Here is a 144,179-nt window from a genome sequence, read left to right as displayed (position 1 = left end):
GGAGGCTCTATGAACAGTCCTGGTTGAGGAGGCTCTATGAACAGTCCTGGTTGTAGAGGCTCTATGAACAGTCCTGGTTGTGGAGGCTCTAGGAACAGTCCTGGTTGTGGAGGCTCTAGGAACAGTCCTGGTTGAGGAGGCTCTATGAACAGTCCTGGTTGTGGAGGCTCTAGGAACAGTCTTGGTTGTGGAGGCTTTAGGAACAGTCCTGGTTGTGGAGGCTCTATGAACAGTCCTGGTTGTGGAGGCTCTATGAACAGTCCTGGTTGTGGAGGCTCTAGGAACAGTCCTGGTTGTGGAGGCTCTAGGAACAGTCCTGGTTGTGGAGGCTCTAGGAACAGTCCTGGTTGTGGAGGCTCTATGAACAGTCCTGGTTGTGGAGGCTCTATGAACAGTCCTGGTTGTGGAGGCTCTAGGAACAGTCCTGGTTGAGGAGGCTCTATGAACAGTCCTGGTTGTGGAGGCTCTATGAACAGTCCTGGTTGTGGAGGCTCTATGAACAGTCCTGGTTGTGGAGGCTCTATGAACAGTCCTGGTTGAGGAGGCTACTGTGTTCCTGGGGACTTTCAGTGAAGCAGAAATGTTTTTGTCCCCTTCTCCAGAACTGTGCCTCCACACAATCCTGTCGCTGAGCTCTACAGGCAGTTCTTTCATCCTCATGATGATATGCATTATCAGCTGTGAGACTTTACATAGACAGGGATTTATCTTTCCGTATCATGTCCAATTACCTGATTTTACGACAGGTGGACTGCAATCAAGATGTAGAAACATCTCAGAGATGATCAAGAGAAATGGGAGGCCCCAGAGCTAAGTGTCATAGCGAGGTGTCTGAATACTAATGTCAATGTGAAATTTTAGTTTTTCCTTTTTAACAAATTTGCAAAAAATTCTAAAATTCTGTTTTCACTTTCTCATTTTGGGGTGTTGAGTGCAGATTGATGGGGGGGGGGGGAGACTTGAATTTTTTGACTTGAGCACAAGGCCGCAACATAGCAGTATGACTTGTTTGTTTGAGTTGGTAATCTTTATCTACTTTTAAGACTTGTGTGAAAATCTGATGAAGTTTTAGGTCAACTTTATGCAGAAATATAGAAAGTTCTGAAGGGTTCACAGACTTTCAAGGACCACTATACGTACGGCCCCCGATGAAAGGAGTACAGTAGCGCTTGATACTTGGGAGCCACACAGCCTCTATGTACTACCGTAGAGGCTCCAAGCACTTGGCTCTTCTGTGCTGATGAGTTCCATCTTATTCACTGACATGTCACAGGGACACACATCAGTAGATGTTATTGAACTCTCAGTGATTCCCAGATTGAAGATGCAGTGCAGGCCTTAAGTATTTGAGAAGTCTATGACCAGCCACCTCTCTACACATCCATCGTACTCGATGGACTAAAAGTACAAGATGTCCAGTCGTGGATCACAAAAGCTGGCCATAGACTAGTGGATGTTTTGTGTCCACACCAATATATCTCAACTCCTTTTTGCTGTCGGGCAGCCTTTTTTCATGACATGAAAGACCATGGTAGATAGTGACTGGAGATATATTTCTGAAAAATGTGACCCAGCAGGTTCTTTGGTTGTTGTCAGTTGCAGTCTTTAGCCAGGGGTGCACCCAGAAATTTAACGTGAGGGAATCCGTGGGCTACTTCTTTATGCTGCCCTCCTCTAATGCCCGGTGGATTCCCAGTGCTGGTAGCCACAGTCCATCCTCTCATCTAAGATGTGAAGGGAGACCAGTGGGTGGACAGGTCCAAATCCAGTTGTATTTGTTATTGTCAGGTTCTTTCTTTCTGTCTGTGCTGTGGTGTATGCAGGTGTGCTCTTATACCTCTTCAGACCCCAGTATGTCTGATAGGTATGATCCCACTCTGGGACCCGCTCCTATCTGAAGAACGGGGCACCATATGCATGCGAGGCCACCCCTCCATTCACTGCTAGAGAATGGCTATTTTTGAAAGTTCCATAGTGGTTAATTGAGGTTGGCCACACATGTGCGGCTGGCTCACCACTGAGTACGGGGCCCAGTTCTTCAGGTTGGAGTGGGTCCCAGACAGGCTCGGACTGGCCCGCCAGGGAGGTGTGGGATTCTTCTGTGGGCCCCCAGCCTCCTGCGCCCGGAGATAAGACGGAGGGGTAATTATTTCTCTTGTTTCACAGGAGAGTTAATTATTGTAACCACTAGGTGGCAGTATGGCACAGTGATGCAGCCTCCTACTGGTGTACATTGTACAGGAGGCCCCGCAGTATCTTCTAAGCTTCCCGGCTGCTGGCAGTGAAGGAGGAGAGAACATGTCTGGCCATCCCCCTGCCCTCCCTTCTGTCAGAAAACTGTGGTTGCTAGAGAGAAGGACTCCTCTGTGGTGCTGGGCTGATTTCTCACGTGTGTGACAGTAGTGAGCTGTAGGAGACTGTAAGGGGGAAATAGGGGATTTGTTTATAGCAGACTCAGATCTGTGTATGTGTGCTGCTCTCTGCAGAGTTCAGAGTGGCATTGGGGGGACTCTGCCCTAGGTCCCCCCAATGCCTCTGCTTTAGGTACATGCCCCAGCTGAAGATGCCCCCACTCTAGATGCATCCCTAATATTGCATCTTTTCCAGTTTCCCCCCCTAATACCTGTGCTCCAGGATCCCCACTATTACCCTGCCTCAGGCGACCCTAATGCCTCTGCTTTAGGTGCACCCACATAAATGCCCCAGCTCCAGATGCCCCCACTCTAAATGCACCGCTAATATTGCATATTCTCCAGTTACCCCTGCTCCAGGTTCCCCACTATTACCCTGCCTCAGGTGACCCCAATGCCTCTGCTTCAGTTATGACCCTCCGTTTGTGCCCTTTGCTCACGTTGCTCCTCTAGCACCTTTGCTTGGGCTTTGTTAAAGGTTGTGACCTCCAAAGCGGGTTGGACTTATGTCTGAAAAATTCTGCACAGTGCATCACATTCTCCAGTACTGACACGTATGGTTTACATGGCGGCAGTGATGATATTCTGTATTTACAGGCATCACTGCTGCCATGTAAAGTGATACTGGTGGTGGAGTGGTGGAGGATTTAAAGGGGTTCTCCAGGTTTTCAAGTTATCCTCTACACACCATAGGGCATAACTATATGATTAGTGGGGTCCGATTCTGCGACCCCCACTGATCACAGGAACTGGTCCTGTTCCCCCTTTTTGATGGTGTGGCAGGCCACACATACGCCCTGCTGCTCCATTTATTCTCTTTGGGATCACTGGAAATAGCCAGCGCTGGACTCCGCCATCTCCAGCGACCCCTTAGAGAATGGATGGAGAGGCAGGGCCTATGCTTGACCTGCCACTCAGTCAAGAAGGGGGATCAGTGGGTGGGGGCTCCAGCAGCGGTGGCCATGCTTGCACTCTATAGGGAAAGGCTGGAAATACTCATAGGCCAACACCTTTACCTATAGTGTGCAAGCACGGCCACCGCTGCTGGATTACACGGTGGTAATAACCACGGATACGTGCTGTGTAGAATGTGATGGAAAGGAGGCAATATGGACAATCAAAATACATTAGTAAGTGCTTTGTATTAAATTTCTCTACATGATAAATGCCATTTGCTGAAGTGAGACAACCCCTTTATGTGTGCTACACTTAATAGGGTTAGGCATCAATGTCTTGGCGTGTGCATTGCGTGTTTCCTTTGCAGAACGGCCATACAGACACGGAATGCACACGGAGTAATTTTTAATTCTTTTTTGCAACCCCATTGATGTGAAGGGAACGGTACGGACATGAAAAAAAAAATAAGTTTGTGTTACACTGGTGGGCCCTAGGTACCCCAGTCCGACACTGGTCCCAGAGATGAAACCCACAACTATCCTATCAATATGCCATAAATGTTCCAGATGGAACATCCCCTTTATGGGCCATGCAGGCCTGGTCGTTAGGACAAAAGGGTAACTATCGGTTGAACTGGCCGATCTGGTTCTTCTGCTTTGGACAACTCTAAGGGTACATCTACATGTTTCGGGTTTTTTAATGCAATTTTGGAAGCCAAAAAGGAGTGAAAGATTTGAGTTTTCATTCACTTCTGGTTTTGGCCTCCAAAACCGCATCAAAGAACGTGACCGCTTGGCCTTACCCTATGGAAACATCTTATAAAATTGTCAATTGATATTGTGTCTCTTGGCACCGGAGCCATCACTTTCTCGTTTACATGGACAGAAACATTTTGTGTTCAACTGATCTGGTTAACTTTAGTTTTTGAAGAGATATACTGATGATGAGCATTCTGTCCTCAGACTGAGCCGTTCTTCTCATCTCGGAGAACATAAACAGTTTTCATACTGAAAGCTTCAGACGAACTGAGGGTTTGGAGAGGTGGAAAAACATCTGCCTCGCACATGAGGAATAAAACACCATCGAGACCCAACCTGAGACAGCTCCTGGTGATGAATTTCTTTCCCAGTGAGTTGACTTGAGGTACAGTAAAGGTGCAAATGTCGGGAATGGAGTTTGTGTAGTCTTCTAGATGCTCATCTACTCACTGGATGCTTTATGTCTGATAAACCACAGCTGCCGGCAGAATATTTCTTTGACAGCCCCCAGAGGCGGAATGTGCTGACAACAACCTACGTCTACAGCCAGAGTCTGATGACTGTTTGTTAAATACCCTCTTAGGGTATGTTTGGGGCTGGAGCTGAGAACTTCAGCCTTCCCACCATAAACTGCTACTTCGAGGTTCCTCAGAGCAAAATCTCTCACCAAGTTTCTGGGAGGGGAACCTAACAAATAAGATGGGTTTTTCCAAACTTTTTACGAGTCTCCTACAGCTCCTCTTGGCTTTGATCTCTGCAGTTGGCCATTAGATATTCTTTTCATCTTAGAGCTTAGATGTACCAGGTCTTAAGGTGGCCATATATATTAGTCGAAAGTTAAGCAAAACGGACGATATCAACCAAATTGAATGTTCGTTGGTTGAAATTTAACCTCAAATGATCGTTTTAGCCGCCTGATAGTCGGACGAAAAATTTTCTTTCAAAGAAAGATGGTTCATGAATGAAAGATTCCTAAAAGATCTTTCGTCCATTGCACCATTCCATGGGGCTGTACATACGAAAAAGGGGTGTACATACATAAAATAAAACTAGATAAATTACAAACTGGTACAGAAGGAGAGAGGACCCTGCCCATGAGGGCTTACAATCTACAAGGGATGGAGAAAGGACACAGTAGGTGAGGTTATCTCTCCTGAAAGCAAAGGATTCGGCAAACGAATATCAGCCATATCTAGTACATTAGATGGTCGTCCAGTCCTGGACAAATCGTCAGGTTCAGCTGACCTTAGGCTAATGTGGATCGCCACCTTAAAGGGTATGTCCCAAGATATACTCTCATCTGATCAGTGGGAGTCTGATCACTGGACCCCTACGTTCACGTTCCATTCATTTGTTCTGGAGACTTGAATCTCAAAATCGGTGAGGGTCCGAGCAGTCGGTCCCCCAGAGGTCAGATACTTATCAGCTATCCTGTGGAGAGGGGAGTAAGCCACTGCCAGACACCTATAGCTGCATCTCATCTTCCCTGAGAACAAAGGTTTGGACGTGTGGAAATTCAATGTCCCCAATCCTTCTCTCCCTCAACATCACAACTACACGCACGTCCATCAGTGAGCAGAATCCTCCATGTGCGCAACACATCAACACACATGTGCAATTTGTAATTTTGGATATTTGTCCCCTTTCTACCAGTGGACACCAAAAGTGCCCCAGGAAGCAAATGCTGCTATGAATGGAGGGACTTCTATTGTGCGGCTGATAGTGTGCTCCTCGTGTATCCATGTTCTGTATCTGGGTGTATACACTGGAGTGTTCTCTTCAATTGTATGGCTGATAGTGTGCTCCTCGTGTATCCGTGTGTTGTATCTTGTGTATACACTGGAGTGTGCTCTTCTATTGTATGGCTGATAGTGTGCTGTATCTGGTGTATAGATTGGAGTGTGCGCTTCTACTGTATGGCTGATAGTGTGCTCCTCGTGTATCCGTGTGCTGTATCTGGGTGTATTCACTGAAGTATGCGCTTTGTAGGAAAGCGCAAGGGTCTGTCGTTGATGGATGGTATGTGTCACCGAAGTTCCTGGCCTTGGTGGAGTAAGAGCCAGTTTTCATGTGTCAGCAGCAGTTGCTGTTTGACACCTAGCTATTTAGTATAGCTGATAATAGGGAGAGACTTTCCGGGCTTCCCGGCCCTGTGGCCGGCTGTGAGAGTTGTTGATACCCCCGAGTCAGGAGTAACTCCAGCAGAGTGGCCTGGTAGGGGTGGTCGCCACTTCGGTGGAAGAGGGTAGTCAACCCCGCTGAGTGTGTTCGTAGATGTTGAGGACTTGCCGTCGGGTCCTGAATTGGCAGACCTCAATGTCTCCAGTGAAAATTTCAGAACCGCACAACACCGGGACCCAACCTTATCCTGGGCCTGGAAGAATGTTGTAATAATTGATGATGAACCACAAAAACCTGGGGCCGAGTCGATGTTTCCCCATTTTGTCGTTCACCAGGAAATGCTGTATCGGGTTAACCAACTGCGGAGTGAGCATGTTGAACAGCTGGTGGTGCCCAAGGCGTATCGCAAGCTCGTATTGGAGCTTGCCCACCAACATGTTCTTGGTGGTCACTTGGGATGGCAGAAAACGCAGGACCGGATACTTCAGCGGTTTTACTGGCCCAGTGTGTTCAGAGAGGTAGAAGAGCTTTGAAAATCTTGCCCAACCTGCCAGATAAATACCCCCAGACACATTTCCAGAGTCCCCTCGTACCTCTCGAGGTCCCGTTCGAGCGAATCGCTATAGATCTCATAGGCCCAGTAGCGAAGTCTGCTAGAGGGCACCAACACATCTTGGTTGTCCTCGACTATGGCACTCGGTACTCGGAAGCGGTGCCACTGCGACATACATCAGCCAAATTCATAGCTAAGGACTAGGAGTTAATGGAGATGTTTTCTCGCGTGGGTCTGCCTAAAGAGGTTCTGACTGACCAAGGGACCCCTTTTATGTCCAAGGTCATGAGGGAACTCTCATGTTAAAAAGAGTGGTGTCTAAGGATGGGAGGGACTGGGACCTTCTTCTGCCCTATCTCATGTTCACAGTGCGAGAGGTGCCCCAGGCCTCTACTGGGTTCTCGTCCTTCGAACTGCTATATGGCAGACACCCTCACAGTCTGTTGGACATACCCAAAGTGCAGGCTGTAGTGGACTCCCTTAGGAAGGCTGGACTAACCGCTAACCCAAAGAAATGCGCAATAGGGTTAGAGGAGACTAAGTACCTGGGGTATGTCATTGGACGTGGAGTTATCAAACCAAGTGAATAAAATTGAGGAGATTCGGAATTGGCCCCGACTTGTCACCACTAGGCAAGTAAAGTCGCTCCTGGGAATGGTGGGCTATTATATGAGGTTCATTCCCCATTTTGCCACTTTAGCGGCTCCGCTGACAGGGCTCTTGAAGGGACGGAAGTCCATGATGGTCCCTTGGAATGACCAGGCGGAAGAGGCTTTTTCTGCGTTGAAGTTGGTCCTGTGTGGGTCACCAGTTGTGGTGACGCCCGACTTCAAGAGGGAGTTTGTGGTACAGACCGATGCCTCTGAAGTAGGCCTCGGAGCTGTACTCTCTCAGTAAATCAATGGGGTGGAACATCCCGTTGTTTTCCTCAGCCGCAAAGTCACCCCAGCCGAGACTAGGTACAGTATAGTGGAGAGAGAGTGCCTGGCCATTAAATGGGCACTCAAGTCTCTCCGCTATTATCTGTTGGGAGAAAGTTCTATCTGGTGACCGACCACTCCCTCTCAAGTGAATGAGCCAGACCAAAGAGAGGAATGCTTGGGTCACCAGATGGTTCTTGTCATTACAGAACTTCAAGTTCTCAGTGGAACACAGGGCAGGCTGCTTGCAGGGAAACGCATCTAGCTATTTAGTATAGCTGATCCGGGATGGTTCTTACTGGGAGTAGTCAAAGTGCTGGGTGGGTGACTACTCCCCACGTTCCAGGCCGGGTCTTGACTGGCCTATAAAAAAAAAACAGCAGGCAGTGTCAGCTGGGTGTGATTACCTCTCTGTCTGACAGAGGAGCTTTGGCAATCGCTGGATTGGGATCTGAGCTATGTGCTGAAGACCTGAGTTTGGGAGGTCTGCTCTGTCCTGAGCAATGCCGATCGGGTGTGAACTAACACCCAGGATAACAGGCGACTGTGTTGCTGTATGAACTGTCTAGGTGTGAACGAACACCAAAATCGTACTGATTTGTTGCCATAAGTGTGAATAAAACACTGAAGTTTTTTTTGAGTTACAAACTGGACTTTGCCTCTATACTGCGTCCACTTCTCCTGTCTACCAGAGCGAATCCCCACAGCTTCTATTGTATGGCTGATAGTGTGCTCCTCGTGTATCCATGTGCTGTATCTGGTGTATACACCGAAGTGTGCGCTTCTATTGTATGGCTGATAGTGTGCTCCTCGTGTATCCGTGTGCTGTGTCTGGTGTATACACTGAAGTGTGCGCTTCTATTGTATGGCTGATAGTGTGCTCCTCGTGTATCTGTGTGCTGTGTCTGGTGTATACACTGGAGTGTGCGCTTCTATTGTATGGCTGATAGTGTGCTCCTCGTGTATCCGTGTGCTGTGTCTGGTGTATACACTGAAGTGTGCGCTTCTATTGTATGGCTGATAGTGTGCTCCTCGTGTATCCGTGTGCTGTGTCTGGTGTATACACTGGAGTGTGCGCTTCTATTGTATGGCTGATAGTGTGCTCCTCGTGTATCCGTGTGTTGTATCTGGTGTATACACCGAAGTGTGCGCTTCTATTGTATGGCTGATAGTGTGCTCCTCGTGTATCCGTGTGCTGTGTCTGGTGTATACACTGGAGTGTGCGCTTCTATTGTATGGCTGATAGTGTGCTCCTCGTGTATCTGTGTGCTGTGTCTGGTGTATACACCGAAGTGTGCGCTTCTATTGTATGGCTGATAGTGTGCTCCTCGTGTATCCGTGTGCTGTGTCTGGTGTATACACTGGAGTGTGCGCTTCTATTGTATGGCTGATAGTGTGCTCCTCGTGTATCCGTGTGCTGTGTCTGGTGTATACACTGGAGTGTGCGCTTCTATTGTATGGCTGATAGTGTGCTCCTCGTGTATCTGTGTGCTGTGTCTGGTGTATACACTGGAGTGTGCGCTTCTATTGTATGGCTGATAGTGTGCTCCTCGTGTATCCGTGTGTTGTATCTGGTGTATACACCGAAGTGTGCGCTTCTATTGTATGGCTGATAGTGTGCTCCTCGTGTATCCGTGTGCTGTGTCTGGTGTATACACTGAAGTGTGCGCTTCTATTGTATGGCTGATAGTGTGCTCCTCGTGTATCCGTGTGCTGTGTCTGGTGTATACACTGGAGTGTGCGCTTCTATTGTATGGCTGATAGTGTGCTCCTCGTGTATCTGTGTGCTGTGTCTGGTGTATACACTGGAGTGTGCGCATCTACTGTATGGCTGATAGTGTGCTCCTCGTGTATCTGTGTGCTGTGTCTGGTGTATACACTGGAGTGTGCGCTTCTACTGTATGGCTGATAGTGTGCTCCTCGTGTATCTGTGTGCTGTGTCTGGTGTATACACTGGAGTGTGCGCTTCTATTGTATGGCTGATAGTGTGCTCCTCGTGTATCTGTGTGCTGTGTCTGGTGTATACACTGGAGTGTACGCTTCTATTGTATGGCTGATAGTGTGCTCCTCGTGTATCTGTGTGCTGTGTCTGGTGTATACACTGGAGTGTGCGCTTCTATTGTATGGCTGATAGTGTGCTCCTCGTGTATCTGTGTGCTGTGTCTGGTGTATACACTGGAGTGTGCGCTTCTATTGTATGGCTGATAGTGTGCTCCTCGTGTATCCGTGTGCTGTGTCTGGTGTATACACTGAAGTGTGCGCTTCTACTGTATGGCTGATAGTGTGCTCCTCGTGTATCTGTGTGCTGTGTCTGGTGTATACACTGGAGTGTGCGCTTCTATTGTATGGCTGATAGTGTGCTCCTCGTGTATCTGTGTGCTGTGTCTGGTGTATACACCGGAGTGTGCGCTTCTATTGTATGGCTGATAGTGTGCTCCTCGTGTATCTGTGTGCTGTGTCTGGTGTATACACTGGAGTGTGCGCATCTACTGTATGGCTGATAGTGTGCTCCTCGTGTATCTGTGTGCTGTGTCTGGTGTATACACTGGAGTGTGCGCTTCTACTGTATGGCTGATAGTGTGCTCCTCGTGTATCTGTGTGCTGTGTCTGGTGTATACACTGGAGTGTGCGCTTCTATTGTATGGCTGATAGTGTGCTCCTCGTGTATCTGTGTGCTGTGTCTGGTGTATACACTGGAGTGTACGCTTCTATTGTATGGCTGATAGTGTGCTCCTCGTGTATCTGTGTGCTGTGTCTGGTGTATACACTGGAGTGTGCGCTTCTATTGTATGGCTGATAGTGTGCTCCTCGTGTATCCGTGTGCTGTGTCTGGTGTATACACTGGAGTGTGCGCTTCTATTGTATGGCTGATAGTGTGCTCCTCGTGTATCCGTGTGCTGTGTCTGGTGTATACACTGAAGTGTGCGCTTCTACTGTATGGCTGATAGTGTGCTCCTCGTGTATCTGTGTGCTGTGTCTGGTGTATACACTGGAGTGTGCGCTTCTATTGTATGGCTGATAGTGTGCTCCTCGTGTATCCGTGTGCTGTGTCTGGTGTATACACTGGAGTGTGCGCTTCTATTGTATGGCTGATAGTGTGCTCCTCGTGTATCTGTGTGCTGTGTCTGGTGTATACACTGGAGTGTGCGCTTCTATTGTATGGCTGATAGTGTGCTCCTCGTGTATCTGTGTGCTGTGTCTGGTGTATACACTGGAGTGTGCGCTTCTATTGTATGGCTGATAGTGTGCTCCTCGTGTATCTGTGTGCTGTGTCTGGTGTATACACTGGAGTGTGCGCTTCTATTGTATGGCTGATAGTGTGCTCCTCGTGTATCCGTGTGCTGTGTCTGGTGTATACACTGGAGTGTGCGCTTCTATTGTATGGCTGATAGTGTGCTCCTCGTGTATCTGTGTGCTGTGTCTGGTGTATACACTGGAGTGTGCGCTTCTATTGTATGGCTGATAGTGTGCTCCTCGTGTATCCGTGTGCTGTGTCTGGTGTATACACTGGAGTGTGCGCTTCTATTGTATGGCTGATAGTGTGCTCCTCGTGTATCCGTGTGCTGTGTCTGGTGTATACACTGGAGTGTGCGCTTCTATTGTATGGCTGATAGTGTGCTCCTCGTGTATCTGTGTGCTGTGTCTGGTGTATACACTGGAGTGTGCGCTTCTATTGTATGGCTGATAGTGTGCTCCTCGTGTATCCGTGTGCTGTGTCTGGTGTATACACTGGAGTGTGCGCTTCTATTGTATGGCTGATAGTGTGCTCCTCGTGTATCCGTGTGCTGTGTCTGGTGTATACACTGGAGTGTGTGCTTCTATTGTATGGCTGATAGTGTGCTCCTCGTGTATCTGTGTGCTGTGTCTGGTGTATACACTGAAGTGTGCGCTTCTATTGTATGGCTGATAGTGTGCTCCTCGTGTATCTGTGTGCTGTGTCTGGTGTATACACTGAAGTGTGCGCATCTATTGTATGGCTGATAGTGTGCTCCTCGTGTATCTGTGTGCTGTGTCTGGTGTATACACTGAAGTGTGCGCTTCTACTGTATGGCTGATAGTGTGCTCCTCGTGTATCTGTGTGCTGTGTCTGGTGTATACACTGGAGTGTGCGCTTCTATTGTATGGCTGATAGTGTGCTCCTCGTGTATCCGTGTGTTGTATCTGGTGTATACACCGAAGTGTGCGCTTCTATTGTGCGGCTGATAGTGTGCTCGTCGTGTATCTGTGTGCTGTGTCTGGTGTATACACTGGAGTGTGCGCTTCTATTGTATGGCTGATAGTGTGCTCCTCGTGTATCCGTGTGCTGTGTCTGGTGTATACACTGGAGTGTGCGCTTCTATTGTACGGCTGATAGTGTGCTCCTCGTGTATCTGTGTGCTGTGTCTGGTGTATACACTGGAGTGTGCGCTTCTATTGTACGGCTGATAGTGTGCTCCTCGTGTATCTGTGTGCTGTGTCTGGTGTATACACTGGAGTGTGCGCTTCTATTGTATGGCTGATAGTGTGCTCCTCGTGTATCCGTGTGCTGTGTCTGGTGTATACACTGGAGTGTGCGCTTCTATTGTATGGCTGATAGTGTGCTCCTCGTGTATCTGTGTGCTGTGTCTGGTGTATACACTGGAGTGTGCGCTTCTATTGTATGGCTGATAGTGTGCTCCTCGTGTATCTGTGTGCTGTGTCTGGTGTATACACTGGAGTGTGCGCTTCTATTGTATGGCTGATAGTGTGCTCCTCGTGTATCCGTGTGCTGTGTCTGGTGTATACACTGAAGTGTGCGCTTCTATTGTATGGCTGATAGTGTGCTCCTCGTGTATCCGTGTGCTGTGTCTGGTGTATACACTGGAGTGTGCGCTTCTATTGTATGGCTGATAGTGTGCTCCTCGTGTATCTGTGTGCTGTGTCTGGTGTATACACTGGAGTGTGCGCTTCTATTGTATGGCTGATAGTGTGCTCCTCGTGTATCCGTGTGCTGTGTCTGGTGTATACACTGGAGTGTGCGCTTCTATTGTATGGCTGATAGTGTGCTCCTCGTGTATCCGTGTGCTGTGTCTGGTGTATACACTGAAGTGTGCGCTTCTATTGTATGGCTGATAGTGTGCTCCTCGTGTATCCGTGTGCTGTGTCTGGTGTATACACTGGAGTGTGCGCTTCTATTGTATGGCTGATAGTGTGCTCCTCGTGTATCTGTGTGCTGTGTCTGGTGTATACACTGGAGTGTGCGCTTCTATTGTATGGCTGATAGTGTGCTCCTCGTGTATCCGTGTGCTGTGTCTGGTGTATACACTGGAGTGTGCGCTTCTATTGTATGGCTGATAGTGTGCTCCTCGTGTATCCGTGTGCTGTGTCTGGTGTATACACTGAAGTGTGCGCTTCTATTGTATGGCTGATAGTGTGCTCCTCGTGTATCCGTGTGCTGTGTCTGGTGTATACACTGGAGTGTGCGCTTCTATTGTATGGCTGATAGTGTGCTCCTCGTGTATCCGTGTGTTGTATCTGGTGTATACACCGAAGTGTGCGCTTCTATTGTATGGCTGATAGTGTGCTCCTCGTGTATCCGTGTGCTGTGTCTGGTGTATACACTGAAGTGTGCGCTTCTATTGTATGGCTGATAGTGTGCTCCTCGTGTATCCGTGTGCTGTGTCTGGTGTATACACTGGAGTGTGCGCTTCTATTGTATGGCTGATAGTGTGCTCCTCGTGTATCCGTGTGCTGTGTCTGGTGTATACACCGAAGTGTGCGCTTCTATTGTATGGCTGATAGTGTGCTCCTCGTGTATCCGTGTGCTGTGTCTGGTGTATACACTGGAGTGTACGCTTCTATTGTATGGCTGATAGTGTGCTCCTCGTGTATCTGTGTGCTGTGTCTGGTGTATACACTGGAGTGTGCGCTTCTATTGTATGGCTGATAGTGTGCTCCTCGTGTATCCGTGTGTTGTATCTGGTGTATACACCGAAGTGTGCGCTTCTATTGTATGGCTGATAGTGTGCTCCTCGTGTATCCGTGTGCTGTGTCTGGTGTATACACTGAAGTGTGCGCTTCTATTGTATGGCTGATAGTGTGCTCCTCGTGTATCCGTGTGCTGTGTCTGGTGTATACACTGGAGTGTGCGCTTCTATTGTATGGCTGATAGTGTGCTCCTCGTGTATCTGTGTGCTGTGTCTGGTGTATACACTGGAGTGTGCGCATCTACTGTATGGCTGATAGTGTGCTCCTCGTGTATCTGTGTGCTGTGTCTGGTGTATACACTGGAGTGTGCGCTTCTACTGTATGGCTGATAGTGTGCTCCTCGTGTATCTGTGTGCTGTGTCTGGTGTATACACTGGAGTGTGCGCTTCTATTGTATGGCTGATAGTGTGCTCCTCGTGTATCTGTGTGCTGTGTCTGGTGTATACACTGGAGTGTACGCTTCTATTGTATGGCTGATAGTGTGCTCCTCGTGTATCTGTGTGCTGTATCTGGTGTATACACTGGAGTGTGCGCTTCTATTGTATGGCTGATAGTGTGCTCCTCGTGTATCCGTGTGTTGTATCTGGTGTATACACCGAAGTGTGCGCTTCTATTGTATGGCTGATAGTGTGCTCCTCGTGTATCCGTGTGCTGTGTCTGGTGTATACACTGGAGTGTGCGCTTCTATTGTATGGCTGATAGTGTGCTCCTCGTGTATCCGTGTGCTGTGTCTGGTGTATACACTGAAGTGTGCGCTTCTACTGTATGGCTGATAGTGTGCTCCTCGTGTATCTGTGTGCTGTGTCTGGTGTATACACTGGAGTGTGCGCTTCTATTGTATGGCTGATAGTGTGCTCCTCGTGTATCTGTGTGCTGTGTCTGGTGTATACACCGGAGTGTGCGCTTCTATTGTATGGCTGATAGTGTGCTCCTCGTGTATCCGTGTGCTGTGTCTGGTGTATACACTGGAGTGTGCGCTTCTATTGTATGGCTGATAGTGTGCTCCTCGTGTATCTGTGTGCTGTGTCTGGTGTATACACTGAAGTGTGCGCTTCTATTGTATGGCTGATAGTGTGCTCCTCGTGTATCTGTGTGCTGTGTCTGGTGTATACACTGGAGTGTGCGCTTCTATTGTATGGCTGATAGTGTGCTCCTCGTGTATCCGTGTGCTGTGTCTGGTGTATACACTGGAGTGTGCGCTTCTATTGTATGGCTGATAGTGTGCTCCTCGTGTATCTGTGTGCTGTGTCTGGTGTATACACTGGAGTGTGCGCTTCTATTGTATGGCTGATAGTGTGCTCCTCGTGTATCCGTGTGCTGTGTCTGGTGTATACACTGGAGTGTGCGCTTCTATTGTATGGCTGATAGTGTGCTCCTCGTGTATCCGTGTGCTGTGTCTGGTGTATACACTGAAGTGTGCGCTTCTATTGTATGGCTGATAGTGTGCTCCTCGTGTATCCGTGTGCTGTGTCTGGTGTATACACTGGAGTGTGCGCTTCTATTGTATGGCTGATAGTGTGCTCCTCGTGTATCCGTGTGCTGTGTCTGGTGTATACACTGGAGTGTGCGCTTCTATTGTATGGCTGATAGTGTGCTCCTCGTGTATCTGTGTGCTGTGTCTGGTGTATACACTGGAGTGTGCGCTTCTATTGTATGGCTGATAGTGTGCTCCTCGTGTATCCGTGTGCTGTGTCTGGTGTATACACTGGAGTGTGCGCTTCTATTGTATGGCTGATAGTGTGCTCCTCGTGTATCCGTGTGCTGTGTCTGGTGTATACACTGGAGTGTGCGCTTCTATTGTATGGCTGATAGTGTGCTCCTCGTGTATCTGTGTGCTGTGTCTGGTGTATACACTGGAGTGTGCGCTTCTATTGTATGGCTGATAGTGTGCTCCTCGTGTATCTGTGTGCTGTATCTGGTGTATACACTGGAGTGTGCGCTTCTATTGTATGGCTGATAGTGTGCTCCTCGTGTATCCGTGTGCTGTGTCTGGTGTATACACTGGAGTGTGCGCTTCTATTGTATGGCTGATAGTGTGCTCCTCGTGTATCCGTGTGCTGTGTCTGGTGTATACACTGGAGTGTGTGCTTCTATTGTATGGCTGATAGTGTGCTCCTCGTGTATCTGTGTGCTGTGTCTGGTGTATACACTGAAGTGTGCGCTTCTATTGTATGGCTGATAGTGTGCTCCTCGTGTATCTGTGTGCTGTGTCTGGTGTATACACTGAAGTGTGCGCATCTATTGTATGGCTGATAGTGTGCTCCTCGTGTATCTGTGTGCTGTGTCTGGTGTATACACTGAAGTGTGCGCTTCTACTGTATGGCTGATAGTGTGCTCCTCGTGTATCTGTGTGCTGTGTCTGGTGTATACACTGGAGTGTGCGCTTCTATTGTATGGCTGATAGTGTGCTCCTCGTGTATCCGTGTGTTGTATCTGGTGTATACACCGAAGTGTGCGCTTCTATTGTGCGGCTGATAGTGTGCTCGTCGTGTATCTGTGTGCTGTGTCTGGTGTATACACTGGAGTGTGCGCTTCTATTGTATGGCTGATAGTGTGCTCCTCGTGTATCCGTGTGCTGTGTCTGGTGTATACACTGGAGTGTGCGCTTCTATTGTACGGCTGATAGTGTGCTCCTCGTGTATCTGTGTGCTGTGTCTGGTGTATACACTGGAGTGTGCGCTTCTATTGTATGGCTGATAGTGTGCTCCTCGTGTATCCGTGTGCTGTGTCTGGTGTATACACTGGAGTGTGCGCTGCAGCGACAGCTGTCCCAGTAATTCCAGCAAATCTCTGCTTATTCCTTGTAGAAAAACATTTACTATACACGCAAAGCGCCCGCCCCCCCCCCCCCCCCCCCCCCATCCTCACATCTGCACGACCCCCTTCTCTTTGCACACCTCAGACTCCCCCTTCCATCACACCTCTGGCTGCTCAGGAGGGGAGGGATCCGAGGGGTGAGGTGAGGACACATTCCAGATGTTATATAATAAGCAGGAAAGAGGGGATCGGGCCCACTGCCAGAAGCGGTACACAGCTGTGCACTGCCGAGTGTATGTACAGTGTAAATATACAGAGGGCGAGCACGCCCGTGTGTACACCCCGTACCTGCTGCTGCTGCTGCTCTATTGTCACTGTGAACTCTGTAATCTACTCTGAAGGCGTCAACACCTCCCACCCTCAACAGGTTACACCCTTCAAACAGGGGCGTGTTACACATAGCACTACACATGGCTACAAAACTAACTACTGGGTCACTGTGTCACCCTGCAGGAGGAGGGGCAGACTCATAGCTCCTTCTATATGTGTCACCCTGCAGGAGGAGGGGCAGACTCATAGCTCCTTCTATATGTGTCACCCTGCAGGAGGAGGAGCAGACTCATAGCTCCTTCTATATGTATCACCCTGCAGGAGGAGGGGCAGACTCATAGCTCCTTCTATATGTATCACCCTGCAGGAGGAGGGGCAGACTCATAGCTCCTTCTATATGTATCACCCTGCAGGAGGAGGAGCAGACTCATAGCTCCTTCTATATGTATCACCCTGCAGGAGGAGGGGCAGACTCATAGCTCCTTCTATATGTATCACCCTGCAGGAGGAGGGGCAGACTTATAGCTCCTTCTATATGTATCACCCTGCAGGAGGAGGAGCAGACTCATAGCTCCTTCTATATGTATCACCCTGCAGGAGGAGGAGCAGACTCATAGCTCCTTCTATATGTATCACCCTGCAGGAGGAGGAGCAGACTCCTAGCTCCTTCTATATGTATCACCCTGCAGGAGGAGGGGCAGACTCATAGCTCCTTCTATATGTATCACCCTGCAGGAGGAGGAGCAGACTCCTAGCTCCTTCTATATGTATCACCCTGCAGGAGGAGGGGCAGACTCATAGCTCCTTCTATATGTATCACCCTGCAGGAGGAGGAGCAGACTCATAGCTCCTTCTATATGTATCACCCTGCAGGAGGAGGAGCAGACTCATAGCTCCTTCTATATGTATCACCCTGCAGGAGGAGGAGCAGACTCATAGCTCCTTCTATATGTATCACCCTGCAGGAGGAGGGGCAGACTCATAGCTCCTTCTATATGTATCACCCTGCAGGAGGAGGAGCAGACTCATAGCTCCTTCTATATGTATCACCCTTCAGGAGGAGGAGCAGACTCATAGCTCCTTCTATATGTATCACCCTGCAGGAGGAGGGGCAGACTCATAGCTCCTTCTATATGTATCACCCTGCAGGAGGAGGGGCAGACTCATAGCTTCTTCTATATGTATCACCCTGCAGGGGGAGGGGCAGACTCATAGCTCCTTCTATATGTATCACCCTGCAGGAGGAGGGGCAGACTCATAGCTCCTTCTATATGTATCACCCTGCAGGAGGAGGGGCAGACTCATAGCTCCTTCTATATGTATCACCCTGCAGGAGGAGGAGCAGACTCATAGCTTCTTCTATATGTATCACCCTGCAGGAGGAGGAGCAGACTCATAGCTCCTTCTATATGTATCACCCTGCAGGAGGAGGAGCAGACTCATAGCTCCTTCTATATATATCACCCTGCAGGAGGAGGAGCAGACTCATAGCTCCTTCTATATGTATCACCCTGCAGGAGGAGGGGCAGACTCATAGCTCCTTCTATATGTATCACCCTGCAGGAGGAGGGGCAGACTCATAGCTCCTTCTATATGTATCACCCTGTAGGAGGAGGAGCAGACTCATAGCTCCTTCTATATGTATCACCCTGCAGGAGGAGGGGCAGACTCATAGCTCCTTCTATATGTATCACCCTGCAGGAGGAGGGGCAGACTCATAGCTCCTTCTATATGTATCACCCTGCAGGAGGAGGAGCCGACTCATAGCTCCTTCTATATGTATCACCCTGCAGAAAGAGGAGCAGACTCATAGCTCCTTCTATATGTATCACCCTGCAGGAGGAGGAGCAGACTCATAGCTCCTTCTATATGTATCGCCCTGCAGGAGGAGGAGCAGACTCATAGCTCCTTCTATATGTATCACCCTGCAGAAAGAGGAGCAGACTCATAGCTCCTTCTATATGTATCACCCTGCAGGAGGAGGAGCAGACTCATAGCTCCTATATGTATCACCCTGCAGGAGGAGGGGCAGATTCATAGCTCCTTCTATATGTATCACCCTGCAGGAGGAGGGGCAGACTCATAGCTCCTTCTATATGTATCACCCTGCAGGAGGAGGGGCAGACTCATAGCTCCTTCTATATGTATCACCCTGCAGAAAGAGGAGCAGACTCATAGCTCCTTCTATATGTATCACCCTGCAGGAGGAGGAGCAGACTCATAGCTCCTATATGTATCACCCTGCAGGAGGAGGGGCAGATTCATAGCTCCTTCTATATGTATCACCCTGCAGGAGGAGGAGCAGACTCATAGCTCCTTCTATATGTATCACCCTGCAGGAGGAGGGGCAGACTCATAGCTCCTTCTGTATGTATCACCCTGCAGGAGGAGGGGCAGACTCATAGCTCCTTCTATATGTATCACCCTACAGGAGGAGGAGCAGACTCATAGCTCCTTCTATATGTATCACCCTGCAGGAGGAGGGGCAGACTCATAGCTCCTTCTATATGTATCACCCTGCAGGAGGAGGGGCAGACTCATAGCTCCTTCTATATGTATCACCCTGCAGGAGGAGGGGCAGACTCATAGGTCCTTCTATATGTATCACCCTGCAGGAGGAGGAGCAGACTCATAGCTCCTTCTATATGTATCACCCTGCAGGAGGAGGGGCAGACTCATAGCTCCTTCTATATGTATCACCCTGCAGGAGAAGGAGCAGACTCATAGCTCCTTCTATATGTATCACCCTGCAGGAGGAGGGGCAGACTCATAGCTCCTTCTATATGTATCACCCTGCAGGAGGAGGGGCAGACTCATAGCTCCTTCTATATGTATCACCCTGCAGGAGGAGGGGCAGACTCATAGCTCCTTCTATATGTATCACCCTGCAGGAGGAGGAGCAGACTCATAGCTCCTTCTATATGTATCACCCTGCAGGAGGAGGAGCAGACTCATAGCTCCTTCTATATGTATCACCCTGCAGGAGGAGGAGCAGACTCATAGCTCCTTCTATATGTATCACCCTGCAGGAGGAGGGGCAGACTCATAGCTCCTTCTGTATGTATCACCCTGCAGGAGGAGGGGCAGACTCATAGCTCCTTCTATATGTATCACCCTGCAGGAGGAGGGGCAGACTCATAGCTCCTTCTATATGTATCACCCTGCAGGAGGAGGGGCAGACTCATAGCTCCTTCTATATGTATCACCCTGCAGGAGGAGGAGCAGACTCATAGCTCCTTCTATATGTATCACCCTGCAGGAGGAGGGGCAGACTCATAGCTCCTTCTATATGTATCACCCTGCAGGAGGAGGGGCAGACTCATAGCTCCTTCTATATGTATCACCCTGCAGGAGGAGGGGCAGACTCATAGCTCCTTCTATATGTATCACCCTGCAGGAGGAGGAGCAGACTCATAGCTCCTTCTATATGTATCACCCTGCAGGAGGAGGGGCAGACTCATAGCTCCTTCTATATGTATCACCCTGTAGGAGGAGGGGCAGACTCATAGCTCCTTCTATATGTATCACCCTGCAGGAGGAGGAGCAGACTCATAGCTCCTTCTATATGTATCACCCTGCAGGAGGAGGGGCAGACTCATAGCTCCTTCTATATGTATCACCCTGCAGGAGGAGGGGCAGACTCACAGCTCCTTCTATATGTATCACCCTGCAGGAGGAGGAGCAGACTCATAGCTCCTTCTATATGGATCACCCTGCAGGAGGAGGAGCAGACTCATAGCTCCCTCTATATGTATCACCCTACAGGAGGAGGAGCAGACTCATAGCTCCTTCTATATGTATCACCCTGCAGGAGGAGGAGCCAACTCATAGCTCCTTCTATATTTATCACCCTGCAGGAGGAGGAGCAGACTCATAGCTCCTTCTATATGTATCACCCTGCAGGAGGAGGAGCAGACTCATAGCTCCTTCTATATGTATCACCCTGCAGGAGGAGGGGCAGACTCATAGCTCCTTCTATATGTATCACCCTGCAGGAGGAGGGGCAGACTCATAGCTCCTTCTATATGTATCACCCTGCAGGAGGAGGAGCAGACTCATAGCTCCTTCTATATGTATCACCCTGCAGGAGGAGGAGCAGACTCATAGCTCCTTCTATATGTATCACCCTGCAGGAGGAGGAGCAGACTCATAGCTCCTTCTATATGTATCACCCTGCAGGAGGAGGGGCAGACTCATAGCTCCTTCTATATGTATCACCCTGCAGGAGGAGGGGCAGACTCATAGCTCCTTCTATATGTATCACCCTGCAGGAGGAGGAGCAGACTCATAGCTCCTTCTATATGTATCACCCTGCAGGAGGAGGGGCAGACTCATAGCTCCTTCTATATGTATCACCCTGCAGGAGGAGGAGCAGACTCATAGCTCCTTCTATATGTATCACCCTGCAGGAGGAGGGGCAGACTCATAGCTCCTTCTATATGTATCACCCTGCAGGAGGAGGAGCAGACTCATAGCTCCTTCTATATGTATCACCCTGCAGGAGGAGGAGCAGACTCATAGCTCCTTCTATATGTATCACCCTGCAGGAGGAGGGGCAGACTCATAGCTCCTTCTATATGTATCACCCTGCAGGAGGAGGAGCAGACTCATAGCTCCTTCTATATGTATCACCCTGCAGGAGGAGGAGCAGACTCATAGCTCCCTTCTATATGTATCACCCTGCAGGAGGAGGGGCAGACTCACAGCTCCTTCTATATGTATCACCCTGCAGGAGGAGGGGCAGACTCATAGCTCCTCCTATATGTATCACCCTACAGGAGGAGGAGCAGACTCATAGCTCCTTCTATATGTATCACCCTGCAGGAGGAGGAGCAGACTCATAGCTCCTTCTATATGTATCACCCTGCAGGAGGAGGAGCAGATTCATAGCTCCTTCTATATGTATCACCCTGCAGGAGGAGGGGCAGACTCATAGCTCCTTCTATATGTATCACCCTGCAGGAGGAGGGGCAGACTCATAGCTCCTTCTATATGTATCACCCTGCAGGAGGAGGGGCAGACTCATAGCTCCTTCTATATGTATCACCCTGCAGGAGGAGGGGCAGACTCATAGCTCCTTCTATATGTATCACCCTGCAGGAGGAGGGGCAGACTCACAGCTCCCTTCTGCATTAGCAGTGTTATTAGGGTTTGTGGTTATTATTAAAAGGGTTTTATGACATTTTACTACTGATATCCTATCCTTCATCAGTATCTGATCAGTGGGGGTCCGACAAGCCCGCCACTGAAGACACTGGTGCTCCTGTGAGCCTCGCAGCCTTCTCACCAAGCACGGCACTGTACATTGTGTAGCGGCTTTCCTGGGTAGCTGCTCCTAGCCCAAATGACCGTCACTGGTCTAGGAAACGCTGTGAGAAGGACGCGGCACTACTGCGAGCGTTGGTGACTTTTCAACAAATGATCGGACCACCTTCAATTAGTAGTAAAATTTCGGAAAAACCCTCAGGGGTTAAGATGACCATAAACTTTATTCTACAGTGGATTGAAACGTAACAGTGAACAATCCTTTCAGCCGCCGACCGATGACCATTATCGCCTGAAAAGATCTTTCTAGATCTTAAGATCTGACACGCTGTCTGCTTTTTCCACGGACTGCCCGTGTACCCATTGATTTTCACGTCTTTTTTCACACTGATCGTGGGTCAGTAAAAAACTCCCGGAGATATACCCTACTATACGCCCATTGAAGTGAATGGGTCCATGAAAATCACGGACATAACATGGACGGCATCCGTGTTGGATCCGTTCGCTCGCTGACCACTGATAGGAGACGGCTTGAGCAGCGTCCATGGAATACAAATGACTCATGGAGGGCAAAAAATGAATGGACGCACCAAACACGGATGAAACACAGATTTTTTTTTGTATTTTCATTCCGTGTCAGTTCCGTTTTTTTAATTTTTTTAGCGGAACCATTCATTTTAATGGGTCCGCAAAAAAACTGAAGTTACTCCTTGTGCATTTCGTTTCCGTATTTTTGTTACGCAAAAAAAATAGAATATGTCCTATTATTGTCTGCATTATGGACAAGGATAGGACTGTTCTATTAGGGGCCGGCTGTTCCGTTCAATACAGAATGCACACGAACGTCAGCTGTAATTTTTGCGGATCAGTTTTTTGCGGATTGCAAAATACATAGGGTCGTGTGCACGAGGCCTTAGGGTCAGAGGTTAGTATTACTGTTAGGGCAAATGGGAGGACCTTTTTCTTCTCACACCATATCCTGACTGCACAGGGAGGACCCCCTTTTCCTGACTCCAGAGGGAGGACCCCATTATTACCCACACCATATCCTGACTCCACAGGCAGGACCCCCTTTTCCTGACTCCACAGGGAGGACCCCCTTCTCCCCAGGCAGGACCCCCTTTTCCTGACTCCACAGGCAGGACCCCCTTCTCCCCTCTCCACAGGCAGGACCCCCTTCCTCCCCACTCCAGAGGCAGGACCCCCTTGCTCCCGGCTCCACCACAGACAGGACCCCCTTGCTCCCGGCTCCACAGGCAGGACCCCCTTGCTCCCGGCTCCACCACAGGCAGGACCCCCTTGCTCCCGAGGCAGGACCCCCTTGCTCCCGGCTCCACCACAGGCAGGACCCCCTTGCTCCCGAGGCAGGACCCCCTTGCTCCCGGCTCCACCACAGGCAGGACCCCCTTGCTCCCGAGGCAGGACCCCCTTGCTCCCGGCTCCACAGACAGGACCCCCTGCTCCCCTCTCCACAGGCAGGACCCCCTTGCTCCCGGCTCCACAGGCAGGACCCCCTTGCTCCCGGCTCCACCACAGGCAGGACCCCCTTGCTCCCCTCTCCACAGGCAGGAACCCCCTGCTCCCCTCTCCACAGGCAGGACCCCCTTGCTCCCCTCTCCACAGACAGGACCCCCTTGCTCCCCTCTCCACAGGCAGGACCCCCTTCTCCCCACTCCACAGGCAGGACCCCCTTCTCCCCTCTCCACAGACAGGACCCCCTTGCTCCCCTCTCCACAGGCAGGACCCCCTTGCTCCCCTCTCCACAGGCAGGACCCCCTTCCTCCTCTCTCCACAGACAGGACCCCCTTGCTCCCCTCTCCACAGACAGGACCCCCTTCTCCCCACTCCACAGGCAGGACCCCCTTCTCCCCTCTCCACAGACAGGACCCCCTTGCTCCCCTCTCCACAGGCAGGACCCCCTTGCTCCCGGCTCCACAGGCAGGACCCCCTTGCTCCCGGCTCCACAGACAGGACCCCCTTGCTCCCCGCTCCACAGGCAGGACCCCCTTCTCCCCTCTCCACAGGCAGGACCCCCTTCCTCCTCTCTCCAGAGGCAGGACCCCCTTGCTCCCCTCTCCACAGACAGGACCCCCTTGCTCCCCTCTCCACAGGCAGGACCCCCTTGCTCCCCTCTCCACAGGCAGGACCCCCTTGCTCCCCTCTCCACAGGCAGGACCCCCTTGCTCCCGGCTCCACAGACAGGACCCCCTTGCTCCCCTCTCCACAGGCAGGACCCCCTTGCTCTCCACTCCACAGGCAGGACCCCCTTGCTCCCCTCTCCACAGACAGGACCCCTTCTCCCCTCTCCATAGGCAGGACCCCCTTGCTCCCCTCTCCACAGGCAGGACCCCCTTCTCCCCTCTCCACAGGCAGGACCCCCTTCTCCCCTCTCCACAGGCAGGACCCCCTTCTCCCCTCCCCCCAGGCAGGACCCCCTTCTCCCCTCTCCACAGGCAGGACCCCCTTCTCCCCTCTCCACAGGCAGGACCCCCTTCTCCCCTCTCCACAGGCAGGACCCCCTTCCTCCTCTCTCCAGAGGCAGGACCCCCTTCTCCCCTCTCCACAGGCAGGACCCCCTTCTCCCCTCTCCACAGGCAGGACCCCCTTCTCCCCTCTCCACAGGCAGGACCCCCTTCCTCCTCTCTCCACAGGCAGGACCCCCTCGCTCCCCTCTCCACAGGCAGGACCCCCTTCTCCCCTCTCCACAGGCAGGACCCCTTCTCCCCTCTCCACAGGCAGGACCCCCTTGCTCCCCTCTCCACAGGCAGGACCCCCTTCCTCCTCTCTCCACAGGCAGGACCCCCTCGCTCCCGGCTCCTCACCCCTGCCCTGGAGAGGAAGTGCCGGCGCAGGATCCCAGGGAGGACCGGCTGGAGGGGAGGGGCTGTGCTGGAGGAGGGGGAGGGCCGGGGCGGTGAGAGCGAGGCTGGTGTTCCGGAGGGGAGGAGGAGGAGGGGAGACTCAGGCTGGGGGGGAAGGGGAGCTTTCTTTGTTTGAATACAGACTGGAAAAAAAGAGAGAGAACGAGACAGAGAGTGTGAAAGAGAGAGAGCCCGGGCAGGAGAGACGGCGGCGCTGGCATCCCCTGTGTGTGCTCTACCGGCCCGGCGCCCCCGGCACAAGTGACCGGCAGCCGCTCCGCCAGACGGGAGATTATTGTGCGGCGTCTGCTGCAGGAGACATGAGGGGTGGTCGCTAGCGGAGGACACATGCAGGTAATGCGGGGAGGACGGGCGGATCGCCGGCAACTTTAAAGGGACTGAGGGGGTTTAAATGCCCGGGTTTAAAGGGACCGGGAGCCGCTGATCTCCGCACTGCTCCCCCCTCCCCCACATAGGGTTAATGTGATGTTTGTTGGGGGAGGGGAGAGCCGGATTCCAGTGTGAGCCTGCAGGACTGAAGGGGTTAATGTCTGCTCCTGAGCAGTGAGCACACCGCCGGCGATCGGGTGACAGGCAGTGCTGCAGCAGCCTGCGGGGTCAGGGGCACAGGCGGTGGGCAGTGATTACAGTGTCGGGGGGTGCAGTATATGCAGTGCATAGTGTCATGGGGGGTGCAGTGCATAGTGTCATGGGGGGTGCAGTATATGCAGTGCATAGTGTCATGGGGGGTGCAGTGAATACAGTGTCATTGGATGGGTGCAGTATATGCAGTGAAAAAATATGGGGGGTGCAGTGTATAGTGTCATCAGGGGGTGCAGTAAATACAGTGTCATTGGAGGGGTGCAGTATATGCAGTGAATAAATTGGGGGTGCATTGTTTGCAGTGTCATTGGGTATGGGTTCAATGGATGCAGTGCATACAGTGTCATTGGAGAGGGAGCAGTGAATACAGTGTTATTGGGAATGGGTGCAGTGAATACAGTGTCCTTGAGGCAGAGTGCAGTGTTTGCAGTGAATGCAGTGTTATCACTGGGGGAGGCTGGCAGTGAATAGTAGATGAGGTGCAGCAGTGAGAAGGGTACGTGCAGACGCGCATGTAGATGGGTGGGGGGCACAGAGGAGGGGTCTGCTGTGCTTCATCTCTACATGAATTCTCTCTCCTGCACAGTGTCACTCACCTGTAAGGACGCTGGTGGCAGTGAAGGGGTTAAAGTGCAGTCTGACAGGTCCAGTGACTTTTGTACTGTGCAGCTCTCTCCTTGTTCCTAGCACGACCGGTGTCCGCTGTGTAACCAGTGTGGATGAGGATGGCAGCTGTATATGCGGTGGACACACAGTGTATGTGCAGTGTGCGCAGTGCCGCTAATGAGGGGGGGGGGGGGTCTGCGCTGAGACGTTCGGGAAAGTTATGGCATATATCATCCCAGTATTGGGACTGCATCTGAACTTTGTCAGCGGAGGGTTAATGGGCATTGTACTAAGGGTTAATACGCAGTGTGACAGGTGCAATGAACATGATGTTGCACTATGATGGGTTACTGTGCAGTGAACAAGGCATTCTACTATGAAGGGTTAATATACGGTGTGACAGGCGCAGTGAACATTGTGTTGTCCTGTGAAGGGTTAATGTGCAGTGAACATTGCATTGTACTATGAAGGGTTAATAAGCTGTGTGACAGGCGCAGTGAATATTGGCTTGTTCTATGAAGGGTTAAAATGCACAGCAACAGGTGCAGTGAATATAAGATTGCTCTATGAAGGGTTAATATGCAACTTTTACAGATGCGGTGGACATTGTGTTGTCCTGTGAAGGGTTAATACGCAGTGTGACAGGCACAGCGAGTATTGTGTTGGCCTGTGAAGGGTTAATACGCAGTGTGACAGGCGCGGCGAGTATTCTGTTGGCCTGCGAAGGGTTAATACGCAGTGTGACAGGCGCGGCGAGTATTCTGTTGGCCTGTGAAGGGTTAATACTCAGTGTGACAGGCGCGGCGAGTATTCTGCTGGCCTGTGAAGGGTTAATACGCAGTGTGACAGGCGCGGCGAGTATTCTGTTGGCCTGTGAAGGGTTAATACGCAGTGTGACAGGCGCGGCGAGTATTGTGTGCCACTAGAAGAGTTTAATATGCAGTGTTACGGTTTGACGGTTTATCCTCGCACCTGTTACTCATGTTGGTATACACCACGTGACAAGCAGGCTGACAGGGAATATGAGGTGGTAGTGTAAAGGGTTAACCTGTGGCCCGCATCAGGCTCCATTCTAAAGGGTTAATTGCAGTGGTTATGCAGTTTTATTGTGTCAGGCAGTGTTGCAGTACTGGCGGGTACTGTGAAGAGTTAATGTAGAGGGCAACGGGCATGCAGAATATTCTGCGGTGTTGTAAAGGGTTAATTTTCCGGGTGACGGGAGGCTATTTTTAGGGATAGGTCGCAGTTTGTCTTTAAAGGGGAAGGTGCGCTGTAGTATTAAGGGATTAAAGCGTTAATCAGATTTAGGCATTTTTCGCGGTAATGTCCAATGGTCTCTCAGAAGAACCGGTCTGTGTGAGGCTGGGACTTTTTTTTCTGTGTGTATTATCTGCAATTTTATAACATTGTTCAATTATAGGGTTAATAGCGGCATGGGATGCCCTGAGTGGCATGTACAATCAGCCATTTATATCGGGGTTGACGTTTTAAATTTTTGTTATTTTTATCGCCTCCTGTCGAGTATTTGCAGAGGTGTAGTACTAGTTATCGCGTCTGTACTTGATGATTGAAAGGGTTAAAATGTAGCATGCCGCACACAGCGGGTGAAATACTATTGGATAATTGTTTAAATGCCGGCATGCGCTTGTTTGGGATGACTATTTCCGGGTCATGGGTCACCTGATCAGCAGGTATTATTACTGGTCCGTGTTAGAGTACTTTCACACTAGCGGCACGGAACTCGGCGGGTGAACAGCCTGTTGGATCCGTGCCCCCGGACTACCGCTCCGGCCCCATTGACTATAATGGGGGCGGAGTTCCGGCGGCAGCCCGGCAAACTTGCCGAGAGGCGTCCGGAATAAAAGTACAACATGTCGTACTTTTATTCCGGCCACCCCTCGGCATGTTTGCCGTGCTGCCGCCGGAACTCCGCCCCCATTATAGTCAATGGGGCCGGAGCGGTAGTCCGGGGGCACGGATCCAACAGGCTGTTCACCCGCCGAGTTCCTTGCCGCTAGTGTGAAAGTAGCCTAAAAAGTAAGTCTTGAATGGGGAAACTCTGTGCCAGGCTCTTAAAGCTCTCCGCTGTGCCACGCTACGCGGCTCCACCATGGTGGTGAGGAGTGAGGCACTGGAATCTTCCCGCCTGGCTCGCAACCATTGGTGAATTCCAGTCTTTGCTTGGCTTGCTGCTGGTAGAAGGACTAGACTTCTACCAACACAACCTTCTGGGAATATCCTCTCTTCTCCGCCCTGTATGTTACCTTGACCGTTGTTAAATTTTTCTGTACTTTGAAGATTAAAGGGGCGGTACCAGTATTGAGACTTAAAGGGGTTGTCTCACTTCAGTAAATGGCGTTTCCCATGTAGACAGAGATGATACAAGACACTTAATGTGTTGTGATTGTCCAGGTTGCCTCCTTCACCGCTCCATTCCACCCCAATGGGGCTGCCAGAGATAGCCAGGTACCCCGCTCCTCAGTCCCATAGACATTAAACGGATACCCTGGCACAGCGACCTTCAGACAAGAGAGACGGGACACGTTCTCGTAATGGGGGCCCTCACTGATCAGACCTTACTCCTGTGTCGACCCCTTTAATTCTCATTCTTCTTTTAAATGGCTGGACAGTTTTTCGGCCTCCCCTCTCCAGGTTTACCCACTTGGTCTGCAGTTTTACTCTCCTATATTCATTATATCCTAGTGACCTTCATCTTCCTCTGCTGTCCTCCTCCACTAGGCTGGTCAGAGACCCTAGAGCAGTGGTGGCGAACCTATGGCACGGGTGGGCACCCGCACCCTGGAAATAGTCTATGGTGTACCAATATGCCTTAGACTCTTCCCGCCATTCATCAGCGCAGGCGCACTATGAGCGGCGCAGGCAGCGCACTGACTGTAGGCAGGCTATTATAGCTAAATTATAAAGTACACAAAAGATATTCTATAAAAATTGCTGTGTTGGCACTTAGCGATAAATAAGTGGTTTTTGGGTTGCAGTTTGGGAACTCGGTCTCTAAAAGGTTTGCCACCACTGGCCTAGAGGAAAGTCTCCACTTTCACAGTCCTCCATTCTGGCAGTACACACCCTAAGAACATATCAGTCTATGGCGCTCTACCATACGCTCTTTAGGTTCCTTCTGTTGCTGTGCAGGCTTTCTGTGCTCCCTTTAGGTTTCCCATGACATGCATTTTCAGCTTCCTGTGCTCCTCATTTCCTGGCCTCCTTCATTCCCTTGCTATTTTGGCCTCTTGTGTGCTTTAGTCTGTTGGTCTCCATTTTCTTGGAGTACTGGTCTCCCTTATGCTTTTAATTCTCTCACTCTTCTGGTCTCCTCTCTGGACTTTACTATGCTCTTTGTTCTGGCGCTCTTCTCTGTGGCCCCATCAGCGCTCTTCGTTCCGCTGCTCTTCTGTCTGGACTTCTTGGTCTTCTTCATTTCGCCGCACTTTTCTCTGACCTTCTTGGCGCTGTTTTCTCTAGCCTCCTTGGCGCTCTTTATTCCTGTGCCCTTTGTTCTGCCGCTCTTCTCTCTTGTCTCCTCGCCATTCTTAGTTCAGTCTCTCTTCTGTCTGGCCTCCTCGGCACTCTTCGGTACGCTGCTCTTCTCTCCGGCCTCCTTCGTGGTCTTCGTTTTGCCGCATTTCATTCCGCCACTTTTTTCTCTACGGCCTCCTTGGCGGTCTTCGTTATGTCGCGCTCTAATCTGGCCTCCTTGGCACTGTTTGTTCTGCAGCTCTTCTCTCTGGCCTCCTTGGCGGTCTTCGTTATGTTGCGCTCTAATCTGTCCTCCTTGGCACGGTTTGTTCTGCAGCTCTTCTCTCTGGCCTCCTTGGCGGTCTTGGTTCCACTGCTCTTATCTCTGACCTTCTCTGCGCTCTTCATTCTGCTTCTCATGTCTGGCCTCCTTGGCGCTCATGTTTCCGCTGCTCTTCTTTCTGGCCTCCTTGGTGCTCTTCGTTGCATCGCTTTTTGTTCTGCCACTCTTTTCTCTGGCCTCCTCGGCGCTCTCCGTTCCGCCACTCTTTTCTCTGGCCTCCTCGGCGCTCTCCGTTCCGCCACTCTTTTCTCTGGCCTCCTCGGCGCTCTCCGTTCTGCCACTCTTTTCTCTGGCCTCCTCGGCGCTCTCCGTTCTGCCACTCTTTTCTCTGGCCTCCTCGGCGCTCTCCGTTCTGCCACTCTTTTCTCTGGCCTCCTCGGCGCTCTCCGTTCTGCCACTCTTTTCTCTGGCCTCCTCGGCGCTCTCCGTTCCAGCAGTTATCACTCTGCTGTTCGCTCTGGGCTTCTTTTTCTCTTTTCTGGTCCTGTTTCTTGCTCTCTTCCACCTGCTTTTGTTTCTCAGTTTCTGCACTCTTCTTGGCTTTTACCTTCCTGTGTTAAAGTCTTTACTTTTTTCTGCCCGTCTAGCTTCACACACTTTCTCCATATAGTTTTCTATCTTTTCCACATCCCACACTCTTCCTCTGTTGGCTTCCTATGGTCTTCCTTCCTGTGAGGGCTCACATCCTCCACTTTTCTTCCTGTCTGGCTTCCTGCTCGGTTTCTTTTACCAATCATTTATACTTACACTTATTTCTCACCAGTATGCGCTCTGTATACAGCAGTACTTGTTCCTGGAGGTAGACGTCTTACCTTCTATATAATGTTCCATGATATGTATGACTACAGCCCTGCTCCATCCTACCTGACCGGTGGAAGGTGGCCATGAGCAAGTTTTGGTATAATGTTGTCCAAAGGCCTAAAGCTCTTACTTGGCACCATGGACAAAATGAAAGCTTCCAGCAGTTACCATGGGAGCATAAAATGTCTGCCTGTAGATTTAGTAGGATATGTTTCGGACATTAATTGTGTAGGAGGTCATATAGTATATCTGCTGTCTCTGCGGAGGTCATGTGGCATATCTGCCGTCTCTGCGGAGGTCATGTGGCATATCTGCCGTCTCTGCGGAGGTCATTGTATATCTCCACGCAGGGATATTTTTTCCTGTACGATATGTTTTTCCAGGCCGAGTGTGTTACCATTGTACTCCGATGACCCTCCAGCCTCCGTAACACATTATATAATAGCGGTGATGTCACCGCTCATTAGTTATTGGCACCGATCGGTTTAAAGAGGGCAGATTCTTGGGTAATTGAATGCGAGAGGGCGATGCTACCGCTGGGTTTTTGGCTTGGTCCACAAATGGGAATATTAGCGGTTCGGGAGTGATATTTGCAGCTAAGAATAATTCATGGTGGGGGCAAAGACGAAATCATGTGGGGCGAGGTAGGGCAAGTCGCCAACAGATGGGGGATTGTCTGCATGGATCGGTCAGAGGGAGAGTGCGGGTAATCTCCGAACATCTGCATCCTCTGTCTAGAGATTGTAGCTGCTCTTTCCCAACGCTCCCTAAGAGGTTTTCTTTGTCTCCTCGCCCTTACCCCAGCTGACACCGAGTCCTCGCCTCCCCCCCTCGCTCCTCCTCTCCGTCCCCTTTCCCAGCCTCCTCCCCTCTCTTCTATCAGCTGTTCATAAATCATTCATACACGTTGGCTGCCCTCCAGGCTCACTGGCCCTTTAAACGGCATGCGGCTGTCACTATTGTGTCCTGCGAATATGTAACTGGATTAATGGCGGGCGCAGAAATATAGGAAATACATTTTTATTCCAGACCTGTGATTTTCTTCCCCGTCTGAAGTGACATAGAAATACAACCATGGATCTGTGTTATCCCCCTCCGAAGTGATAAAGGAGCCCAAATCTGCCCCCTTGCAGGGTGATACATATAGAAGGAGCTATGAGTCTGCCCCTCCTCCTGCAGGGTGATACATATAGAAGGAGCTATGAGTCTGCCCCTCCTCCTGCAGGGTGATACATATAGAAGGAGCTATGAGTCTGCTCCTCCTCCTGCAGGGTGATATATATAGAAGGAGCTATGTGTCTGCCCCTCCTCCTGCAGGGTGATACATATAGAAGGAGCTATGAGTCTGCCCCTCCTCCTGTAGGGTGATACATATAGAAGGAGCTATGAGTCTGCTCCTCCTCCTGTAGGGTGATACATATAGAAGGAGCTATGAGTCTGCTCCTCCTCCTGCAGGGTGATACATATAGAAGGAGCTATGAGTCTGCCCCTCCTCCTGCAGGGTGATACATATAGAAGGAGCTATGAGTCTGCCCCTCCTCCTGCAGGGTGATACATATAGAAGGAGCTATGAGTCTGCTCCTCCTCCTGCAGGGTGATATATATAGAAGGAGCTATGTGTCTGCCCCTCCTCCTGCAGGGTGATACATATAGAAGGAGCTATGAGTCTGCCCCTCCTCCTGTAGGGTGATACATATAGAAGGAGCTATGAGTCTGCTCCTCCTCCTGTAGGGTGATACATATAGAAGGAGCTATGAGTCTGCTCCTCCTCCTGCAGGGTGATACATATAGAAGGAGCTATGAGTCTGCCCCTCCTCCTGCAGGGTGATACATATAGAAGGAGCTATGAGTCTGCTCCTCCTCCTGCAGGGTGATACATATAGAAGGGAGCTATGAGTCTGCTCCTCCTCCTGCAGGGTGATACATATAGAAGGAGCTATGAGTCTGCCCCTCCTCCTGCAGGGTGATACATATAGAAGGAGCTATGAGTCTGTTCCTCCTCCTGCAGGGTGATACATATAGAAGGAGCTATGAGTCTGCCCCTCCTCCTGCAGGGTGATACATATAGAAGGAGCTATGACTCTGCCCCTCCTCCTGCAGGGTGATACATATAGAAGGAGCTATGAGTCTGCTCCTCCTCCTGCAGGGTGATACATATAGAAGGGAGCTATGAGTCTGCTCCTCCTCCTGCAGGGTGATACATATAGAAGGGAGCTATGAGTCTGCTCCTCCTCCTGCAGGGTGATACATATAGAAGGAGCTATGAGTCTGCTCCTCCTCCTGCAGGGTGATACATATAGAAGGAGCTATGAGTCTGCTCCTCCTCCTGCAGGGTGATACATATAGAAGGAGCTATGAGTCTGCCCCTCCTCCTGCAGGGTGATACATATAGAAGGAGCTATGAGTCTGCCCCTCCTCCTGCAGGGTGATACATATAGAAGGAGCTATGAGTCTGCTCCTCCTCCTGCAGGGTGATACATATAGAAGGAGCTATGAGTCTGCTCCTCCTCCTGCAGGGTGATACATATAGAAGGAGCTATGAGTCTGCTCCTCCTCCTGCAGGGTGATAAATATAGAAGGAGCTATGAGTCTGCCCCTCCTCCTGCAGGGTGATACATATAGAAGGAGCTATGAGTCTGCCCCTCCTCCTGCAGGGTGATACATATAGAAGGAGCTATGAGTCTGCCCCTCCTCCTGCAGGGTGATACATATAGAAGGAGCTATGAGTCTGCCCCTCCTCCTGCAGGGTGATACATATAGAAGGAGCTATGAGTCTGCCCCTCCCCCTGCAGGGTCACCTACGAGCATACACCCCCCTCTTTTCCCTGCCACCTCTGTTATGATGCCAGTTTCTTCTCCCAGGAGACGCAGTAGTTATAAACAACCCCTCAGCTGTCTTGTGCCCGCTGGGATGCGGTTACATCATGGCGGTGGGCAGGTTGCGGGGTGTTGCATCACGATCAGTTTGTGTAGCGGCAGGTTTAGGCGGTGTCGAGTCGTGTCTGTTACAGGTGTGTCTCCCTCGCAGGTAATTGTAGTAAATGTTGTTACGTGGGACTCTCTGAGACAGAAGTGACCGTTGACATCGGCCTGTGGGTTACTCCCCTGGTGACTGTCAATGCCCTGGGGTGTTACACCAATGTGGAGATAAGACGGCGCAGAGCGGCTGAACAGCGAGCAGGATATGATAAGAGTATGAACTCGTACATATCGCTATACAGCTACAATATATCAAACCGCAGGTCCCGAGACACAGAAATGAGACCCTGAGAAATGAGACATTTCAGGATTGTTTCAGGCATCCATAGGACTGGAGACTATACAGTGCACGGAGCTGGAGGCAGACGGCTCAATACACCACATAGTGACCGTGTTGGGGACTGCAGCAGAACACTCATTTAGGTGAATGGGAGCTGAGGTTCAGTGCTCTGGAAAATACACGATGTATGGAGCCTTCTGTCCGCTCTTGGCGCTGCGGCAGCTCAGAACGGCTGATGGACGTGGCGGGTGTCGGACCCCACAGTCTGATATTGATAACCTCCTAGGTCATCAAAGTTGGAGCAGATCTCATATATACCGCGGAGTTATCTGTGTTGAAAATCAACTGGGTGAACCCGTCTTTAAAGGGGTTTTCTGAGATAGGTCATCAGTATCTGACCCCCGTGGACCCCCGTGGTGCCGCAGCTTTCTCGCTGCTTTGCCAAGGCCATGTGACGTCACGTTCATCGGTTACACGGCCTAGGAGCTGCTGCAATCCCAAACATAGCCGAACGCTGGTGCCTTCTCAAAACGCCGATCGGTGGGGGTCCCGGTTGTCGGACTGGAAACGCCCACTTGTGGATGGTGTGATCGTTGGTCCCTCCCATTTTCAGTACCAGGACGGTGTCTGAAAATTGAGGACAGTCCCTGCAAGTTCAGGACAGTTGGCAACTATGATCCAGAGGATAGCTTGTCAGTTAAAAAAAAAATCTTTTCTCATAGGAATGTGGCATTCAAAATACCGGAATGCCGGATCCGTCCTTCCGGCCTGTTCGGACCGGTAAAAATTTGAAAAAAGATACAAGACGGATCCGTCTGTCCGCATGACAAGCGGAGAGAGACGGATCCGTCTGTCCTTGCAATGCATTTGTGAGGGTGGATCTGGATCCGTCTCACAAATGCTTTGTCAGCGGCGGATGCGGCGGGCAGTTCCGACGACGGAACCGCCCGCCGTATCACACTGCCGCAAGTGAGAAAGTAGCCTAATTCACTGAAAAATCGGGGACTGACCCTCCGTTAATGACTGCGAGTGGAGGCTTGTCGGGAATGATGGCGCTCATTCAGTTTTTTTCCTGTGGCATCCATTTCAAATCTCTGTGCGGTGTTTGCCGCATAAAATGTGATAAAATCTGTGGTAACAAAAAACCCATCGTGTGAATGATGTGCCCTTAGAGTACATTCACACATGGCAGGAATTTCATCAATATCCAGTCCATACCTATGGCTGGGGTGATTTTTGCCGCAAATTCATGGATTTCCATGAGCCTTGTTCAGATGCCTCCTGTCTAAGTCCTTTTACAAGATGGAGGCTGAATTATTCTGTGAGGTAGATTATGAAAAGCACAACACCAAGGTGAAGAGGAGGAGTCGCACATAGCAACCAATCAGGCTGCACGTTATTTCTTCCCGCCAGCCAAAGCAACATGAAAGCTGTAATCTGATTGGTCAGTATGGCCAAAACCATGGTTATGAAATTCCTCCCATTGGAACATTCCATTTATATAATTGCTATTGCTTTAGATTAGAAAATGGCTGCCTCACTGATATATCTGCAACCAATGAGAAATGTTGGAGAAGCCCATGGCAACCAATCACGATGCAGGTTTCATTTTCCAGACATCCTCAGCAGTATAAGATCTGCAATCTGATTGGTTGATATGGGTAAAACCACTACTTTGTGTGAACTGTCTTTGTCAATCCCCCCCGTGTACCATGTTGGTGCATTCAAGTTATATGCTAGTTATTGGTTTAGCTTACAAAATGGCTGACAGAACTGTATTTAGTGAATGTAAACCATAAGATTTCTTATAAGACCTGAAAAGAGTCCTGTGTGTAATATGAGTCAGGTAAAAGGGCACCATAGGTGTGCGGGAAAACTGTTGTGTTTATGCCCGCCAAAGAGCATTTTAACTTTATAATTTGCGTTTCTGAGGTAAAATTTACTTGTTCTGTGGTAAAAAAGTCTTCCCATCATAACGTGGATGGAATATTTTAATTCTGCAGCTACAATTTTACCTCAAAAGAGGAAAAAATTGGCAAAAAAAAACAGAAGATAATTTTTTACCTCACGCCATTCTTAATGGCTGTGAGGATTTTAATCTTGGATTCATGGCGTGGGTGTCCTTAGCCAACCTGTCATCTGAACACTGGGCCCGCTTCCCATGGTAGACAGATGACACCCACAGGTGTCTTGTGTTCTTGTAGTCGAAGTTAGGCACGCTCACTTCACCGTCAATGCCCCCCGCCCCCCCCTCGGTTTACCAGCTGCCGCGGTTTTGGCCGGCTAACAAAAAAAATAAAATAGTCGTATTGCGGACACAGGTGTCCAGGAACGGACCCTTGCGAACAGGATAAAAAGTGGCTTTGATGAATGCATCTAGCAGAACAACAACAAAATTCTTGTAAGATGGCCGACCATGTCGACTGGCCTCGGGGATATTGTATTTTTGTTCGAAACTTTTTTTGCAAGTAAATGTTAATGCTTTAAACTGCATTGCATGTAATTCCAAGGGCTAGCAATCTAGCGTCAAAATCCGTACCGTAAATGACCGCACATATGTTGTAAAAATTCACAACTTCGGCTGGATAAGAAGGTGAAATGTAAAAATTTTGTATGATTTTCATACTCCTTTTGGTATATTGATTAAAAGAAAACAACAAATACGTGTATATGTGCGAATAATATGGGTCCAAGTCCCAACCCCATGTGGGTGTCACGGCCCGGACTAACGCATCATAGACTCATGTATTGCTGTTGGTTTGGGTCATTAGAAATGCAGTCCGGCCAGGACTTGCAGCTATGCTATGGGCGAAAAAATGCACTCAAATTACACCTATGTAGACCACCCAGCCTAACCTCCTGTAGCACCATTTTTACCAAAAAATTCCCAAAAATATGTAGCGCTATGTAAAATGCAACCATGCCCCACGAGTGTGCGTAAGTTGATAAATACCCACGTGTTCACACATCAATCGACCCTCATCATCTGAGTTGAGGGCCCGAAATGTTTGGTGCACCGTGGTGGTGTTTAATCCAATATTATCAGATATACGGTATGTAAGAGTGTAGCCCTCGGCAAATGACCTATCTTCCCACTAGAGGATGGTTGGACTTATATCCTTTCAGTGCCAACAAAGTCCTCCAAAAAGGAGCTAACAAAGTTAAATTGAAAATCCATCTTCTTGACGGTCGGAGGCTTGTGAATTTTCCTTTGCGGTGTTCCCGTTTAATGTAATATCGCTCCACAGGTTCCTTTTGCTGAAACAGGGGAACGAACCTCTCAACCCAGCCCTGAGGAAAAGACCCGATCATCACGCTGGTCTCTTCCAAGGCCTTGGCAGCACCCATCACCCTCAACTGAGCTGAGAACTTTATATTACTACTCCCTGCGCTTGCCCCTGCTTTACCCATACCGGCCATCTTCCGCAGTAAAACACGGTTGCGTGCATTCATCGGGCGAAAGTTAACGCTAATTTGTTTTTTAAGCTAGTAATTGCTCCGCTGATTCAAACATTAGGTAATGTTTTCAGAATTTAAAAAGGGATGCTCATGTTTTAGTAGGGGTGTAGACACTGGGGGGGGAGGGGGGGGGGGCGGAGGGAATAAGTGAGTAACCGATTTTTTTTCTTTTTTAGGGTAAAACATTAAGCTGAAAATTTAGCGGTCCGCGGGCAGCTTTTTGTTTATCTTCGGTGGGAGGGGGGGTGGGGTTTGATAGGTTGTGGGCATTACATTACATTCATAAACTCTTGGGACAAATCTTCTTTTCTAAGGCTTTGTTCACATTTGGACTGTAATGGCACCCAACACACTCCGTTGACTATAATGGGGTCTGTTGGGTTTCCATCATGGTGCCCAGAACATTTTACGGGGCAAAATAGTGCATACTTACTAACGTTTCAATAGTCGGGACATTTAAGCCCTGCCCCCAAGGAACATATTTAGGCTGGTATGTCTCTAAGTCTCGCCCATTGTGGGCCATTTCTCAGGGTTGTCCTGGCAAAATAGCGACGGTTAGTAAGTATGCTGGCCCCACATAGGTTGACGTTTTTAATGGAAACTTTGACGGAGATGAGATCAGAGCCTACATGGGCAAAATGTAAAGGAACTCCTCAAGTCCACGTCAATAAAGTTTATTGAAAATAACAAAGTGGTCTTCACATACCCAAAGTGTCTGTGGGCCGTGTTTCTTGTGGTAACCAGGGTCTGATTGAGCTCTAGTTGCTGTGGGCATCAATGACTATTTGCCTGATGTCCACTGTGGCCTTTCTCCAAACTTTATTGAAATCGTCCGACAGAACTTCTTCTATAAATTAGCAAAATGGTGGAAGAACTGTGTGATTATTATATTTTCGCTCTGGGGCCAAGTAGTAATTTTTTTTAATTTTATTATTTTTTTTATAGTAAAGTGGGCAAATTCTCTGTCGTCTTCATTTAACTTTTCTAGAGAGCAGCCATTCATTTTGTGTTGACATTATAGTGGCCAAAATTGTTGAAATGTTAAAATGTTTTACTTTTGTCTCGTTTCTGGCAGGAAACAGTCTTTGAAGCTACAACTTGGGTATCTTACTGACACTGGTCCTTGTGGCTTTCTGTTGTAGTCACTGACAGCTGGAAGCCGCAAGTCTGCCCGTGTCGTACAATATATTTTGTGTGGTTTTTATCTTTGACCTTACTTGTACCACCGACCTCCACGCACATAGGAGGCGATCTGTCAAAACTGGTGTAAAGAAAAGAAATTGGCTTCGCAACCAATCAGGTTCCATCTTTCTTTTTTTTTTTTTATATATATATTTTTTTAAGAACTCTTTTTTTTGGAAAATGAAAGTTGGAATCTGGTTGCTATGGGAAACTAAGCTAGTTTTTCCTTTACACCGGGTTTAATAAATCTCCCCTGTAAACTATTGCTTACAACTTTTCTTCTCACCTGCACTCACTGCGCTGACTTCCTTTCCTCCGCTAACCACCTTCGTATTGTTTGCAGGACCCGTCGTGCACTCCGCTTTGATGTCAAAACTGGTCCTACGATGACGCGGTGAGTTTGATGCTTTCATGTTGGAACTTGGTTTATGTGATGATATCTATTACAGAAAAGTATGTTTAAGACTAGTTCATCGTATCCGGCATAGCCAGAATGGGCTGAAGCACCGCCAGACCCCATTGACTAGAATGGAACCTGGTGGGGATCAGACCCGTTTCCGGCATTAATGCCTGCAAGGCCCCATTATAGTCAGTGGGCTCCGGCAGGGAAAGGCAGTATCCAGCTATGCACGATGTGATATTCCTCTTCCGGAAGACTTTAACATAGTGTACAACTAGTCAAGGCGTTAAAGAAGTACTACCTCTCCTCTGGCCCATCGCATTTGGCTATCCCTGGGAACCAGGACTGTAAAGGCTCGTTTACGGTAATAATTACCTGGATGATTGTTCATTCCCAGTCTTTGCCCCGTCTAATGCTCCTTTGCCGTTGATGGCATCCATTATGTGGACATAAGGCACCGCTTGTCGGCAGCGAGTGTAAGCAGGAGCTGCTGACAGTAATTCAATCACACTCGTTACGGGCATATTGCCTTCCCATATAAATGGGCCTGCCCTTCTCTTCTATGTTTAGTACACTTGCCAGGTTTCTCTGCAGATGAGAAAAAAGCGTACCACACAGAGCACTTCACGAATTTTCTGCCGAATGCCCCTCCCAGTTACGACACACACTTGATCTACGGCAGTTGAATCTCAAATAGTAAATTTGACCCCCCCCCCCCCCCCTAAATATATACACCACCAGATTTGCTCCACCAACCTTAAAGGGACACTGACAGGGCCAAAAAGCATATTAAGGTATATATATATAACCGTACAGGTCTTATAAAGTGTATAAGAATCATGTAAGTATACCCCCTGTCCACCTTATAACTACAGTAATGTGAAGTTTTATAACCTGCTGGAATCGGGTTCAATCTGCCCAAGGGGCGGTGTTTCACCTCAGCTTGCGCCCAGCCAGCCTCGCCACAACTGCCGTTTGAAGCGCCGCCCAGCTCATCAATATTCACTTCGCTGGGCGGCTAACTAGTGTCCCCGGCTATCTTCAGCGCATGCGCCCGGCACCCTCACTGGCCGGGATCGCATCGCGCCTGCGCACAGTCTCATTCTCAGAGGCTGCCTCTGAGAATGAGACTGTGCACAGGCGCGATGCGATCCCGGCCAGTGAGGGTGCCGGGCGCATGCGCTGAAGATAGCCGGGGACACTAGTTAGCCGCCCAGCGAAGTGAATATTGATGAGCTGGGCGGCGCTTCAAACGGCAGTTGTGGCGAGGCTGGCTGGGCGCAAGCTGAGGTGAAACACCGCCCCTTGGGCAGATTGAACCCGATTCCAGCAGGTTATAAAACTTCACATTACTGTAGTTATAAGGTGGACAGGGGGGATACTTGCATGATTCTTATACACTTTATAAGACCTGTACGGTCATATATATACCTTAATATGCTTTTTGGCCCTGTCAGTGTCCCTTTAAGGTTCAGATCAGTCCTCCTGTATATAAAGACCAGACTCGAACCTTCAGATCATACCCACCATGGGTATACAGGCCCCAGACCATCCCATAATACAAACCTCAGACCAGACCATTCTGTATGCAGACCATCCCATAATATAAACCTTAGACCAGACCATTCTGTATGCAGACCATCCCATAATATAAACCTTAGACCAGACCATTCTGTATGCATACCATCCCATAATAAAAAAAACTCAGACCAGACTCATTTGTATAAAAAACCTCAGACCAGACCCATCTATGCAGAACCCAGAGCATCCCATAATATAAACCTCAGACTAGTCCCTCCTGTATGCAGACCACAGACATCCCATAATACAACCCTCAGACCAGACCATTCTGTATGCAGACCATCCCATAACACAAACCTCAGACTGAACCCCCCCATCTATACAGACCCCAGACCAGATCCCTTCTTTCTCCAGCCAACCTACATAGATAATGTCAACAGCCCAATAATATAAAGAAACATCAAACAAAAAATAATAAACATATAAATTTAATTACCGCATCACATAAATACTAAAATAGCACAGCGAGAGAAATAGCGCAAGCATGGAAAGTGCCCCAACTTACTGCTAATAACATGGAAACTCAACCGAATGTTGAAAATGACCAAGACCATATATTTAATATGTAATGTTTTTGGCCTAAGCTGTTGCATAAATGTCTAGTAACTAATCAAATAAATAAAAAAAAAAATATATATATATATATATATATATATATATAAATATTAATAATGTACCTCAGGGCATGAGAGCAGCAGCAATATTATTTGGGCATGAGCATAAATATAGTAATAGTATTAATATAAATTGAGATGGCACATCAAAAATATCACGGTCCAGACAAGGCCGTATACAGGCCGAACCACCGGCAAAAATACAACGATGTTAGACATCTGTCCCCATAATAGAACATGTTCAATTCCACTCAGTGAAAAGCACCTTGACGCTTGTTTCGCCACTGAGCTGGCTTCGTCCCCTGACCAGATGTACAGTTCTCTCCTTTAGGGTTGTATCGGGTACGCCCTCCCCCCCCAGTATTAAAATCATTGGTGGTGCAGTGCGCCCCCTCCCCCCCCGCCAGTATTAAAATCATTGGTGGTGCAGTGCGCCTCTCCATCCCCCCCACCCGCCAGTATTAAAATCATTGGTGGCAGTGGCCACAGGGTCCCCTCCTCATTGGTGGTGCAGTGGCAGCTTCTGATTGGAGCCCCAGTGTAATCCTGGGGTTACCATGGCAGCCAGGACGCTACTGAAGCCCTGGCTGCCATGGTAAGCTCCCTGATGCTGTGTGTACTATGCACAGGGCAGCAGGGAGAGCGTGAAGTTCCATAAAATGCGGAATGCACGCAGCTTTTTTTGGTGTTTTTTATTTTTTTCGCGTGGTAACGAATGGTATCGAATAGCGCAATACTTTTTTTATGGTATCGAAACCGAATCAAAATTTTGGTATCGAAACAACCCTACTCTCCCTGTTCCTGCACGCCTATTCACCCCTGGGCACTGTTGTACACAATGTCCTGACGATGTCTACAGCAGATCCTGGGTGTGCGAAGAAATTCAGCAACTAGGAGAGGTAAGTATGGCGTGAGATCTACGTTCTCTTCCAGGACTACAGGAGATCTCCTCTTTTGTGATGCTCCACGCCGGACATGTTGAGTGACCCTGTCGGTTGATCCAGTGCTGTCACCATGTGGTTGACTCCTGTGTACAGTATAACAATATCTCTGTATATCCGGACGCTCAGCTGGTGGGATATATCTAACATGCAAATGTCAAAAATCAGGTGTGGTTGCATCATCTCCAGACTACTGGATACCACGTTGTTGATCATACACCCCATGAATGTGGTACGTTTCCACTCAGTTAGTGCTTACACAATCGAGCATTGCTTCACTGTCCTGGCTGGTTCCCATTTACCTGTGATTCCAGGCTTTCTTCCAGCGTGTCGGTCATTTTCTTATCAGAGCATGTATCTCTGGGATAAAACCCTTAAGATGGTGTCATCTGCAAGATGCTCAGTTAGTGATGAGCTACTGGATGCGGTGGCTTCTGCTGAAGAGCCTGACCAGATGGCAGCCTGGTGCCCAAATCCATTTAGCACTATATACCCCTTAATGAAACTTCTCGACCAATTAGAAGGTTCAAGAGGGTTCTCAACCCCAAAGGCCAAATGGATACCAACATTGTTGATGAGACCACCAGCCCAATTTAACAGAACACTAGACTGTAGAAGTCTCTTTGCATGGAGACCCACCTGTTGACATGCTGTTGGGCCCCATTGGTCATCGGTAGTGTGAACGAAAGCTTATCGATGAGGCTGATGGAAACCTTCCATCCTATTGCTCTACATTTAAGTCTATTAGACCCCTTCCTTTCACCATGGACTGAACCTTTAAATAGTGCCGCCATATTGTTGCTTTCATTTGCTATAAATGTGGTTTGGTGTGTTCAGATGGAGTGAGGGGGCTTCTTGAAAAAGGAAACTCTTTTATGCCACAGGGCTAAGGCTCTGACTCCTGCATTTTATCACCCTCAGACTCCTTCATAAATGGTCAGTAATTTAGTAATGAGACATTTCCTGAAGTAAAATGGTGACATCGGGCTTTTCTCACCATCATGTAAGTAAATCAGGCTACTTAGATAGAACATAAACTATATTTATTGGATACAATTTCCTAAATTCCCGAAATGTTCTGAATTCCTGTAACTAAATATGTAATAACTGTAAAACACTTCTATAGACTTAATAATTATAAGAAATCTATTAATTTGTCCTCAGAAAAAGCTAATAAAGCTATAAATGCATGTCCTGGAAATGGGGAGAATCGTGTGCAAGTCTAAATAGGAATAAGAGAAACATAGAAGAAGTGGCACTGCCGTATCCAGTGCTGCCATAGAGGGTTTGTCTGGGGATAAATGGCTTTTCACCGGAGCCGCAGCCTCCGCCATGGAAAGATTCATACTTACCTGCTATCAGCTGCTCCGGTCCTGAGTCAGTCCGCAGCTTGTTTACCACATCTGCTCCACTGCAGCCAATGACTGGATTTAGCAGTGACACGTCCACAAGAAACCTCACCACTGAAGCCAGTTGGCTGCAATGGAGGAAATGATCATATCCGTGTCGGGGAGGAAGTAAACAAACTGTGGACTGAAAGATGGACACACAGGACCAGAGCGGCATGGAGAAAGTAAATATGATTATTTTCATAGTGGAGATGGGCTGCGGGCACCTGTGAAAAAACACCTTTAATGCAGTCTTCCGGTCCGGTCTAGCAGTTCTGAGAAGACTGCAGGGGTGCCCAGTAGTGAACGTTATCCTCTGGTCTTCACTACTGAGCATGTGCAGCACAGTTTCTGGCATTGTAACTAAAGGCCACGGGGCAGCGTGAAGATACCTAATATAAGGGACAGGAAAGGTGAGAAGTGATTATCACCAAAACAAACTGCTTATCACTAGTATAAGGGAAAGGAGAGAACTGATTATCTATCACCACTAGAACACCCTGCTTTCCACTGTTTATAGTATGAGACAGAAGAGAACACAAGAGAGGTGAGAACTGATTATCTATCACCACTAGAACCCCATGCTTTTTTCTGTTTTTAGTATAAGGACAGAGGAGAAGACAGGAGAGATGAGAACTGATTATCACCACTAGAGCACTGTGCTTATCACTGTTTATAGTATAAGGACAGGAGAGAACACTGGAGAGATGGGAACTGATTACCTATCGCCACTAGAACACCCTGATTATCACTAGTATAAGGGACTGCAGAGAACACAGGAAAGTTGAGAACTGATTATCTATCACCACTAGAACAATCTGCTTACCATTGTTTATAGTATAAAAGAGGAGAGAACACAGGAGAGATGAGAACTGATTATCTATCACCACTAGAACACCCTGCTTTCCACTGTTTATAGTATGAGACAGAAGAGAACACAAGAGAGGTGAGAACTGATTATCTATCGCCACTAGAACCCCATGCTTTTTTCTGTTTGTAGTATAAGGACAGAGGGGAAGACAGGAGAGATGAGAACTGATTATCTATCACCACTAGAACAACCAGCTGATCCACTAGTATAAAAGAGGAGAGAACACAGGAGAGGTGAGAACTTATTACCTATCGCCACTACAACACCCTGATTATCACTAGTATAAGGGACTGCAGAGAACACAGGAAAGTTGAGAACTGATTATCACCACTAGAACAACCCGCTTATCATTGTTTATAGTATAAAAGAGGAGAGAACATAGGAGAGATGAGAACTGATTATCTATCACCACTAGAACAACCAGCTTATCACAAGTATAAAAGAGGAGAAAACACAGGAGAGTTGAGAACTGATTATCACCACTAGAGCACTGTGCTCATCACTGTTTATAGTATAAGGACAGGAGACAACACAGGAGAGGTGAGAACTGATTATCGATCACCTCAAGAACACCCTGCTTATCACAGTTTATAGTATGATCAGTATATTGGTGACCTACCCATCATTATCTGATGTGTGGCCACACTCTCAGCTGTTTGAGGGGGTTGTGGTGCATGTGCAAGCACTGCGGTCTCTTCTTTATCAGTTCCTCTACCTGCACACCATCTGTTTGGTTGCAGGAAATTGCAGCCTCATTCCATTCACTTGAATGGGACGAAGCTGCAATATCCTGCATCATTGCTGCTAAGTAGACGGCTAGCAGGTGGACCAGTCCAGTCTTGCACATGCCAAGAGTCAGCCCCCCAACAATCTGCTATTGATGATCTATCCTGATCCAGAAAAATCCCTTTACACTTTCAGCACCATGATCCCGCACCTGACCTAATTATCAGGAAACTTCTCTTTTAGGTAAGCGTTGTTGGGCTAATGTTCCTCTGGGCCCTGCATGGATAAGTCAGTGCCAATTAGGATGGACATGAACCAGAAGCAGTTCATACCCCGGATTAAAATAATGAGGAATTTGAGACTTGAAATGGTTGGACAAATGATATTCTAAGCATATGTTGTGTCCTTTATAGCCCCCCTGCCCTATGGACATCAGGCGGCGGTGACATATGGTGGTGGGTTCAATTGTACTATGGCTCCCCAAGTGCCATACATTGGGCTTAAGGATCTGATCTTTACTCACCCTGACAGCTTAGAAACAGAATGTTTTCCAGGGATATGTGTCATGTGACCGGTTTTGGCTCTGCTGAATGGCCAAGAACTCACAAGGGGATGGACACTTCTGGCCAGCTATCTCATTTGGGGAGGGTACTTGGCACTGCCCATGCCCGGGATCCCAAACTCAACAGATTTCAGTATGGCTTTTAATGACTTAGGACACCATGTAGTATGTAGATCGAGCCACAATGGGCGTGATTACACGCTGGATTGGCCCCGCTCAGATGACTATTCATAGGTTATTAGCATATTATAGCACCCAGTATTATAACATGATTATAGGTAAAATGTTATATTGGGATAGTTCACGCAGGAGTATGGTTTGAAAGATGTTAAATGGCACAAATTTAGGGAAAGAAAACAAGGTGGCCCGTTCCCTTTAAAGGGGTTGTTCCATGATTGATGTAAAAAGTGAAAATCGGGCATCATATAGTACGTGACAATCTGTAACAAAGATGGAACCAAACCTGTACCTCACATGGATCCAGAGATGTCCACATTGCTCCTCCTAGATGATCTTCAGGCTGACAGCACAAGAGTGTGTCCTTCCTCAAGGGGGTTGCTCTTTCTGCTGCAGCCCTCTCCCTATCACAGCTCAGGGGGCGTGTCTTTTCTCCTGCTCCTTTCTCCCTATCAGATCTAGGGGGGCGTGTCTTTGCCCTGCTGCTGTCTCCCTATCACAGCTCAGGGGGGTGTATTTTCTTTTGCAGTTCTCTCCCTATCACAGCTCAGGAGCCACGTGCTTTCTGCTGCAGCCCTCTCCCTATCACAGCTCAGGGGGCGTGTCTTTTCTCCTGCACCTTTCTCCCTATCAGATCTATGGGGGCGTGGCTTATCTCCTGCAGCAGTCTCCCTATCACAGTTCAGGGGGCGTGTCTTTTCTCCTGCACCTTTCTCCCTATCAGATCTATGGGGGCGTGTCTTTTCTCCTGCAGCAGTCTCCCTATCACAGTTCAGGGGGCGTGTCTTTTCTCCTGCACCTTTCTCCCTATCAGATCTAGGGGGGTGTGTCTTTGCTCCTGTCTCCCTATCACAGCTCAGGGGGCGTGTCTTTTCTTCTGCAGTTCTCTCCCTATCACAGCTCAGGAGCCACGTGCTTTCTGCTGCAGCTGTCTCCCTATCACAGCTCGGGCGGGGGGGTGTCTTTTCTTCTGCAGTTCTCTCCCTATCACAGCTCAGGCGCCATGTGCTTTCTGCTGCAGTTCTGTCCCTATCACAGCTCAGGAGCCACGTGCTTTCTGCTGCAGCTCTCTCCCTGTAACTGTCACAACTTCTAAACCTGGTGACAGTTGAAAGATAAAACTAGGCATGTGCTATCACCTCAGTAGGTGGACGTGCCCATTACTATACAGATTAAACACCAGGTGGCACCATTATGATGAAATAAAGAGAATATCTCACTACTGGAGCCTTTTTGTAAAAGAGATAAGTAACTAGTGTTTGTTTGTTTGTTTTTTTTTTTTTGTTTTTTTATGTTGAATTATAATAAAATAACATTTTAAGGATCCTCGGTAGTGAGGAGCGAGACCTGCCACAAATTACAGAAGCGTGTGGTCATTTCTGCTCTTAAAATGATAAAAGTTCGGTTCTGTATCTGAAGGGATTCTCCGCGAGCGCTTCCACCTTAACAAGCATTTTCGAAGAGGTTGTCACCTCCGCGTCCGAGTTATGTCACACGTGTGCACAACAGTTCTCGGAGACTTGTGAAAGTTTTAATGTAAAGGAGAAGTTTTTCGTAATGTTTGTTTCTGAGAAGATAGAAGTGCACCGCTGTTATGGGAATAAGGCTAGATGCTTTGCGGAGGAGCCACGAATGCTCTGCAGGCTTCTTGGAAATCACAAAAAGTTAAAGGTGTTCTGCTAACCGCCCGGATTACAGAGCATCACCGCGTGGGTTTTTATTAGTGATGCCCCGTAGCCCTTTTTTTTATTTTTATAATCGGTGACTCTTTAGATTCACTGATATATTTATACAGTCACGCGAGGGCGGAAAAAAACAAACTCCGCACTTGGTCACGGTTTTCGCTTCGGATATTTTTAAGTCTGATGAGAATGTTGGACTATTTATAGTCGCAGCTATTCCTATTCCAGCCAAGTTTTTTTATTTTTAGGAATAGTGATCCACTCCGGGACGGGTTAACGTTGTGACGTTGTGTAACGACTGCATGACGGCCGTCTCCCTTGAATGCCCTCATGGATGGGAGAACAGAATGTCTCGCCCCTTGCGGCACGCGCGTTGTACAGTGACCTCATCCGTCTGCCTCAGCCATGTGTTATGTAAATAGATATGTCCATCTTGGGGTTATCGGTGGGTGTGAAAGACAACCCTGAGCCCCCACTTCCCAAACTTGAGCCTATCTCTTTGTCTTAGTTACCCCACAGCTCTTCTGGCCCCTGAACCCTCTTCCCCGTCTCTTTCGCTCGTTTCTCTTCTCCTGCGTATGTTGCCGCATTTTCCCTTCTCCAGTCCTTCTGTCTTTGTCTAGTCCCATCTCCCCAAATTCAACCCATCTCCTGCCTGTCTGTGTCCCTAACACCCTCCTCTCACCCCTTTATCTTCTGCTCGCTTCTCTCTTTCTGTGGCTTTCTCCTCCCACATCTGTCTCTTTCGACGTTCTCCCCCTCCATTCTTTTCTTCTCTTTTCCTCGTACTCCTTTGTGTCTCTCTCTCCCCCCTCGTCCCTTCCTCTGTGTGTCTCTGATGTCACTTCCTTCCCCCTCTCTTAACTCCCAAGTCCTCTGTTGACACGCTGTATTTATGGAGGCGACATCCTTCCCGTGTCACAAGCCCCATTGTCTTCGTCATTCGCTCAGACACCTGCCCACTCTGGTTACCAGGGTTGCTGTACGCCCCCTATGTCTTAGTACATCCCAGGAACCTCCTCTCACCGTCTTGTCCATGTAAGCCACAAGACTTCGAGTCCTCTTGAGTAGTGCCCTGTAACCCCTCCAAACGTGACCTTAGATGTCCAGACGACCACAGGCCAACATACACTTAAATATTTCTTGGTTCAAATTCATAGATCTTGGTGCCAGTCGTGGTATAACACACTCCAAGTCAAAATTGTAAGACTCTTCTCAGTAATTCCTTACGATTTCCAGCCTGACCGAAAGATCTATGCCATGACTTCTGGCGAGCCAGGAGGGTGGTCGAGTCACTCAAGAAGTTCATTTCAGAAAAGCCAAAACAAATAGTTCCTACACGTCAGAACGATCCAAGCATTTTATCACGCTTGCCTGTCTGCTCGATTCTTGGCATGCCATTGTGACGAGCACGGTCGGATTAAGTCTACACGGTTTTTTGTGTAAGACGTTGACTCGGTGTGCCTTAAGTTTTTAAAGCACAGTCCGTTCCACCTTAAATAAGAAGTGGGTTGGGTGTGGGAGTGGTGTGTAGTCAGGGAATCCCATGGTGGGTGTGTTCTGGGGGTGTATGACATCAGCAGTGTCCCTTTAAACTGCTCTGTATGACTGATGGCGGAGGTGAGGGAGGGTGGAGCTTGGTTGGGGAAGAAGAGGAGCGTGAGAGAACATCCGACAAACTCAAAAGAGCGAGCTCACGGGAACAGACGGGGCTGGGACACGAGCTGCTCTGAAGTTGGTTGTCTCGTCTTGCCGGGAGCTGTCTGTCACACACAACTTGTCTAGGTGGAGTTTGAGGAGGGGTAACCAGAGTGCTTTCATGACCCTCCCATGGCAGCTGTCTCTTTGTCCCTGAGGTGAGTGACAGCTGGGATCTTGACTATCTTCACACAGTTGGGTGGTGTGGTGACGGGTGCCCAGGGTCAGTGTTTTCATTACTCTACGATTGTGTGTCACTGTTCCTCGCGGTCTTTCATCAGTGACCTGTCCTTCTCCATCCTGTCTCTTACTTAACCTGCTGTCTCGCACTTGAACTGTCTCTTGTACTTGCTTGCTATCTATCTCTTTGTAGAGTTTGTACCGTCCTTTTTGTTTTAGACTGACTCGCATTGTCGGTCTCCCCCTTTGTCTAGTGTTTTCTGATCCTGTCTCTTTGTCTATCAGCCTCCCGTCTATGTCTCACAAGTTTAGGGCCATCTTTGTAGTCTACCTGTTAGTGACTGTCTCTCTGTGTCTTCTGTCTCATAGCCGTGTCTCACTCTTTCCCCCTACGGTTGTATTAGGCACGCGCTCTCACACAGTGTCGCTCTTCTTTGGCGTTAAATGGTCATGTGATCTCTGTTTTTCCTAACCCCTTGTCTGCCAGGCCCATTCATTCCATGCTCCAGCCCTCTGGCTGACTTAACTATTTCCCCTTCAAACTTACTGAACGCTTGTGTGAGACAGACACCGCGGTGACGCACGGGGGAAGCCCCGGGCAAACGTGGTCTGTGGGCGGAGGGAAAAATACGGGGAAATTAAGAGCAAGGTGGAGTTTTCTTGTTAACACTTTACAGAGACTGTATATACATGTCATGGTGTAGTAGTGTATATACTGGATCTGGGCTGTGTGTATATACATGTCATGGTGTAGTAGTGTATATACTGGGTCTGGGCTGTGTGTATATACAGGTCATGGTGTAGTAGTGTATATACTGGGTCTGGGCTGAGTGTATATACATGTCATGGTGTAGTAGTGTATATACTGGATCTGGGCTGTGTGTATATACATGTCATGGTGTAGTAGTGTATATACTGGATCTGGGCTGTGTGTATATACATGTCATGGTGTAGTAGTGTATATACCGGATCTGGGCTGTGTGTATATACATGTCATGGTGTAGTAGTGTATATACCGGATCTGGGCTGTGTGTATATACATGTCATGGTGTAGTAGTGTATATACTGGATCTGGGCTGTGTGTATATACATGTCATGGTGTAGTAGTGTATATACTGGATCTGGGCTGTGTGTATATACATGTCATGGTGTAGTAGTGTATATACCGGATCTGGGCTGTGTGTATATACATGTCATGGTGTAGTAGTGTATATACCGGATCTGGGCTGTGTGTATATACAGGTCATGGTGTAGTAGTGTATATACTGGATCTGGGCTGTGTGTATATACAGGTCATGGTGTAGTAGTGTATATACTGGATCTGGGCTGTGTGTATATACATGTCATGGTGTAGTAGGGTATATACTGGATCTGGGCTGTGTGTATATACATGTCATGGTGTAGTAGTGTATATACCGGATCTGGGCTGTGTGTATATACAGGTCATGGTGTAGTAGTGTATATACTGGATCTGTGCTGTGTGTATATACATGTCATGGTGTAGTAGTGTATATACCGGATCTGGACTGTGTGTATATACATGTCATGGTGTAGTAGTGTATATACTGGATCTGGGCTGTGTGTATATACATGTCATGGTGTAGTAGTGTATATACCGGATCTGGGCTGTGTGTATATACATGTCATGGTGTAGTAGTGTATATACCGGATCTGGGCTGTGTGTATATACATGTCATGGTGTAGTAGTGTATATACTGGATCTGGGCTGTGTATATATACATGTCATGGTGTAGTAGTGTATATACCGGATCTGGGCTGTGTGTATATACATGTCATGGTGTAGTAGTGTATATACTGGATCTGGGCTGTGTGTATATACATGTCATGGTGTAGTAGTGTATATACTGGATCTGGGCTGTGTGTATATACATGTCATGGTGTAGTAGTGTATATACCGGATCTGGGCTGTGTGTATATACATGTCATGGTGTAGTAGTGTATATACTGGATCTGGGCTGTGTGTATATACATGTCATGGTGTAGTAGTGTATATACTGGATCTGGGCTGTGTGTATATACATGTCATGGTGTAGTAGTGTATATACTGGATCTGGGCTGTGTGTATATACATGTCATGGTGTAGTAGTGTATATACCGGATCTGGGCTGTGTGTATATACATGTCATGGTGTAGTAGTGTATATACTGGATCTGGGCTGTGTGTATATACATGTCATGGTGTAGTAGTGTATATACTGGATCTGGGCTGTGTGTATATACATGTCATGGTGTAGTAGTGTATATACTGGATCTGGGCTGTGTGTATATACATGTCATGGTGTAGTAGTGTATATACCGGATCTGGGCGGTGTGTATATACATGTCATGGTGTAGTAGTGTATATACCGGATCTGGGCTGTGTGTATATACATGTCATGGTGTAGTAGTGTATATACTGGATCTGGGCTGTGTGTATATACATGTCATGGTGTAGTAGTGTATATACTGGATCTGGGCTGTGTGTATATACAGGTCATGGTGTAGTAGTGTATATACTGGATCTGGGCTGTGTGTATATACATGTCATGGTGTAGTAGTGTATATACTGGATCTGGGCTGTGTGTATATACATGTCATGGTGTAGTAGTGTATATACTGGATCTGGGCTGTGTGTATATACAGGTCATGGTGTAGTAGTGTATATACTGGATCTGGGCTGTGTGTATATACAGGTCATGGTGTAGTAGTGTATATACTGGATCTGGGCTGTGTGTATATACAGGTCATGGTGTAGTAGTGTATATACCGGATCTGGACTGTGTGTATATACATGTCATGGTGTAGTAGTGTATATACCGGATCTGGGCTGTGTGTATATACATGTCATGGTGTAGTAGTGTATATACTGGATCTGGGCTGTGTGTATATACATGTCATGGTGTAGTAGTGTATATACTGGATCTGGGCTGTGTGTATATACATGTCATGGTGTAGTAGTGTATATACTGGATCTGGGCTGTGTGTATATACATGTCATGGTGTAGTAGTGTATATACCGGATCTGGGCTGTGTGTATATACAGGTCATGGTGTAGTAGTGTATATACTGGATCTGGGCTGTGTGTGTATACATGTCATGGTGTAGTAGTGTATATACTGGATCTGGGCTGTATATACAGGTCATGGTGTAGTAGTGTCTCCATGGTTACAGACACAGTCTATGTTCCTGTAGAAGGTCTTACAGAGAAGCTCCAGGATGAGACTTCTGTCTCTCATGTATATGTCAGGTTTAAAAGGAATGTCCAGCCCTTTGTCTGTCTATGAGATGCAGTTGCGCTCTTCACAGTTATCTGATTGGACTTGTGTAATGCTTCACTTTCCCTGTGGTGGCGCTGTAGGGAAATTATGTAGCATCTGAGTACCAGTTGGAGTTGATCCATGATCAGTTTACTGTCAAGGGACCCTTCAAATAGTTAGGGATTGTTTAAAGTGGAGCTCCCCTTTAAGGTGAGTCATGTAGCAGGTCGGGTGAGGGGGGGGAGGGTGTTCTTCGTCAGGGAGTCACATCTTTTATCCTAAGGTCCCATTCTGCTGCTGATATTTACTCATCACGGTGTCTGATTTTTGAGTACATGTCTGGAAGTAGTCATCGTCTTCCCCCTCACTTCAGATGTCCAGTCACTGAAACACATCACAATGTGCCCCCCTGTATGATGTCATACGTGTGTGTGGTGGGTGACACATGGGAGGCGTCTGTACGCTGAGTAACCTCTCTGTGTGTGACCCGGGGGCTGAGTCAGCCATGTGTAGGCCGAGAGATGTCATCATCACACCCCGTACATCCCCCCTGCACAGCTGTGTCACCCTGCAGGGGGAGGGGCCGACTCATAGCTCCTTCTATATGTATCACCCTGCAGGAGGAGGAGCAGACTCATAGCTCCTTCTATATGTATCACCCTGCAGGAGGAGGAGCAGACTCATAGCTCCTTCTATATGTATCACCCTGCAGGAGGAGGAGCAGACTCATAGCTCCTTCTATATGTATCACCCTGCAGGAGGAGGGGCAGACTCATAGCTCCCTTCTATATGTATCACCCTGCAGGAGGAGGGGCAGACTCATAGCTCCTTCTATATGTATCACCCTGCAGGAGGAGGAGCAGACTCATAGCTCCTTCTATATGTATCACCCTGCAGGAGGAGGGGCAGACTCATAGCTCCGTCTATATGTATCACCCTGCAGGAGGAGGGGCAGACTCATAGCTCCTTCTATATGTATCACCCTGCAGGAGGAGGGGCAGACTCATAGCTCCTTCTATATGTATCACCCTGCAGGAGGAGGGGCAGACTCATAGCTCCTTCTATATGTATCACCCTGCAGGAGGAGGGGCAGACTCATAGCTCCTTCTATATGTATCACCCTGCAGGAGGAGGGGCAGACTCATAGCTCCTTCTATATGTATCACCCTGCAGGAGGAGGGGCAGACTCATAGCTCCTTCTATATGTATCACCCTGCAGGAGGAGGAGCAGACTCATAGCTCCTTCTATATGTATCACCCTGCAGGGGGAGTGGCAGACTCATAGCTCCTTCTATATGTATCACCCTGCAGGGGGAGGGGCAGACTCATAGCTCCTTCTATATGTATCACCCTGCAGGAGGAGGAGCAGACTCATAGCTCCTTCTATATGTATCACCCTGCAGGAGGAGGAGCAGACTCATAGCTCCTTCTATATGTATCACCCTGCAGGAGGAGGGGCAGACTCATAGCTCCTTCTATATGTATCACCCTGCAGGAGGAGGAGCAGACTCATAGCTCCTTCTATATGTATCATCCTGCAGGAGGAGGGGCAGACTCATAGCTCCTTCTTTATGTATCACCCTGCAGGAGGAGGGGCAGACTCATAGCTCCTTCTATATGTATCACCCTGCAGGAAGAGGAGGAGACTCATAGCTCCTTCTATATGTATCACCCTGCAGGAGGAGGGGCAGACTCATAGCTCCTTCTATATGTATCACCCTGCAGGAGGAGGAGCAGACTCATAGCTCCTTCTATATGTATCACCCTGCAGGAGGAGGAGCAGACTCATAGCTCCCTTCTATATGTATCACCCTGCAGGAGGAGGGGCAGACTCATAGCTCCTTCTATATGTATCACCCTGCAGGAGGAGGAGCAGACTCATAGCTCCTTCTATATGTATCACCCTGCAGGAGGAGGGGCAGACTCATAGCTCCTTCTATATGCATCACCCTGCAGGAGGAGGGGCAGACTCATAGCTCCTTCTATATGTATCACCCTGCAGGAGGAGGAGCAGACTCATAGCTCCTTCTATATGTATCACCCTGCAGGAGGAGGGGCAGACTCATAGCTCCTTCTATATGTATCACCCTGCAGGAGGAGGGGCAGACTCATAGCTCCTTCTATATGTATCACCCTGCAGGAGGAGGGGCAGACTCATAGCTCCTTCTATATGTATCACCCTGCAGGAGGAGGGGCAGACTCATAGCTCCTTCTATATGTATCACCCTGCAGGAGGAGGAGCAGACTCATAGCTCCTTCTATATGTATCACCCTGCAGGGGGAGGGGCCGACTCATAGCTCCCTTCTATATGTATCACCCTGCAGGAGGAGGGGCAGACTCATAGCTCCTTCTATATGTATCACCCTGCAGGAGGAGGGGCAGACTCATAGCTCCTTCTATATGTATCACCCTGCAGGAGGAGGGGCAGACTCAAATTGAATACTTATTAGGATGTATTTTTTTGTTTAGTAAATGTCACCAGGTCTATGTGAAATATTACATTGTCTTTGCATTTTAGATGACATAATTTCTAATGCTGTCTGGAGGACAATATGTATGCTGCCCCCTAGTGTCTATCCTGGAATCTCAATAGGATTATGAATAGTTCACACTGCCATCTAGTGTCTGATTGTGAGAAGATACACTATTTACTTTTTTTATTTTTTTTCATTTTCTCCATAGACTTTCTTGTTGATCGAGGAAATCATGCTATCTCCGCTGCCCTTGCACCTCGACCTGTGAAACCCCACGGATTGAATCGGTATGTATTTTATCCTTTTATTTTTTGCACTGAGCTGACTTGTGACATGTCATTCGGATATAACACGGCTCTGCTCTTCCAGCAGTCTGGATGTATCGCTCACAGGACCAGTTTGGATCCCGCTTTCCCCGTGACCCCTTCATCAGTGGAATAAACTCCACATGGAACCCTGCGCACCCCCGGGCATGGCTCCCTTCGGGCAGGTGAGGAAGTTTTTCTTGAAATTGGTTCATATTACATTAGATATAAAGGTCACAGCAGCGGTGTAATAAAATGTACCGCCGCGTATACCTGGCGTGTAGTAAGAGCCGTGTACCTCACACTCTGCTTCATCCTCTGTCTCCTTCTATCTCGCTCTCAGATGCTCTACCAACCTTAACCAACCTCAGCTGCCCCCACACTTATCGTCTAGTCATGTGACAAACATTGGCCACCCCAGCAAACCCTATTACCCTCTCGGGTAAGTGTCTGGGTGTGGGCGTACGCTGGTGGGGTGGGTTGTATTGTCATACTGTATTATCAAGCCTGCCTTTTAATGCTTATAAGGAGGTCCAGCTGTTGGTATCTCCCCCTACAATTGCCTGGGAGCCGTGCCCCTTTATGTTCATCCTCTGACCCTTAGCATATGTTAATTTAGATGTTGTCCCGTCTCTCATTGTCTTTGTGCTCTTGCCCTTCAGCTCTCCTCCTGGCCATCGCTTCGGGAAGCTGGAACGGGTACATTCTTGCGTCCAGCTCCTCCTGCGCGACGAGAAGCAGCCACAGATCTGGGAGCAGCTGGGTCAGATCTATGAGTCCGAGCAGGAACTGGAGGATGCTGTGCGCTGCTACCAGGCCGCCGCGCGCTTCCATGGTGGCTACGAGCTGAACGCTCACATCTCTCGGCTGCAGCAGGTATGGGACTCTGCTTACTCTACTTGCTGTTAGGTCCAGTTTTAGAGTAATCGTATGGCCTATTGGAGTATTCCGAGTTAATTGGTGATCGGGACCCTTCTCTCCTAATTTATTAGAGGACCCCGTGTGATCCCTCTCTGCTAAAGAGGGTGAGCTGCTGAATCCTGGGCAATCCCTGATCTCTAGGAGAACCAGGTTCTTCCCACGCATTGGAGATATATTAGTACTACATAACACGTAATGCAATCTAAGGGTGTCCTTGTCGTTGCACCAAGTCTTACGTAGCCCTTTCCATAGGCTTGACCCCATTGCACTTCCCTTACACATCCATGCTACTGCCACGCTTCACCATGACACTTTGCGGTAATGAAAACAAAACTGAAATTTTTGAGTTCAATTCCTGGTGAGGGAAAAAAAGGATTAACCAGTTTGGGGAACATTTCAGTATATTTGCACTCTCCTCCCGACCCCCTCTTCTCTTCCTGTTCTTCTTTCTTGTATTTACATCCCTTTTATTTATTTTTTACGTTTGTTAGACTCACCTCTGGAACCACCATCGGCCCAAATCCCTGCCTCGCTTGCAACAAGTGTGGGACCTGATGCACCATGAGGTGAGCAGCCCAGAGTCACAAATGATTTTAAATAAGTTGGGGGTTTATTAGGTTTTGGTACCATTTCTCCGATTTTGTTATTGTCAGCAAAAAAGGCATTTTGGAGGCAAAAGAGGACCCCCACCATTGAAGCGCCCCGTTTCCAGTGCTGATCCACCGTCACTCCAGTCACCCCCTCACAATCAGCTTGGAGGAGATGAGCAGCCCATGAAACGGCGACGGAGTGGAAGCCCTGACCAGGTGAGAGCAGGTTATATGGGTCTTTAGGCCTCATTCCAACATTGCAGATGTGATAAGTAGCTTCAGTATTTTGATGGCAAAACCAAGAGTGGATCCAGAAAAGAGAAAAAAGCGTAAATCTTTCCAATGCATCCCCCCCCCCCCCCCCCCCCCCCCGTATACTTGGGATCCACTCCTTGTCTTAGCTTACAAATCCACTGCAAATTCATCTCAAAGTCTGCATGCGCAGCGTATTCACCATGGTTTTCCCCCAGTCATCTGCTGTATTGCGGTAGTACAGCAGGAGGTAATGCCATGTTGAAGCTCAGCTAATGTGTTAGGACAGTGCTGAGAGAGAGCCAGCAGTAGAACACATGGTAAAATTGTTCTCAGCGAGGTTGACGGTCATTCTCTTCTCTCACATTCCAGCAAAGAAGGGGTAACCTCAGTCTGCACTCTCCGCCAGGGGGTCCCGGCAATGTTTACCACCAAGCACCCACAAAACCGAATGTCTGGAACCCACTTAACCACGAGCCCTGGGGGGAGCGTCGTGAGAGGCAGGATCCCCGCATTCCACCCCACGTTCCCACTTATTCTTCATACTGCCCCGCACGTCCACCACCACCACTACACCAGCAGCCCCGTCCTGCAAGTGACCTTAGTGAGGCTCGGTGTCAGAGGTCACCTGCGGAGGTCATTCCAGCACCACCTCCTCTCCACGTGCCTTACGACCAGAGAAGATCCCGCATCCCAACACAGAAGACCTCTAGGACTGAATTGCCCTCTGTAAGTGTTTCTCTAATTAGTCAGTAGCCTTGCATACATTAAAAAGCTTGAAAAGTTATTTTTTGTTTAATCGTTCTTTTTTTTTTCCAGCCATCCCCAGTGGATACCACGTCCAGTATCTGCCCACCATCAGAAGAGCCAGACCCACCGAAAACTATATGCCTGCCACTCCAACCGCAGCCATCTTCCACCCCTTCTCTCCAGCAAAACTGGGTGCCAGCCCCAGTCAAGGAGGAGTCGAAGAGTGAAGATGAACTGGAAGAGATTCTTTATGGGGATAGTCATGTTACCGTCAAAGAAGAGGGTTACTATTCACCTTGTGATAACGCAGCAGGGGGCAGCGTCTTTGATCATCAAACTCAGGTCATCACCACCAGCAAAGTCAGGCCGAGGTCTGAGGCCTTCCAGGATGCCAACCTGGATCATGTTCTCAAGAGCCTGCAAAAAATTGATAAATCTGGGTTATTTGCCCCAAAGAATGAGGAGGTAATAGAACAAGAGATTAAGAAAAGCCCTCAGTCTCCAGAGCTGGACATCAAAGGCAAACACTTAAGCCATGGACTTTCGATGTCCGAGGGTAGCTATTCAGGTGGAATGAGGTCACCAGCTCAAGAGGACAAAGCCTCGTTCTGTTCCTCTTCTACAACCTACCACAAAGATACCTCAGGAAACCTTCAGGTGCTGGGTTTAGCTGCTCCGCCTACAACACCCACTTCAGTCTTGACTCAGAAGTCTTTAAGTCCAAATCCAGCTGTGCCAGAGAGCAAAGAACAGGAACAAGTGAAAGAACAGCCCTCCGGATGCAATCAGCTCTTTGACTTTCCTGCTGGACAGCTGGCCGAACCCTTTGAGGAAGCCACAGAGTTCTCAAAGATTTTACCAGAGGGGCTGGAGGACATTATGAAGATGCTTGATGAGTCAATAGAAAAGGAGGAAAGGCGCGGCAGCTCTAGTGATGAGGACTTTAATTCCTCTGCCTCTCCCGTCTGCCCACCAGCAGAGACCAGAGCAACACCCCACCTCAGTGGTCCAACTCACCCTGTTTCTGGTACCAAGCCACCAGAACCCAAATCTGGGGAGATACATTACTATGGACCTAAAAAAGCAATACTGGGGCAAGAAGCTGTTAGTGAAGCTAAACCTGCTCTACATGGGGGCAATAGCGTCCTCAAATCCCTGGCAAGTGTTCTAGAGGGGCAGAAGTATTCCTACCGTGGAGGACACAGCCTCAAAACTGGAGGGGGTTCGTCCTATTTTACTGGTGCTACTATAGTGAGCAAGCGTAATGTTGATCCATACACTGCCCAATTTACCTCACATCGGGCCTGGGACTCTAAGATTGGAGCCGCGTCTACCTCACATGTAACAGGACGCGAAGGGGTGGCAGCAACAAGGCCTGGTGTCCGCACTGAGACAGACATTTTGGAGGATATAGCACGTGCTTGTGAAACTTTGGTGGAAGGCACAATGGGGTCTGGGAGCAGTCGATCCAGGGAGAAGGATGAGAAGGAGAAAGGAGCACAAAGACCCGATATAGCAATTGAAATTAAACTTGACCACATTTGGGGTGCTCACAACCAGGACTCCACTACTAAAGCTAAACCTGAAATTGTCTTTGATGCCATGAAGGCAGACTGTGTGACTGGGAGAAAGCTTGAAACCTCTGGTGTAAAGGAGGAATCTAAAAACATGGCCGAGAAGAATCCAGAACCTCAATGGACTGTCGAGATGACTGAAGTAAAAGAGGAACGTAAGCAAGAAACAATAGAACCAGCACCAAGACCTAGCAAGGCGCTTGACGGAGAACTAAAAAAGATTTTTAAGATAAAGTCTCCTGCTGAGAAAACTGATGTTACTCCGACTGCATCAGCCGGAGAATGTATCTCGAAAGTGCAGACACCCGTCAAGGAGTTTGAAAAGACTGAACGGGAATTGCCCAAACAATGTACAGAGACCCAGAACACCTATGAAAGTACCTCTTCTGAAATGGCAATGGTGGAAAGTGATGGCCGACTTTTACTTGGCGATTCACCCACGACTGTAGCAGAATCACAAGGAGAGAGCGTAAAAGCTGTGGAAGCCGAGAGACCTCAGGAGAGGATAACCCTGTCTCTTCCTGCCCCAACCCGAAGCAAGGACGAGAGAAGAAAGAAAGACAGGAGGCATCGAAAGCCTAAGAGGGACAGAAGCAGGCGATCGAAAGAAAGGCGCTCGCAGAAGGACACAGAGAGGCAAATCTTGGGAAACTTGGACCTTCAGAGCCAGAGTAGAGATGCTCCTAAATCTTCGAAACAAGGATCAGGAGGAGATCGAAGAAAGGCAGAAGGCGGGAGAAGATGTGCGGAGGATGGCCATCACAACCAGTCCTCCTCACACTCTGCTCCTGCCTCTGCTCCAACTCCTACTTCCCATGGTACACCAAGTTCTGATCTGCTGAAGATGAGACCCTTCACCGAGGGACCACCAAAGGAGCTGAAAATAAGATTGATCAAGGTGGAGAGTGGCGACCGTGAGACTTTCATTGCATCAGAGGTGGAGGAGAAGAGGTTGATGGCCAGTGAACTGACCATTAACCATACAGCTGCTGAAATCATCAAGGCTACCAAGTGAGTGCTTTGTAGAGAAGGGGTGTCTTTATGGAAATGTCCTGTTCCCCCTCAAAGAATTAAGGATAGGCCATGAGTGCGTGATTGGTGGGGTCCTAGCCCTGGACCCCTCACCAGTCAGGATCGCTCACTGCCGGCAGGGGTGAAGCGTGACATGGCTACATCCATTGATTTCTGCCTGGTCCGGCAGTGAAGTGGCTGCCGTGCTCCAGGCTTCACCCCGGCCATTGAATTATAGGGACTTAGCTAGGCTTTTAGGGGGCACTTCAGCATTTCAAGTGGCAGTCAACCAAATTCTAATTGTGATATCTATGAGTCATAAGTTAAAAAACATGATGCTTATGAGTAGAGCTACCCTTTAAGTGGTGTTCAGAAGCCACTCCATTGGATCTTGATGTCTGCAATGGTTGCCAGGCAGGCAGCTATTATCTGTTTTGGCGAATTCAGACGGCCCCTTCCCCATGAATTTAGGGGGAGGGAACTCCATAACCAGGGGTTTGATGTTAAGAGGAGAGACAGAGCAGCAGAGAGAACATACTGTTCTCCAGCCTAGAAGACTACAGTATCCATCGCAGCAACAGGTACGACGCACAGAACGGGTGGGGTGGTATATATGTAGTTGCTTGACTGGTTTAGCTGCAGATGAAGAAATCAGTGAATGGAAATTCCTTAATGTAATGTCCTGATCAGCAGTCCCAGCCATTCACAGCATACAGGGTGTAAGGACTACTTCTCAGAGATTTCCTAAGCTGTTCTACATTGGAGCATAAGATGTAAGACTGTAGGATGACGATGAGGAAATGTATATCAATATACAGTATGTATGATGTCTTTATCCACATTTGTCTTGTCCCTTTCTCATCAATCGTTTCTTGTTTTTTATCGTACAGGAATATGGTGCTGAAGGGGAAATATAAAGAGTCTTACGTCCTTCCTTCTATGTCTGTGAAGCCTCCCGTGGGAACGGAGAGGAACCTTCCCCGAGAGAAGCTGAACCCTCCAACACCCAGCATTTATGTAAGTTATTGAATGAGTCTGCTCCTCCTCCTGCAGGGTGATACATATAGAAGGAGCTATGAGTCTGCCCCTCCTCCTGCAGGGTGATACATATAGAAGGAGCTATGAGTCTGCCCCTCCTCCTGCAGGGTGATACATATAGAAGGAGCTATGAGTCTGCCCCTCCTCCTGCAGGGTGATACATATAGAAGGAGCTATGAGTCTGCTCCTCCTCCTGCAGGGTGATACATATAGAAGGAGCTATGAGTCTGCTCCTCCTCCTGCAGGGTGATACATATAGAAGGAGCTATGAGTCTGCTCCTCCTCCTGCAGGGTGATACATATAGAAGGAGCTATGAGTCTGCCCCTCCTCCTGCAGGGTGATACATATAGAAGGAGCTATGAGTCTGCTCCTCCTCCTGCAGGGTGATACATATAGAAGGAGCTATGAGTCTGCCCCTCCTCCTGCAGGGTGATACATATAGAAGGGAGCTATGAGTCTGCCCCTCCTCCTGCAGGGTGATACATATAGAAGGAGCTATGAGTCTGCCCCTCCTCCTGCAGGGTGATACATATAGAAGGAGCTATGAGTCTGCTCCTCCTCCTGCAGGGTGATACATATAGAAGGAGCTATGAGTCTGCTCCTCCTCCTACAGGGTGATACATATAGAAGGAGCTATGAGTCTGCTCCTCCTCTTGCAGGGTGATACATATAGAAGGAGCTATGAGTCTGCCCCTCCTCCTGCAGGGTGATACATATAGAAGGAGCTATGAGTCTGCCCCTCCTCCTGCAGGGTGATACATATAGAAGGGAGCTATGAGTCTGCTCCTCCTCCTGCAGGGTCATACATATAGAAGGAGCTATGAGTCTGCTCCTCCTCCTGCAGGGTGATACATATAGAAGGAGCTATGAGTCTGCTCCTCCTCCTGCAGGGTGATACATATAGAAGGAGCTATGAGTCTGCTCCTCCTCCTGCAGGGTGATACATATAGAAGGAGCTATGAGTCTGCCCCTCCTCCTGCAGGGTGATACATATAGAAGGAGCTATGAGTCTGCTCCTCCTCCTGCAGGGTGATACATATAGAAGGAGCTATGAGTCTGCCCCTCCTCCTGCAGGGTGATACATATAGAAGGAGCTATGAGTCTGCTCCTCCTCCTGCAGGGTGATACATATAGAGAGAGCTATGAGTCTGCTCCTCCTCCTGCAGGGTGATACATATAGAAGGAGCTATGAGTGTGCCCCTCCTCCTGCAGGGTGATACATATAGAAGGAGCTATGAGTCTGCTCCTCCTCCTGCAGGGTGATACATATAGAAGGAGCTATGAGTCTGCTCCTCCTCCTGCAGGGTGATACATATAGAAGGAGCTATGAGTCTGCTCCTCCTCCTGCAGGGTGATACATATAGAAGGAGCTATGAGTCTGCCCCTCCTCCTGCAGGGTGATACATATAGAAGGAGCTATGAGTCTGCTCCTCCTCCTGCAGGGTGATACATATAGATGGAGCTATGAGTCTGCTCCTCCTCCTGCAGGGTGATACATATAGAAGGATCTATGAGTCTGCCCCTCCTCCTGCAGGGTGATACATATAGAAGGAGCTATGAGTCTGCCCCTCCTCCTGCGGGGTGATACATATAGAAGGAGCTATGAGTCTGCCCCTCCTCCTGCGGGGTGATACATATAGAAGGAGCTATGAGTCTGCCCCTCCTCCTGCGGGGTGATACATATAGAAGGAGCTATGAGTCTGCCCCTCCTCCTGCAGGGTGATACATATAGAAGGAGCTATGAGTCTGCTCCTCCTCCTGCAGGGTGATACATATAGAAGGAGCTATGAGTCTGCTCCTCCTCCTGCAGGGTGATACATATAGAAGGAGCTATGAGTCTGCCCCTCCTCCTGCAGGGTGATACATATAGAAGGAGCTATGAGTCTGTCCCTCCTCCTGCGGGGTGATACATATAGAAGGAGCTATGAGTCTGTCCCTCCTCCTGCGGGGTGATACATATAGAAGGAGCTATGAGTCTGCCCCTCCTCCTGCGGGGTGATACATATAGAAGGAGCTATGAGTCTGCTCCTCCTCCTGCAGGGTGATACATATAGAAGGAGCTATGAGTCTGCTCCTCCTCCTGCAGGGTGATACATATAGAAGGGTCTATGAGTCTGCCCCTCCTCCTGCAGGGTGATACATATAGAAGGAGCTATGAGTCTGCCCCTCCTCCTGCAGGGTGATACATATAGAAGGAGCTATGAGTCTGCCCCTCCTCCTGCAGGGTGATACATATAGAAGGAGCTATGAGTCTGCCCCTCCTCCTGCAGGGTGATACATATAGAAGGAGCTATGAGTCTGCCCCTCCTCCTGCAGGGTGATACATATAGAAGGAGCTATGAGTCTGCTCCTCCTCCTGCAGGGTGATACATATAGAAGGAGCTATGAGTCTGCTCCTCCTCCTGCAGGGTGATACATATAGAAGGAGCTATGAGTCTGCCCCTCCTCCTGCAGGGTGATACACATAGAAGGAGCTATGAGTCTGCTCCTCCTCCTGTAGGGTGATACATATAGAAGGAGCTATGAGTCTGCCCCTCCTCCTGCAGGGTGATACATATAGAAGGAGCTATGAGTCTGCTCCTCCTCCTGCAGGGTGATACATATAGAAGGAGCTATGAGTCTGCTCCTCCTCCTGTAGGGTGATACATATAGAAGGAGCTATGAGTCTGCCCCTCCTCCTGCAGGGTGATACATATAGAAGGAGCTATGAGTCTGCTCCTCCTCCTGCAGGGTGATACATATAGAAGGAGCTATGAGTCTGCCCCTCCTCCTGCAGGGTGATATATATAGAAGGAGCTATGAGTCTGCCCCTCCTCCTGCAGGGTGATACATATAGAAGGGTCTATGAGTCTGCCCCTCCTCCTGCAGGGTGATACATATAGAAGGGTCTATGAGTCTGCCCCTCCTCCTGCAGGGTGATACATATAGAAGGAGCTATGAGTCTGCCCCTCCTCCTGCAGGGTGATACATATAGAAGGAGCTATGAGTCTGCCCCTCCCACTTCAGGGTGATACAGAATCGTGCCCTAGGTCTATCTGCTGCTCTGAGCTTCTTCTTTTACTTTCACAGCTGGAGAGTAAGAGAGACGCCTTCTCCCCGGTTCTGTTCCAGTTCTGCACTGACCCCAAGAACCCGATCACAGTGATTCGCGGGCTGGCTGGATCCCTGAGGCTGAGTACGTTCCCTACACTTTGGCTGTAGTCCGTTTACATCTAGGGCATATAGAGAAGGGAGGCTGGCGGAGTGCTGCTGCTGCTGCTGCAGGATGATCTCACACTATTTTCTCCTCATCAGATCTCGGCCTCTTCTCCACGAAGACCCTGGTGGAGGCAAACTCAGAACACACAGTAGAGGTCCGTACTCAGGTGCAGCAGCCGTCCGACGAAAACTGGGACCCTTCTGGGACTCGCCAAGTCTGGCACTGTGAGAGTAGCCGCTCCCATACAACCATCGCCAAATATGCCCAGTACCAGGCCTCCTCCTTCCAAGAGTCTTTGCAGGTAATGTATTTCAGCCGAGGCAGTCGTTACTCGTTACTATAGCAGCAGTAACACCTAAAAGGAATCTGTCGCCCCGATTTTGGACCATTATCTGCAGTGATACCTGAGTAGTCCAGCAGATTTGGAGTCCAGATCACTATTTTACCCCCATTACCTTGCTGTCAGCGCTCAGAGCTGCATTGAAATACATTGTCAGGACTGCTGCGCATGCGCATGAGTCCTCTCCATCATGTTAGAACAGCGCAGCAGTCCTGACAATGTATTTCAGTGCAACAGGGGACAGTAGGAAAATAAATAGTGATCTGGCCTCCTCATCTGCAGGACTTCTCATGTAACGCTGCAGATAATGGACAGAATCAGAGTGACCGATTCCCTTTAAAGGGGTTGACATTTATGGTGTATCTCTAGGATATGCCACCAATGTCAGATAGGTGCAGGTCCGTCCTCTAGGACCCGCTCCTGTCTTCATAATGGGGCCACCAAGGGTGCTGAACTATTTTCAGAACTCCCATAGAAGCAAGTAGAGGGCGGCCGCACCTGCACGGTGTGCGCTTCTTTACTTCAGGGGCCCCATTCTGGAGATAGGAGCGGGTCCCAGAGGTGGGCTCCATTGGTGCCATATCCTGATCTCATCTGTTACCGCTTTACAGGAAGACAAAGACAGTGACGACGAGACCAACGAGACCATCGAACCCGACAGCACCACAGAAAACCCACCCCCCAGGTAAGTGTCTTTACAGTGTAGGTAGTTTTTCCTGCATGAATCGGAGTAGAGGGAGGAGCTTAATCATCCCTGTATTTGTAAATGACTTTCCAGCCGCAGGGCTCAACCCCACAACTCGCTGCTGCCACCTGCTGGTTGGTCTTACGTGCAGCACCATATCAAGTATCCTGCAGACATGTTTTTTAAGGAGTTTTCTACTTACCGTTGCCATAGACAATGCTCCAATCTCCAAATACATGGCATAAAGTATTCCACTTTAAACCTCCGTCATTGATGATGTTCTCTCTTTCCCTTCAGCACAAACACTGAGCACAAGACTCCTCATATTATTAAATTTGGAACCAACATCGACCTCTCTGACCCTAAAAGGTGAGACGAGAAGGTGGACGCTTAATCCTCCGCTATCTGTATTGTCTCCGACTCCACCGACGCTCTGGGCTATGTTCCTCCACCCCTAACATCTCTCTGTCTTGTGATGCAGGTGGAAGCCTCAGTTGCAGGAGCTGCTAAAGCTTCCATCCTTCATGCGTGTGACATCTAATGCCAACATGTTAAGCCACGTGGGTCATACAATCCTTGGGATGAACACGGTGCAGCTCTACATGAAGGTCCCGGGAAGTCGTACACCAGGTACAAGCACCATACGTACCACACGTTATGTCTGAGGATGCAACTCCTCCTCCTCTGTGACTCCATTTTATTTTTACTGTCCACATATCTCTCTGCGCTTTTATGTTTACAGTGTTTTAGGAAAGTCTTCAGACCCTTTCTCTTTTTCTCACATTTTGGTATGATGGGCCTCGTGCTAAAATTAAAAAAAAGTTTGAGAAAATGAGAACCGATTGTTGGAAATCTAAAGCTAATTTATTGAAAAGGAAAAACTAAAATCTTGCATTGCCATTCAAACCCTTTACTCCAATCTTCTTGGGGATGATGCCACCAGGTTTGCACACCTGGATTTGGAGATTTTCTGCCGTTCCTCTCAAGCTCTGTCAGGTTGGTTGGGGACCTTCAGTGGACAGCCATTTTCAGGTCTCTCCAGAGAAGTTCCATTGGGTTCAGGGCTGAGGCTGGGCCACTCAAGGACATTCACAGAGTTGTCCCTGGGCCGCTCCTGTGTTGTCTTGGCTGTGTGCTTAGGGTCATTGTCTTGTTGGAAAGTCAACCTTTAGCCCAGTCCGAGGTCCACAGCTCTGGATCAGGTTTTTATTAAGAATATCTCTGTAGTTTGCTCCACTCAGCTTTCCCTCCACCCTGACCAGTCTCCCTGCCCCCAACAGCATGGTGCTGCCCCCACCAGTGGGCAGGTGATGAGCCGTGCCTGGCTTCCTCCAGACATGACGCTTATAATTAAGGCCAAAAAGTTCCATCTTGGTTTCATCAGACCGTAGAATCTTGTTTCTCGCAGTCTGAAAGTCCTTTAGGTGCTTTTTGGAAACTTTCATGTGTCTTTTTATTGAGGAGAGACTTCTTTCTGGCCACTAAAGCCCAGATTGGTGGAGGCTGCAGTAATGGTTGACCTTCTGGAAGTTTCTCCCATCTGTACACAGGATCTTTGGATCTCAGCCAGAGTGACAATTCGGTTCTTGGTCACCTCTCTTACCAAGACCCTTCTCCCCGGATTAATTAGTTTGGTGTGGTGGCCAGGTCTAGGAAGATTCTTGGTTGATCCAAATGTCTTCCATTTTTAAGAATTATGGAGGCCACTGAGCTCTTGGGAACTTTCAGTGCAACAAAAATGTTTTGTCCCCTTCTGCAGATCTGTGCCTCCACACAATCCTGTGTCTGAGCTCTACAGGCAGCTCTTTCCTCCTCATGGCTTGGTTTTTGCTCTGAAGCATTGTCAGTAGTGAGACGTTATGTAGACAGGGCTGTGTCTTTCCAAATCCCGTCCAGTCAACTGAATTTACCACAGAAGACTCCAATCAAGGTGTAGGAACATCTCAAAGATAAACCAGAGAAATGGGAGGCCTCAGAGCTAAATGCCAGGTGTCATAGCAAAGGGGCTGAATACTTATGTCTATGGAACATTTTAGTTTTTCTTTTTTCAATAAAATTGCGTAAAATTCTGTTTTCACGTTCTCGTTATGTGGTACGGAGCGCAGATTCACAGGGGAAATGTGCTTATTTTATTTTATTTTTTGATGTTCGCACAAGGGACGACATAAAATGTGAAAAAAGTGGCAGGGTCCGAAGAGTTTCCGAATACATTGTATGTCTCTTGCTTGCTCTGCTCTTTCCTGCTCTCTCTTTGGCTCTCAATCTCTTCCTTGTGCTCTCGCTCCCTTTTCCGCACTCTCCTCTGCTCTAGCTCTGTCTCTTTTGATCTTGATCAGTCTCTCTCTTGTGTTCACTGTATCTTTTTTGCAGTTGCTCTGTCTCTCTTACCTCGGGTTTGTCATTTGCTATCACACTTTTTGTTTTGTTTCGGGTCTCTCCCTCACTTTGCTCTCACTCTTTTGGAGCCATTCAGTCTGTGTGTCTCTCTTTTACACCTCTTCTGTCTTTTGCGCTTGCTCTGTCCATCTCCTTTTTTGCTCTCCCTTTCTTTTGCTCAGTGTCTCACTTTTTATTTTTGCTCTCTGTTGTTCTTGCTTTTACTCTTGCTTCATCTCTCTCTTTTTGCACTTGCTCAGTCTTTCTTCTGCACTCACTCTCTCTCAGATCTCTCTTTTTGCACTTGCTCAGTCTGTCTCTCTTTTGCACTCTGTCTCTCTGTTTGATATCTCTTTATGCTCTTGCTCAGTCTCTCTTTTTGCACTTGATCAGTCTTTTTCTTTTGCACTCGCTCAGTCTCTTTGATCTCTCTTTTTGCACTCGCTCAGTCTCTTTGATCTCTCTTTTTGCACTTGCTCAGTCTGTCTCTCTTTTGCACTCACTCTGTCTCTGTTTGATCTCTCTTTATGCTCTTGCTCAGTCTCTTTTGCACTCGCTCAGTCTCTCTTTGATCTCTCTTTATGCTCTTGCTCAGTCTCTCTCTTTTGCACTCGCTTAGTCTTTTTCTTTTGCACTCGCTCATTCTCTCTCTCTGTTTGATCCCTCTTTATGCTTTCGTTCAGTCTCTTTTGAACTCGCTCTGTCCCTCTGTTTGATCTATCTTTATGCTCTCGCTCAATCTCTTTTGCACTCGTTCAGTCTCTTTTTGCGCTTGCCTAGTCTTTCTTTTTGCTCTTCTTCCGCACTCGCTCATTCTCTCTGTTTGATCTCTCTCTGTGCTCTCGCTCAGTCTGTCACTTTCTTCTGCACTCGCCTTCTCTTGTTCTTGTACAGTCTGTTTTCCTCCGTCTCTCTCTCTATCTCTCGTTCTATGAACAGTAAGAGAAGTTTAGTTTTGCCTTTTGTAGGTCTGGTTTCAGGTTTGTGTATGTTGTGGATTTGCCTCCAGCTTCTCATTCTTTTTGTCTCCTCTTATCCAGGACATCAGGAAAATAATAACTTCTGCTCGGTGAATATAAATATTGGGCCCGGAGACTGTGAGTGGTTTGCAGTACATGAAAACTACTGGGAGAAGATCAGTGCCTTCTGTGACAGGTGAGACTCCTGCACTCCTGGACGTTTCCACTAGAGGGCACCCCGATACGAAACATAATTTTATTCCTTCTAAACGTGGACTCCTTTTTCCAGGCATAACCTGGATTACCTGACGGGCTCCTGGTGGCCAGTTCTGGAGGATCTTTACCGAGCTGATATCCCAGTGTATCGCTTTGTGCAGCGGCCTGGCGATTTGGTCTGGATTAACGCAGGGACCGTTCACTGGGTGCAGGCCACAGGATGGTGTAACAACATTGCCTGGAACGTCGGGCCTCTGACACGTAAGCAAGCTTTTTTCGCAATGTATTGTGGATTATGAGGGTTCATATGAATAATCCGTGGTGACATCTTCTCGTGATTCTCCTTACAGCTTACCAGTATCAGCTGGCTCTGGAACGTTTCGAGTGGAATGAGGTCAAGAACGTGAAATCCATTGTGCCCATGATCCACGTGTCCTGGAATGTGGCCAGAACGGTGAAAATCACAGATCCGGACCTGTACGGCATGATAAAGTGAGGGTCACCTCCACCACTCCGTGCTGTGTCTTTTCCCTGTTCCCTCTCCTCATTACTAATCTCGTCTTTTGTAGGATCTTCTTTCCATGCTGGTCTTCATCTCCTTGTTTGTTGTGTTCCTCCTTAATTTCACCCTCTCAAGTCTCTGGTTCCTCCTTGTCTTTTGTGTTTTCCCACCCCTTTCTTTTCTTCCAGCTCCTTTTCCTCTGCGGTTCCATATAGGTTTATCTGCTTTGTCTCTCGGCTTCTTCTACTCCTCTTCTCTGCCTCTCTACCACTGTACCCATTCCTCTGCTCTTCTACTCTGCTCCTTGCTCTTCCCCACTTATTTCTCCTCTCACACAATTTTCTCTTCCTTGCGTTCTTTTTCTTTTCTCCATCGTTACTTTGCTCCTGACTTTGCACTTTCCCTGCACCCTCCGATCTCCTCTGCTCTGTTTCTTACTCCAGTCTCTTCCTATTGTAGATACTGTCTCTTACAATCCGTTAAGCGATGTCAGATCCAGCGAGACAGACTCCTCCGCAGCGGGAAGAAGATCGCCTATCAAGCTAGAGTTAAAGATGAACCAGCCTACTACTGCAATGAGTGTGACGTAAGTGCCTGTTTATAAGGTATGGGACGCACCAAGGTGACCTCCAGGTCCTCACTCTTTTATGTTTCTCTCTCCATCAGGTGGAAGTTTTTAACATCCTGTTTGTCACCAGTGAGAGCGGGGGTAAGAACTCTTACCTGGTGCATTGCGAGTCTTGTGCTCGATCATCTAGTATCTCCTCAAGCAACGTGGTCATCCTGGAGCAGTACAGAGTGGAGGAACTTATGCAGATGTACGACACCTTTCACCTGGTGAGGACCTGCGGTCAGGGACTCCTTCTGCAAAGCAAACAACATGGCTCACAGGTCCAACTGTACAGTGACAGCCTGGGTCCCTAATAAAGGCTGTAGCAAGGACTGTTACATGCATAATAAAGATTGTTGACCCCTTCCTACCATGCGCCATACTACTACATTACTTCAACACCATAGTATGGTGCCCACTTCATCACTTGCCGGTGCCAACTGTAATGTACAGCTGCCATCCCGCTCTCTTTGCAGGGATCATAGTTAACTGTGCTCCTGGCGGTAAAACCTGAATGTGGTAAAGAGAGGGCAAAGGTTTCATTGCACCTTTGGCATGTGATTGTGGGGTGCTGAGGGGTTGCTACGGCAACTAAGATGCCTTTTCTAGGCATGTCCTGTAGTGACGCCTGCCATGCCCTGCCTTTGGCAGGACCTTATAGCCATCCTGTCATTTTTACTGTAACTGACATAATACATTACAGTACAGAAGTATTGCAGTGTATAGGATGAGCGATGCATGCTCAAGTCATCCACTGGGGCATAGAAAACTTATGAAAAAAATCAAGAAAAAACTCAAATCTTTTCCGCTTAAAAACACTTTATTTACATAAAAGAAAAATAAGAAAAAAAGGGAAACATTTTAAATTGGTACTGCCATGTCTGTCATGATGTACAGCGTGCCATGTATACAATGAAATGATCAACATTTTTTATCTTGCATGCCAATGTGAAAATTGGTGTATTTCGTCAATTCCACCACCCAAAAGAATGGAGAAAAAGTCACATGTACTCCAAAATGGCACTAATGAAAACTACAACTCATCCCACCAGTAAAAAAAAAAAAAAATACTTTTTTTTTTAATTGTGCAGAAGAAAAACATTAAAAATATATAAATTTGGTATTGGTTTTATTCTGAGGGTCAGTACAATTATGCCATCATCGAGCACCATAAAAATAAAACCCCAAAAAACAATGGCAGAGGCAGTTTTTTTTGCTTTTTATGCCATCACTTGTTATATGGTACATTAAAAAAGTATATAAAACAATGCACGTCATCCTGCAAAAAACAAGCCTTCATATACAGAGACTGAAAAATAAAAGTTATGGTTTTTGAAATGCAGAGATGGGGGGGAAAAAGCATTTTTGGCTTTAAGTATCAAACTGGATCACACTTAGAAACATAAAAAACAGTTAAATAAAAGTCACAAAACAACAAAAATACCTGCCTTCACTCAACAAAAAAAGACTGCCTTCAATCAAGGGGAATCTTTGCATTTAGGTGGTAATTAATTTTTTGGATTTTTATATACATTTTATTTTTCTTTTCTTTAGGCCCCACCTCCAAGCACACGGTGAGCCTTTGCTCCTCCTTCTTCTGCTCCTGCAACAGTCTCCTCCCCCCTCCTCTGCCGAGCCAGCCAATCAAAACTCTTCCCTCTTCCCAGGACCAGGGAAAAGAGGGGCGGTGCTACTTAACCAGCCAATTGCAACTGAGAGAAAAAGAGAGAGAGAGAGAGCCACAAAACGAGAGAGGGAGGGTAGGAGGGAGACGAGCCAGTTATGCATCGGCAGCTCATATTTCACTCTCTCCAGCCAATCACAGGCCTTGTTTACACAGATCCCGTTCTCCTTTTCGTGGGAACAGCCAATCAGGATGCAGGATTCTACATGTCTTTGTTGATAATTTTAATTTTTATTTCCTCGTTCTGTTTGTTTTTTGTAATTTTATCAGGAATATTTATTCTGAAATCTTGAATTTGTGACTCTGAGGGCGGGGGGGATTGGTATTAATTTGGGGGATTTTTTTTTTCTTTGCAGGTGGGGCACTGAGTGTATTTTATTTCTTAAATTAAGTTCAGAGTGGTTCTCTGCTATTGAAAATAGTGTGCGTGGGTGCCCTCTGTGTGACAGAGGGGCGCTGACCAGGCTAATGCTGTATTATTGAATGGGTATGTTGGAAAGTATCTTTGGGGGGTGGGGGAGGGAGGGTAAGCCTCATGCAAGTGATCGTGATTCTTGAACGTAAAAGTCGTCATTAAAAGCTGTGGTAAATGCTCGGACCGGGTGCCCAAAGAAGGAGGCACCTTCTGTAAGGACGGGGAGCATCACTTACGAGTCCATGGTGGGGGGAGGGAAGGGGAGAGTATTGGAGGTGGGTTCGATGGGAACAAAACGTAACACTGTTGGGTGGAGACATGGTACAGTTGACTTATTAAAGCCCCACTGGGATGGATGGGAAAAGAATCCGAGTGGTGGAACACCAACTGTGCTGAGGTCTAAGAGGAGCCCTCCTTAAATGGGTTAAGAAAAAATAAATAAAAGATGGCACCCTTACCACTTCAAATGAATTAACCTCTCTCCGGGTTGTATTTGACGAGAAAGAGATACGGGTTTTTATAAATATATATATAGATGAAATATCTATTCAGCGCGGACTCCTCCCTTTTAACCATTTCCTTGGATTTTTCACCCGTTTCCTGTTCTCTGTAATATAGAAATTTATAAATAAATATATATAGAGAGAGATTTGGTTTAACTTACCTATGGAATGTTTCCCGTCTGCTCGTTACTTCCCTTTTTTTGCTTGTAGCGTCTGTTTTTATTTTGTTAAATTCCTGTCTTTCTTGAATATTTTATTATATTTTTTGTTATTGGTTGTATTTGGTGCTTTGGTTGTATTCTTTTTTTCCTTCCATGTAAATCTTTATACCTCTCGTTTCACAAAACCACAGGCCAGTCCTCTTTCCGAGTCTTTAAGGTCCACACCCCCACATTAGGTCCTGCCTAACCACAGGCTCCACCCCTTCACCAGACCCCACCCTGAATGTGTGTCCTATACTTCAGAGATTCAGAGTGTTCCTTCATGCACCTTCACAACCTAAAATCAATGTGGTTATGGACCACCGACAGCACAAGGTGGCCATTTTAACCAAATAGCGTTTTGTGAGGCTCGCTCAAAAAAACTTGTGTTCCCTCACAGGACTTGAGGTTTCTGTCGATATTCGGTGCCACACTGGTGTCTGTTCGGTTGCTTTTGGCGCTAGTAGGTGCTATGAATAAATGAATTGAAGGGTCCAGTGTTTTTTCTGTCTAGTTAAAAAAATAAGGATTGGTAGGTTAGAAGAAAACCCTACAGGTGACTGTGTAGCCACCAAGCGTGAGGCCATTTCTAATAAGCCTTGATGGTTGAAACAAACAAAAATATGCTTTTTTCGCAATTTTCTTTCATAATAAAAAGATCTGATTTTCTGTGAGTAGTCCAAATAATTCTAACCAACAAAACTTCAACAGCTGTCCATGAATACGAACCGGGGTAAATTTATCCCTATTTTTGGCCACAGATATTCAAAGGGAATAAGGCCTACAAATCTTGGGAGGGGGATTTCCATGGTTGGTGGTCTGTGTTTCGTGACCATGCTAAGGCAGAGGTTTCTTGAATCATCTGCCGATTCTTAAGTTCCCTCAGTACCTGCAGAAAACCTTTTCTAGGATTTTAATGTGAATGACTGACTGTTTTCAGTCTATACTTATCCTTCATTTATGGTCCAGCTTTTACCCAATGAGGCAAAAAAACAAAACTGTTCTATAAATGGTCATTTCGACCAGATTTGACTCCTCAGTCTGGAGGCCGGGGTTGTTTACTGATAGGACTATTATTATCTCTTATCATGGTTGATATTGGGTCACCTATATAGAAGTACCATGAATGGAAACTTTTTGAGAAAGTGAGAGCTGTGTTGAAGTGCAGAAGACTTCTTGTGTCATACTTTGAACCCAACTATATAGTCAAACATCTAGGTAACTTAAACGGTAAAGATAACTGTTACTTGGCTGAATTCTGTGTATAGACATACTATCTTGATCATCCAACAAGTTGATTATTGGACATGCAGAACATTATTACTTGATGGAGATGGTCTTCCCATGGAAGATTACCACCATAGTTGTTAGAATTCATGGTAAATTTTGGGCAACCGTTTCCTAATACCCCCCCCTATAGTTGGTCAGAATAGAACTAAAGTATGTCTCACATCCCTGTCGAAACTTCCGCTGTCGAGGACAATTTCTATTCAGTTGAACACAGAAGACATTGGATCCTTCTTATAACAATGTATTGACTGCCAAAAGTGACTCTTCAGACATTAGTCGCCAACCGAATCACAGATATGTAACCCGATATGGTGTCACTTTCAAGATATGGCCACCAAGGGAGATTTCAGTATGGGAAACCCAGTACGTTCAACTCCCATTTGGCCAACCAAATGTGTCAGACAATGAGCAAATATCCATTGTGAGAAACCCATAGTGTTACAAACGCACTTAAGGTTGGAGAGGACACACTTGAGGCACAAGTGGTGCATGCAACGAACATCCACGGTAACACCACCTGTCCTACCACCACCTTTCTAAATGGTGTAGAGGACACCCTTGATAGGAAATTTATGTGTGTGATCATATAAGTCCTCTACTGCACCACCACCTACCGAAAGAGGGTTGAACACCCCTGATAGGCATGTCCTGTGTGTGGAACATATAAGCTACATATGGGGTGCGAGTCATGTATTTGGACCATATAAGTCCACCATTACATCTTCTGCCCTAATACAAACTTTCTACGGAGTGTAGGTGACACCCCTCATGGACCACTCATCCATGGGGTACATATCTCCACCTCTGAAACCTGTCCTACCAACACCTTTTAATAGTGCAGACGACACCACTGATGGGGTGGGTGAGTCATGTATTTGGACCATATAAGTCCATCATTACATCTCTTGCCCTACTGTAAACTAGACCACATGAAAGCGTCACTGCACCTCTCCTTCTACAACAGTCTTTCTAAAGGTGTGATGCCTGTCGAGGGGGAGGTTTGTTCAGCGACCATGTTTCTTTTCCTTTCTCCTTCCGCTTTATTTATTAACCCTCGCAGCTCATTCCTCACCTCCTTTATGTTGGATAAGCTTTTGCCGATTTCTTTGGTGCTTTTTATTATCTGTTCTACAAATGGTGCTATGGATTACTGTACATTTTATTTTACTCTGTGGCGGGATAACTGATTACTAAGGGTTTGGCTCTGGATTTGCTTTTTTATATTTTGAATCCCCTATCTGATGGGGGGAGGTGCTGGCGGGAGAGGGTCTGAAACTGAGGTTCTGCATTTCAGTGGTGGGATTGGGGCGATCACAGAGGTCGCGTCCGGGTAAATAAAAAATAAAAAAATGTGTTCTTCAAAAACTACACCTGTTAGATTCGGAGAGGGGTTAAATATAACAAACCACAGCACTGTGGCAGTGGAGGGGGTCTATGAATTGCAGCTGTCTTGCAGGAGGGGGGGTTATGCTTTGCAGGTCTTTGGTGCTAATTAACCCCCACCACATTTTACCCCAAGTCTGCAGAGCATTGCACACCCTCTCTCCTTTGTGTTTCACCTGGTGCTAAATACTTATCCTGTGTGTTTTTTGTTCTTAAAAGTTAATTTACTATTTGTGTGTGTGTGTTACCGAGGGGAGGGGGCCTCTCATTTTGGATGCCCGGTGGGGCAGTTGGTGCATTGCACCCCTCCCCCCTTTTTTATATGACACATCCCACATTGCGTGACACCACCTATAAAGCACAGCATCACGAGATTGGAATTCCGATCAGCCGATTCTGATTGGAGACGCCGTTAACCTCCTCCTCACATCGCTTTAATGTCCGTTCAGCCGGCAATGCACTTACACCCCACCAGAGAGCAGCACAACCATGAGAGCCTCCAGTAAAACCCGAAAATTTTCCCTTCCTGTCTGTAACCCCTTTCCCTCTACTCCAGAACATCACTCAAACTCAAGACTTATTATTTTTAACTGAGCCAGCGATTTTTTAATTTTTTTTTTTTTGCCTTTTTTGTGAATTTGTGATTATTAATAAATCTGAAAAAAAATAAAAATAAAGATTTTGATTAAAAAAACAAAAAACTCTCCTTGTTCATTAAAGTTGCAATGGAATAGAGTGGAGCAGATCTGTGCTGTATCCAAAGACAATGAGAACAATAAGGACGTTTTCTATTACACGGGCAGATTAACTGCATTGGTTCCAGTTGGCAATATAGGAATGAAACCGATTTACACAAGGCAACTATCGGTAGGGTTGGAACAAACGATCATTGTAAGGCCTTGTTCACACTTCCGTTATTTCCATCAGTTATTGGGAGTAAGGTTGAGCGAATCCGGTTTAGATTGCTATCTGAAGTTTCAGCAAATATCTCGAATTACGTACTTTGGCTCGTCGCGCGTTCGCATTAATTACTGTATCAAACTCTGTTTCGTTGATGAGGCACGAAGCCGAGTTCGGCTTAGTATTTTGATGCACTAATTTAGGTGAATAAACGAAGTGACGCGTGATAGAGTTGAGACGAAGCAAGTCTCGCAATATTTGCTAAAAACTTTAGAAAGACCTCAGCGGAGGACATACATTTTACAGTAGGACGGAGGCCATATTCTTAAAGGTTTTTAAAAGAATCTGTTTCGGATACAGCAATCTGAACCCGAGCCAAAACCAGTAGAGAACCCCACACAGAGATCCGGTGCCTGACCCGCACCTGGTTTTCGGCTCTCAATAAGTGATGGAAATATATGACCAAATAACTGAAGTGTGAACTTGGCCTTATACCGTCCACTATGTGCAAAAATGTAACTACTTTAATACTGCGCAAATGTAGAAAAATCCAGCCTCTTGAAGCATGTGAAAAAGATACAAACCGGCGCGGTGTCATTAGTTGACGCGTTTCAGATGCATCTTATCAACACCCTTAAAAATGAGAAACGGAATTCTAGAAATGTTGGTAAATTGATTAAAAAGGAAAAACTAAAATTTCACATGGACATAAGTATTCACGCCCTTTACTATGACACTTGATATTTAGCTCTGTGGCCTCCTATTTCTCTCGATCATCTCCTTGATTGGAGTCTTCTGTAGTAAATTCAGTTGACTAGACATGATTTGGAAAGACACAGCCCTGTCTACATAAGGTCTCACAGCCGACGATACATATCAGAGCAGAAACCAAGCCATGAGGAGGAAAGAACTGCCTGTAGAGCTCAGAGACAGGATTGTGGGGAGGCACAGATCTGCCTCCACAATGTGTGCCTGCCCTTATGTAACTACTGCTTCCAGCTATATCTGATCAGCCTAGATGGCGAGCAGTTAGTTGACACCAATCTGCTTCTCTCGGTCCGGTGATGCACCCCCTGGCATAGTCTGTCAACTGGGCAAAATGCCTTTGAGTGCATTGTGGAGGCATGTCTAACAGAGAACTATCGCTTAGGGTGGGTTCACACTAGCGTTGGGGATTCCGTTATAACAGAATCCATAAGTTAGAAGGACGGATCCGTTCTTCTGCCCATAGACTTGCATTATGACGGAATGCAAAACGGAAGCCTTTTAAAAGCATTCTGTTTGCTCTCCGTCCTAATAGAAGTCTATGGGAATCAAAATGGATCCGTCTGTCGACAGGACTTTGTTTTCCGTCTTGCATAACGGGACCCAGACGGATCCGTTATGCTTTCCCATAGACTTTTATTAGGACGGAAAGGAAACGAAATGCCTTTTAAAGGCTACCGTTTTGCATTCTGTCTGGGCATTCCGTTTTTTTCCGTTATAAAAGATAGCCATAACGGAATCCCTAACGCTAGTGTGAACCCACCCTTAGCAAGAAGGTCACTACCCAAAAGTAGCCTCTGAGAGCCTTTATATAGGGCAGCAAGGAAAGCACTTTTGCGCCCTCTTGTGGCAAGACCCAGTATCTAATCAGACCACATCTGTAATCCTTTACATATCTGCCTGAGATATAACTACATACCAAAATTTGCAGCAATCTGCCAATTCTTTCTGAGCGTGGTATGTTTTTTTTGTCAATGAGTGTAGTTATATGTTTGAATTCTCTTAGTCTCTTCCTACCTCTATATAAATGTACAGTAAAATGTTTCTATGAAGAAGTGAAGCCTCCCCGTCGGGGAATCGAACCGCAGTCTCCCACGTGACAGGTGGGGATACTTACCACTATACTAATGAGGAGCTGCTTTTGTGTATGCCCACATGGGCGTCTCCTCAAAAGGAAACGGCACATATTTTATTGCCTTAGTTTTTTCCCCCCTTAATGGGTATATCAATTGTACCTCACATCTTGAAGAATATAACTACAATAGCACTGTCCCAGTGTGACTATTCTGTGCGCCTACGGTAGTGGGACAGCACCAAGGTCGCAGACTTCTATGATGAGTAGCTGCTGTGGGAAAATCAGCAATTTCCCTTTAAGAAGATTACCATCTGATCAGGTTACCATAGCAGTTCCTCGTTAGTATAGTAGTAAGTATCCCCGCCTGTCACGCGGGAGACCGGGGTTCGATTCCCCGACGGGGAGGCTTCAACTTTTGTAAATAAAACAATGTTCAGAAAAAAAGAAATAAAATAATAGAAGAATCAAGAAAACTGTAGAAAGGAAAAATAGTATTTGGTCATTTTACTTGGTAATAAAGATCTATTGGTTGGGAAGTTCCTAGGGAAGAAGCTATGCCTCCTATGTTCAATAATATAACTACTATAATACTGCCTCCTATGTTCAATAATATAACTACTATAATACTGCCTCCTATGTACAGGAATATAACTACTATAATACTACTCCTATGTACAAGAATATAACTACTATAATACTGCCTCCTATGTACAAGAATATAACTACTATAATACTGCCTCCTATGTACAAGAATATAACTACTATAATACTGCTCCTATGTACAAGAATATAACTACTATAATACTGCCTCCTATGTACAAGAATATAACTACTATAATACTGCTCCTATGTACAAGAATATAACTACTATAATACTGCCTCCTATGTACAAGAATATAACTACTATAATACTGCTCCTATGTACAAGAATATAACTACTATAATACTGCTCCTAAGTACAAGAATATAACTACTATAATACTGCTCCTATGTACAAGAATATAACTACTATAATACTGCCTCTTATGTACAAGAATATAACTACTATAATACTGCTCCTATGTACAAGAATATAACTAATATAATACTGCTCCTATGTACAAGAATATAACTACTATAATACTGCCTCCTATGTACAAGAATATAACTACTATAATACTGCTCCTATGTACAAGAATATAACTACTATAATACTGCCTCCTATGTACAAGGATATAACTACTATAATACTGCTCCTATGTACAAGAATATAACTACTATAATACTGCTCCTATGTACAAGAATATAACTGCTATAATACTGCTACTATGTACATGAATATAACTACTATAATACTGCTCCTATGTACAGGAATATAACTACTATAATACTGCTCCTATGTACAAGAATATAACTACTATAATACTGCCTCCTATGTACAAGAATATAACTACTATAATACTGCCTCCTATGTACAAGAATATATCTACTATAATACTGCTCCTATGTACAAGAATATAACTACTATAATACTGCTCCTATGTACAAGAATATAACTATTATAATACTGCCTCCTATGTACAAGAATATAACTACTATAATACTGCCTCCTATGTACAAGAATATAACTACTATAATACTGCTCCTATGTACAGGAATATATCTACTATAAATAAAAGATATGGTGGCTCACTCCGTTTATGGCTATGGATTGGTGCTACCAAGCCTTATGACTCACCCAGTCAAAAAAGGAATATAGAGATTGTAGAGAGGCTGAGCACTCACACTTGGACCACACAGAGATACAGACAAGATAAATAATGGTGACAATATTTATTACACCTAATGCAGATTCAACAATAAAATACTAAAACAATAATATATAACAAATAATAAGAACAGTGGGTAGTAATATAACTAAGAACAATTCAGAATAAAAACAGCATCATAAATATCTAAACGTGCAATGCGATTACATAAGATGTATAAAATGCATAATGAAGGGTGCTATGAGAGACTCAAAGTGGCGAGTGGAGCCCTTAAGGGTGAATATAATCGATTGGGATTCGATGTTATAAAAATCGATATTTTGAAAAGTCGATAAATATTTGTCGATAAAGTGCTCAGTATTTATTCGAATGGATGTCCAGACAGAGTTCAATAAATTCCATTAGATTATTTAAGCATATTTCGACATATGTCCCCTGTATGGCATACAATGATTACACTTACGATTGCCTTCCATCTAGCAACCCATGTCCTCAGCTCTATACACAAAATCCAGGTGACAGGTTCCCTTTAAGAAGATTACCATGTGATAAGCTGCTATAGCAGTTCCTCGTTAGTATAGTGGTAAGTATCCCCGCCTGTCACGCGGGAGACCGGGGTTCGATTCCCCGACGGGGAGGCTTCAACTTTTGCATATAGAACAATACTAAGAAATAGAAGAATTAAGAAAACTGTAGAAAGGAGAAATAGTGTTTAGTAAATATAACTACTATAATACTGCTACTATGTACAAGAATATAACTACTATAATACTGCTCCTATGTACAAGACTATAACTACTATAATACTGCCTCCTATTTACAAGGATATATATACTATAATACTGCTCCTATGTACAAGAATATAACTACTATAATACTACCCCTATGTACAAGAATATAACTACTATAATACTACCCCTATGTACAAGAATATAACTACTATAATACTACCCCTATGTACAAGAATATAACTACTATAATACTGCTCCTATGTACAAGAATATAACTACTATAATACTGCTCCTATGTACAAGAATATAACTACTATAATACTGCCTCCTATGTACAAGAATATAACTACTATAATACTGCTCCTATGTACAAGACTATAACTACTATAATACTGCCTCCTATGTACAAGAATATAACTGCTATAATACTGCCCCTATGTACAAGAATATAACTACTATAATACTGCCTCCTATGTACAAGAATATAACTACTATAATACTGCTCCTATGTACAAGAATATAACTACTATAATACTGCCTCCTATGTACAAGACTATAACTACTATAATACTGCCTCCTATTTACAAGGATATATATACTATAATACTGCTCCTATGTACAAGAATATAACTACTATAATACTGCTCCTATGTACAAGAATATAACTACTATAATACTGCTCCTATGTACAAGAATATAACTGCTATAATACTGCTTCTATGTACAAGAATATAACTACTATAATACTGCTCCTATGTACAAGAATATAACTACTATAATACTGCCTCCTATGTACAAGAATATAACTACTATAATACTGCTCCTATGTACAAGAATATAACTACTATATCACTGCCCCCTATGTACAAGAATATAACTACTATAATACTGCCTCCTATGTACAAGAATATAACTACTATAATACTGCTCCTATGTACAAGAATATAACTACTATAATACTGCCTCTTATGTACAAGAATATAACTACTATAATACTGCTCCTATGTACAGGAATATAACTACTATAATACTGCTCCTATGTACAAGAATATAACTACTATAATACTGCTCCTATGTACAAGAATATAACTACTATAATACTGCCTCCTATGTACAAGAATATAACTACTATAATACTGCCTCCTATGTACAAGAATATAACTACTATAATACTGCTCCTATGTACAAGAATATAACTACTATAATACTGCCTCCTATGTACAAGAATGTAACTACTATAATACTGCCTCATATGTACAAGAATATAACTACTATAATACTGCCCCTATGTACAAGAATATAACTACTATAATACTGCTCCTATGTACAAGAATATAACTACTATAATACTGCTCCTATGTACAAGAATATAACTACTATAATACTGCTCCTATGTACAAGAATATAACTACTATAATACTGCTCCTATGTACAAGAATATAACTACTATAATACTGCTCCTATGTACAAGAATATAACTACTATAATACTGCTCCTATGTACAAGAATATAACTACTATAATACTGCCTCCTATGTACAAGAATATAACTACTATAATACTGCCTCCTATGTACAAGAATATAACTACTATAATACTGCCTCCTATGTACAAGAATATAACTACTATAATACTGCTCCTATGTACAAGAATATAACTACTATATTACTGCTCCTATATACAAGAATAGAACTACTATAATACTGCTCCTATGTACAAGAATAGAACTACTATAATACTGCTCCTATGTACAAGAATATAACTACTATAATACTGCCTCCTATGTACAAGAATATAACTACTATAATACTGCCTCCTATGTACAAGAATATAACTACTATAATACTGCTCCTATGTACAAGAATATAACTACTATAATACTGCTCCTATGTACAAGAATATAACTACTATAATACTGCCTCCTATGTACAAGAATATAACTACTATAATACTGCTTCCTATGTACAAGAATATAACTACTATAATACTGCTCCTATGTACAAGAATATAACTACTATAATACTGCCTCCTATGTACAAGAATATAACTACTATAATACTGCCTCCTATGTACAAGAATATAACTACTATAATACTGCTCCTATGTACAAGAATATAACTACTATAATACTGCCTCCTATGTACAAGAATATAACTACTATAATACTGCTTCCTATGTACAAGAATATAACTACTATAATACTGCTCCTATGTACAAGAATATAACTACTATAATACTGCCTCCTATGTACAAGAATATAACTACTATAATACTGCTCCTATGTACAAGAATATAACTACTATAATACTGCTCCTATGTACAAGAATATAACTACTATAATACTGCCTCCTATGTACAAGAATATAACTACTATAATACTGCTTCCTATGTACAAGAATATAACTACTATAATACTGCTCCTATGTACAAGAATATAACTACTATAATACTGCCTCCTATGTACAAGAATATAACTACTATAATACTGCCTCCTATGTACAAGAATATAACTACTATAATACTGCCTCCTATGTACAAGAATATAACTACTATAATACTGCTCCTATGTACAAGAATATAACTACTATAATACTGCCTCCTATGTACAAGAATATAACTACTATAATACTGCTTCCTATGTACAAGAATATAACTACTATAATACTGCTCCTATGTACAAGAATATAACTACTATAATACTGCCTCCTATGTACAAGAATATAACTACTATAATACTGCCTCCTATGTACAAGAATATAACTACTATAATACTGCTCATATGTACAAGAATATAACTACTATAATACTGCTCCTATGTACAAGAATATAACTACTATAATACTGCCTCCTATGTACAAGAATATAACTACTATAATACTGCCTCCTATGTACAAGAATATAACTACTATAATACTGCCTCCTCTGTACAAGAATATAACTACTATAATACTGCCTCCTATGTACAAGAATATAACTACTATAATACTGCTCCTATGTACAAGAATATAACTACTATAATACTGCTCCTATGTACAAGACTATAACTACTATAATACTGCTCCTATGTACAAGAATATAACTACTATAATACTGCTCCTATGTACAAGAATATAACTACTATAATACTGCCTCCTATGTACAAGAATATAACTACTATAATACTGCTCCTATGTACAAGAATATAACTACTATAATACTGCTCCTATGTACAAGAATATAACTACTATAATACTGCTCCTATGTACAAGAATATAACTACTATAATACTGCTCCTATGTACAAGAATATAACTACTATAATACTGCCTCCTATGTACAAGAATATAAATACTATAATACTGCTCCTATGTACAAGAATATAACTACTATAATACTGCTCCTATGTACAAGAATATAACTACTATAATACTGCTCCTGTATACAAGAATATAACTACTATAATACTGCTCCTATGTACAAGAATATAACTACTATAATACTGCTCCTATGTACAAGAATATAACTACTATAATACTGCCTCCTATGTACAATAATATAACTACTATAATACTGCTCCTATGTACAAGAATATAACTACTATAATACTGCTCCTATGTACAGGAATATATCTACTATAAATAAAAGATATGGTGGCTCACTCCGTTTATGGCTATGGATTGGTGCTACCAAGCCTTATGACTCACCCAGTCAAAAAAGGAATATAGAGATTGTAGAGAGGCTGAGCACTCACACTTGGACCACACAGAGATACAGACAAGATAAATAATGGTGACAATATTTATTACACCTAATGCAGATTCAACAATAAAATACTAAAACAATAATATATAACAAATAATAAGAACAGTGGGTAGTAATATAACTAAGAACAATTCAGAATAAAAACAGCATCATAAATATCTAAACGTGCAATGCGATTACATAAGATGTATAAAATGCATAATGAAGGGTGCTATGAGAGACTCAAAGTGGCGAGTGGAGCCCTTAAGGGTGAATATAATCGATTGGGATTCGATGTTATAAAAATCGATATTTTGAAAAGTCGATAAATATTTGTCGATAAAGTGCTCAGTATTTATTCGAATGGATGTCCAGACAGAGTTCAATAAATTCCATTAGATTATTTAAGCATATTTCGACATATGTCCCCTGTATGGCATACAATGATTACACTTACGATTGCCTTCCATCTAGCAACCCATGTCCTCAGCTCTATACACAAAATCCAGGTGACAGGTTCCTTTTAAGAAGATTACCAAGTGATAAGCTGCTATAGCAGTTCCTCGTTAGTATAGTGGTAAGTATCCCCGCCTGTCACGCGGGAGACCGGGGTTCGATTCCCCGACGGGGAGGCTTCAACTTTTGCATATAGAACAATACTAAGAAATAGAAGAATTAAGAAAACTGTAGAAAGGAGAAATAGTGTTTAGTGAATATAACTTATTGATTTTCCTAGTCTACGACGTAAAAGTCATAGTTTTATTAAAGACACGGAGGCGAGTATTGCTATCTCTTCCTTTACTGTTCCACCAATAGCAGCAAAGAAAATTTACATAATGAACATGGTAACCATAGTAACACAATGTCCCTCCCCAGACAGCCCCTATAATAGGCAGCTCTTCCTCTGGGTCTTCCTCTTTCTTTGAACCTGGCACCGTAACTGGACATCAACTGGAACCGTCAACTAGAACCGGAAACTGGAAGCGAAACGACACAGCTCCCACCGAACCATTCAATCGAAGCCAACGTGGCTAACACTTTAGCAGGAAATTAGAAGGACGCAGATCCTGGAAGTCAGTGAACTCTCACCCTGAAATAAAATAAAGAATATGGCCAGAGTGAATATCATTCTGGAACAAATCAAGTCAGACAGTCGATAACCGGAAATGAACCGTAATGCCATCTAATAAACTTCAATAGAGAAGACAAATGCCATAAATACAATAAATATATAAACAACATATAAATAAATAAACATCATAAACATAACCTCCTCCGAACAATACATCAATAAATATACAAATAATCATAAATAAATAATTTACAGTTGGGCGGGCCATCGATCAGGGTGGGCAATACTCGCCTCCGTGTCTTTAATAAAACTATGACTTTTACGTCGTAGACTAGGAAAATCAATAAGTTTTACAGCAAGCCACGGAGGCTCCTATTGCTAGTTCAAAGCTGAGAAATCACAGAAGCAAACAAATGAGGAGGAGGACGAAAATAATACTCCCTGAATGTCGTGACACTAGACCAGTCTGCCAGACGTAAGATGTCTTCCATACGCGCACCAGAAATCGCCAAAGCGGTGGCAGATGCACCTCTCGTCGAATGCGCCGTAAATATAGCAGTATCTATACCCGCAAGGGACATAACCCACTTCATCCAACGAGCCAAAGTCGGACTGGAGACCGGTCCGAAAGGATGGCGAATAGAAAGGAAAAGCTGCGGGACCAAGGGAGAGCGGTAAGCTCTTGTTCGGGATTCGTATTCTCGCAAGCAAGCCACCGGACAAAGAGCCGGAGAGGACGGGAAACTGGGATATGACACCTCTCTAATGTGTGTTTTGGTACGTCTAGAAATATTGAAGGATACACCCTCCGGAGTGAAGGATCTAGCGTCATGATCCAGAGCTCGAACATCCGACACCCGTTTACAGGAAATAAGGCAGAAAAGTACAAGTAACTTGGCAGATAGTTGTCTCAAGGAGAGGTCCGGATTGCTGGGCCAAGCCGACAAAAATGACAAAACCAACGAAACATCCCAAGTGGTCACAAATCGAGGACGAGGAGGGCGAGCAAGACGCGAGCCGCGAAGTAAGCGGGAAACCAAAGGGTGCTGGCCCGCAGGTCTACCGTCGAAGCCCTGATGAGTAGAGGAGATCGCAGACCGAAAAAGGTTGATCGTTCTATAAGCTTTACCAGCCTCAAACAAGGAGGTAAGAAATTGTAACAAATGACTCACAGGTGCCGAAATGGGATCAAGGTTCCGTTCAAGGCACCAACTAGACCAAGATCCCCAAGCTGCCCGGTAAGATTTTCTAGTGCCGGGAGCCCATGCATTGTCCAGGAGGCGTCTAGTTGCCTCCGAAACGCCCTCGACCTCTCCAGGTATCCTGAGACTCGGCACGCCAGCAACGGTAGGGATCCTTCCAGCCGAAGCGGGTGGCTCAATCCTCTGGGATCGCGAAGAAGATCTACGTGGTCTGGGAGAAGAAAAGGTATGTCTACAAGAAGCTCCAGTAGAGCTGGAAACCAACTCTGAGTCCCCCAGAAGGGAATCACCACCATCAGTTCGGCCCTCTGGCGACGCACCTGAAGCAGCATCCTCGGAATCATCGCAAAAGGAGGAAAAGCATATAGAAGGGAGCTCGACCAATCCTGCAGGAATGCGTCCACTGCCTCTGCTCCCGGATCCGGGCGCCAGCTGAAGAATCGAGGAAGCTGTGCGTTGAGTCGTGAAGCAAACAGGTCCACCGAGAAGGGACCCCAGACGTCCGATATCGCGGAAAATATGTTCGGGGCCAGCTGCCAATCGCTGCCGTCCGTAAAGCAACGGGAGCTCCGGTCCGCCCGAGTATTGTGGAGGCCGGGTAGGTATTCCGCTTGGACCACAATGTCCCTGGAAAGGCAATATGACCAAAACTCCTTCGCAAGCCGAGCCAGAGTTGCCGACTGGGTACCACCCAGACGGTTGACGTAACGAACCGCAGACACGTTGTCCATACGTAGGAGGACGCAGGCATGAGCCATCCCATTGGTGAAACTCCGAATGGCGAATGATCCGGCCAGCAGTTCCAGCGCGTTGATGTGAAGGCGTGTTTCGTCCGTCGTCCAGCGGCCGCCCGTGGAGACCCCGTTGCAGTGGGCACCCCAGCCTTGCAGACTCGCATCCGATTCTATCGTAAACTCTGGTTGAAGGCCGAAGATCGCCTTGCCATTCCATGCCTCTAAGTTGTCGATCCACCACTGAAGCTCCTCCCTGGCTTCTGAGTCCAAGGTAACTAAATCTGCAAACGCCGCACCTGTGCGGAGGTGTGCAATCTTCAGCCGTTGCAGGGCTCGATAATGCAGTGGAGCAGGAAACACCGCCTGGATGGAAGAGGCGAGCAGGCCAATGATGCGGGCCAGATGCCGTAGGGTCAACTGAGGGGTAGACAGGGCGTGTCGCAGTTCTTTCCGAATTGACCGCAGTTTGGATGTCGGGAGACTGAGGGATTCGGACACTGAATCCACCGTGAAGCCCAGAAATTCCATCCTCTGCAGAGGGGTCAGGCAAGATTTCTCCAAATTGAGGAGAAAACCGAGGCGTGACAACAGATCTGACGTCCAGCCTAGATGTGTCAGCAAGGTTGATTTGGAATGGTGCATGATAAGAATGTCGTCCAGATAGACGATCAGACGTACACCCCGACTGCGAAGCCACGACATGGCCGGACGCATCAGCTTGGTGAAGCACCAAGGAGCCGACGACAGGCCGAAAGGGAGGCAGGTGAACCGCCAAATCTCTTCTCCCCACTGAAAACATAGAAGGTCCCTGGATTGGGGGGCAATCGGTACCGTCAGGTAAGCATCCTTCAGGTCCAGTTTCACCATCCAATCCCCCGGCATAAGCAAGTCTCTGAGGAGGTGAATCCCCTCCATCTTGAAGTGGCGATAACGCACTATGGAATTCAGAGAGCGTAGGTTGATAACCGGGCGCATCTGACCCCCTTTCTTCTGGACCAGAAAGATATTGCTGAGGACCCTCCTGTGAGAAGGAGGCGCCCTTTCTATCGCACACTTGTGGGAGAGTGATACTAGCTCTAGGTCTACCTGGGAGCAATCTGGTCTTGAATGAACAAACAGGGGGGGAGGAGGTAGGAGGTAAGGCGAGTCTATGAGCTCGATGTGAAAGCCCATGACTGTGGATAGAATCCATGGGTCGGAAGTGATGACTGACCAGGCACGGGAAAAATGACGGAGTCTGCCTCCGATACAATGATCCGAAAAATCCCCCACAGGGGGAAGACTTACCAAAAGGTCTCCTGGAGTTGGGGTTTCCACGGAAGGACCTGGAGCGCCAGTTGCCGCCTCTGGCCGGGAAGAAGGATGAGGAGCCTCTATGATCCTGGAAAGGAGGTCTCTGGTGATAGGAGCCTCTGCCCATGCCTCGGGCTTGGAAATTGGAACGGCCGGACAGACGGCCCCTGGTACTGCCGGCCCTGCTGGAGACCCGTCCCTGAAATACTCTGCGCATTGAGGACTGGGCCTTATCTAATGCCGTAAATGCGCCTACAAATCGGCCAAGATCCTTAATAAAGGAGTCGCCGAACAGCAGTCCTTGCGCCTCCTTACCCGCCTCCGTAAGGGCAAGGTTAGCTAGTTTGGGGTCTAATTTAAAAAGAATGGCCTTACGCCGTTCAATACATAAGGATGTGTTGGCGTTGCCCGCGACACAAATCGCTCTTTGAGCCCAGCCGCGAAGCTCTTCGGGATCTATACGCGAGCCATCCGCTCTGGCAGTTTCAGCCAATTCTAGTAATTTAGTAAGGGGCCCGAATACATCTAGGAGTTTGTCCTGGCAGCTCCTCAAGGCGGAGTCTAACCCTCTACGGGGGTTCCAGCCTGATTTCGCCAAAAATTGGGTCATCTTAGGGTCGACCACAGGGGTATCACAGACCTTATTAGGGACCACGGGTCTAGGGCACTCGGCACGTAGTTTGTTACGCGCTTCTTTACTTAGCGGGTGGCGAACCCGAGATTCCAAATATTTAGCCACATGATCGGACGGGAGCCATTCCGCTGATCGGGGGTGGTGCAGAGTGTCCGGATCGAACATAAGTTCGCCCACAGGGTCTACAAGAGCAGACGTCAGATCAACCGCTGAAGGGACTGAGTTTACTAAGGAAGTAGAGGGGACGGGGCCCCTGGTGGTGGGAATCGGATCAGGGGTCTCCTCATCAGAGGGATAATCATGATCTTCAAACGCCTCTAAATCTGAGCCCAGATCAGAATCTGAATCGGTACCTGGTTGTGCTCTGGCACATTTCCACGTACGCGCCTTTTCTGCCTGGCGCGGTAAGGCTCTCTTGCGTGAATGTTGCACGCTCTCATGGGTGGCAGTACGCACACCAGTTCTATTATCCTGTGAAACAGGAGCGATAATGGCATCAGATGGCGTATTTATAACATGGGTAGTCTGCAAGGCCTCTCTAGGAGGGTGTGCAGCAAGGGCCTGAGAAATAGTGGCAGCCAGTATAGTGGACATGGAGTCCATGGCAGTCATTATGGCACTGGAGACCGACTGCTGAAGGGTTAATGTATGAGGGTCATCCCTCTCTACCTCCATCTCATCTGCAGGCATTGGGCAGGCCTGGGAGGAGGGTAAATCGGCTGCTGACATAGCGGTATGAAAATCTATTTAGTCAATGATAAGAAAATAACAGTGAGTGAACTAACTAGACCTAAAGCGACGACGCAAGGGTTAATCACCCAGGCGCGATCGGTATGAGCGGGAGCAGGGACGGGGGAGCCGGGTAAAGCGACCGTACCTGAGCGCAGCAATGCGGAAATGGAATGCCCGCCGGGATCTCGCGAGGCTACGCGCAAGCCCGGGAAAGCGGCGAAAGAAGATCCGGCCGTCAGGGAAAGGAGACCTGAGCTAAAGACGCCAGGAAAGAAGCGCCAAACGCCGGTAAAAAGGGGGAATATGTAGCGGATCGCAGTAGGAGGGAATGAATGTGGGAAAACAATATGAGCTGACGGGGGGGGGAGGCCCCCCCGAAAAGGGGTACAAACAGCCAAATAAAACCCCTAGGAAATAACAAGGGAAAGAAAACCAGCAAAAAACAGGAGATATACAGTAGTAGAATGCAGGTGTTTTAGTAAAAAGCAAATATGGGATAAAAACCGATAGATAGATAAATATATATATATTCTAAATCAAAGGCAATAAATGATCTGAAATAAAAGAGATCCTAAGGTAAAAATTGCAGCACTTATCTGGTGGCAGCAGCAAAGAAAGAGGAAGACCCAGAGGAAGAGCTGCCTATTATAGGGGCTGTCTGGGGAGGGACATTGTGTTACTATGGTTACCATGTTCATTATGTAAATTTTCTTTGCTGCTATTGGTGGAACAGTAAAGGAAGAGATAGCAATAGGAGCCTCCGTGGCTTGCTGTAAAACTACTATAATACTACCCCTATGTACAAGAATATAACTACTATAATACTGCTCCTATGTACAAGAATATAACTACTATAATACTGCTCCTATGTACAAGAATATATCTACTATAATACTGCTCCAATGTACAAGAATATAACTACTATAATACTCCTCCTATGTACAAGAATATAACTACTATAATACTGCCTCCTATGTACAAGAATATAACTACTATAATACTGCTCCTATGGTCAAGAATTTAACTACTATAATACTGCTCCTATGTACAAGAATATAACTACTATAATACTGCTACTATGTACAAGAATATAACTACTATAATACTGCCTCCTATGTACAAGAACATAACTACTATAATACTGCTCCTATGTACAAGAATATAACTACTATGATACTGCCTCCTATGTACAAGAATATAGCTTCTATAATACTGCCTCCTATGTACAAGAATATAACTACTATAATACTGCTCCTATGTACAAGAATATAACTACTATAATACTGCTCCTATGTACAAGAATATATCTACTATAATACTGCTCCTATGTACAAGAATATAACTACTATAATACTGCTCCTGTGTACAAGAATATAACTATTATAATACTGCTCCTATGTACAAGAATATAACTACTATAATACTGCTCCTATGTACAAGAATATAACTACTATAATACTGCCCCCTATGTACAAGAATATAACTACTATAATACTGCTCCTATGTACAAGAATATAACTACTATAATACTGCCTCCAATGTACAGGAATATAACTACTATAATACTGCCTCCTATGTACAAGAATATAACTACTATAATACTGCTCCTATGTACAAGAATATAACTACTATAATACTGCTCCTATGTACAAGAATATAACTACTATAATACTGCTCCTATGTACAGGAATATAACTACTATAATACTGCTCCTATGTACAAGAATATAACTACTATCATACTGCTCCTATGTACAAGAATATAACTACTATAATACTGCTCCTATGTACAAGAATATAACTACTATAATACTGCCTCCTATGTACAAGAATATAACTACTATAATACTGCTCCTATGTACAAGAATATAACTACTATAATACTGCTCCTATGTACAAGAATATAACTACTATAATACTGCCTCCTATGTACAGGAATATAACTACTATAATACTGCTCCTATGTACAAGAATATAACTACTATAATACTGCTCCTATGTACAAGAATATAACTACTATAATACTGCTCCTATGTACAAGAATATAACTACTATAATACTGCTCCTATGTACAAGAATATAACTACTATAATACTGCCTCCTATGTACAAGAATATAACTACTATAATACTGCTCCTATGTACAGGAATATATCTACTATAATACTGCCTCCTATGTACAGGAATATAACTACTATAATACTGCCTCCTATGTACAAGAATATAACTACTATAATACTGCCTCCTATGTACAAGAATATAACTACTATAATACTGCCTCCTATGTACAAGAATATAACTACTATAATACTGCCTCCTATGTACAAGAATATAACTACTATAATACTGCTCCTATGTACAAGAATATAACTACTATAATACTGCTCCTATGTACAAGAATATAACTACTATAATACTGCCTCCTATGTACAAGAATATAACTACTATAATACTGCTTCCTATGTACAAGAATATAACTACTATAATACTGCTCCTATGTACAAGAATATAACTACTATAATACTGCCTCCTATGTACAAGAATATAACTACTATAATACTGCCTCCTATGTACAAGAATATAACTACTATAATACTGCTCCTATGTACAAGAATATAACTACTATAATACTGCCTCCTATGTACAAGAATATAACTACTATAATACTGCTTCCTATGTACAAGAATATAACTACTATAATACTGCTCCTATGTACAAGAATATAACTACTATAATACTGCCTCCTATGTACAAGAATATAACTACTATAATACTGCTCCTATGTACAAGAATATAACTACTATAATACTGCTCCTATGTACAAGAATATAACTACTATAATACTGCCTCCTATGTACAAGAATATAACTACTATAATACTGCTTCCTATGTACAAGAATATAACTACTATAATACTGCTCCTATGTACAAGAATATAACTACTATAATACTGCCTCCTATGTACAAGAATATAACTACTATAATACTGCCTCCTATGTACAAGAATATAACTACTATAATACTGCCTCCTATGTACAAGAATATAACTACTATAATACTGCTCCTATGTACAAGAATATAACTACTATAATACTGCCTCCTATGTACAAGAATATAACTACTATAATACTGCTTCCTATGTACAAGAATATAACTACTATAATACTGCTCCTATGTACAAGAATATAACTACTATAATACTGCCTCCTATGTACAAGAATATAACTACTATAATACTGCCTCCTATGTACAAGAATATAACTACTATAATACTGCTCATATGTACAAGAATATAACTACTATAATACTGCTCCTATGTACAAGAATATAACTACTATAATACTGCCTCCTATGTACAAGAATATAACTACTATAATACTGCCTCCTATGTACAAGAATATAACTACTATAATACTGCCTCCTCTGTACAAGAATATAACTACTATAATACTGCCTCCTATGTACAAGAATATAACTACTATAATACTGCTCCTATGTACAAGAATATAACTACTATAATACTGCTCCTATGTACAAGACTATAACTACTATAATACTGCTCCTATGTACAAGAATATAACTACTATAATACTGCTCCTATGTACAAGAATATAACTACTATAATACTGCCTCCTATGTACAAGAATATAACTACTATAATACTGCTCCTATGTACAGGAATATATCTACTATAAATAAAAGATATGGTGGCTCACTCCGTTTATGGCTATGGATTGGTGCTACCAAGCCTTATGACTCACCCAGTCAAAAAAGGAATATAGAGATTGTAGAGAGGCTGAGCACTCACACTTGGACCACACAGAGATACAGACAAGATAAATAATGGTGACAATATTTATTACACCTAATGCAGATTCAACAATAAAATACTAAAACAATAATATATAACAAATAATAAGAACAGTGGGTAGTAATATAACTAAGAACAATTCAGAATAAAAACAGCATCATAAATATCTAAACGTGCAATGCGATTACATAAGATGTATAAAATGCATAATGAAGGGTGCTATGAGAGACTCAAAGTGGCGAGTGGAGCCCTTAAGGGTGAATATAATCGATTGGGATTCGATGTTATAAAAATCGATATTTTGAAAAGTCGATAAATATTTGTCGATAAAGTGCTCAGTATTTATTCGAATGGATGTCCAGACAGAGTTCAATAAATTCCATTAGATTATTTAAGCATATTTCGACATATGTCCCCTGTATGGCATACAATGATTACACTTACGATTGCCTTCCATCTAGCAACCCATGTCCTCAGCTCTATACACAAAATCCAGGTGACAGGTTCCTTTTAAGAAGATTACCATGTGATAAGCTGCTATAGCAGTTCCTCGTTAGTATAGTGGTAAGTATCCCCGCCTGTCACGCGGGAGACCGGGGTTCGATTCCCCGACGGGGAGGCTTCAACTTTTGCATATAGAACAATACTAAGAAATAGAAGAATTAAGAAAACTGTAGAAAGGAGAAATAGTGTTTAGTGAATATAACTACTATAATACTACCCCTATGTACAAGAATATAACTACTATAATACTGCTCCTATGTACAAGAATATAACTACTATAATACTGCTCCTATGTACAAGAATATATCTACTATAATACTGCTCCAATGTACAAGAATATAACTACTATAATACTCCTCCTATGTACAAGAATATAACTACTATAATACTGCCTCCTATGTACAAGAATATAACTACTATAATACTGCTCCTATGGTCAAGAATTTAACTACTATAATACTGCTCCTATGTACAAGAATATAACTACTATAATACTGCTACTATGTACAAGAATATAACTACTATAATACTGCCTCCTATGTACAAGAACATAACTACTATAATACTGCTCCTATGTACAAGAATATAACTACTATGATACTGCCTCCTATGTACAAGAATATAGCTTCTATAATACTGCCTCCTATGTACAAGAATATAACTACTATAATACTGCCTCCTATGTACAAGAATATAACTACTATAATACTGCTTCCTATGTACAAGAATATAACTACTATAATACTGCTCCTATGTACAAGAATATAACTACTATAATACTGCCTCCTATGTACAAGAATATAACTACTATAATACTGCCTCCTATGTACAAGAATATAACTACTATAATACTGCTCCTATGTACAAGAATATAACTACTATAATACTGCCTCCTATGTACAAGAATATAACTACTATAATACTGCTTCCTATGTACAAGAATATAACTACTATAATACTGCTCCTATGTACAAGAATATAACTACTATAATACTGCCTCCTATGTACAAGAATATAACTACTATAATACTGCTCCTATGTACAAGAATATAACTACTATAATACTGCTCCTATGTACAAGAATATAACTACTATAATACTGCCTCCTATGTACAAGAATATAACTACTATAATACTGCTTCCTATGTACAAGAATATAACTACTATAATACTGCTCCTATGTACAAGAATATAACTACTATAATACTGCCTCCTATGTACAAGAATATAACTACTATAATACTGCCTCCTATGTACAAGAATATAACTACTATAATACTGCCTCCTATGTACAAGAATATAACTACTATAATACTGCTCCTATGTACAAGAATATAACTACTATAATACTGCCTCCTATGTACAAGAATATAACTACTATAATACTGCTTCCTATGTACAAGAATATAACTACTATAATACTGCTCCTATGTACAAGAATATAACTACTATAATACTGCCTCCTATGTACAAGAATATAACTACTATAATACTGCCTCCTATGTACAAGAATATAACTACTATAATACTGCTCATATGTACAAGAATATAACTACTATAATACTGCTCCTATGTACAAGAATATAACTACTATAATACTGCCTCCTATGTACAAGAATATAACTACTATAATACTGCCTCCTATGTACAAGAATATAACTACTATAATACTGCCTCCTCTGTACAAGAATATAACTACTATAATACTGCCTCCTATGTACAAGAATATAACTACTATAATACTGCTCCTATGTACAAGAATATAACTACTATAATACTGCTCCTATGTACAAGACTATAACTACTATAATACTGCTCCTATGTACAAGAATATAACTACTATAATACTGCTCCTATGTACAAGAATATCACTACTATAATACTGCCTCCTATGTACAAGAATATAACTACTATAATACTGCCTCCTATGTACAAGAATATACCTACTATAATACTGCCTCCTATGTACAAGAATATAACTACTATAATACTGCTCCTATGTACAGGAATATATCTACTATAAATAAAAGATATGGTGGCTCACTCCGTTTATGGCTATGGATTGGTGCTACCAAGCCTTATGACTCACCCAGTCAAAAAAGGAATATAGAGATTGTAGAGAGGCTGAGCACTCACACTTGGACCACACAGAGATACAGACAAGATAAATAATGGTGACAATATTTATTACACCTAATGCAGATTCAACAATAAAATACTAAAACAATAATATATAACAAATAATAAGAACAGTGGGTAGTAATATAACTAAGAACAATTCAGAATAAAAACAGCATCATAAATATCTAAACGTGCAATGCGATTACATAAGATGTATAAAATGCATAATGAAGGGTGCTATGAGAGACTCAAAGTGGCGAGTGGAGCCCTTAAGGGTGAATATAATCGATTGGGATTCGATGTTATAAAAATCGATATTTTGAAAAGTCGATAAATATTTGTCGATAAAGTGCTCAGTATTTATTCGAATGGATGTCCAGACAGAGTTCAATAAATTCCATTAGATTATTTAAGCATATTTCGACATATGTCCCCTGTATGGCATACAATGATTACACTTACGATTGCCTTCCATCTAGCAACCCATGTCCTCAGCTCTATACACAAAATCCAGGTGACAGGTTCCTTTTAAGAAGATTACCATGTGATAAACTGCTATAGCAGTTCCTCGTTAGTATAGTGGTAAGTATCCCCGCCTGTCACGCGGGAGACCGGGGTTCGATTCCCCGACGGGGAGGCTTCAACTTTTGCATATAGAACAATACTAAGAAATAGAAGAATTAAGAAAACTGTAGAAAGGAGAAATAGTGTTTAGTGAATATAACTACTATAATACTACCCCTATGTACAAGAATATAACTACTATAATACTGCTCCTATGTACAAGAATATAACTACTATAATACTGCTCCTATGTACAAGAATATATCTACTATAATACTGCTCCAATGTACAAGAATATAACTACTATAATACTCCTCCTATGTACAAGAATATAACTACTATAATACTGCCTCCTATGTACAAGAATATAACTACTATAATACTGCTCCTATGGTCAAGAATTTAACTACTATAATACTGCTCCTATGTACAAGAATATAACTACTATAATACTGCTACTATGTACAAGAATATAACTACTATAATACTGCCTCCTATGTACAAGAACATAACTACTATAATACTGCTCCTATGTACAAGAATATAACTACTATGATACTGCCTCCTATGTACAAGAATATAGCTTCTATAATACTGCCTCCTATGTACAAGAATATAACTACTATAATACTGCTCCTATGTACAAGAATATAACTACTATAATACTGCTCCTATGTACAAGAATATATCTACTATAATACTGCTCCTATGTACAAGAATATAACTACTATAATACTGCTCCTGTGTACAAGAATATAACTATTATAATACTGCTCCTATGTACAAGAATATAACTACTATAATACTGCTCCTATGTACAAGAATATAACTACTATAATACTGCCCCCTATGTACAAGAATATAACTACTATAATACTTCTCCTATGTACAAGAATATAACTACTATAATACTGCCTCCAATGTACAGGAATATAACTACTATAATACTGCCTCCTATGTACAAGAATATAACTACTATAATACTGCTCCTATGTACAAGAATATAACTACTATAATACTGCTCCTATGTACAAGAATATAACTACTATAATACTGCTCCTATGTACAGGAATATAACTACTATAATACTGCTCCTATGTACAAGAATATAACTACTATAATACTGCTCCTATGTACAAGAATATAACTACTATCATACTGCTCCTATGTACAAGAATATAACTACTATAATACTGCTCCTATGTACAAGAATATAACTACTATAATACTGCCTCCTATGTACAAGAATATAACTACTATAATACTGCTCCTATGTACAAGAATATAACTACTATAATACTGCTCCTATGTACAAGAATATAACTACTATAATACTGCCTCCTATGTACAGGAATATAACTACTATAATACTGCTCCTATGTACAAGAATATAACTACTATAATACTGCTCCTATGTACAAGAATATAACTACTATCATACTGCTCCTATGTACAAGAATATAACTACTATAATACTGCTCCTATGTACAAGAATATAACTACTATAATACTGCCTCCTATGTACAAGAATATAACTACTATAATACTGCTCCTATGTACAGGAATATATCTACTATAATACTGCCTCCTATGTACAGGAATATAACTACTATAATACTGCCTCCTATGTACAAGAATATAACTACTATAATACTGCCTCCTATGTACAAGAATATAACTACTATAATACTGCCTCCTATGTACAAGAATATAACTACTATAATACTGCCTCCTATGTACAAGAATATAACTACTATAATACTGCTCCTATGTACAAGAATATAACTACTATAATACTGCTCCTATGTACAAGAATATAACTACTATAATACTGCCTCCTATGTACAAGAATATAACTACTATAATACTGCTTCCTATGTACAAGAATATAACTACTATAATACTGCTCCTATGTACAAGAATATAACTACTATAATACTGCCTCCTATGTACAAGAATATAACTACTATAATACTGCCTCCTATGTACAAGAATATAACTACTATAATACTGCTCCTATGTACAAGAATATAACTACTATAATACTGCCTCCTATGTACAAGAATATAACTACTATAATACTGCTTCCTATGTACAAGAATATAACTACTATAATACTGCTCCTATGTACAAGAATATAACTACTATAATACTGCCTCCTATGTACAAGAATATAACTACTATAATACTGCTCCTATGTACAAGAATATAACTACTATAATACTGCTCCTATGTACAAGAATATAACTACTATAATACTGCCTCCTATGTACAAGAATATAACTACTATAATACTGCTTCCTATGTACAAGAATATAACTACTATAATACTGCTCCTATGTACAAGAATATAACTACTATAATACTGCCTCCTATGTACAAGAATATAACTACTATAATACTGCCTCCTATGTACAAGAATATAACTACTATAATACTGCCTCCTATGTACAAGAATATAACTACTATAATACTGCTCCTATGTACAAGAATATAACTACTATAATACTGCCTCCTATGTACAAGAATATAACTACTATAATACTGCTTCCTATGTACAAGAATATAACTACTATAATACTGCTCCTATGTACAAGAATATAACTACTATAATACTGCCTCCTATGTACAAGAATATAACTACTATAATACTGCCTCCTATGTACAAGAATATAACTACTATAATACTGCTCATATGTACAAGAATATAACTACTATAATACTGCTCCTATGTACAAGAATATAACTACTATAATACTGCCTCCTATGTACAAGAATATAACTACTATAATACTGCCTCCTATGTACAAGAATATAACTACTATAATACTGCCTCCTATGTACAAGAATATAACTACTATAATACTGCTCCTATGTACAAGAATATAACTACTATAATACTGCTCCTATGTACAAGACTATAACTACTATAATACTGCTCCTATGTACAAGAATATAACTACTATAATACTGCTCCTATGTACAAGAATATAACTACTATAATACTGCCTCCTATGTACAAGAATATAACTACTATAATACTGCTCCTATGTACAGGAATATATCTACTATAAATAAAAGATATGGTGGCTCACTCCGTTTATGGCTATGGATTGGTGCTACCAAGCCTTATGACTCACCCAGTCAAAAAAGGAATATAGAGATTGTAGAGAGGCTGAGCACTCACACTTGGACCACACAGAGATACAGACAAGATAAATAATGGTGACAATATTTATTACACCTAATGCAGATTCAACAATAAAATACTAAAACAATAATATATAACAAATAATAAGAACAGTGGGTAGTAATATAACTAAGAACAATTCAGAATAAAAACAGCATCATAAATATCTAAACGTGCAATGCGATTACATAAGATGTATAAAATGCATAATGAAGGGTGCTATGAGAGACTGAAAGTGGCGAGTGGAGCCCTTAAGGGTGAATATAATCGATTGGGATTCGATGTTATAAAAATCGATATTTTGAAAAGTCGATAAATATTTGTCGATAAAGTGCTCAGTATTTATTCGAATGGATGTCCAGACAGAGTTCAATAAATTCCATTAGATTATTTAAGCATATTTCGACATATGTCCCCTGTATGGCATACAATGATTACACTTACGATTGCCTTCCATCTAGCAACCCATGTCCTCAGCTCTATACACAAAATCCAGGTGACAGGTTCCCTTTAAGAAGATTACCATGTGATAAGCTGCTATAGCAGTTCCTCGTTAGTATAGTGGTAAGTATCCCCGCCTGTCACGCGGGAGACCGGGGTTCGATTCCCCGACGGGGAGGCTTCAACTTTTGCATATAGAACAATACTAAGAAATAGAAGAATTAAGAAAACTGTAGAAAGGAGAAATAGTGTTTAGTGAATATAACTACTATAATACTACCCCTATGTACAAGAATATAACTACTATAATACTGCTCCTATGTACAAGAATATATCTACTATAATACTGCTCCAATGTACAAGAATATAACTACTATAATACTCCTCCTATGTACAAGAATATAACTACTATAATACTGCCTCCTATGTACAAGAATATAACTACTATAATACTGCTCCTATGGTCAAGAATTTAACTACTATAATACTGCTCCTATGTACAAGAATATAACTACTATAATACTGCTACTATGTACAAGAATATAACTACTATAATACTGCCTCCTATGTACAAGAACATAACTACTATAATACTGCTCCTATGTACAAGAATATAACTACTATGATACTGCCTCCTATGTACAAGAATATAACTACTATAATACTGCTCCTATGTACAAGAATATAACTACTATAATACTGCTCCTATGTACAAGAATATAGCTTCTATAATACTGCCTCCTATGTACAAGAATATAACTACTATAATACTGCTCCTATGTACAAGAATATAACTACTATAATACTGCTCCTATGTACAAGAATATATCTACTATAATACTGCTCCTATGTACAAGAATATAACTACTATAATACTGCTCCTGTGTACAAGAATATAACTATTATAATACTGCTCCTATGTACAAGAATATAACTACTATAATACTGCTCCTATGTACAAGAATATAACTACTATAATACTGCCCCCTATGTACAAGAATATAACTACTATAATACTGCTCCTATGTACAAGAATATAACTACTATAATACTGCCTCCAATGTACAGGAATATAACTACTATAATACTGCCTCCTATGTACAAGAATATAACTACTATAATACTGCTCCTATGTACAAGAATATAACTACTATAATACTGCTCCTATGTACAAGAATATAACTACTATAATACTGCTCCTATGTACAGGAATATAACTACTATAATACTGCTCCTATGTACAAGAATATAACTACTATAATACTGCTCCTATGTACAAGAATATAACTACTATCATACTGCTCCTATGTACAAGAATATAACTACTATAATACTGCTCCTATGTACAAGAATATAACTACTATAATACTGCCTCCTATGTACAAGAATATAACTACTATAATACTGCTCCTATGTACAAGAATATAACTACTATAATACTGCTCCTATGTACAAGAATATAACTACTATAATACTGCCTCCTATGTACAGGAATATAACTACTATAATACTGCTCCTATGTACAAGAATATAACTACTATAATACTGCTCCTATGTACAAGAATATAACTACTATCATACTGCTCCTATGTACAAGAATATAACTACTATAATACTGCTCCTATGTACAAGAATATAACTACTATAATACTGCCTCCTATGTACAAGAATATAACTACTATAATACTGCTCCTATGTACAGGAATATATCTACTATAATACTGCCTCCTATGTACAGGAATATAACTACTATAATACTGCCTCCTATGTACAAGAATATAACTACTATAATACTGCCTCCTATGTACAAGAATATAACTACTATAATACTGCTCCTATGTACAAGAATATAACTACTATAATACTGCCTCCTATGTACAAGAATATAACTAGTATAATACTGCTCCTATGTACAGGAATATATCTACTATAATACTGCTCCTATGTACAAGAATATAACTACTATAATACTGCCTCCTATGTATAGGAATATATCTACTATAAATAAAAGATATGGTGGCTCACTCCGTTTATGGCTATGGATTGGTGCTACCAAGCCTTATGACTCACCCAGTCAAAAAAGGAATATAGAGATTGTAGAGAGGCTGAGCACTCACACTTGGACCACACAGAGATACAGACAAGATAAATAATGGTGACAATATTTATTACACCTAATGCAGATTCAACAATAAAATACTAAAACAATAATATATAACAAATAATAAGAACAGTGGGTAGTAATATAACTAAGAACAATTCAGAATAAAAACAGCATCATAAATATCTAAACGTGCAATGCGATTACATAAGATGTATAAAATGCATAATGAAGGGTGCTATGAGAGACTGAAAGTGGCGAGTGGAGCCCTTAAGGGTGAATATAATCGATTGGGATTCGATGTTATAAAAATCGATATTTTGAAAAGTCGATAAATATTTGTCGATAAAGTGCTCAGTATTTATTCGAATGGATGTCCAGACAGAGTTCAATAAATTCCATTAGATTATTTAAGCATATTTCGACATATGTCCCCTGTATGGCATACAATGATTACACTTACGATTGCCTTCCATCTAGCAACCCATGTCCTCAGCTCTATACACAAAATCCAGGTGACAGGTTCCCTTTAAGAAGATTACCAAGTGATAAGCTGCTATAGCAGTTCCTCGTTAGTATAGTGGTAAGTATCCCCGCCTGTCACGCGGGAGACCGGGGTTCGATTCCCCGACGGGGAGGCTTCAAATTTTGCATATAGAACAATACTAAGAAATAGAAGAATTAAGAAAACTGTAGAAAGGAGAAATAGTGTTTAGTAAATATAACTACTATAATACTGCTCCTATGTACAAGAATATAACTACTATAATACTGCTACTATGTACAAGAATATAACTACTATAATACTGCTCCTATGTACAAGAATATAACTACTATAATACTGCCTCCTATTTACAAGGATATATATACTATAATACTGCTCCTATGTACAAGAATATAACTACTATAATACTACCCCTATGTACAAGAATATAACTACTATAATACTACCCCTATGTACAAGAATATAACTACTATAATACTACCCCTATGTACAAGAATATAACTACTATAATACTGCTCCTATGTACAAGAATATAACTACTATAATACTGCTCCTATGTACAAGAATATAACTACTATAATACTGCCCCTATGTACAAGAATATAACTACTATAATACTGCTCCTATGTACAAGAATATAACTACTATAATACTGCTACTATGTACAAGAATATAACTACTATAATACTGCTCCTATGTACAAGAATATAACTACTATAATACTGCCTCCTATTTACAAGGATATATATACTATAATACTGCTCCTATGTACAAGAATATAACTACTATAATACTACCCCTATGTACAAGAATATAACTACTATAATACTACCCCTATGTACAAGAATATAACTACTATAATACTACCCCTATGTACAAGAATATAACTACTATAATACTGCTCCTATGTACAAGAATATAACTACTATAATACTGCTCCTATGTACAAGAATATAACTACTATAATGCTGCCTCCTATGTACAAGAATATAACTACTATAATACTGCCTCCTATGTACAAGAATATAACTACTATAATACTGCCTCCTATGTACAAGAATATAACTGCTATAATACTGCCCCTATGTACAAGAATATAACTACTATAATACTGCCTCCTATGTACAAGAATATAACTACTATAATACTGCTCCTATGTACAAGAATATAACTACTATAATACTGCCTCCTATGTACAAGACTATAACTACTATAATACTGCCTCCTATTTACAAGGATATATATACTATAATACTGCTCCTATGTACAAGAATATAACTACTATAATACTGCTCCTATGTACAAGAATATAACTACTATAATACTGCTCCTATGTACAAGAATATAACTGCTATAATACTGCTCCTATGTACAAGAATATAACTACTATAATACTGCCTCCTATGTACAAGAATATAACTACTATAATACTGCTCCTATGTACAAGAATATAACTACTATATCACTGCCCCCTATGTACAAGAATATAACTACTATAATACTGCCTCCTATGTACAAGAATATAACTACTATAATACTGCCTCCTATGTACAAGAATATAACTACTATAATACTGGTCCTTTCACCTATCGTCCTCCGGTAGCACAGCATGGGTTAATAGTGTGACATCTTCTTTCTAGGACCGCCCACCTAGTAAAACAAGTAATCAATTAATTAAATTAATAGCCTCCCCTATAAGGGTCACCTCCCAGAATGCCTCGGCGTGTTTTTTATTTGTCCTCTTCTACATAGGATGTAGCCCACCTATAGGAAGAATTCTGTGGCTGCAATACCTTGACACGGTTATGGCCGGGGGAGTGGGAATAGCCATGGTGTCCCCTGGCTCCACTCCCGACCGCTCTAGCGCCATCCCCGAAGCCCCTGGTTCTTCGGCAGCAGGTCCCGGTTCTCCGGATTGCAGCGCGACCGGAAGTCAAGAGCCGAACTTCAGGTTTTCGCGGTGGAACGCATCGTGACACGCAGGCGCTTCCGGATGATGTCACAGGCGCGCCCGGCCCTGTTTGAGCGCCAAATTCAAATCCTGAAAGTTATTTAGAGCGGTTTTTAGCTGGAGCTCGGTGCCCTTGTACCAGGCAGCAGAGCTCCAGCATTTCAGAGGTATTTGTGGATCTTTTCACTCTTCAGGAGAAAGATTTATTTCTCTTTTGCCTCCATAACTTATTTTTCCTCCCTTGAATTGCAGATGTCCACCGCATCAAGCAGGGGGGAAAAAAGAGCCAGAAAGAGCAGACACAGGATGTGTCAGGCCTGTGAGCAGCCGCTCCCTGATGATTTCTCGCATGATCTATGTGTCAGGTGTCACCGCGATACGCAAGATTCCTCGCCATCCAAAAAGAAACAGAGGTCTCAGTCGTCTCTCTGTATTTCGTGTCTTCACCAGTTACCTGCGGATCATTCCTCCAATATTTATAAGGATTGTACTCAGCCAGATAATCCGTCAGATGCCGAAACAGAAAAAATTATGTCTCTGTTCAAGGAGTTCCTCAAACAATCTAAAAAGAAGAGATCAAAGAAGCCATGTATATCCCCATCATCTTCTGAGGAGTCTCTTCGTTCGGAAGGCGAGATTTCTACCGATTCAGATTCGCACTTCATTGAAGATAATTTTTTGTTTAATAAAAAGGACGCGAACCGTTTAATAAAAGAAGTTAAAAATATCATGGAAGCCGGTAAGGAGAAATCCGGTACTCGTGAGGAGGATGATCTCTTCTATTTCCCTAAAAAGAAGGCTCCCATGTTTCCCAGCCACCCGGTCCTAGATGCAATAATGCATAAAGAATGGGAGCAACCGGTAGGCAGAATTAATCTAGGATCTAGATTCAAGAATATCTATAAGACTGATCCTGCGGAATCCACAAGCTGGGAGTCTCCTGCCAGAGTAGATTCAGCAGTAACCAGATTAACAAGAAAATCTTTCTTCCCTTCAGATGATTCAGCATTGTTAAAAGACCCTATGGAGAAAAAGGCGGATGCTCTGTTTAAGAGATTACATACGTATCTCGCTTCTATGAATAAAGCAGCTATGGCCACGGTACCTGTAGCCAGTGCTCTGAGGGTTTGGCTCAGCCAATTAGGCAGAGACATTGAAGATGGCGTCTCCAGGGAAGATCTACTCCGGCAACTACCGTCTTTGAAGCTGGCGGCAGAATTTCTTTGCGACTTTCCAGTTGACTCCTTAAGGCTTATTGCTAAGAACATGGCACTTGCTAATTCTATTAGAAGAGCCATATGGCTAAAACTCTGGTCTGGAGACCCCTCTTCAAAGAGTAACCTGTGTTCCCTTCCCTTCGAACCTGGCAAATTATTCGGCTCTCATCTCGATAAACTTCTTGAGGCCAATATGGAAGATAAAGCATTAAGTTTTCCACAGCCTAAACGCAGAGATAAAAGATTTTTTCGTCCCTACAGGGGTCAAGATTCCAGGAGATCTACCTTTAGAGGCCGGTCCAGTCGTGGAAGATCTGACCGTAGAACCTGGGTTCCTACGGAGAAGTCTAGAAAGAAGACCGACGATAACAGATCTACCAAACCTGAATTCTGACGCCAGAGGTCAGAAAGTGGGAGGACGCCTTGCATTCTTCTACCCCAAATGGCAGCAGATTACCTCAGATTGTTGGGCACTGAATGTGGTTCACAATGGCTATGCTCTAGAGTTCAACCATCTACCAAGAGACAGGTTTCTTCTCAACAATGGAAGAGACCTAAAGATCATACAGCTTTTAAAAGAATTCATGGAAAAAGGAGCCTTAGAACCAGTTCCAGTTCATCAAGAATATACAGGCGTCTACTCCAGAGTCTTTCGTGTTCCCAAACCCGACGGAAAAAGCCGCTTAATTATAGATCTCCGCTATGTGAACCGTTGCATGAAAAAGATCCATTTCAAAATGGAAACAATAAGGTCCATTACTGCGGTCCTCAGGAAGAATCAGTTTATGTCCTCTCTGGACTTAAAGGACGCATACCTCCACATTCCGATCCAGTTGCAGTCAAGAAAATACTTGAGAGTCGCCATCAGGATGGGGAAGAGAACGCTGCATTTCCAATTCAAGGCCCTCCCGTTCAGCTTGTGTTCTGCCCCAAGGATCTTCACAAAGATTGCTGTCATTGTTGTTGTGGAGCTTCGTCTTCAGGGGATTCAGATCTTCCCTTATTTGGACGACTGGCTTGTCGTTGCAGAGTCAGAGAGTCTTCTGCAGCATCATCTAGAAGAGACCATAAAACTTCTCCAGTCTGTAGGTTTCCTGTTAAACTGGGGAAAATCCGATCTGATTCCTTCTACTTCCAAGATTTTTCTCGGCTTCCTGATAGACACAGTCTCCATGAAATTATACCTTCCTCTACCAAAGATGGAATTATTAAAAAAGGAAGTAAAGACACTAATATCTCTGCCGTCACCGTCCGTCCACAGAGTTATGAAAACACTGGGACATCTGACAGCTGTTGCGGATGCAGTGCCTTGGGCGAATATCAAACACCCGAGATCTTCAGCAGAATTTACTCCAGGCTTGGCGGCGCAGTCGTTACCAGTTGGGGGCGAAGGTGAAGTTATCTTCCTCCACAGTACAGAGCCTCAAATGGTGGCTTCACTCAAGCAATCTGATCAAAGGGAAGAAATTCCAGTTTCTCTCTGTTAGCGGTTTTCTTCAGGCAGGTTTATGATGGTTATATGATGAGGCATCAGACCTCCAACCCATGAATATTTCCCTGTGCAACGAATATCCCATTTGCTTCTGATCAGAGAGATAAGACAGCCCAGACTCAACTTAGGTTGTCAAATATCTGTCATCTTTATTTTTCAGCACATACTTATAGGGCTTTTTGGGGGTGGGCGCATATTGTCTCTCAAGATCCAATTGGAACAATCCTGGTAGTTCTCAGCAGGCCTTGGGAGACATGTTTGTGAAGATACAGTTGAAACTTTGTTAAACAATGCTAGTATCTGCTGTATACAATACATGACAAAAGCTTATTTTACATTGAACAGGTTTTTCTCTACATGCTAATAAGTTGAGTAGGTTATCTCAGTTTGTTTCATTGTATGTGAGGTGAGATGTTAAATAGCTCCTATGTTCAGGGATGCTGCTATTGTGTCCAGCACTGGCAGGGTGTGATATGTGCTAATTCGATGTGCTGCATGCCACAAGAGATGAGGCTTGTATAATATATGTCTAATCTGTGATGTATCAAAAGTAAGATTATGAAAATCCCTTTCAATCCAACCATTGATCCCAACTTTTATATACATATATATATATATATATATATATATATATATATAAAAACGGGATCACTGTATGTTTTCCTCCATCTAAGGCTGTGTGTGTGTGTATATGTATATATATATATATATATGTGTGTGTGTGACGCATGAAGACACTAAAGACTATGAAGGAGATAAAAAAAAACTTCTGTGTAATTTGGCGCACAGTAGGAAAAAATCTCCTGCATAGTGAAGAGAGAGAAGAAAGAAAAGTAAGAAAGAAGATAAGGCATGCAAGCTCTACACATAGATAGGATATTCGGGTTAGACCTTTTACTGGGCTAACCCCGCCCTCCATGGCACATGGCTGCCCAGTAATGTTACAGATAGGCAGGTACATTCCACCTCATGCCTTGACCAATAGAAATACTTTTTAGACCTGGAAGGTACACATTCGCACATTTCCCGAGAGTGGCGGTGGGTGGCGCTCAAACACTCACCATCCACTACCACACCCAGAACATGCGCAAATGCTCCCAAATGAATCAGCCTTCTTTTAAACAAATGTGGCCCTAATCGGACAACATCTATTTAATCTGGTACAAATATGCTACTGACCCACAGTGAATCTCTGTTAGATATGGTTCCGAAAGGGGGGATCAGTCCCTGAGGAAGGTCTTTTAAAACAGAGTCGACCAATAAAGGTGATATAGCATTCACATGGACACCAGTCCCACCAACCAATGTTCCATGTTGGGGCGCCCATGGTTCAGTGAGACCGGCATCAGTGTGCCATACCCCACCGTTGCTGATGAGGACCCGCTGGTAGCCTTCACTAAGAACATTGCTCTCAGAGAAAGCAGCCATTGGATCCCTCTCAAACCAACGGTGGCGGCTTTCACATGGGAAGTAGGGACCAGAGTGCTGATTTATAGAATTTCCCTTGCAATGACCTGACCCGATCACGCTCTCATAACCGTAATCAGGTCAGACCTTACACAGGGAGGCATATAGAAAATAAACCTACATACCATTCCTAAGCCAAAAAGAAAGTCTACTATAGTCATCCTATGCTTAATAAAACTTTCTACGACAGTTCCCTCCTCTCTGTAATATGTCCCCTGTGTTCTTTGAGTCTCTTGCTGAATCTTCGGTTTCCTCAACTTGCCCTCGTCGATTGTGGTGCTCCTTGGGTGTTATTGCCTCCATGATGATGCTCCATCCTTCGGTTCGATTCTTTGGGGAGTTGACTCTGAGGCAGGTCCTGATGTGGTAAGGTGTGTCGTGGCGATGAACGTTTAGTTGGACATCCTTTCCATCAAAGACATAGGTTGATCCGTGGTGTATCTGGGAGCTGCGATTAGGATGTGATTATCTGCACGTCACTGGGAGATCCGATCGATCAACCAGCAGGGGCATCTCACCAGGATATATATGATAAAGAGAAAAACAACAACAACATGGGTATATATATATATATATTCCTATTTCCTTCAACCAGTTACCTATGGAAAACAGGAAATCTCCAAAACCACCCAAAGCTGCGAAAGGATTCTATCCCTCAGTAATAGCCCTATCTCTGTCCTGAATTACAGTGACCTTATCCATTTGGGCCTGGACTTTATCCCTGGTATCTGCAGTCCTCTCCTATAAACTCACAGAAACCCCCCTAAGAAGCTAAAAGATACTTTAATGATTTTCCTAGTTTATGACGTAAAGTCATGATTTTATTAAAGACACGGAGGCGAGTATTGCTTTCTCTTCCTTTACTAAATTCCATAGCAGCAAGAAGAGTAACCATGGTAACAAAAAAGAAACACCCCTAAGGGTAACCCCTCCCTCCATCAGTCCATAAGTAGCCCTTCCTCAGGGAACACTTCCTCTTTCTTTGTCCAACTGCAACATCACGAACATCCAGAAGACACTGGGATCTACCAAACCGGTGCACTCCAACGGGAGACGACCATAACTGCGAACCAGAGTTGTAACGAGCCGCACAGACATGCGCCCAGATCAGGAGAGTCAACCTAGGGGGAAACGGAAACAAACAGCATGGTAATCTCAGAGTAAAGAATACTGTAATATATCAACAGCACCACAGCCGAAATAAACTGGCAAACACATAGAAAATAAATAACATAACGAAAAATGCAATATCACAGATACAAAATGGCATACATTGTATAGCAAATATATAGATAAAGTAAAACCATCGGAAAGGGAGGGCAATACTCACCTCCGTGTCTTTAATAAAATCATGACTTTACGTCATAAACTAGGAAAATCATTAAATTTTATAACAAGACACGGAGGCTTCATATTGCAAGTTCAAAGCTTAAGAAATAACTGACGAAAACGCATGAGGACCAGGCCTAAAATAAAAATCCCTAAACGTAGAGGCCCTGGACCAGTCCGCTAGTTTCAAAATATCTTCCAAACGGGCTCCCGAAACCGCCATAGACGTAGCGGACGCCCCACAAACCGAATGTGCCGTAAAGACGGAAGTATCGACACCCGCAAGAGACAGAATCCACTTGACCCAGCGAGAAAGGGTAACACTAGTAACCGGGGCAAACGGCCTGCGAAAGGACACAAAAAGCTGTGGCGAGTCCCTAGACCGAAGGGACGCCGTCCGAGAGAGGTACTCCCTAAAACAGGAAACCGGGCAAACCGCGGAGCAATCAGAAAAGGTAAGCAACTGTCGAAATGCTCGTCTTGGTACGACGAGAAACATTGAAAGAAATCCCCTCGGGAGTGAATGAGACCGCATCAAAGTCCAAGGCACGGACATCCGAAACGCGCTTACACGATACGAGGCAGAATAAAGTAACCAGCTTAGCCGAAAGCTGACGTAACGAAAGATCCGGATTCGAAGGCCAACGAGACAAGAAGTCAATGACCAAGGAAACATCCCACAAAGAGGAGAACCGAGGTCTAGGAGGCCTAGAGAGACGAGAACCCTTGAGCAACCGGCGTACCAGAGGATGCTGGCCTGCCGGAAGACCCAAGAAACCTTGATGACCGGAAGAAATGGCTGATCTGTACAAATTAATCGTACGATAGGCCTTGCCATCCTCGAAAAGGGAGGATAGAAACTGCAAAACATCCTCTACAGGAGCCGTAACGGGATCCAGGTTCCGTCCCAAGCACCAACGAGACCAAACTCCCCAGGCTGCCCGATATGCCCGAATGGTATTGGGGGCCCACGCACTTTCCAGGAGGAATCTAGTCATCTCCGATATTCCAGCGATGTCCCAGCGACCCCTGAGATCCTGCACGCCAGGAGACGGAGAGCGTTGTCCAACAGAAGGGGATGGTGCTGACCCAGTGGGCCCTGAAGAAGATTCAGCCGGGTCGGAAGGAGAAATGGGTCCGCAATCAACAACTCCATCAGCTGTGGAAACCAAGTCTGCGGACGCCAAAACGGGACCACTAGGACTAACTCCGCCTGCTGACGACGCACCTGAGAAAGTACCCGAGGTATCAAGGCGAAGGGTGGAAAAGCGTATAAGAGGGCGCCTGACCAATCCTGGAGTAATGCGTCCACCGCCTCCGATCGAGGGTCCGGCCTCCAACTGTAATACCTGGGCAGCTGGGCGTTCCAACGAGAAGCAAACAGGTCCAAGGAGAAAGGGCCCCAAAGGGATTCGATGGAGGAGAACACCGTAGAATCCAACATCCAGTCGCTGAAGTCCGAGATGTAGCGTGAACTCCAATCTGCATGGACGTTGAGAAGACCTGGAATATACTCCGCCACGACCGTGATTCCTCTGTCCAGACAATAGGACCAGAACTCCTTCGCTAGATGAGTCAACATTGCTGACCGAGTGCCATCCATGGAGTTCACATAACGTACGGCCGACACATTGTCCATCCTGAGTCGTATACAAGCATTGACCTTGCCGTTGACGAAGCTCCGAATCGCAAAGGACCCCGCCAGCAGCTCCAACGCGTTGATGTGTAGAGATGACTCCGACGTGGACCAAGGTCCTCCGGTGGACACGCCATTGCAGCGAGCACCCCACCCCTGCAGGCTGGCGTCCGATTCTATCACCACGTCCGGCTGAGGACCCACGATAGCCTTGCCATTCCACGCGTCGAGATTGTAAATCCACCACGTCAGCTCGTCCCTGGTGTCTTAATCCAGGACCACCGACTCCCCGTAGGATGGGCAATCTTGAGCCGTTGAAGCGCCCGGTAATGGAGCGGGGCCGGGAAGACCGCCTGAATTGAGGAAGAAAGAAGACCCAAAACACGGGCCAAGTGACGTAGGGAAACGTGAGGCAACCGAAGAGTGTGTCATAACTCCCTGCGGATGGTCCGAACTTTGGACATTGGAAGACGAAGAGTCCACTCGGAACTCCAGGAATTCCATGGATCTGCATGGTTGAAGACAAGATTTTTCGAGATTGATAACAAACCCCAGACCGGTGAGCAGGGAGACGGACAGACGCAGATGTGCTAGGAGAGTGGGAGGATCCCGGGCAATCAGGAGCATGTCGTCCAGATAAATTATCAGACGGACACCCTGACCCCGAAGCCATGAAACCACCGGCTTCATGAGTTTGGTGAAACACCAAGGGGCCGATGACAGGCCAAACGGGAGGCACGTGAACCGCCATATCTGATCCCCCCAAAGGAAACGTAGAAGATCCCTGGACTGAGGGGCAATAGGCACCGTGAGATAGGCATCCTTCAAATCGAGTTTGACCATCCACTCGCCCGGAAGGAGAAGGTCCCTGAGCAGATGAATGCCTTCCATTTTGAAATGGCGGCATCGCACATAAATGTTCAGATTCTTCAGATTTATCACCGGGCGAAACTGTCCCCCCTTCTTTTCCACAAGGAAAATATCGCTGACCACTCCCCCATAGGGGTTTGGAGCTCTTTCTATGGCACCCTTTTCCAGAAGGGACAAGAGTTCCGTGTCTATGAGTGTGCGAGACTCTAGAGAGAACTCTTGCGGTCTGAAGGGGGGCAGACAAATTGGGGTGTCTACCAGTTCGATCTGAAAACCCCTGATTGTGGACAATACCCATGGGTCAGAGGTGATGTGATCCCAGGCATGCAAAAAATGTAGGAGCCTGCCCCCTATGCATAGGGAAGAAGACAGAGGACAAACTTGCGGACTTACCAAACAGACGTCGGGAACCTGGAGCTCCTCTGAAGCCTCTGGACCTTCCGAAGGTGCCTCTGGATGGAAAGAAAGGCGGTTGTTGTCGTTGATCTTGAAACGTTTGGCGTTGATGAAAGGAGCCTCGACCGGTGTTACGGGTCTGAAAATGTGTACGGCCGGCCCCTTGAGCTGCCGGCCCTGGTAGAGACCCTATTCTGAAAGACTTTGCGCATACTAGATTGCGCTTTATCCAAAGCCGTGAAGGCCCCAACAAATTTGCCTAACTCCTTAATAAAGGAGTCGCCAAAAAGGAGCCCCTGTGCATCTTTGCCAGATTCGGACAAAGCAATGTTGGTTAGTTTAGGCTCGATTTTCATGAGGATTGCCTTCCTCCTCTTAATTGCCAGGGAAGTGTTGACATTTCCCGTAACACATATGGCACGTTGTACCTAGCCCCTGAGCTCATCTGGGTCAATCTGAGTGCCATCCGCCTTGGCAGACTCCGCCAACTCAAAAATTTTCGTGAGGGGCTCTAAGATATCCAAAAGTTTATCTTGGCAAGCCCGCAGAGCCGAGTCAAGGCCCCTGCGAGGGTTAAAGCCCGTTTTGGCCAGAAATTGGACCATTTTAGGGTCCATGTTAGGAGTCTCCCCGACTTTATTAGGGATAATAGGGCGTGGGCATTCCGCCCTTAGCTTGTTGCGGGTCTCTTTGCATAACGGAGTTCTAATTCTTGCCTCCAAATAATGAGCCACATGGGAGGCGGGGACCCACTCAGCCGACCTGGGGTGGTGGAGGCTATCGGGGTCAAACAAGGGCTCCCCAGCTGGGTCAGTAAGGGTAGTGTCACCAGAGGCGACAGCCCCTGAGGCCCCACTAGTAGATGGCCGGGAAACTGGGACGTAATCGTCCACATCAGGATCCACCATAACCCCTGCAATATCATTATCCGAGCCATCCGGATGGAAACTCAAAGCCTCCTCATCAGACTCAATATCAGAGTGATCACTAGGCTCGTGCTGAGTGCGAGCAGACTTCCACCGACGCGACTTTTCTGCCTGGTGCGGACAGGCTCGTTTGCGTGTGCTAGGCACTCTCTCATGTGATAGAACGGTGCTATCAGTGACAGGGTTTCTGGAGGCAGAAGCTGCAGGTAGTGGGATGCTGGGAGAGGCCATAGGGATAAGGGCCTGTGAGATGGATTGAGTAATAACTGAAGACATAGATCCCATGGCAGAAGCAATCGCCTGGGATATGGACTGCTGTAGGGCCAGAGCTTGGGCTTCAGCAGGGGAGATAGAAAATGACCCAAGGCCAGAAGCAGATCCCTGGGGAATGGGGACCAGAGAGCTGGGGCAGGGGTAGCCGAATCCTGAGCAGACATTCTAAAAGGAGTTAGTCACTCCCGAAAATAAGCTAATAAGAGAGACAGCTGTCCTACCTTAGGCCTCTTTCACACTTGCGTTGTCCGGATCCGGCGTGTACTCCACTTGCCGGAATTACACGCCGGATCCGGAAAAACGCAAGTGTACTGAAAGCATTTGAAGACGGAACCGTCTTCCAAATGCGTTCAGTGTTACTATGGCACCCAGGACGCTATTAAAGTCCTGGTTGCCATAGTAGGAGCGGGGAGCGGGGGAGCAGTATACTTACAGTCCGTGCGGCTCCCGGGGCGCTCCAGAATGACGTCAGAGCGCCCCATGCGCATGGATGACGTGATCCATGTGATCACATGATCCATGCGCTTGGGGCGCCCTGACGTCACTCTGGAGCGCCCGGGGAGCCGCACGGACGGTAAGTATGCTGCTCCCCCGCTCCCCGCTACACTTTACCATGGCTGCCAGGACTTTAGCGTCTTGGCAGCCATGGTAACCACTCTGAAAAAGCTAAATGTCGGCTCCGGCAATGCGCCGAAACGACGTTTAGCTTAAGGCCGGATCCGGATCAATGCCTTTCAATGGGCATTAATTCCGGATCCGGCCTTGCGGCAAGTGTTCCGGATTTTTGGCCGGAGCAAAAAGCGCAGCATGCTGCGGTATTTTCTCCGGCCAAAAAACGTTCCGTTCCGGAACTGAAGACATCCTGATGCATCCTGAACGGATTTCTCTCCATTCAGAATGCATTAGGATAATCCTGATCAGGATTCTTCCGGCATAGAGCCCCGACGACGGAACTCTATGCCGGAAGACAAGAACGCAAGTGTGAAAGAGCCCTAACCTGTAACGCTGGTCACAAAATGGCGCCGGGAAAAACAGCGCACGGCCGCCAGAATAAAATATCACGCCCCCCTCCGCTCCTGGAAGCCAATAGGAGCGTGGAAGAAAGAATGCCGCCCACAGAAAGGACCGCCCAGGGAGGCGCGTCCTGAGAGCGGTGGGGGACACCAAAATGGCGCCCGTGACCTAAATTGAGTACATGCAAGATGGCGCCCGAACTCTCGTACCTCGCGAGAGTTCGAGCGCAAGAAGAAGGACGAGTGAATATGGCGCTGACCGCCCAAGAGGACAGGAACCAGAGGAAAAACAACCGGTGAGAAGTGGTGGATGGGGGGGGGGGGAAGAAGGAGGTAGCGGGTGAACAAGGATTGAAGCACCTGAACGGGACGCAGCAGCGGCGACTAAGGGAACTAAATATATATATAAAAATATATATGTAGAATAAAATAAACTACGAGGTAGAGACAACTGAATAGGTGAGTTAGAGAGCCCCCCAGAAGAGATATAATACTGAAAAGCAATATAGGAACAAAAAGAGAGAATTATATAAAAAAACACACAAATATGACAAATCCCAGACTACTTATCTGCTATGGAGCAGCAAAGAAAGAGGAAGGGCTACTTATGAACTGATCGAGGGAGGGGTTACCCTTAGGGGTGTTTCTTTTTTGTTACCATGGTTACTCTTCTTGCTGCTATGGAATTTAGTAAAGGAAGAGAAAGCAATATGAAGCCTCCGTGTCTTGTTATAAAATCCAGCTGGTGCACCTGTTGGCAAGGGAAACAAGAGCGAAATATCATTATAGTCAATGTTTAATTTCTTAATCAGTTTTGCCACATATTCCTCTTGTATCTGCTGCAAGTCTCTAGGCATCAGAATTAATGGACTCATTGTCCATTGGGTTGGGAAAGGGTCTTCCCATCCAATTTACTACTCCTCCCTTTGACCATAGACCGTTAAGAGTCTTTGGTCAGCCCTTGAATCTTTAATGCCCTTGCATATATTGTTCTACTGGGCTGTGCAGACTGTACAATAGGCTGATTAGCATGCTCAGACAAAACCTGTTCCACAGGTTCTGTAAAGCCAGAAGCTTGTGGTAGAGTCCAGTGTGCGCATATCCCATCACCCGACTGTACAATGGCAGATATGGGGGTAGGACAGGAGTTGGAGTCACAATGGGGGTTTTACTTTGCTGTCTTGTGTTTGAACTGCACAAGTCAGTCCAAAACTTTTGCACAGATAGCCATGCGTGGCCACAAGTTTTTTATATACATTTTATTCCAATGAGGGTCTCCTTTGTACCATGGAAAAGTGTCTATGTCATTCAGACATAGGCCCTTGATCATGGCCATATGAAAAGTCTGAAAAAGACCCTTCTTTTGGGAACGGGTCAGTACATTTCATTCCTTTTGTCCATTTACACATATTATCAACCCAAGGATCAGTACAAAATGGACCTAAACACCTCTGGACAAACATTTTTGGACTTTCCCCCAATTCATTTTTAGGGGACAGTTTTACCATAGAGTGATTCGCAGCAGACTTAGGGACATGATTTTCAGTTCTAAATTTAATATTCAATTTCTTTTTGGGATCCTCCTTACCATAAGAATTGCCCATTTTTACTTAGCTAAAATATACAGTGAGATCAGCTGAATTTGGAGGTTTATCAAAGGATGTTTGTGTTCAGTGCAAAAATACTTACTGATAAACCTTATGCTTATCAGTTCATGTGTTTTTTTTTATCCTATTTCTTCTAATTCAGGTTCATAACTACTCCTGAATTTATGGCAGATTTTTAAACTATTCTGGATGGTATTACTTCTAATTCAGGCTCATACTACTCCTGAATTTACGGCAGATTCTAAACTATTGATGGCCAATTTTATACCTTCAATTCCAGCATGAACTCACATACAATCTATACATAATCTATACATAGTCTATACAGTAAAATTCAACCTTATATATATATAACGACTAAAAATGCTTAAGCAACTATACAGCTATATACAGGTTTTAGCAAAGGATATTCGTTGCACACAATACTGTTTTTCAGATTAGGGGACTACAGACCCCATTTTTTCTTCAGGAATATCAGATTCCTGGGGGACTTCAGATCCCTCTATTTCTTTAGGAATATCAGATTCCTGGGAGCCGCTTATCTGAAGCGCTTACCGGGTTCAAATAATCCACTCTTACAGTATAGGCAGTAATAATATATATCTTAAATATAGAATCACTTACCCGATACTGTATTTTGGTGGATCCCACTTCTGACACCAAACTGTTAACGGTTTTCTTCAGGCAGGTTTATGATGGTTATATGATGAGGCATCAGACCTCCAACCCATGAATATTTCCCTGTGCAACGAATATCCCATTTGCTTCTGATCAGAGAGATAAGACAGCCCAGACTCAACTTAGGTTGTCAAATATCTGACATCTTTATTTTTCAGCACATACTTATAGGGCTTTTTGGGGGTGGGCGCATATTGTCTCTCAAGATCCAATTGGAACAATCCTGGTAGTTCTCAGCAGGCCTTGGGAGACATGTTTGTGAAGATACAGTTGAAACTTTGTTAAACAATGCTAGTATCTGCTGTATACAATACATGACAAAAGCTTATTTTACATTGAACAGGTTTTTCTCTACATGCTAATAAGTTGAGTAGGTTATCTCAGTTCGTTTTATTGTATGTGAGGTGAGATGTTAAATAGCTCCTATGTTCAGGGATGCTGCTATTGTGTCCAGCACTGGCAGGGTGTGATATGTGCTAATTCGATGTGCTGCATGCCACAAGAGATGAGGCTTGTATAATATATGTCTAATCTGTGATGCATCAAAAGTAAGATTATGAAAATCCCTTTCACTCTCTTCAGTAACCATCACGACGGATGCATCCGGCCAGGGCTGGGGAGCGCACCTCCAGAACAAATGGGTGCAAGGCCGCTGGTCCTCCAGAGAAATGAGACAGTCTTCAAATTACAAAGAATTGAAAGCTGTAATATTAGCACTGTACAAGTTCAAGACCGAGGTGTCAGGGAAATCAGTGCTGATCCGTTCAGACAATCTTGTCACGGTATTCTATTTGAACAAGCAAGGGGGCACAAGAAGCAGACCCCTGCTGCAGTTATGCAAGAAGATTTTCAGATGGGCAGAATCACATCTTGCGGAGTTGAAAGCTCTGCATATCAGGGGCTCCTCGAATACTCAAGTGGATCTTCTGAGAAGGAAAATAGTCAACCAAGCGGAATGGGAACTAAATCCTATTGTCTTCCAAAGCATTGTAGCCAAGTGGGGTTGTCCGTCCTAGGATCTGATGGCATCTGCAACGAACAAGAAGTTAAGCAGGTTCTGTTCCCTGAAGATCTCCGACAATCCTGCAGTGGTAGATGCTTTCTCAATGAGTTGGAAGAACCTTTCCGCCTACGTTTTTCCCCCACTTCCTCTCATTCCGAAGACATTACGGAAAATAGTAGAAGAGAAGCCTCTATTTGTAATAATGATAACCCCCTTCTGGCCAAGGAGGTCATGGTTCCCGCTCCTCCTTCATCTGTCCAGGGGAGAATTCTGGAAGCTCCCTCCACGTCCGGATCTGCTTCTCCAGAACGGCCTATATCATCAGAGTATAGACCGTCTATCTCTTACCGCCTGGAAGTTGAAAGATCTAAATTAGAAGCAAAAGGTCTCTCACAGTCTGTCATTAATACTCTTCTTGCCTCTCGCAAAGACTCGACTAACAGGAAATATTCTAAAATATGGAAGAAATTTGTTTCCTGGAGTTCTGATTCTGGCCACAATGACCTTGACGTCTCTTCAGTGCTGCAATTTCTTCAAGATGGGTTTCAGAAAGGTCTCAAACCAAATACTTTGAGAGCCCATATGACTGCCATTAACTCTATGACAGAAAATAGATTCCTTCATCACCCTCTAATCCTCAGGTTCTTCAAGGCAGTTAGAAGACTGCAACCGGTGCATAGGGATCCTACACCTATCTGGGACCTTTCCTTAGTCCTAAAGACTTACCTCAGCACCTTTTGAGCCTTTACAAGATGTAGATCTCAAATGGCTTTCTTCTAAGGCTTTATTTCTTACGGCCGTCACTTCCGCTAAGAGGCTGGGAGAACTACAAGCCTTGTCGTCCAGATCTCCCTATGTACGCTTTTTACCAGATGGAGTCCTACTGCGTACAATTCCGACTTTCCTGCCGAAAGTGCCTTCTTCAGCTAACAAGAATAGGGAATCATTTCTCCCGGTATTCTTTCCTGATCCTGTTAACGAACAACAGATACTTCTGAATACTCTAGACGTTAAGAGAACATTACAGATCTACCTCCAAAGAACTAAAGACTTCAGGAAGACCGAAAATCTTTTTGTTCTCTTCGCTGGTCCAAGAAAGGGACAACTGCCTTCTAAGGACTCTCTTGCGAGGTGGATAAAATCCACAATTATGGAAGCCTATTCTCTTGAAGCCCTTCCTCCACCCTTTCCAATCAGGGCCCATTCCACCAGAGCTGCAGCAACCTCCTGGGCAGAAATGGCGCAAGTTTCCATTGAAGATATTTGCAATGCTGCATCATGGTCCTCGTCTCTGACGTTTGCTAAGCACTATCGTCTGGACATCAATGCTAGGAGCTCAGCCTTTGGTACTGGGGTTTTGTCAGCAGCCGTAGATGAAAGTCCCTCCCTGTGAGATCTATAAAAATCCCATTCTGTGCTGCCGGAGGACGATAGGGGAAAGGAAAAATTTGTACCTGGGATTTTACTTTCCTTGAGTCCGGAGGCAGCACAAGTATACCCTCCCTAATAAATTGTTTTTTGAGCATATGTTTGTCTGAGTCTATTTCTTTAACACGCCGAGGCATTCTGGGAGGTGACCCTTATAGAGGAGGCTATTAATTTAATTAATTAATTGATTACTTGTTTTACTAGGTGGGTGGTCCTAGAAAGAAGATGTCATACTATTAACCCATGCTGTGCTGCCTCCGGACTTAAGGAAAGTAAAATCGCAGGTACGAATTTTTCCTATGTACAAGAATATAACTACTATAATACTGCTCCTATGTTCAAGAATATAACTAATATAATACTGCTCCTCTGTACAAGAATATAACTACTATAATACTGCTCCTATGTACAAGAATTTAACTACCATAATACTGCTCCTATGTACAAGAATATAACTACTATAATACTGCTCCTATGTTCAAGAATATAACTACTATAATACTGCTACTATGTACAAGAATATAACTACTATAATACTGCTCCTATGTACAAGAATATAACTACTATAATACTGCCCACTATGTACAAGAATATAACTACTATAATACTGCTCCTATGTACAAGAATATAACTACTATAATACTGCTCCTATGTACAAGAATATAACTACTATAATACTGCTCAAATGACCAAGAATATAACTACTATAATACTCCTCCTATGTACAAGAATATAACTACTATAATACTGCTCCTATGTACAAGAATATAACTACTATAATACTGCTCCTTTGTACAAGAATATAACTACTATAATACTGCCTCCTATGTACAGGAATATAACTACTATAATACTGGTCCTATGTACAAGAATATAACTACTATAATACTGCTACTATGTACAAAAATATAACTACTATGATACTGCCTCCTATGTTCAATAATATAACTACTATAATACTGCTCCTATGTACAAGAATATAACTACTATAATACTGCTCCTATGTACAAGAATATAACTACTATAATACTGCTCTTATGTACAAGAATATAACTACTATAATACTGCTCCTCTGTACAAGAATATAACTACCATAATACTTCTCCTATGTACAAGAATATAACTACTATAATACTGCTCCTATGTACAAGAATATAACTACTATAATACTGCTCCTATGTTCAAGAATATAACTACTATAATACTGCTCCTATGTACAAGAATATAACTACTATAATACTGCTACTATGTACAAGAATATAACTACTGTAATACTGCCTCCTAGGTACAAGAACATAACTACTATAATACTGCTCCTATGTACAAGAATATAACTACTATGGGGGCGGAGCCTAGCCACGCTGCTGAATGGCCGCACGAGCTTGAGCTCCTCCAGCATTCCGGCTCATTTGCCCTAAATTAAGCTATAATTTGCACTAATATGGGGAAGACTGGCAAGGACAAGTCTAGAGGCAGTTCAGAGACGACCCCACTACACTCCAAGCAGCCAGAAATGGAAAAGTTCCTCAGGAAAACTCCGAGGCTCGCTGTGCAGAGAGGCCCTAACATGGCGGCATCCATTACCCACGACTCCGATGCAGGAGACCTCTCGGACGCGGGAAGTGGCTCTGATATTTCAGACAGACGTCCACGCGACCCACCGCTTTCTGAACGGACCCTTAAGAGAGTCCTAGATTCAGCTCTCTCACCTCTCAAGCAAGGCTTATCTGACATTAAAGACGACTTGAAACATTTAGGCCAGAGAGTCGTTTCCCTGGAGTCTGCTCAAGAAGACATCATGGCGTACGAAAGTAAAGCCGCAGATGTGTTAGCGGCCCACAAGGCCTTATTGAATGAAGCATTCCTGAAACTAGAAGACCAGGAGAACCGCAGTCGCAGGCGGAATATCCGCATACGGGGCCTACCGGAATCGCATGCGGTAGAGGCCTTGCCGTCAATTGCGCGCGAAATATTTTCAAACCTACTGGGCGCAGAGAGGGCGGCCGGAATAGTGATCGAGCGTATACACAGGGCACTACGCCCTAGACCAAAGCCGCAGGAACCACCGCGGGATGTGATCTGTGGCTTACTGAGCTTTGTCGACACTGCGGCCCTCCTACAGAAACAGCGGGAATCGGAAGCCTTGGTGTACGAACATGCACCGATCCCGATGTTCCAAGACCTGGCTCCGTCTACTTTGGCCAAACGGCGCCTGTTGCGGCCTCTTCTGGATGTCTTGAAGAAATCAGTGATTCCTTTCCGTTGGTTGTACCCTTTCGGGTTGGCGATTTCCAGAAATGGTAAATTACTTACCGTTCGTTCTCCTCAGGATCTGGCCTCTGTCTGGGAAGCGCTTGGGGTACCCCCTGTTGACATTCCTTCATGGCTCCCGGCCGACCAGGATGGCCCCCTACCAGCTCCACCTCGTGTTGCTAACTGGCAGAAGGTGTCGGCTGGAAAGTCTGACCGTCTGGGAAGGGGCAGGATGGATAAGAGCCCCACCTGATCGCCATTTCCTAAACGCATGACGACCTATGAGGAGTTTTCCTCTTCTGCTGTTCTATGTCCACTGATCTGTTTCACACAACAGGACGATAAGGAAACTTTCCTTTGTTTTTTCTGGACATTGCTCCTGTTGCTGCAGGTATCGCTACCCCTATGCAGGGCAAGGACCGGCAAGATCCCTGTGCTGGACATATTTTTGTTGGTCCATTGTTAGAGACCGCAAGGTGCTTTACTTGCCCCCTCGCCAGCTCAACCCTGTCCGAGCTGACGATAAGTGAAGCATTTACTTCTCTACAGATCTCATGTTTTCTGTGCTGGTTTATTACCGGTTTGTTTTTTCACTGTTTTATTATTTTGTTGTGTTTTGTCTATCCCTCCTTTCTACCTTCCCTTTCTCTGCTCTGAACCACTGTGTGCTACTAAGCATTTCCATGGTTATTCTGTGTAGGCATCTGTGTGATTTACTAATGCAATGGCATCTATTGTAGTTGCTTCTTTAAATGTACATGGTTTGAACGAGCCATGCAAAAGGTCCCAGACTCTCTCCCTCCTTTTGAGGGACAAAGTTTCAGTGGCTTTCTTACAGGAGACTCACTTTAAATCGGGCAAGGTTCCTAACCTTCCCCCTAGGAAGTTTGCCCAATGGTTTCACAGTACCTATAGCACCGCCAGCAGGGGGGTTAGTGTGGCTGTGCACAGAAGCCTCCCCTTCAAACACTCTGCTACTGCTGTGGACCCAGAGGGCAGATACCTCTTTGTGAAAGGTGTTTTAGGTGAGACTCCTGTGACTTTTGCCAATTTGTATGCCCCTAATAGAGGCCAAGTCCCATGGCTCGTTCAAACCTTAAACCTTCTTTCCTCGTTCACAGAGGGATTGCTTGTTCTGGGGGGTGATTTCAACGTGGCCCTAGACCCTGCCATTGATACTTCCACAGGCAGACCTTCTGTTTCTTATAGGCTCCTGAGACGGTTGAAAATCTCTCTGAAGAAACTGAAGGTCTTAGATGTATGGCGCTCACTAAACCCCAACGGCCGGGATTTTTCCTATTATTCCCATGCCAAGACTTCCTTTCACAGGTTAGATTACTTATTCCTCTCTGAGTCACATCTGCGTAATGTCTCCGGAGCTCGTATAGGTCCCATTACACTTTCTGACCACGCTCCTGTTATCATCCACTTTTCCCTGTCTGACCCTCAGAAAAAGGAACGTCTATGGCGTCTAAATGACACTTTGATTTTGGACCCCGTTCACGCTTCTAAGATTAAAGCCTCCATCTCTGAGTTTTTTTACGCTAAATGATACACCCGACTCCCCTCCCTCCCCTTCCATATTATGGGAATCTCATAAGGTAGTGTTAAGGGGGGAACTCATTGCCTTAGGGGCTTATGTGAAAAAACAGAGGACGCAGGCTTTAGATGCTCTATTGACAAAAATTGCCCGCCTTGAATCCTCGCACAAGGAATCACAGGCCCTTCATACCTTAGCAGAACTCACGGATGCTAGGACACATCTAAAAAATATGCTAAATGTCACTTCGGCAAAGCTGGTACTGCGTTCCAGGTTTAAGCCCTACGCCCATGGAAATAGAGGAAACGGATTGATGTCAGCCATAGTTAAGAAGCAATTCTCTGACTCCTTTGTTTCCTCTATTAAAGACCCGAACGGGAAGGTGCATAAATCCACCCCTGATATCGCCAAGGCTTTCTGCACCTTTTATGAGGCTCTGTATAACCTACCTCCCCCCAACGGGGCCACCCCTGGTGTCCTCTCAGACGCCACGGACAAATTCCTACAGTCTCTAGACCTTCCTTCCATATCCCAAACAAAAGCGGCCCACTTAACTAGACCGGTTACTGACTCTGAAATCCATAAGGTGCTCAGGTCCATCCCCTCGGGTAAAAGCCCGGGCCCGGATGGGTTTCCCATTATTTACTACAAATCCTTCCAGGATATCCTTATCCCCCGTTTTAAGAATTTGTGCAATCACCTCCTCTCTGGAGGCTCCCTTGCCCCTCATTCCTTAATGGCGCACATTACAGTCTTACATAAGGAGAATAAGGACCCGACTTGCTGCAGTAATTATAGGCCGATCTCCTTGCTCAATACTGATGTGAAGTGGTGGGCGAAAATCTTAGCTACCAGACTTCAGGATGTACTTCCTGACATTGTTCATGGAGAGCAAGTGGGCTTTGTCCACGGCAGACAGGGGTCGGAAAACACGATTCGGCTTCTTCACCTTATTCACAGGGCCAAGAAATCTGTGAAACCTTTAGTGTTGGTGAGCACTGATGCGGAGAAGGCCTTCGACAGGGTCAGCTGGCAGTTTATGTCTCGGGCCCTGGCGAGGTTTGGTCTTTCTGATCAGTTTATTGCTGCCATTTACACCTTATACTCGGCCCCCTCTGCCGTGGTCAAAGTTAATGGTACGTTATCCCCTCCATTTCGCATCACTAATGGGACAAGGCAGGGGTGCCCCCTGTCTCCGGCATTATTTGTGTTGGTGATGGAGACTCTTCTGTGCAAGATTAGGGCGGACCCAGATATAAAGGGCCTCCAAGTGGGCGCCGGCACCCATGTTACTGCAGCATTTGCGGACGACCTTTTGGTTATAATATCTAACCCCAGAGAGGCCTTACCTAAGTTATTGAATATATTTGAGGACTTTGGGTTCGTATCTAATTTTAAAATTAATTATGGGAAGTCTATGGCACTTAATATTTCATGCTCCCAAGCTGTGATTAATACGCTTAAGCGCGATACTCCATTTGTTTGGGCATCCAGGGACATTACGTTCCTAGGGACACGTATATCGGCCAATATTCATGAGTTGGCCTCACTCAATTACACGCCGCTGCTTCAGTCAGTTCGTACCCACCTCCAGACCTTGAAACTACCTTTCGTATCGTGGGTTGGTAGGAAAAATTACCTTAAAACCTTTATCCTCCCCAAATTCCTATATCTGCTACAGGCCCTCCCTATTTGGCTACCAAACTCATATTTCGCAGAAGTACGCCGGGTGTTCACTCGCTTCCTCTGGATTGGCAAATCTCCTCGTATTGCCTATTCAGTCCTCACTAGGGATAAGAAGCTTGGAGGCTTTGGGATGCCAGATGTTAAAATTTATTATACTGCAGTACAACTTTGTAGATGCGTAGCAGCTATGTCTCGTCAATCCAACTCCCCTTGCTCTCGCCTAGAGTCTGCGCTGCTCACTAACCAAGATCAGCTCACCCTGTGGGGTGTCCGAGCCTTTTCGGCTAACCATTATGCATCCTCCCTGGTCTGGAAGGGTATGCTGGTAGAGTGGTCTAAAATGGTCCAATCTCAAACATTCAACTTTCCTAACCCAGGTATGCCACTGCAACTGCTACAAAACTACCTCCATCCATCCATCTTAAGCCCCTCCGGTATTTGGTCTAGGCTCGCTGGCAAATTTCTGCGGGATGTCCTCTTACCGGATGGCAGCTTGAATTTGGATTTGTTGCTGGGCCTCCCCGAGGTCAAGACTGCGCCATTTTTCCATCTGGCTGACTTTAAGAGAGATATTACAGGGGGTGTTAGGTCCCTTCCTGTTAACAGCTCTTTATCTTGGCTTGAGAAGAAGGTCATGGCCACTAAACCCGCCACTAGACCGCTGTCTCAGATGTATAAAGAAATACTCTCCTCACTCCCCCCGGAGCTCCGTTTTCTGACCTCCTGGGAGAGGGAGCTCTCTTTGTGCCTCACGGAGCCGGAAAGAGCCTTTATTTTGGCACATTCACATGGCTTTAACCGCTGTGTGAGGATTCAGGAGAACTCTTTCAAACTACTCAGTAGATGGTATAAGACGCCTGAGTTCTTACACAAGTTGAACCCGGAAGTTCCAGAAGCTTGTTGGAGATGCGGCTTGGAAATTGGTTCCCTGTCGCATATTTGGTGGTCCTGTCGGAAAATCCAGACATTTTGGAAATCAATTGAGCCATTGATCAACCAAATTTGCAATTCTAGGATAGTTCTGGATGCTAAACTTATTTTGTTATGGTGCCCCAATACAACCCTCACCCCTGCTAAGGATAACCTCCCGACCATGTTGCTCACGGCAGCTAAGCTGCTTATTCCTTTTCTATGGAAAACTGACTCTCCCCCGACCACCCTAATGTGGATAGACAAGGTAGACCAGATCTACCGTTTTGAGGAGCTGGCACACTGGGAAACTAACTCACGTCCCCGCTTCTTAAAACTATGGTCTCCATGGAAAACTTACAGAAACTTTGCTTAGCAGAGCAGAATCTCCCATCTCCCTGTTCTCCCCGCTCCTTCCCCTCTTGTGTGTCCCCCCCCTTTGTCTCCCAACCCTTGACTGAATTTTATTTTATGTTTGATAATTGTGATTGTATATGATGTCTATGCATGATGTAAATGTGGGACTCATATTGTGATTCCTTGTCACTGTGATGTAGTCATGTATGGGCGTTTAGCCTCTGCTTTTTCTTTCAATAAAAAGAAATATGGTTAAGAATATAACTACTATAATACTGCTCCTATGTACAAGAATATAACTACTATAATACTGCTCCTATGTACAAGAATATAACTACTATAATACTGCTCCTATGTACAAGAATATAACTACTATAATACTGCCTCCTATGTACAAGAATATAACTACTATAATACTGTCTCCTATGTACAAGAATATAACTACTATAATACTGCTCCTATCTACAAGAATATAACTACTATAATACTGCTCCTATGTACAAGAATATAACTACTATAATACTGCCTCCTATGTACAACAATATAACTACTATAATACTGCTCCTATGTACAAGAATATAACTACTATAATACTACTCCTATGTACAAGAATATAACTACTATAATACTGCTCCTATGTACAAGAATATAACTACTATAATACTGCTCCTATGTACAAGAATATAACTACTATAATACTGCTCCTATGTACAAGAATATAACTACTATAATACTACTCCTATGTACAAGAATATAACTACTATAATACTGCTCCTATGTACAAGAATATAACTACTATAATACTGCTCCTATGTACAAGAATATAACTACTATAATACTGCCTGCTATGTTCAAGAATATAACTACTATAATACTGCTCCTATCTACAAGAATATAACTACTATAATACTGCTCCTATCTACAAGAATATAACTACTATAATACTGCCTCCTATGTACAAGAATATAACTACTATAATACTGCTCCTATGTACAAGAATATAACTACTATAATACTGCTCCTATGTACAAGAATATAGCTACTATAGGGGGGCGGAGCTTGACCGGCGTCCTGACCGGCCGCATGTGAAGAGAGCTCTCCTCTCCACAACCCTATAAAGTGGTTTATTTCGCACCCTAGCTAAGCAAAGATGGGGAAAGTTGGCAGATATTTGCCTAAAGATAAGACCGAACCTCTCAAGCAAGATAAAGGAACCTCCGATATGGAGAAGTATTTTAATAAGAGGACCACAGCTCCGGCATTAGAGCGGCCTAAAATGGCGCCATCAGACCCAGATGAGGGCATTGAAGAAGCCTAAAGAGCTGATAGCCCGTACACGGAGGGTTCCTTAAGCTCTCAGGCTGAAGCACCGGAACCTATCTCTAAAAAGTTCCTACAACAAGCGCTCACATCGGCGTTGTTCCCGGTGATGCAGGAACTAAATGAGATTAAAGGGGACGTTAAACACATCAGCCATAGAGTCGAGAGACATGAGCAAACACAGGGAGCCATTTTAGAGCACGCACGCACGCATGTTAGGAGATAACTCCTCCGCATACCTGTCATCCCTGGATCATGCGTATGCCCTGATCGAAGACCAGGAAAACAGGAGCCGGCGAAAAAATGTGCGGTTTAGAGGCCTGCCGGAGACGGTGCCACATGAAGAGCTGGCTGCGGCCGCCATCTTTGAATCTTTACTAGGCCCAGAAGGCGCTTCAGCGGTAGCAATCAAATGCATTCACTGCTCTTTACGCCCTAAGCCTAAGGAGGGCGATCCCCCTCGTGATGTGGTCTGTGGCCTATTGCGATACACAGATACTGCTGCATTGTTCAAGGCAGCCAGAGAGAAAGGGGACATTAAGCATGACGGAGCCAAAATACAGCTATTCCAGGACCTCGTGCCTTCTACCTTGAGTAAGAGAAGAGCCCTGCGCCCGGTTACAGAAATTCTGAAGCTAAACAGAATCCCGTTCAAGTGGCTTTTCCCTTTTGGCCTTACGTTTTCTAAAGATGGCAAGAGGTGCACCATTCGGGCTCCCAGTGACCTGCCGGCGGCATGGAAGTTGCTTAACACTACGCCACAAGATATACCATCATGGCTGCCTTCGGCGGACACTGGAGTCCCACTTCCAGAGCTCCCAGAATGTTCCAGATGGTCCAGAGTGCCCCCAAGAAAAGGTTCGGGATCCAAACAAAGAATCACCTGAACTGTCGCTACAGGTCGTATGTCCCCTTCTTCTACAGAGGCCTCCTAAGTTTTGTTTGTTGAGGAAACACCTTTGTATGGCAGGACTGCAGCAACATTGCTGAGACCGGTGCTCGTAAGCATGTGGTCGATGGTTACCTAAGTGACTGCCATTGCTGTTACCCCAGTGCTATATGTTCCCTTGAACTGGGACATCGATAGTTATGCTCTAGTTCTAATTTTGATGCAAATGTATTGAACAGTTTGGGCTTGTATATCTGACTAAGGGGTTAATAGGATTGCAGACATATTTTCTGTGCACACTTTATAGGGGTAGGGGCTCCAGATTTGTGGTCCCTTAGAGCAGTGCCGACTGATGTTGTACATGTTGGTCTGCTTTCATCTAGCCACCGGAGGTCCCTATGCCCTGTTCTGGTGTTTTTCCGCCTCATGCGAGTTCCTTCTATGGGGCCCACTGCATATGCTGTCTATGATGGCGACGAGACAGCAGAGGGTCTCGCCTGTCTCGGAAAGATACCAGATCTCCTTGAGTTACCCACTCTGTTATGTTACCCCAGTTTACCTATCCATGCTCACACTTTTTAGTGCACATGTGCTTCCGTGTAGATTGATGTACTGATGGCTGCAGTGAATTGTACCTCATTCAATGTGCGAGGTTTTAACACCCCTCAGAAACGTTCGCAAGTGATCCGGCTTCTGAAGAAGCAACGCACTGATATTTGCTTCTTTCAGGAATTACATTTTAAATTGGGCCGTATCCCTAAACTCTCCCAATCCTATTTTCAGCATTGGTTTATCAGCACTCATGACAAGGCTTCCAGGGGTGCGGGGATCGCCATATCTAAGGGAACTCCATTCTCCCTCATTGCTTCTTTGGCAGACCCAGAAGGTCGTTATATGTTCGTGAAAGGTAAGCTGGGGACGGTCTTAGTGACTTTAGCGAGTTTGTACAGTCCTAATAAGGGGCAAGGCCCGTGGCTAAAAAAGACATGTAGCTCTAAACCCCTTGGTAGATGCATCAGACCATTCTTACCAATTGACCCATGCAGCTCTAAGCAGAATAAATAGGCACATAGCTAGAGCCCAGTTGCTGGACACGTGGCGATTAATTCATCCTACGGATCTAGACTACACATTTTTCTCAGCCCCACACAAAACCTTTACCAGACTAGACTATGTCTTTATTTCCAATGGCCATGCAGGACTAGTGAGTAACTCCACCATTGACCCCATGACAGTCTCTGATCACGCCCCCGTCACGACATCCGGATCTACCTCAGCGCTCTAGACAATGGAGACTCAATGAGACTCTATTGGATGATGCTGAAGAGGTGAAGAATATAGAGATTAAGCTACAACAGTTTTTTCAGGAGAATATCACGGATGACGTTTCCATCGCTACTGTGTGGGAAACGCACAAAGCTGTCATAAGGGGTGAATTGATAGCACTTGGCAGCAGAAAGAAAAGGGAGAGGTTTGCTACCTTTCATTCTTTGCTCGAGAAAATTTCAACCCTGGAATCCCTACATAAAAAAACTAAAGCAATAGAGGCCCAAAAGGAGCTTAAATTGACAAGAATAAAACTGAAAGACCATCTCAACTACCACCAGGCTAAGTCTTACCAGTGTGCCCAATACCGTTTTTACGCTCACGGGGACAAAGGCACTAGGCTTATGGCCTCGCTTCTTAAGCAGAGGAAGGATGCATCCTACATCCATGGAATTGCAGATAAGTCGGGTCAACTGAAACATAAAACTTCAGACATTGCGACGGAGTTCCAACAGTTTTATAGCCAGCTCTATGGTCTGACATGTGCAGATAATGATACTGAAGCGGATGTAGCACTGGCAGCAGATGCGTTTTTGGCCAATCTCACACTACCTTCACTTAGGGCTGAGGAGAGGGAGCAGCTTCTTACACCAGTGACCAGGGAGGAATTAACTGGTATTTTGGGCTCTATGCCCCTAGGGAAGAGTCCGGGACCCGATGGGTTCTCGGTGGGATATTATAAAAAGTTGTCAACTACTCTAATCCCACACATGACCACTTGGTGTAACGCCTTACTGGATGGGTCCACCCTCCACAAACAATCTTTGGAGGCGACGGTCACAATTTTACCAAAAGCAGGGAAAGATCCAAACCAGTGCGGTAGTTATAGACCGATTTCGCTCCTCAATGTGGATATTAAAATATGGGCCAAGGTTTTGGCTTCCCGCCTTGCCCTGTTACTACCAAGGCTGATTCATCCTGACCAGTCGGGGTTTGTTCCGGGACGGGAGGGATGTCAAAATTCATGCAGAGTGATTTCGGCGATGCAGCTGGCAAAGAAGAGGGGGGTTCCTCTGGTGCTGTTGGGTGTGGATGCGGAAAAGGCCTTTGACAGGGTGAGTTGGAGCTACATGAGGAAAACACTGCATAAATTCTGCATTCCTGAAAAGTTCCAAGAGGCCATTATGTCCCTATATCGAGAGCCAAGCGCTCGTATTAGAGTAAATGGAACGTTATCTCAGCCATTCCCAATTATAAATGGGACTCGTCAGGGTTGCCCTTTGTCTCCTACTCTGTACATTATGGTGATGGAGATGTTGCTACAAGCTATTCGGGAACACCCTAGCATAAAAGGCATTAAGGCCCATGACAGCTCCCCCGAATTTGTAACTGCTGCGTATGCAGACGATCTTTTAGTGATGCTCACCAACCCTGTCGGGGCCTTTCCGCATCTTCTATCCCTGTTTAAACAGTATGGGAGGATCTCCAATTTTAAAGCCAATTACACGAAATCAGAAGCTATGAACGTCTTGGCGCCACATAATATGGTCTCGGTATTGAAGGAAACAACGCCGTTCATTTGGCAAAGCTCACACCTTTCCTACCTAGGGGTCAAGCTTCCTGCGGATCTAGACCGAATTTTTTCCCTGAACTACAGCCCCTTACTTAAAGATTTACAGACGCAACTTCACTCCCTCAAAGTCCCTTATGTGTCTTGGATGGGCAGGAAGAATCTTTTAAAAGCTTTCATCATGCCCAGACTCCTTTATGTACTTCAAATGCCGCCCATTTTTCTCCCCATGTCCTTTTTCAGTAAGGTTAGGAAGCTGTTTAGAACATTCTTATAGGGAAGGGGGGGGGGGCGCTAGGATAGCCCATAGTAGGCTGATTCAGAGGAGGAACACAGGGGGATTCGGACTGCCGGATGCGCAACTTTACTATCAAGCAATACATCTGAGAAGGTGGATACACCATCTGCATGCCTCTAGGTGCTAAATCTGGGGTGGAGAATTAGAGCTTGCCCAACTCACACCAGTTCAGAGAGCGGGTCTTTGGGGCCTCAATGCTTCTAATCTCAGGTCACAGGTGTTACTGGGAGGAACTGCTTCAGTGATACAGCAACTGAATAAAACTCTTAACCTGCTAAACAGTCCTTCTCCGTCCACACGCCCAAAAGCAAAACAAGTTGCCCCAACATGGTTAAAAGTGCGTAAATTTAAGACAGAGGAACTCTTAAATATGTTCTCAGGTGATCTAGTTAAGGAACATCCACTTCACATCCTTACGCAATCCTGCAATTTCTTAGAGCTGATTGAGCTCAACTCTGTCTCTAAACCACTAATAGAGAATAATAGACATAGACCAACCCAGTCTTGGTTTGAGAAACTGCTGATGTCTGAGACCGTCCCTCGCAAGCTGATCTCCCTATGCTACCTGGCCTTGGTCAGTCCCCGCTCTCCTGGAACGCCGCAATACGTGAGGCACTGGGCTGCTGAATTGAATATAGAATTGAGTGAGACAGATGTTATGCGTATGCATGCGCACTCACACGGGTTTTCTAGATGCACTAGGATTCAGGAACACACATACAAGGTTCTTACCAATGGTACCGGACTCCGAAGCAAATGTTTATTAGAGGAATGAGACAGGATGATAAGTGTTGGAGGTGTCTGGAAGACACAGGTACGCTATCCCACATTTTATGGTTCTGTCCGAAGATTCGCCCATTCTGGGAAGGTGTCTTATCCACTATTCAGAAAATAACGAGTGTAGCTGTAGAGGTACCTCCTACCCTTGTGCTCCTGTGGCTCCCAACTCCCTCTTTCTCGCCTTCAAGAAAGTGTCTGACTACTCATCTACTCCAGGCGGCCAGATTACTCATCCCACAGCAGTGGCTACGCACTGAACCACCCACAGTGGAGGCTTGGTTGAGTAAGGTAGATCATATTTGTCGTATGGAGGAGCTTGCGAGTTGGGAGGACAGGAATCACAATAAATATATGAAGATGTGGACCCCTTGGTTCATGTTTAGAGGGGTTAAATAACAAACACTCTACACAAGTTGTAGTGGTAGATATAATAAGACAATTCACCACTTAGGCTGATTGTAAGTAATCTGGGGGCTCATAGCAAAATCTCATGTGAGTAGCGATCACCTTCTTCAACTACGTCTACTGGAACACTTATCACGCTAGAGAAGTACTTAACACACTATATATGTCTTTGTTACATGGATAGGTTACGGTTCTTGTTCTCCTACCTGTGATTCCCTCCCTCCCTCTTTCCCATTCCCTTCCCTCCTAGTTCCTAGCACTAACTTCCGTTGTTTTCCAACCCCCTCTTTCCCTAAACTCATCTGTCTCTATAATGATTTACCACACAGCAATACTTTGTGCATATTGAAACATAAATGCTTCACTGGCGGCCTGTGACTGAACAAAGGAATGTGCATACCTTATCTACCATCAGACTTGACAGTATTTAAGTTCTATTTTCTATATGCTGACATTTAGCGCTGGGATATATGCCTTTAAACTGTAACAATGCTGTGGTATACTACTTTATTGTAAAATGTACGCTGTACCCTACTGTCTATGTCACTGAAACCGTTGTGGTATGCTTTATTGATATGATTTTCAATAAAAAGAAAATTGTCAAAGAATATAACTACTATAAAAAAAAAAAAAAAAAAAAAAAAAAAAAAAATATAGCTACTATAATACTGCTCCTATGTAGAAGAATATAACTACTATAATACTGCTCCTATGTACAATAATATAACTACTATAATACTGCTCCTATGTACAATAATATAACTACTATAATACTGCTCCTATATACAAGAATATAACTACTATAATACTGGTCCTATGTACAAGAATATAACTACTATAATACTGCACCCTATATACAAGAATATAACTACTATAATACTGCCTCCTATATACAAGAATATTACTACTATAATACTGCCTCCTATGTACAAGAATATAACTACTATAATACTGTCTTCTATGTACAATAATATAACTACTATAATACTGCTCCTATGTACAAGAATATAACTACTATAATACTGGTCCTATGTACAAGAATATAACTACTATAATACTGTCTTCTATGTACAAGAATATAACTACTATAATACTGCTCCTATGTACAAGAATATAACTACTATAATACTGCTCCTATGTACAATAATATAACTACTATAATACTGCTCCTATGTACAATAATATAACTACTATAATACTGCTCCTATATACTAGAATATAACTACTATAATACTGCTCATATGTACAAGAATATAACTACTATAATACTGCCCCTATGTACAAGAATATAACTACTATAATACTGCCTCCTATGTACTAGAATATAACTACTATAATACTGCCTCCTATGTACAAGAATATAACTACTATAATACTGCTTCTATATACAAGAATATAACTACTATAATACTGCTCCTATGTACAAGAATATAACTACTATAATAGCTACTATAATACTGCTCCTATGTACAAGAATATAACTACTATAATACTGCCCCTATGTACAAGAATATAACTACTATAATACTGCCTCCTATGTACTAGAATATAACTACTATAATACTGCCCCTATGTACAAGAATATAACTACTATAATACTGCCTCCTATGTACAAGAATATAACTACTATAATACTGCCTCCTATGTACAAGAATATAACTACTATAATACTGCTCCTATGTACAAGAATATAACTACTATAATACTGCTCCTATGTACAAGAATATAACTACTATAATACTGCCTCCTATGTACTAGAATATAACTACTATAATACTGCTCCCTATGTACAAGAATATAACTACTATAATATTGCCTCCTATGTACAAGAATATAACTACTATAATACTGCCTCCTATGTACAAGAATATAACTACTATAATACTGCTTCTATATACAAGAATATAACTACTATAATACTGCTCCTATGTACAAGAATATAACTACTATAATAGCTACTATAATACTGCTCCTATGTACAAGAATATAACTACTATAATACTGCCCCTATGTACAAGAATATAACTACTATAATACTGCCTCCTATGTACTAGAATATAACCACTATAATACTGCTCCTATGTACAAGAATATAATTACTATAATACTGCTCCTATGTACAAGAATATAACTACTATAATACTGCCCCTATGTACAAGAATATAACTACTATAATACTGCCTCCTATGTACAAGAATATAACTACTATAATACTGCCTCCTATGTACAAGAATATAACTACTATAATACTGCTCCTATGTACAAGAATATAACTACTATAATACTGCTCCTATGTACAAGAATATAACTACTATAATACTGCCTCCTATGTACTAGAATATAACTACTATAATACTGCCTCCTATGTACAAGAATATAACTACTATAATACTGCTTCTATATACAAGAATATAACTACTATAATACTGCTCCTATGTACAAGAATATAACTACTATAATAGCTACTATAATACTGCTCCTATGTACAAGAATATAACTACTATAATACTGCCCCTATGTACAAGAATATAACTACTATAATACTGCCTCCTATGTACTAGAATATAACTACTATAATACTGCTCCTATGTACAAGAATATAATTACTATAATACTGCTCCTATGTACAAGAATATAACTACTATAATACTGCCCCTATGTACAAGAATATAACTACTATAATACTGCCTCCTATGTACAAGAATATAACTACTATAATACTGCCTCCTATGTACAAGAATATAACTACTATAATACTGCTCCTATGTACAAGAATATAACTACTATAATACTGCTCCTATGTACAAGAATATAACTACTATAATACTGCCTCCTATGTACTAGAATATAACTACTATAATACTGCCTCCTATGTACAAGAATATAACTACTATAATACTGCTTCTATATACAAGAATATAACTACTATAATACTGCTCCTATGTACAAGAATATAACTACTATAATACTGCCTCCTATGTACTAGAATATAACTACTATAATACTGCCTCCTATGTACAAGAATATAACTACTATAATACTGCTCCTATGTACAAGAATATAACTACTATAATACTGCCTCCTATGTACTAGAATATAACTACTATAATACTGCTCCTATGTACAAGAATATATCTACTATAATACTGCTCCTATGTACAAGAATATAACTACTATAATACTGCCTCCTATGTACAAGAATATAACTACTATAATACTACTCCTATGTACAAGAATATAACTACTATAATACTGCTCCTATGTACAAGAATATAACTACTATAATACTGCTCCTATGTACAGGAATATAACTACTATAATACTGCCTCCTATGTACAAGAATATAACTACTATAATACTGCTCCTATGTACAGGAATATAACTACTATAATACTGCCTCCTATGTACAAGAATATAACTACTATAATACTGCTCCTATGTACAAGAATATAACTACTATAATACTGCCTCCTATGTACAAGAATATAACTACTATAATACTGCTTCTATATACAAGGATATAACTACTATAATACTGCTCCTATGTACAAGGATATAACTACTATAATAGCTACTATAATACTGCTCCTATGTACAAGAATATAACTACTATAATACTGCCCCTATGTACAAGAATATAACTACTATAATACTGCCTCCTATGTACTAGAATATAACTACTATAATACTGCTCCTATGCACAAGAATATAATTACTATAATACTGCTCCTATGTACAAGAATATAACTACTATAATAGCTACTTTAATACTGCTCCTATGTACAAGAATATAACTACTATAATACTGCCTCCTATGTACAAGAATATAACTACTATAATACTGCCTCCTATGTACAGGAATATAACTACTATAATACTGCTGCTATGTACAAGAATATAACTAATATAATACTGCCTCCTATGTACAAGAATATAATTACTATAATACTGCTCCTATGTACAAGAATATAACTACTATAATAGCTACTTTAATACTGCTCCTATGTACAAGAATATAACTACTATAATACTGCCTCCTATGTACAAGAATATAACTACTATAATACTGCCTCCTATGTACAGGAATATAACTACTATAATACTGCTGCTATGTACAAGAATATAACTACTATAATACTGCCTCCTATGTACAAGAATATAACTACTTTCCCATTTCGTCCTACGGCAGCACAGAATGGGTTAACTTTGTTCTCATCCGATCCTAGGACCGCCCATCTAGATAAAAGGTACAGATTAAAACAATTAAATCATTAGTAGTGACCTATAAAGGCTGCTTCCTCCAGAACCTCCTTGTGTTTTTTTATTGTCCTCATCGGAGGATGAAGCCCACCTATGGATCCACCTTGGAGATGGCCGTTTGTACCTTGTTTTTTCCAGGTCAAGGCCGGAGAGTGGTTTCAGCCATGTATGCTTCCCTGGCTCCACTCTCGTCCCGCTTGCCTCCCACCTGCGTCCCTTCAGCGTCCGGCCATTGGTTTGGCTGTTAAGCGCTGTGCCGTTCGGGTATTGCCGGCTATCTTCCCACTTCCGGTCTCCCTCATGTGGAACGCATCGTGGAACGCAGACGCGGCGCGTCTGACGTCATAGGCGCACGTCCCACTCCTTTGGGCGCCAAATTCAAACCACACATAAGAAGCGGGACTATGCAGAGCTCAGATGCCCTGGTGCCTAGGCAGCTGAGCTCTAGCGGTTTGAAGGTATTTGCCTGTCCTATTGTCAGGCAGTTAACCCCTGATTACCCTGCTGTTTTTTATTGGATGATTTATACCTCCATTTTTTTATTGCAGATGTCCTCCACATCCAGCAAAAAGGAAAAGAGGGCTCGCAAGAGCAAACACAGATTGTGTCAGGGTTGTGATCAACCTCTTACTGATGACTTCCTGCAGGATCTCTGCCTCAGGTGTTTCCAGGACACACAGGAAACTATACCTGCAAAAAAGAAACAGAGAGCTGAACCTGCACTCTGCATCTCCTGTCTGCAGCCCTTACTGGAAGACCATACCTCTAACATCTGTGAGCAGTGCTCCCTTCCAGATGAAACATCAGATGACGACACCACCAAGATGATGTCCCTGTTTAAGGCTTTCCTCAAACAATCTAAGTCAAAAAAGTCATCGAAAAAGAGGAGACGTCGGTCTCCGTCTTCCTCCTCTGTGGATTCACGGTCAGAAGGCGAAATCTCCTCTAGTTCTGAGTCGCCTGTTCTAGAAGATAACTTTCTATTTAACAAATCTGATACGAATCATCTGATTAAAGAAGTGAAGAGTATCATGGAGACCAGTAAGGAAAAGGCCAGTAGCCATGACGAGGATAATCTCTTCTACTTCTCGAAGAAGAAGGCGTCGGTGTTTCCAGGTCACCCTGTTCTTGATGCAGTTATGCGTAAAGAGTGGGAACATCCAGTGGCAAGGCTGAACTTAGGCTCCAGATTCAGAGCAGTTTATAAAACAGATCCGGCGGAATCCTCGAGCTGGGAAGGCCCTGCTAGGGTAGACCCAGCAGTGACGAGATTTGCCAGGAAATCATTTTTTCCATCAGATGACTCAGCCTTATTGAAGGACCCTATGGAGAGGAAGGCGGATGGCCTCCTCAAGAGGTCACACACCTATCTGGCGTCTCTTAATAAAGCGGCCATGGCATCAGTCCCAGTGGCGCGAGCTCTCAGAGTATGGTTAAGCCATCTTGGCAGGGACATTGAAGACGGTGTCTCCAGAGAAGACCTCCTGAAACAAATACCTAACCTGAAGCTGGCAGCAGAATTCCTCTGTGATTTCCCAGTAGATACGATAAGGTTTACGGCAAAGAACATGGCTCTCACGAACTCCATACGAAGATCGCTCTGGTTAAAGCTCTGGTCTGGGGATCCATCTTCAAAGAACAATTTATGTTCCCTCCCTTTTGAGCCGGGAGAATTGTTCGGGTCTCACCTGGATAAGCTCTTGAAGGCAAATATGGAGGATAAAGTATTAAGTTTTCCTCAAACCAAGCGGAAGGATAAACCCAGGAGTTTTCGTTCCTACAGACAGGATTTAAGAAGATCAGGCTATAGAGGTCGCTCAAGCCGAGGAAGATCTGACCGTAGAACTTGGGGTTCGTCGGAGAAATCTAAGAGGAAAACAGAAGAGAATAGGCCTCAGAAGAAGGAATTCTGATGCCAGAATTGTAAGGGTAGGAGGTCGATTATCCCTTTTTTACCGGAGCTGGCTTCAAATTACATCAGACAGCTGGGCTCTGGACATCATACGAAATGGCTACAATCTGGAGTTCAATCACGCACCAAAAGACAGGTTTACTGTAAACAAACCAAGAGATCCACAGATCTTTCTTTTGTTAAGAGAGTTCATAGAAAAGGGGAGCTTTGGAACCAGTTCCAAACGATTCAAAGAACTCTGGAATCTACTCCAGAATTTTCTGCGTACCCAAAGGGAATGGGAAGAGTCGGCTGATTATAGACCTGCGCTACTTAAACCGTCATCTAAAGAAGATCCATTTCAAAATGGAAACGATAAGATCCATCGCTGCTGTCCTCAGTAAGAACCTGTTCATGGCTTCTTTAGATCTCGAAGACGCCTATCTGCATATTCCTATAAATCCACAGTCAAGAAGATTCCTGAGAGTTGCCATCAAAAGAGGCGGAAACATTTTGCATTACCAGTTCAGAGCTCTTCCCTTCGGGTTATGTTCAGCCCCGAGGATATTCACAAAGATAGCAGTACTTATTGCAGTAGAACTTCGCCTGAGGGGGATCCAAATCTTCCCATACCTAGACGACTGGTTGTTGGTAGCCGGTACAGAGAAACTCCTGCATCAACATCTGGAACAGACGGTGGACCTCTTACAATCTGTGGGTTTCCTAATAAATTGGGAAAAATCTGATACGGTCCCAGCAACATCCAAGATCTTCCTGGGGTTTCTAGTAAACACTGTCACCATGAAGCTCTATCTTCCTATGCCAAAGGTGGAAGCACTGAAGAAGGAGATGAAAACTCTGATGTCCCTCCACTCCCCTTCAGTACGAAGGGTTATGAAAACTCTGGGTCATATGACGTCAGTTTCAGAAGCTGTCCCTTGGGCAAATATCCACAGCAGGGATCTTCAGATGAACATGCTGCGAGCTTGGCGACTCTCCAGACTCAGTTTGGACGCGAGAATAAGGCTGAATCCAGCGACAATTCGGTCCCTCACAGATGGTGGTTACGCACAGAAAATTTAGTCAAAGGGAAGAGCTTCCAGTTCCTGTCTCCGGTGATCATAACTACGGATGCCTCCGGCCAAGGATGGGGAGCCCTTCTTCTGAACAAGTGGGTGCAAGGCCTCTGGACGCACGAGGACAGGATGAAATCCTCGAACTACAAAGAGCTGAAGGCGGTTCTGTTGGCTCTTCGCCACTTCAAGTCCGATATAGTGGGGAGATCCGTTCTGATCCGTTCGGACAACTTGACTACCGTATTCTACCTGAACAAACAGGGAGGTACGAGGAGCGGACTTCTTCTGGAGCTGTGCAAAACTATTTTCAGCTGGGCGGAATCACACCTGCTGGAACTAAAAGCAGCGCATATCAGGGGCTGCTGCAATACGCAAGCGGATCATCTGAGCAGGAAGACGGTGCAGCAATTACGTCTGCCAAAAGACTGGGGGAACTTCAGGCATTGTCTTCAAAATTCCCATACTTACGTTTCCTGCCAGATGGGGTTCTACTTCGTGCTATGCCAGCCTTTTTGCCTAAAATCCCTTCAACAGCAAACAAAAATAGAGAGTCGTTCCTCCCAGTATTTTTTCCTGAGCCTCTGGACGAGAATCAGAAACTCTTACATACATTGGATGTTAAAAGAGCTCTACTTATCTATTTGCAAAGAACAAGAGAATTCAGAGCAGTAGAAAACCTTTTTGTCCTCTTCTCTGGGCCAAGAAAGGTTTCTTCTCCTTCCAAAGATACTTTGGCAAGATGGATCAAAGCCACAATAATGGAAACCTATTCTCTGGAAGAGATACCACCTCCATTTCCAGTGAGAGCACATTCCACCAGGGCCACGGCTACTTCTTGGGCAGAGGTCGCACAGGTCTCGATTGAAGAAATCTGCAATGCAGCATCCTGGTCTTCATCCCTGACCTTCGTCAAGCATTATCGTTTGGATGTTAACGCTAGGAGCTCAGCCTTTGGTACCGGGGTTCTGTCTGCAGCTCTGAGTGAAGATACCCCCCCTTGTGATCTATGGAAATCCCATTCTGTGCTGCCGTAGGACGAAATGGGAAATGAAAAATTCTTACCTGGGATTTTACTTTCCTTGAGTCCGTAGGCAGCACAAGTATACCCTTCCTAATAAATTTCTTATATTGTTTTTTGGCATAATTCTTGGTCTGAGTCTATTTGTATTAACACAAGGAGGTTCTGGAGGAAGCAGCCTTTATAGGTCACTACTAATGATTTAATTGTTTTAATCTGTACCTTTTATCTAGGTGGGCGGTCCTAGGATCGGATGAGAACAAAGTTAACCCATTCTGTGCTGCCTACGGACTCAAGGAAAGTAAAATCCCAGGTAAGAATTTTTCCTATAATACTGTTCCTATGTACAAGAATATAACTACTATAATACTGCTCCTATGTACAAGAATATAACTACTATAATACTGCTCCTATGTACAAGAATATAACTACTATAATACTGCTCCTATCTACAAGATTATAACTACTATAATACTGCTCCTATGTACAAAAATATCACTACTATAATACTGCCTCCTATGTACAAGAATATAACTACTATAATACTGTCTTCTATGTACAAGAATATAACTACTATAATACTGTCTTCTATGTACAAGAATATAACTACTATAATACTGCTCCTATGTACAAGAATATAACTACTATAATGCTGTTCCTATGTACAAGAATATAACTACTATAATACTGCTCCTATGTACAGAAATATAACTACTATAATACTGACTCCTATGTACAATAATATAACTACTATAATACTGCCTCCTATGTACAAGAATATAACTACTATAATACTGCTCCTATGTACAGGAATATAACTACTATAATACTGCTCCTATGTACAAGAATAGAACTACTATAATACTGCTCCTATGTACAAGAATAGAACTACTATAATACTGCTCCTATGTACAAGAATATAACTACTATAATACTGCTCTATGTACAAGAATATAACTACTATAATACTGCCTCCTATGTACAAGAATATAACTACTATGGGGGCGGAGTTTGGCCGCTGAGCTGCATGGCTGCTGGTGACTGAGCTCCTCTTCCTAATCGGCACAAACCCCCTTAAATAGCACTTTTCAGACGCTAAAAATGGGCAAAACGGGGAGAGATCGCCCCAGGGAACCTGTCGACCCACCTGTGAACCGCTCCAAACAGCCTGACATGGAGCAATTTCTGAGGAAAGCTGCCAAGGGCCCCGCTGCAGGGACGCCTAAGATGGCGCCGGCTCCCTCACTCCATTCCGATGCGGAAGACTGCTCAGAAGCGGGAAGTATTTCGGATGCTTCCGAATATAAAAACAGACGGCAGGGATCAAATCTTTCAAAAGCGATCCTGCGCGAAGTTATGGATTCTGCTCTGGCTCCCCTGAAGCAGGACTTGGCGGAAATAAAGACCGATCTCCGTTCCATCGGCCAGAGAGTCGCGGCGCTGGAAAATTCGCAAGATGCGATTATTCGCTTTAGTGAGGAAACATGCTCTACCCTGGGTGCGCATAAAGATCTCATTAACGATGCCCTTCTGCGAATCGAAGACCAGGAAAATCGCAGCCGCAGACGTAATATTCGCATCCGAGGTATACCTGAAATATTCGCACCGGAAGCGCTAGAAAAAATCGCGAAAGAA

General features: G+C 44.7%; 1 protein-coding gene and 6 non-coding genes across 12 annotated transcripts; all 7 read left to right on the top strand.

Moving 5' to 3' along the window:
- The first annotated feature begins 24,923 nt into the window (after positions 1-24,923).
- KDM6B (lysine demethylase 6B) lies at positions 24,924-74,706 on the top strand. Of its 6 annotated transcripts, XM_040415212.1 has the most exons (22): positions 24,924-25,173; positions 38,890-38,940; positions 55,306-55,384; positions 55,467-55,587; positions 55,746-55,844; positions 56,065-56,278; positions 56,815-56,889; positions 56,977-57,129; positions 57,538-57,894; positions 57,985-60,500; positions 61,391-61,517; positions 64,609-64,714; positions 64,834-65,039; positions 65,690-65,763; positions 66,061-66,132; positions 66,245-66,393; positions 69,180-69,294; positions 69,388-69,575; positions 69,665-69,806; positions 70,276-70,402; positions 70,483-70,653; positions 71,981-74,706. In XM_040415212.1, exons 4-22 carry the CDS (start codon positions 55,475-55,477, stop codon positions 72,002-72,004), a joined length of 5,028 nt encoding a protein of 1,675 aa, XP_040271146.1. In that variant the 5' UTR covers positions 24,924-25,173; positions 38,890-38,940; positions 55,306-55,384; positions 55,467-55,474; the 3' UTR covers positions 72,005-74,706. The 6 variants fall into 6 exon arrangements, with proteins under 6 accessions (XP_040271146.1, XP_040271147.1, XP_040271151.1 ...); XM_040415213.1 differs by lacking the exon at positions 24,924-25,173 and having other exon boundaries at positions 37,625-38,940; positions 55,470-55,587; XM_040415215.1 differs by lacking the exons at positions 24,924-25,173; positions 38,890-38,940 and adding an exon at positions 49,181-49,344 and having other exon boundaries at positions 55,470-55,587.
- Positions 74,707-80,955: 6,249 nt separating this feature from the next.
- Positions 80,956-81,027, top strand: TRNAD-GUC. The gene has a single exon. It is a non-coding gene; the product is annotated as a tRNA-Asp (tRNA).
- Positions 81,028-85,398: 4,371 nt separating this feature from the next.
- On the top strand, positions 85,399-85,470 carry TRNAD-GUC. The gene has a single exon. It is a non-coding gene; the product is annotated as a tRNA-Asp (tRNA).
- A 9,391-nt stretch (positions 85,471-94,861) lies between these two features.
- On the top strand, positions 94,862-94,933 carry TRNAD-GUC. The gene has a single exon. It is a non-coding gene; the product is annotated as a tRNA-Asp (tRNA).
- A 2,571-nt stretch (positions 94,934-97,504) lies between these two features.
- On the top strand, positions 97,505-97,576 carry TRNAD-GUC. The gene has a single exon. It is a non-coding gene; the product is annotated as a tRNA-Asp (tRNA).
- A 3,664-nt stretch (positions 97,577-101,240) lies between these two features.
- TRNAD-GUC lies at positions 101,241-101,312 on the top strand. The gene has a single exon. It is a non-coding gene; the product is annotated as a tRNA-Asp (tRNA).
- Positions 101,313-103,801: 2,489 nt separating this feature from the next.
- TRNAD-GUC lies at positions 103,802-103,873 on the top strand. Its single transcript has one exon. It is a non-coding gene; the product is annotated as a tRNA-Asp (tRNA).
- Positions 103,874-144,179: the final 40,306 nt, after the last annotated feature.

This window comes from Bufo bufo, chromosome 1 (genome assembly GCF_905171765.1).
Source record: "Bufo bufo chromosome 1, aBufBuf1.1, whole genome shotgun sequence".
Taxonomy (NCBI): Eukaryota; Metazoa; Chordata; class Amphibia; order Anura; family Bufonidae; genus Bufo; species Bufo bufo.
This window is presented reverse-complemented; position numbering and strand designations above follow the sequence as displayed.

Coding starts and splice junctions, on each gene's coding strand:
- KDM6B (XM_040415212.1), top strand. CDS start 55,475: ATGTATCGCTCACAGGACCAGTTTGGATCCCGCTTTCCCCGTGACCCC. Junction 65,040..65,689: donor CCTTCCAAGAGTCTTTGCAG/GTAATGTATTTC, acceptor ACCGCTTTACAG/GAAGACAAAGACAGTGACGA. Junction 66,394..69,179: donor CCCGGGAAGTCGTACACCAG/GTACAAGCACCA, acceptor CCTCTTATCCAG/GACATCAGGAAAATAATAAC.